This window comes from Bos grunniens, chromosome 3 (genome assembly GCF_055505025.1).
Source record: "Bos grunniens cultivar Pamir isolate PY7600 chromosome 3, Bosgru_T2T1.0, whole genome shotgun sequence".
NCBI classification, from domain to species: Eukaryota; Metazoa; Chordata; class Mammalia; order Artiodactyla; family Bovidae; genus Bos; species Bos grunniens.
Window position 1 is genome coordinate 15,769,270 of NC_141167.1, and position 121,896 is coordinate 15,891,165.

The following is a 121,896-nucleotide window of genomic DNA, read 5'->3' on the forward strand; positions in this document are numbered from 1 at the left end:
TCAAAATAAAAATGCAAATCATATAAGGAATTTAAAATTTTCTAGCAACCAAATATAATGAAAGGCAGTAAATAAAATTAATTTTTAAATATCTTTAATTTGATATACTATATCCAAATATTATAATTCAACATGTAATTGAAATAAAAATTATTAGTTTTTTTTTTTTAATCTACAAATACAGTGTTTTATAGTTACAGCACATCTCATTTTGGTCTAGCTACATTGCAAATGCTTAAGAGCCCCATGTGCCTAGAGGCTAATGTGTTGGACAGTGGAATTCTAGAGAACACTCTTATAAACATTTAAATGAAAGAATGTAATCAGTGTGGTTTAGAGGTACAAATTCTATGCTCTGAAAGAGCAAGGAAGGTAAGACGGAAAGAGGAAACATGATTTGTGTCTAATAGTATTTCCTAGATTACAGACATCCCTGGAGGTAGAAGATCTAAATCAATGATTTTTGTATACAGATGGACCTTAAATCGAGGCAAATGGTAAAGAATCTGCCTGCCGATGCAGGAGACCCAAGAGACATGGGTTCAATCCCTGGGTCAGGAAAATCCCCTGGAGTAGGAAATGGCAACCCACTCCAGTATTCTTATCTGGAAAATTCCTTGGACAGAGGAGCCCTGCAGATTGCAATCCATGGGGTCACAGAGTCAGATACCACTGAGCACGCACACACACACAGACCTTAAAAACCTAGGCTTCTTATGATAGCCTTTTGGGGAAAGGGTAATATTTTCAGAAATTTGAGAATGAAAGCTTTGGGGAACATTATCCAGCTAACTTGGACATATGTTTTCCCCACTGTGTGATCATTTCTCAATCCCTTTTGCTTGACTCCACCCAGCAGTACTGCCTCCTCAAACTCTATTGGAAGATACTAGGTCCATATGTGAAAGAGTGGAGGAGGGTCTTTCACAACATTGGGAATTACATCTTGGTGAAGGAAAGTTACATTTGGGAGGAGGCAGAAACCTCCAGCCTCAATAAGCAACGCCCACTCCTATTTCACTTGATTAAGAAGATTTTCCTCAACTTTCCCATTTCCAAGAACAAGGATGTTTTCCTATGCAGCCACAAAATCACACTCAGGATGTTGGTAATTGGTTGAGTTATATAATTATCTAATATATGTCACATTTAACTTCTTCAACAGATCCAAAATGTCCTTTGTAGTTTTCTTTATTATTTAACATTTTTTTTAATACTACTTCAGTATTCTTGCCTGAGAAATCCCATGGACGGAGGAACCTGGTCGGCTACAGTCCATGGGGTCACAAACAGGTGGACACAACTGAGTAAGTGTTCATGTATTTTTAAAAAAAAATATTTCCCTATTATGAAGTCCAAAATGTATCCAGGTCTTAAATCCTCCTGGAATTGATATTTGTGATGAAATAAGGTAAGTGTCTCATTTTTTTTTCCATAAGGATACCCTATTGTCACAGACCCTTCACTGAAAAGACCAGCTTTTATTCCTCGATTGCTATGTGATGCCACCTTTGTCACAAATCAAGTTTGCAAATATGTTATAAAAACTGTGTTTTTTAAAACAATGATTGTCATATAAGTCAGACTAGTAGTGGGGGGAAGGATCCATTGGGAGTTTGGGGTTGACATGTATATACCGCTATATTTAAAATAGATAACCAACCAGGACCTACTGTATAGCACAAGGAACACTGCTCAATATTCTGTAGTAACCTAATGGGAAAAGAATTTGAAAAATAATTGCTGTTGTTTAGTTGTTGTGTCCAATTCTTTTGTGACCGGGTGGATTGTGGCCTTCGAGTCTCCTTTGACCATGGGATTTTCCAGGCAAAAATACTGGAATGGGTTGCCATTTCCTTCTCCAGGTAATCTTCCCAACTCAGGGATCGAACTGGGATCTCTTGCATTGGCAGGCGCGTTCTTTTACCCCTGAGCCACCAGGGAAGCCCCCCTCCCAAAATATATACGTGTATATGTATGAGCCACTTTGCTGCACACCTGAAAGAAACTAGGACAACATTGTTAATCAAAAGTGCTCCAATATAAAACCAAAATTAAAAAGAAAAAAAAGTCAGACTACTGGTCTTCTTAGGAAGGAGGCAGGGAGTGTATTTGTGAAGCGCCCGACACTTTTCTATTTTTGCTCTACATGATGACATGTCTGTTCAATGATTATTATACTTACCTTTCTAGTTCAGAATATAATTGTGTTACATTTCCTAACAAAAGGGTTAGCTAAAAAGTAAGCAAATAGAAAAAAGAAATACATTCATGAGACGAGTGCCAGCATCTTTGAAAAGTGAGTTTGTGGCTTTTCTCTCGGGTGGGGAAGCTGGTGCGAGATGCAAAGAACAATATACAGAATCCAAGGTGGCAAAGCGCAGGCTCAGCGCTAACGCATAACCGCACCAGGACCCCACCCCGATTCGCAGCTAGCCGCTTGCCAGTCTGAGTCGCAAGCTGGTTAAGACTAAGCGGCGCCGCAGAGGCCTCTGGGAGGGGGCGGTCCTTGGGCAGGGGCTGGGCATTGTGGGCGTGGTCTCCGGGCGGCTTTCCTGAGAAGCCGTCCTTTCAAGAAAGAGGACCTGACTAGTACTTGAGCCTAAAGGAAAAGAGTCCGGGAGCGGTTGCGAAGCTCGAGAGGAGCAGGTGAAGTCCTGGGTTCGGAGGCGTATCCAAGGTTAGGAGGGTTAGAAGAAGGCCGGCGAATGCGGGTGGCGGGCTGAGGGGCTGCGTTTTGGAACCCTGGGATCTGTATCCGCGGTTACGACGTCCCCCTGTCGCTTTCTCCGGGTGGGAACGGCTCCGGAGTAGCGGTTTATCTCGTCTGTTCCTGTGGGTTGAGGACCTTCTCACCCTGGAAGACCCTGCTGTCGGCTGGGACCCCTTCCCGAAGCCGGCGGTCCCCTTCTCGCCGCTCCTCTAGCACCTTGTAGGGAGTGCTCAGTAAACTTTTGGGCATGCTTGAGACTCCCGGGGAGACAGTGGTTTGGGGATGGTGGGAAGGTCCCCGCTGAAAGCAGAAGTTTCTGGGACCCGCAAGTCCGGGCTTGTACCGACCATGTCAGAATATTGGTGGTAAAGCCAGTGGCAGTTCCGGAGGCATCAGGAATCCGTCAGGGAGGAAAAGCCTCTGAATCTGAGATCTCTTTCTGAGCTTCTGAGCCCAGATTGGGGCTGGAAGAGGAAATTGACCTTGGAGTTGCAGGGAGATCTTCGCTATTGTTGACACTTTTACTTGCTGGAAGCAGGGATTGGATCGAGTGTCTGCATCCAGGGTGTGGGCAAAACGAAGAAGTTACGGAGAATTTGCCTGTAAAGAGAGGCAAGCATTACCTAGGATCTGGGTGGGCAACAGTCTGTGCAGTGAGGATCAGAGAGGAGGAAACACCACAGTGTGAGAAACTGGTCGGGTGAGAAAAGACCAAAAGTTGCTCTTTTACCACAGCAAGTCTGGCGGTTGCTAATCTGAATTCTCCAATTTCAGACCTGGTCTTTCAGAGTTCCTTTCTCTTCCCCCGACTTGTCAGTTCAGCATTCTGCCTTTCCCTGTGAGGAGGAAGATCAGCCAAGTCCCAGGTGAGTAGAAGTTTTTTCTCTCCTAAAATTTATTTTAATTCGACAGAGGGAATAGATACACTACCTCATGTCTTCCTAGTGTGTCATCACACTATCATATGGGCATCTGAGTACTGTCGTAAAGTGTTAGTCACTCAATTATATCCAACTCTGTGACCCCATGGACTGTAGCCCACCAGGCTCTTCTGTCCTTGGAATTCTCCAGGCAAGAATACTGGAGTGGGTAGCCATTCCCTTCTCCAAGAAATCTTCCCAACCCGGGGATCGAACCCAGGTCTCCTGCATTGCAGGTAGATTCTTTACTGGCTAAAGCACCAGAGAAGCTGGTGTTGGAAGAAGTACTCTAATTTTAAAGATGTGTCAGTAGCCTCAGTAAAATGAAAAACTTGCCCAAGAGCACTCGGAAGGGACGTAGCCTACTACTAAATACTATTGACCTAGTCAGATTCAGAATCCAGAGCTATAGGACCTCCAGACTCTTGACACTATGCTGGTGTTTCCCAAACATCTTATTCACTTACCACCTATTTATGCCATACCTGTGTACTACCTGTATTATTGTTATTCTCATATTTTTAATTTTTAACTTTTATTTTAAAAAACAAACTTGCACTGAGAAACACTGCATATGAAATTATGCATTTGATAGATGCTTTAAAGGCTTTATATTTATTCTAAGATGTATCTGCGGAGAAGACAATGGCACCCCACTCCAGTACTCTTGCCTGGAAAATCCCATGGACGGAGGAGCCTGGTAGGCTGCAGTCCATGGGGTCGATAGAGTCGGACACGACTAAGTAACTTCACTTTCACTTTTCACTTTCATGCATTGGAGAAGGAAATGGCAACCCACTCCAGGGTTCTTGCCTGGAGAATCCCAGGGACGGGGGAGCCTGGTGGGCTGCCGTCTATGGGGTCGCACAGAGTTGGACACGACTGAAGTGACTTAGTAGTAGTAGTAGTAAGATGTATCTGAAGGTGTTGATCTATGTACCATGTAAAATCGTCTCCTGTCAAAAAGATGCAGACTGCAATTTGGGATACCGTGCACTGTCATGCCTTTTAACTTTTGTTTTTTGATGAAGGGTAAAGATTCTCTCCCACTTTCAGGGACTTAACTGTCCAAATAACATTACTCATTTTGAAACTATCATTATCTAAGACCCACTTATAGTTCAAGACACTTGTGCAAATGTGCTCCTGTGTTTTATTACTGTTGAAGTATCCTATAAAGCAATCACTTAATAGGATATACCCAGAAGTCTGAGCATTGTATTGCCTTTGTTTATTGCAAATAACTTTTCTTCCAGTTATCTGTGTCTTCTTTCTTTGGGGGAATTTAGACTATTTAATGGAGAAGGCAATGGCACCCCACTCCAGTACTCTTGCCTGGAAAATCCCATGGACGGAGGAGCCTGGTAGGCTGCAGACCATGGGATTGTGAAGAGTCGGACACGACTGAGCGACTTCACTTTCACTTTTCACTTTCATGCATTGGAGAAGGAAATGGCAACCCACTCCAGTGTTCTTGCCTGGAGAATCCCAGGAACGGGGGAGCCTGGTGGGCCACAGTCTATGGGGTCGCACAGAGTTGGACACGACTGAAGCGACTTAGCAGCAGTAGCAGCAGCAGACTATTTAAAAGTTAGTTAAGTACAATGACAACTAATATTTGTACCATTTTCAAGGTACCAATTGTTAAACTTTTACCATGGGAGTTGGTGAATGCATCTCTTTTATTGTTCATTAGAGTAGCAAGGAGGAAATTTGGCTTATAACCTCAATCGGCTTAAATTCTATGTCAAGTTATTTTCCTGGGCACCCAAAGTCAAATACTAGTGGACTGATCATACTTTTTTTTTTCCTATGAAGGGTTTGTTTTGCCGGAAGTCTTATTTTCGTTTCAGGTTCGAAGGGTTTACTCACAAAAGAAATAACTCGTTATACACAATTTCAGGTTTTTTTAATAGAAAATTATTTGACTTAATTTCAATATACTATCATTAAAGAAAAGAAATAGAAACAATACAGAAAAGTAACAGCACATACATCACCAAATTGGGCTGGTCAATATCCAAATTTAAACAGTGCTGGGAAGTTCCTCGATAATAGCAAGCTGAAGTCCCAATTAGGAAAAGGTCCCAGGCAGTGCCTCCACTCCACCCGTGAGACTTCACATTGCAGTTTCAGGGGTTCCCGCATATTTGTGTGCAAAAATGCAGCTCTGGTTTTACTTTAATTTTTTTTACAATGCTGTTTGTTTTACCTTGTGAGTCATAGGATTTCATTATACCCTGAGCTGTTGGCCAGACCTCCAGGGGCTCAAGAATTCTAAGACCTACTCCCTTTCTTATCTAAAGTGCTGCCTGACTTACTATGCTTGTGGGCAGGCACTGAATCTGGGCAGTGTCCATGCAGGTCAGAAGCCAGGTCAGGGGCCTACCCTCCTGCTCCTGAAGCCTGAACAAGACTTTCTCCATTTTAATTTCCCTGTCAGCCTCAGGGTTGTTTAGATTGAAAGAGCATGTTGTTGTTCAGTCTCTCAGTTGTGTCAGACTCTTGTGACCCCATGGACTGGCAGCACGCCAGGCTTCCCTGTCCATCTCCAACTCCCAAAGCTTGCTCAAACTCATGTCCATCAAGTCAGTGATGCCATCCAACCATCTCATCCTCTGTTGTCCCCTTCTACTCCTGTCTTCAATCTTTCCTATAGTCAGGGTCTTTTCCAATGAGTCAGTTCTTCACATCAGGTGGCCAAAATTTTGGAGTTTCAGCTTCAGCCTCAGTCCTTCCAATTAATATTCAGGACTGATTTCCTTTAGGATTGACTGCTTTGATCTCCTTGTAGTCCAAGGGACTTTCAAGAGTTTTCTCCAACACCACAGTTCAAAAGCATCAATTCTTCGGCGCTCAGCTTTATTTGTGGTCCAACTCTCATATCCATACATGACTACTGGAAAAACCGTAGCTTTGACTATATGGACCTTTGTAGGCAAAGTAACGTCTCTGCTTCTTAATATGCCATCTAGGTTGGTCATCGGAGAAGGCAATGGCAAGCCACTCCAGTACTCTTGCCTGGAAAATCCCATGGATGGAGGAGCCTGATGGGCTGCAGTCCATGGGGTCGCTATGAGTCGGACGCGACTGAGGAACTTCACTTTCACTTTTCACTTTCACACAATGGAGAAGGCAATGGCAACCCACTCCAGTGTTCTTGCCTGGAGAATCCCAGGGACAGCAGAGCCTGGTGGGCTGCCGTCTATGGGGTCCCACAGAGTCAGACACAACTGAAGCGACTTAGCAGCAGTAGCAGCAGGTTGGTTATAGCTTTTCTTCTAAGGAGCGAGTGTCTTTTAATTACATGGCTGCAGTCACCATCTGTAGTGACTTTGGAGCCCTAAAAAATAAAATCTGTCAGTGTTTCCAGTTTCCCCATCTATTTGCCATGAAATGATGGGACTGGATTCCATAATCTTAATTTTTTTAATGTTAAGTTTTAAGCCACCTTTTTCACTCTCTTCTTTCACTTTCATCAAGAGGCTCTTTAGTTCCTCTTCACTTTCTGCCACTATGATGGTATCATCTGCATATCTGAGGTTGTTGATATTTCCTGTCAATCTTGATTCCAGCTTGTGCTTCATCCAACCCAGCATTTCGCATAATGTACTCTGCTTATAGGTTAAATCAGCAGAGTGGCAATATACAGCCTTGACATACTCCTTTCCCAATTTGGAGCCAGTCTCTTGTTCCATGTCCAGTTCTAACTGTTGCTTCTTGACCTGCATACAGATTTCTCAGGAGGCAGGTAAGGTGGTCTGGTATTCTCATCTCTTGAAGAATTTTCCACAGTTTGTTGTGATCCACACAGTCAAAGGCTTTGGCATAGTCAATGAAGCAGAAGTGGATGTTTTTTTTCTGGAACTCTCTTGCTTTTTTGATGATCCAGCGGATGTTGGCTGGATCTCTGGTTCCGCTGACTTTTCTAAATCCAGCTTGAACATCTGGAAGTTATCAGTTCATGTACTATTGAAGCTTAGCTTAGAGAATTTTGAGCATTACTTTGCTAGCGTGTGAGATGAGTGCATTTGTACAGTAGTTTGAACATTCTTTAGCATTGCCTTTCTTTGGGATTGGAATGAAAACTGACCTTTTCCAGTCCTGTGGCTACTGCTGAGTTTTCCAAATTTGTTGGCATATTGAGTGCAGCACTTTCAGAGCATCATCTTTTAGGATTTGAAATAGCTCAACTGGAATTCCATCACCTCCACTAGCTTTGTTCGTAGTGATGCTTCCTAAGGCCACTTGACTTTGCATTCCAGGATGTCTGACTCTAGGTGAGTAATCACACCATCGTGGTCATCTGGGTCATGAAGATCTTTTTTGTACAGTTCTTCTGTGTATTCTTGCCATCTCTTCTTAATATCTTTTGCTTCTGTTTAGGTCCATACCATTTCTGTCCTTTATTGTGCCCATCTTTGCATGAAATGTTCCCTTGGTATTTCTGATTTTCTTGAGAGCTCTCTAGTCTTTCCCATTCTATTGTTTTCCTCTATTTCTTTGCATTGATCACTGAGAAAGGCTTTCTTATCTCACCTCGCTATTCTTTGGAACTCTGCATTCAAATGGGTATATTTTTCCTTTTCTCCTTTGCCTTTTGCTTCTCTTCTTCTCTCAGCTATTTGTAAGGCCTCCTCAGACAACCATTTTGCCTTTTTGCATTTCTTTTTCTTGGTGATGGTCTTGATCACTGCCTTGTGTACAATGTCACAAACCTCCATCAATAGTTCTTTAGGCACTCTATCTATCAGATCTAATCCCTTGAATCTATTTGTCACTTCCGCTTATTATCATAAGGAGTTTGATTTAGGTCATACCTAAATAGTCTAGTGGTTTTCCCTACTTTGTTCAATTTAAGTCTGAATTTGGCAATAAGGAGTTCATGATCTGAGCCACAGTCAGCTCCCAGTCTTGTTTTTATTGACTTTATAGAGCTTCTCCATCTTCAGCTGTAAAGAATGTAATCAATCTGATTTCGGTATTAACCATCTGGTGATGTCCATGTGTAGAGTCTTCTCTTGTGTTGTTAAAGAGGGTTTTTGGTATGACCAGTGCATTCTCTTGGTAAAACTCTTTTAGCCTTTGCCCTGCTTCATTTTTTACTCCAAGGCCAAACTTGCCTGTTACTCCAGGTATCTCTTGACTTCCTACTTTTGCATTCCAGTCCCCTATGATAAAAAGGACATCTTTTTTTGTTTTAGTTCTAGATGGTCTTATAGGTCTTCATAGAAACCATTCAACTTCAGTTTCTTTGGCATTAGTGGTTGGAGCATAGACTTGGATTACCGTGATATTGAATGGTTTGCCTTGGAAATGAACACAGATCATTCTGCCATTTTTGAGATTGCACCCAAGTACTGCATTTCGGACTCTTCTGTTGACTATGAAGGCTACTCCATATCTTCTAAGGGATTCTTGTCCACAGTAGTAGATATAATGGTCATCTGAATTAAATTTGCCCATTCCAGTCCATTTTAGTTTACTGATTCCTAAAATGTTGATGTTCACTCTTGCCATCTCCTGTTTGACCACTTCCAATTTACCTTGATTCATGGACCTGACATTCCAGGTTCCTATAAAATATTGTTCTTTACAGCATCAGACTTTACTTCTATCACCAGTCACATCCACAGCTGGGTGTTGTTTTTGCTTTGGCTCTGTCTCTTCATTCTTTCTGGAGTTATTTCTCCACTGATCTCCAGTAGCATATTGGGCATCTACCGACCTGGGGAGTTCATCTTTCAGTGTCATATTTTTGTGCCTTTTCATACTGTCCATGGGATTCTCAAGGCGAGAATACTGACCTGGTTTGCCTTCCCTTCTCCAGTGGATCATGTTTTGTCAGAACTCTCTGTGACCAGTCCATCTTGGGTGACCCTACACAGCATGGCTCATAGTTTCTGCAACCTTTATAGCGACTTTTTCGGCTACCAACTGGAAAATGGACTTGATCAGCTAAAATAAATCTTTGACATTGTAACATGGACAATTGTCCTTGCGAATTGCATAATTCTCTCTCCAGTTTTGACTTCTCTTCAGCCAGTTTTAATTTGGCTTCATGTACCTTACAATAGGCAGAGAGGTAGATCCAGCCTGTCTGACCCAGGGCAGTACATTCTTATCCTTTCTCAATTGGCATGAGCTGCAAACATTCAATAAATTCTAAAGTTTTGGCATGCTTATTTTGGGGTCTCAGTTCTCACGCAATCCGGTGGATACGCCCCATTCAGTAGCTAATGAGCAATAAGGCAAATCTTCCCATCCAGGAATTAAAAACTTCATTAATCTTAATCTCTTGTGGCATTTTGCTTCATGAATCCTGCTTGCAGTGCCAGTTTATATTTTGCTTTAAGTTTTACTTTCATTTCAGGTTTGAAGGATTCATTAACAAAAGAAACCACGTGTTACTCACAATTCAATTTTTTATAGGAGATTATCTGACTTAATTTCAATATACAGCCATTAAAAGAAAAGAAACAAACAAACAAAAAAAAGAAACAATAGAGAAAAGTAACAGGACATACATCACCAAGTTGGGCTGGCCAACATCCAGATATAAACAGCACTGCAAAGTCCCTCCTTATATAGCAGCCTGGAGTCCCAGGTGGGAGAAGGTCCCAGGTAGGGCGTCCACTCCACAGGTGAGACTTCAAACTGCAGTTTTGGGAGGTCCCACTTAAAAATCCAGGCCACAAACAGATATATTATCAGTTTTCAAGAACGAATGCAGTTCTGGTTTTACTTTACTCTTTTCACAATACTGTTTATCTTGAGTCACAGAATTTCATTATACCCTGAGCAGTTGGCCAGACCTCCAGGGGCTCAAGAATTCCAAAACCCACTCCCTTTCTTATCTAAAGTGCTGCCTGACTTACTATGCTTGTGGGCAGGCCTGGAATCTGGACAATGTCAAGATGTTTTTAGGGCACTTGGGGAAATTTGAATATGGACTAGAGTATTAGGGAATTATTTTATTAGGTGTGATAATATTGTAGTTAATGTAAAAGTCTTCTTTGGAAATGTATGCTGAAGCATTTATATTTGAAGCATTATGCTGCCTGTAATTTATATTAAAATAGTTAAACTGAAAACAAAAAGCACCTGAAAGAAGCAAATACAGCAACATATCAACAGTTGCTAACTAGATTGTGTTCATTGTTCTATTCTTTCTATCTCCTGCGTTTGAGAAATTGCTTGTTGTAAAGAGAGGGAGTACTTGTCCTGTAGTAAAGTAGTGAGATATTAAATGTGAAGCACTTGGTTCAGTGTCTAGCACATTTGGCTGTGCAGTGCAGCATGTGGGATCTTAGTTCTCCAACCAGGAACCGAACCTGTGCCCCCTGCAGTAGAAGCATGGAGCCCAATCCACTGGACCGCTAGGGAATTCCCAATATCCACTATTATTTGTAGCAAAATCCAGTAATATTTGTTGGCTTCCCAGGTGGTGCTAGTGGTAAAGAATCCACCTGCTAATGCAGGAGATATAACAAACTGGTTTCAGTTCCTGGGTCAGGGAGATCCCCTGGTGGAGAGCTTGGCAACCCACTCCAGTATTCTTGCCTGGAGGATCCTATGGACAGAGGAGCCTGGTGGGCTACAGTCCATAGGGTCGAAAAAAGTCGGACATGACTGAAGTGATTTAGCAAGCATGCTCATACAGTAATATTTTAAGAGTGTTCACTGACAGATGTTTTCCATCATAAGCTAATTTCTTGTGGGGAGAGAAAATAAAACTTAGCAAGAAACATCAATTTCTATAATGTTAGGAGGAATTTATAAAGGCAGTAAAGGTAAAGTATTAATATATCTCAAATAGAAAAAACAACTGATTTCTGCATATTGCTGTGAATATCCTCTACTACTGTATGCTGTTACTTTGTATATGGGTAGGTCTATTTGCATTTATCTGTAGTTAGTTTTTAAATTTTGCCACACCGTGTTCCTGAAACAGTCATTGTAGAGCTGATTTTCCTCATGGAACACTTTGGTATTGAGATTTGTTTTCCTAGCTAAGGACTTTGTATTTAGAGGAATTGTAGAAGCAGTCCATGATAAACTGGCAGACATTGTACAACATTTACAGTGTTCTGTATTTACTTAAAATAATGAAATAATATCCCAAGGCAGTAAAGAGTTATATATATATATATATATATATATATATATATATATATATATATTTTAATTTATATTTGGCTGTGCTGGTTCTTTTTGTTGTGCAGGCTTTTCTCTAGTTGCAGCCGGCAGGGGCCACCCTCTAGTCACGGTGCATGGACTTCCCTTTGCAGTGACTTCTCTTGCTGTGGAACACGGGCCCTAGGGTACGCAGGCTTCAGTAGTTACAGCTCCTGGGCTCTAGAGTACAGGCTCAATAGTTGTGACACATAGGCTTAGTTGCTCCTGAGGATGTGGGATCTTCCTGGACCAGGGATCAAACCCATGTCTCCTGCATTGGCAGGCAGATTCTTTACTACTGAGCCACCAGGGAAGCCCCAGGAGAGCTTTGAAGGAAAAAGGACAAACCTTAAATCTCCTTTTAAATGGAGAAATTGAGGATGAGGAAAGTGATTTGCTTAAAGTCACATAATATGTTAGTGCCAGATTTAGGAATAAAACTATTTTGCACTTAAAAAATATTTGCCAAGTATTCACATATGGATGATACAGTGAGCCTTATTGTAAACTGCATGTGTGCTACAACTCTATAGCATTATTAATTGTTCATAAATTAATAAGCATCTTTAAAGACTATATATAAATAATTAGTTGTGAATCTTTTTCTCATTGGAATTCAAAAGTGCTTTTGAGAAATTTTCCATTTGGATAATGCATTTCTTTAATATGATGTGTACAGCCTTTGCCCAATCCAGAGCTGTGCCATGGCAGAGACTGAGGAAGAGGAGACGGTGTCAGAAGAGGCTTCTGGATTCTCAGACTTGAGTGACTCAGAACTTTTGGACCTGGAGGATACACAAGAGTCAAGTGCTTCAGCTAGCAAGCCTGGTCCTTCTTATGAATTACCTGGGAAGGATGACAAGCTCATAAGGTCACCAAAATGGAAAAGAAGATTGGATGTCTCATCACCTATGGAGCGATTTCATCTGAAATATTTGTATGTCACTGACCTGTCTACTCAGAACTGGTGTGAACAGCAAATGGTATATGGAAAGGAGTTTTCTGGTTTCTTGACACCTGAGAAATCAGCGATTTTGGATACTGGTGCCAGCATCCATCTAGCTAGAGAACTAGAAGTTCATGATCTTGTGAGTATCCCCATCACCAGTAAAGAAGATGCTTGGGCAGTTAAGTTTCTGAACATATTATCAATGATTCCTACCCTGCAGTCAGAAGGGCGCATCAGAGAGTTTCCAGTGTTTGCAGAAGTGGAGGGTGTGCTTCTTGTTGGTGTGATTGATGAACTGCACTATACAGCCAGCGGGGAACTGGAACTGACTGAACTCAAGACCCGTGGGAACCCTGTGCTCCCTTCAGATGCTCAGAAAAAAAAAGACTATTTTCAAGTCAGCCTGTACAAATATATCTTTGATGCCATGGTACAGGGGAAAGTGACTGCTGCTAGCTTAATCCACCACACAAAACTGGATCCAGAAAAGCCACTGGGACCTTCAGTGCTGAGGCATGCCCAGCAGGGAGGCTACTCTGTGAAGTCCTTGGGTGACCTCATAGAACTGGTCTTCTTGTCTCTAACACTGTCTGACCTCCCACTTATTGATAGCCTGAAAATTGAGTATGTCCACCAAGGGACTGCCACTGTGCTAGGTACAGAGATGGTGGCCTTTGCAGAGAAGGAGGTGAGAAGCAAAGTACAGCATTATATGACCTACTGGATGGGCCACCGAGAGCCTCAAGGGGTTGATGTGGAGGAGGCCTGGAAATGCCGGATGTGCAACTATGCAGATATCTGTGAGTGGAAGAAGAGCGGTGGGTTGATCAGTGCCACGCTAGAGCCACAAGTCAAAAAGGCCAAATGAACAGAAGATGTGCCTTCAAGAACTTGGATGTTTCCTGCATCTAATGTACTCAGCAGAGTTAAAGAGGACCAGTCTCTTCAACCAAGCTTGAATTTCTTGGACAGTGTTCTTATTTTGGTTCTTTTCATATTTCCTCAGCCTCTAACCTCACAAATCCAAGACCCTGGCTCATGGCTGAGTGGGAGAGATCTGGGATTATACTATCCCTAGAATTTTGCCACAGGTTGCCAAAAAGACAAATGCTTATCATGGCTGGAGCACAATCATTGTTTTCTTAAGATTCTTCCATTTAAGTCTCTTCCCTATGTTTTTCTCAATCAAGATTTCTACAAGGTGCTGTAGCATGTGCCAGAATTTCCTTTTTAAGACTGAATAATATTCTACTGTGTCAATAGCTTTTAAAAGTAAATGAGAGCAAAGTAGTATTCCAGAGGAGGAGCTGACATGGTAAAAGCTAACATGGTGCAGAATGATTTATCTCAGATGGATCTGAAACTGGAAATATTACAGTGGTGTCACAGTCCACCAGGTTGTCAGATCCTCACATGTGGAAGCAAAAAATGCAGATGGTTCTGTTGACTTGGGAACAAGGGGAGGGTCTAAGTCCTGGAGGTATGGATGAAGTGAAAAATGAGGTGTATTGAATTCCAGGTCAGTATCCAGGAATACTGATTAAGCCTCATAAGCAGAATCTGTGAATGTGGACCACCAATAAGCTAAGAATTGTTATCCCAGCCTCAGTAGCTCTAATTCCACTGAACTTCACTTCTGCTGTTCTTTAATAATGTCTCCAATAAACACAACATTCATTGAATATCTTTATTGGGAGTATCTTTTTCCAGTCTGTGGCTTGCCTTTTTATTCTGTCATGGTGTCTTTTGATGAACAAAATATTGCTGAAGACCAGTTGGAATGTTTCATTAGTGCTTTTGGTATCTCACTTAAGATATACAATATTTTTCAACTTCAACACACCTTGTTTCTTTTACTTATCAATGTACTTTAGAGTTGTTTCATATTAGTATTTATAGTTCACCTCCTTCCTTTTAGTTGCTGCAAAGGGTTCCATTGTAAAGATATACTGTTTATCTAACTAGACCTCTATTTATATATACTTAAGCTATTTCCTATCTTTTCCTACTACAAACACTATAATAATGTATAAAGTAGAAAGTAAATATTGGTCTTACATGCATACCTGTTAATTCTGAATCTCAAAACAACCATCAATAGGAAGTTGGATAAGGTTCTTCAAGGTACTTTGTGGATGTGTCAAAAATCATATATTTAAATATATTTAAATCATACATTTAAATATAAATCAAATACATGTGTTGGGTGTATGTGATTAGACATAAAAAATCTTCTGTAGATGCTTGTTTTTTCAGGTGAACATAGAGTATTTATCAAAATAGACTATTTCTAGGCCATAAAACAAATCTGAATAAATTTATGTGGATGAAAGTCATACAAAGTATGCTATCTGATCACAATGGAATTAAGTTAGAGTTTGATGACAGATATCTGAACAATCAAAAATTATGTGCAAACTAAATTACACACTAAAGTACCCTCAGTTCAGTTCAGTCGCTCAGTTGTGTCTGACTCTTTGCGACCCCATGAATCGCAGCATGCCAGGCCTCCTGTCCATTACCAACTCCTGGAGTTCACTCAGACTCATGTCCATCGAGTCAGTGATGCCATCCAGCCATCTCATCCTCTGTCGTCCCCTTCTCCTCCTGCCCTCAATCCCTCCCAGCATCAGAGTTTTTTCCAATGAGTCAACTCTTCGCACGAGGTGGCCAAAGTACTGGAGTTTCAGCTTTAGCATCATTCCTTCCAAAGAAATCCCAGGGCTGATCTCCTTCAGAATGGACTGGTTGGATCTCCTTGCAGTCCAAGGGACTCTCAAGAGTCTTCTCCAACACCACAGTTCAAAAGCATCAATTCTTCGGCGATCAGCTTTCTTCACAGTCCAACTCTCACATCCATACATGACCACAGGAAAAACCATAGCCTTGACTAGACGAACCTTTGTTGGCAAAGTAACGTCTCTGCTTTTGAATATGCTATCTAGGTTGGTCATAACTTTTCTTCCAAGGAGTAAGCATCTTTTAATTTCATGGCTGCAGTGACCATCTGCAGTGATTTTGGAGCCCCAAAAAATAAAGTGTGACACTGTTTCCACTGTTTCCCCGTCTATTTCCCATGAAGTGATGGGACCAGATGCCATGATCTTCATTTTCTAAGATATCACAAAAAGAGAAATTACTTATATTTACTTGAAAATATACAAATATGTGTGGGAGGCAGTATATTTCAGGGAAATTGATAACACTAAATGCCTAATTGGATACCTAATTGATATGTGAACCGTGAACTTCCTGATGTTCAAGCTGGTTTTAGAAAAGGCAGAGGAACCAGAGATCAAACTGCCAACATCTGCTGGATCATGGAAAAAGCAAGAGAGTTCCAGAAAAACATCTATTTCTGCTTTATTGACTATGCCAAAGCCTTTGACTGTGTGGATCACAGTAAACTGTGGAAAATTCTGAAAGAGATGGGAATACCAGACCACCTGATCTGCCTCTTGAGAAATTTGTATGCAGGTCAGGAAGCAACAGTTAGAACTGGACATGGAACAACAGACTGGTTCCAAATAGGAAAAGGAATACGTCAAGGCTGTGTATTGTCACCCTGTTTATTTAGCCTATATGCAGAGTACATCATGAGAAACGCTGGACTGGAAGAAGCACAAGCTGGAATCAAGATTGCCGGGAGAAATATCAATAACCTCAGATATGCAGATGACACTACCCTTATGGCAGAAAGCAAAGAACTGAAGAAGAGCCTCTTGATGAAAGTGAAAGAGGAGAGTGAAAAAGCTGGCTTAGAACTCAACATGGCAGAAAACTAAGATCATGGCATCCAGTCCCATCACTTCATGGCAAATAGATGGGGAAACAATGGAAACACTGACAGACTTTATTTTCTTGGGCTCCAAAATCACTGCAGATGGTGACTGCAGCCATGAAATTAAAAGACGCTTGCTCCTTGGAAGAAATGTTATGACCAACCTAGAGAGCATATTAAAAAGCAGAGACATTACTTTGCCTACAAAGGTCCGTATAGTCAAAGCTATGATTTTTCCAGTAACATATGGATGTGAGAGTTGGATTATAAAGAAAAAGCTGAGCACTGAAGAGTTGATGCTTTTGAACTGTGGTGTTGGAGAAGACTCTTGAGAGTCCCTTGGACTGCAAGGAAATCAAAGCAGTCAATCCTAAAGGAAATCAGTCCTGAATATTCATTGGAAGGACTGAGGCTAAAGCTGAAGCTCCAATACTTTGGCCACCTGATGTGAAGAACTGACTCATTGAAAAAGACCCTGATGCTAGGCAAGCTCTGGGAGTTGGTGATGGACAGGGAAGCCTGGCACGCTGCAGTCCATGGGGTCACAAAGAGTCTGACACGACTGAGGGACTGAACTGAACTTCCTTTTTTAGGTCGTTGCTGTCCTAAACAAATGGTTCTTTGTACTCTGCTTGCAAGTTTTCTGTGAGTTTGAGTGTTTCCAAATTAAAAGTTAGGCCAAAAAAAAAAAAAGACAGTGCTCTTTAACTGCAGGGGGCATGGGTTTGATCCTTGGTCACAGAACTACCAAAGCTGCAGGACACAGTCAAAACCTTAAAAAAAAGAAAGAAAGCTAGGAAATGGCACAATTGCTTGTGAGCTAAAGTCAAGAAATGATTTTTTAAAAATAAGATATAAAAATATGTGTTTATGACATTGAAAACGCCAGTAAAGTCAAGAGCTTACTAGCATCAAGTGAGATCTTAATGGTGAGCATCAAGTGAGATCTTAATGGTGCTGTGTAATAGTACTTCATTTTCTGAATCCATTCACTTCCCCACATTCCTAAATAACTAACATTAGAATCTCAGATGCCACTGATTATAAGATACATCATTATTTTACATATTACTAGGAAAGAAAAAGTCTACCAATTAAACTATGGCATGTCATCATTTGTGAGACAGCAATTTCACATATGTTGAAATATGAAAAAAATATTAGAATCAGTCTAATGCAGAATTTCTTATCTTTTCTTTCCTCATATCTCAAATACCTTCTCCCTAACTTCACTCTGAGCTTTCAATTTCACTTATAAAATACAAACACTCAGGGAGGATATCCTCATTCTCCCCCCACCAAATCTGTACCTATAGATTCTGCTTCTCCGGTTATTACAATGAATAAATTGCCCAGGCTCTTGCTTAGAACTGATCCTCCCAATTGTGTGCTGGATTCTATCCCTTCTTTCCTTAAGGACTTTGCTCTCGCAACTGTCCTGTCTCTCCTGTATTGTTGATTTTCCCCTCTCCATTGTATCATTTTAAATAGGGTACAAACACTGTAATTTCTTCCATCTTAAAAAAAATTTCTGAACCCCAAATCCATCTGCAATGGACAGTTTTACTTTCCTATTCATCTTTAAAAAATTGAAGGAGTATGTCTATAAGTACTTGCCTTCTCCCATTGTTTCATCCCACTCCTAATTCTTGTCAGACTTCATCAAACTTCCATCAGTACACCAAAAGCGCAAGTTTCAGCCATCCCCGAATTGCTCGATCCAATGGTCAATTATTACTTCTCATCCTACCTAACCTATCAGCAGCAGTTAATGCAATGGATCACTCCCTCCTCCTTGAAACGTTCTCTTCCCTTGATTTTGCAGATCCAAACCTTCCTCCTTTTCCATCTGCCTCGGGATTATTCTGTCTCAGTCTTCTTTGTTGGGTCCTCTTCATGTTTCTGACCTAAGCTACTGTTTTACTAGAAAAGACTGAACTGAGTAAAGGCAAATTATTCTCTTAGCAAACTGCTGACTTAGATTTTCCAGTATTTAAAAATTCTGAGGTCTATAGCTTTTAAACAAAAATGGTATCTACATCTCCCTTTTATAAGTGAGCGTGTCTCTTCAAGCAGCCCCAGAAATACCAGATCTGGAGTCTCCCTCTAAGGAGGCAGAACCGACGCATTCCAGAAATAAGCTCCATAGGCTTTATGGGAAATGTAGTATTGGATGAATAGCCTGCACCCCGCGGGAGCCTGGGAACTCTGGGCGAAGAGTTATTTCCGGACACGCGCAGTGGGGTGGTAGCCGGTATTCTGTAATTTTTGAACCAGTACTGCATGAAGTGAAAGTTGGGGTATCTCCCGGATCTGGGAGATCTCCGTAACCTGATCTCCAGCTTAGAGCCGGAGCTGGGAGTGTGGCGGTGCAAAGCTGGCAAGTATGACTCTACAGAACTTGGGGGACACAAGGAAAGGGCAGGAAGAAAGGGACCGCTTTATTGGCTTACCCAACGAAAATAAAACGTGAAAACCCTCACATGCGGTGACTTCCAGTTTGGGTGTGTGGGTCCTGTCCGATTCTGGAGTAGTTCAGAGAAAGCAAGGGAAGGGTCCAACTGCCACTCCGTGGGTTCCTAGATCCCAGTTGCGGCTTGAGCAAGTTCAGTTTGCATTCCTGCTCTTGTGCTTTAAACTGCACCTTTCCTGATGACAAAAGCACCTTTGGCCCTACTAAAGCCTACAAAAGGAAATAGTAAACCATTTTCAGGGATCTAGGAAGAAAACATTTTTAGAGAAACTTCGGTGCATGCTTTAGGGTATTTTCATGTGAAATGAAAATACCTCCTGCCATATTAATAAACAAGAAATGTCACAGCTATCAGTGATACGTGGCTTCCAAATGTGAATGAGGGCTGCTAAAACTGCGATCCAGCAGAAGCTGCTGCCCGCCCCCCGCCCCACGGTGATTGCTTTGGAGCTGGGAGAATGCCGGAAGTAAGGTGAACAAGGAAACAGGATTAGCCCCAGATAGCTGAGGTGAATATGAAAGGAATGAATTCAGTGAGCCCAGAGGCTTGCATCTTCCCATACAAAGAATGCTAAATTCCTTAACTTGATACTGATATTTGACGTTCAGCCTGCCTGCTTCCTTTGTTGCAAACTTGTGTATAGCCTGACTTCCTCTCCTGCCTCCTTGGAGCAGTTTTCCCAGAGTTACTGAGATGCGGTCTCCCAGGCTAACATTCCCACCAAATAAAATAATTCTCTACTTTCAGATTGTGACTATATTTTTTTAGTCAACACTCACAACAATCATCTGAAGTAAGTATTATCTCTATTTTGTATATGAGTTAACTGAAGCAGAAAGGTGAGTTTAACTTGCCTAGACTCAGGCAGTTTAGTATAGATGATCTGAGAGTTAAACTCCAGATGAATTTCCTTCAAATTTCATTCTTTTTGCGAGTTGAAAAGAACCTGCAAAACAAATCATTGGATTTATTTTTCTTTCGAAATATTTTTATATATGCTAAGTAAATTTTGGTTTGTCATTAAAAAAAAAAAAAAACAACTCATGGTATGTGTATGGCTGAGTCACTTTGCTGTTCACCAGAAACTCCCACAATATTATTAATCGGCTATACCCCAATACAAATAAAGTTTTTTTAAAAAAAGAACCCTTGGTGAATCTGCAGATTTTCCAGTGATGATTGTAAATAAAGCTGAGAGTGCCTCTTGCACATTTTAGCCTTTCTAGGGCTCGAGCAGTTCTGGTTGGAATTTCAAAAAGCCCAGGTTGGGCCTGTAGGAGATGGTGAGATTGAGAGAGATTGAGATTTAGAGTCTCAGTTTAAGACTTCAGTTTAAAAAAAAAAATCCCTCCCCCACTTTCCCTGCATCCAGCCTCTTCATAAAACCTAATTTGAGATCTCTTACCCAATCCACCTACAGAACAGAGGCCAGAGAATCACAGGAAGGAATGACTTCCAAAGATAACTGAGCTTTAGAGATGAGGCTTTTAGTTATCACTTTAACTCATTCATTATTATCTACTTAGAATGAATTTCTGGGAGGAAAAAACCTGTCACTGGTTAAGGTTAATGATTTGCTATTAGGTCAGTAGGATAGAAATGTACAGCCTACTAATATAAGATCATTGCTTATAAAATGTGGACATTTCTGACTTGCTGGAAACATCATTCTCTCACAGGGTGGCCTTTGCTCAGACTGCACTGTATGTGCTTCTGTTCCCGTAGAGCAGGGTTCTCCATTGCAGTCCTGGTATTTCATGTCTTTATTCTCTTCCCCATTTCTACTTTCATAGATCTCTGTGCAGAGAGGCAGAAATGATCAACTTCAAGGTAAGGCGTCCACTTATTGTTATTAAAATCTGTCTCTTTTTTTTGATGGGTAAGAAGTGGATTTATTTAGAGAGATGCACAGTCCATAGACAGAGTGCGCACCATCTCAGAAAGCAGGAGGTCCAAATCTCTTTTTTAAAAATCCATATAAAAAGATTATATATAGTTAGGGAGAATGTAGACTGAATAGATCAGGTCCAATAGGAAATTCAGAAAATTGATAAATTGATATCCAGGTTATAAGGTTTTTCAGCATTTAGGTAGAGCCTCATATCGGAGAAGGCAATGGCACCCCACTCCAGTACTCGTGCCTGGAAAATCCCATGGACGGAGGAGCCTGGCAAGCTGCAGTTCATGGGGTCGCTAAGAGTCGGACACGACTGAGCAGCTTCACTTTCATTTTCACTTCCCTGCATTGGAGAAGGAAATGGCAACCCACTCCAGTGTTCTTGCCTGGAGAATCCCAGGGATGGGGGAGCCTGGTGGGCTGCCGTCTATGGGGTCACACAGAGTCGGACCCGACTGAAGTGACTTAGCAGCAGCAGCAGCAGAGCCTCATATGTGTACCCACTCTTTCTGGTGATCATAGAAAATGGGTAGCCAACCACAGTATTGGCTTTGTCCAGGAGCATAAAGCCGAACAATTCCCCTGATAAGTAAAATCTTTCCTAGCACAGTTGTCCAAAGAAAATATTACAATTCCAAAGAAAATATTACAATAATGTTTCAAAGAGGTTATGTTAGCAACAGTATTGCCAGTAACAATTCTGTGATAAATATAACATCCGATTTCCAATGACCTTAAGAGTGTTCCCTAGAATAAGCAGGGAACATAGTGCCAAGAACTCCGTTTGCAAGTCCATGTGTGCTGTGCTGTGCTGTGCTTAGTCGCTCATTTGTGTCTGATTCTTTGCGACCCCATGGACTGTAGCCTGCCAGTCTGTGGGGGTTCTCCGGGCAAGAATACTGGAGTGAGTTGCCATGCCCTCCTCCAGGGGATCTTCTCGACCCAGGGGATAGATTAGGTAGCATTATTGTGATTGCATTATACTTTTAGATAAATTTGGAGAGAATTCATAACTTTTCAATAATGAGTTCTTCATTTTATTTGCATTTTTATTTTGGTCCTTCATTATAGTTGTATAGGTTTTTATGTATGTAAATTCTTATGCATTTCTTATCATGTTTATTCTTACACATGGTTTAAGTTGCTATTGAGAATGGGATGAATATTTTTTTCATAATATTTTCTAACTGGCTATTCTGGTGCATAGGAAAGTATAGATTTGTCTGTTTGACTTTATTCAACTTACAGAACTCTTACTAAGTCTAAGAGTTTTTTAGTTTAGTCTTAGATTTTCTAGATAGACCATCATATACTCTTCAAATGGAGTTTTGTCCCTTATTTGCTTATCTCCATTGGTTTTTTTTTGTCTTATTGCAATGGACAGGATTTCTAGTACTATAATTTTGAATGTAATTGCTAGCCAGAATCTTTTCTGGTCCAGTTTTAATGGGAATTCTTCCAGTGTCTTATATTCCGGTAGATAGTTGTTCTTTGGTTTTTTATTTTTAATCAAGTTAAGGATTCTTAGCTTACTAAGATTGTTTTCATAAATTGGGAACTTTTCCCCTCATATCCTCTTTTTATACTTGTCAATAATATATTTCATGGTTTTAACATAACAGTTTAAAGAATTTATAATACTCTTCCCATTAAAGGGACAAACAATAAATATTTTAGGCTTTAAGGCTATATGGCTTCCCTGACAACTGCTCAACTCTGCCCTTGTAGTTGAAGTAAAACAAATAGGCATAACTGTTTTCCAGTTACATTTCATTTACAAAATTATATTTCTTCTAAATAAAAATATTTCTGTGGCATTAAAAAAAGCTTGTAGGTTTTAGTTTGCTTCCTTATATGGTCTTAACTATCTCTTTGTGATAGAAATGTTGCTATGTGCCTTTTTAATTTCAGTTTAAATTAAAAATGATTTTGATTCATGGTTAAGAGGATATATTTTATCATATAAAAATCTGTGTTTTTCTATTTTATTATGCTTATATAAGTCTAGCCTGTTAACTTTATAGCCTATTTAACATCTAATTACCTTTATACATTTATTTTGTAGTGTTTAATAGGCTGTAAGATTACTGAGGGCAGTAATAATTTTTTTCTTTTTTGTATCACTAGTACTAAGAAAAAAAGTACTGTACTCGGAGAAGGCAATGGCACCCCACTCCAGTACTCTTGCCTGGAGAATCCCATGGACGGAGGAGCCTGGTAGGCTGCAGTCCATGGGGTTGCACAGAGTCGGACATGACTGAGCGACTTCACTTTCACTTTTCAATTCCATGCACTGGAGAAGGAAATGGCAACCCACTCCAGTGTTCTTGCCTAGAGAATCCCAGGGACGGGGGAGCCTGGTGGGCTGCCGTCTATGGGGTCACACAGAGTCGGACACGACTGAAGCGACTTAGCAGCAGCAGCAGCGGTACTATACTTGGTATGTCCTCATTAAATATTATGTGAGTGAATGAGTGAAGAACATATAAGCAGTATTTTAAAATAATTTTATTAAGACTTAATTCACTTATTATAAGTTGACCACCTTAAAATTAGTGTGTTAGCACAATTCTGAAACTGTCATCACTAATCTCAGAACATTTTCATATCCTCAAAAGAAACCCGATACCCATTAACAGCTACTCCCCATTCCTTCCTTCCCCCAGCCCTGAATTACTTTATGTTTTTATGGATTTGCCTATTCTGAAAATTTCATACAAATTGAACTGTACAATATGTGATCTCTTGTGACTGGCTTCTTTCACCTACCACAATATTTTCAGGGATCATCTATGTCATAGAGTCCCTTTTAGTACTGAATAATATTGGATCATATGGATATACCTCATTTTGTTTATTCATTTATTACTTGCTCAATACCCATATTGTTACCACTTTTGCCTGCTATGAATAATTCTGCCATGGACATGTGTGTATGATTTTTGTGTGGACATATGTTCCCTCGGAGAAGGCAATGGCACCCCACTCCAGTACTCATGCCTGGAAAATCCCATGGACGGAGGAGCCTGGTAGGCTGCAGTCCATGGGGCCGCTAAGAGTCTGACACGACTGAGTGACTTGACTTTCACTTTTCACTTTCATGCATTGGAGGAGGAAATGGCAACCCACTCCAGTGTTCTTGCCTGGAGAATTCCGGGGACGGGGGAGCCTGGTGGGCTGCCGTCTATGGGGTCGCACAGAGTCAGACACGACTGAAGCAACTTAGCAGCATGTTCCCAACTCTTTTGGGTATATACCTAGGAAAAATTGCTGGGTATATGGTAACTCTAATGTTTTGAAAAACTCCTAAATTGTTTTCCATAGTTGCTGCACCATTTTACAATTCCATCAGCAGTGTATGAGAGTTCTAGTTTCTCCCTACCCTTGTGAAAAACTTGTCATTGTCTGCCTTTGATTTTAGCCATCCTGCTGGATGTAAAGTGATATCTCATTGTGATTTTGATTTGTACATCTTTTCATGTGCTTTTGGATCGTATCTGTCTTTTGAAAAATGTCTGTTCACATCCTTTGCCCATTTTTAAATTGAGTTTTCTTTTTATTGTTGTAAGAATTCTTTTTCTTTTAGAGACAATTCTCTTTTCAGATATATGATTTACAAATATTTCCTGCTATTTTGTGAGTTGTCTTTTTCACATTCTTCATGGTGTCCTTTGAAGCACAAAAATGCTTAATTTTGATGAATTCCAAGTTATCTATTTTTCTTTTATCACACTTTTTCTGTCATGTCTAAGAAACCGTTACCAAATCCTATGTCATAAATATATACTCCCTGTTTTCATGTAAGAATTATATACAGTTGACCTTTGAATAACACAGCTTTGAACTGTGTGGATCCACTTAGGTGCAGGTTTTTTCCAGTAAATACATACTGTAGTACTACATGACCCGTGGTTCATTGAATTCATGGTTGTGGAACCACAGATATAGAGGTGTCTGTAAACTTATGTGGATTTTTGACTGTGGGGAGGGTTGGCACCCTAACCCCCAAGTTGTTCAAGAGTTACCTGTAGTTTAACTCTTACATTGGGTCTCTGATCCATTTTTAGTTTATTTTTATTATGATGACTTCTCTGGTGGCTCAGAGGGTAAAAGCTTCTGCCTACAATGCAGGAGACCCGGGTTCGATCCCTGGGTCGAGAAGATCCCCTGGAGAAGGAAATGGCAACCCACTCCAGTACTCTTGCCTGAAAAATCCCTTGGATGGAGAAGCCTGGTGTAGGCTATAATCCATGGGGTCACAAAGAGTTGGACACAACTGAGCGACTTCACTTTCTTTTATTATGATATGAGGTGTGTGGGTTGGAGGGAGTCCAACTTCATTCTTCTGCATGTGGATATCCAACTGTCCCAACACCATTCATTTAAAAGACTATTCTTAGGAGGGTTCAGGATGGGGAACACATGTATATCTGTGGTGGATTCATTTTGATATTTGGCAAAACTAATACAATTATGTAAAGTTTAAAAATAAAATTAAAAAAAAATAAAAGACTATTCTTTCTGCTATTGAATTGTTCTGATACTATTTGAATATTTTTAATATAATTTTTGTTTCTATCACAAAGTATATTTCTGAATCAGGTGTATAGTAGTTTTCATACATAACTTTGAAAACTCATCAACGAACATGATATGATCCTAAGAGGCTGCCATGACTCTTACAAGTCCGAAAATGATGCACACTTTAGTTTGAAGATCCATGTACTATTACAGGGATCAGTGACACTCCAGGATGTGGCTGTGGAATTCACCCCAGAGGAGTGGCAGCTGCTTGACTGTGATCAGAGAACCCTGTATTGGGATGTGATGTTGGAGAACTTTAGAAACCTCATCTCAGTGGGTAAGGACAGTGGGTGGTAACTTTTTAGTTGAAACTCAGAATGTTTTAACAGTACCCTTCCTTTAAGACCTGTGAAAGCTCTGAACATTCTGAAGCATTAGCAAGTTTGGCCTTGAACTTCATTAGTCAAAGATTCTTAATCTCCTTTGGGGATCAGGTACTGTGTTTATGCTTCTGCCTCTAAGTGAAGAAGGGTCTTTTCTGTTCTGAAGCCTGTTTGTCAGCCTTCACAGGCCCTAAGACACCAGGAGACAAACCCGAATTATGAGGTAGTTGTTCCTAGCACTTTGTCCCCAGTTCTGTGTTGTTTCCCAGGAACAGGGTGTCCAGTTACTGAAACAACAGTGATATTCAAGGTGGAGCAAGGACAAGGACCTTGGATGGTGGAGGGAGAGAACTCACGTTGGAGCTCTCCAGGTGAGTCAGAGAAACCCAGGAAGATGGGAGTCTTTGAAATTGGGGTCCCAGTTGGTGAGTGAGGGACTGGCACCTTTGAAACACTTTTTAGGAAGCACATACCTTTGGAAGTGACTGGGTGCATTTGACATGCATCTGACATCGTCAGATCCCCAAATGACACCCTCAGTTCCCCTCTCCCACGTGGCTGCTCTTTCTCTTCCTCAGCTCTTGTGTAGGAGGATGTCCTGCCACTCCACTTTGACTCCTCACACTGCCCATTGCATCGAAGTGCTTGCTTGGTTCTCTCAATTCCTAGAATCCTCATTGTTCTTTCCTTCTCAACACAATGGCAGATCTTTCCATACATCTAGTTCTAATAATGTAGTCAGCTTATGTGGATTTGCAGTCTTACTCCACCAACCTCTTTTGGATAAGGTTAGAAGACTGGAGAGGGAGAAGGAAATGGCAACCCACTCCAATATTCTTGCCTGGATAATCCCAGAGATGGAGGAGCCTGGTGGGCTGCCGTCTATGGGGTCGCATAAGTCGGACACGACTGAAGCAACTTAGCAGCAGCAGCAGAGGACTGGAGATACAAAAATGTTCCTGAAGGGAACTGATATTGTGCCAGCTGACCAAGAGGAAAAAAGAGATATGAATGCAGAAAAAAAGGGAGGTATTCTACCAGGGTGATCTAGGAATTATGTAGTGAGGACTCTGATTCTGATCTCCCTCTTCCAAATCTAATTTTCCCTTAACTCCATTGTCTCTTGTTCCTCTCCCTGTCCATTGATCACATCTCCGTAGTGGGCTGTCTTTGTTCTGTGAGTTGACCATACACCCTGTTGAGCAACTTTTTGATTTTCTTTGTACTTTCCTCACTACCTTATGCTATTTTACTGTTGTTGTTTTTTTTTTCCCCCCAGGTCACAAGTTAAGCTCACTGTCATTCTGTCTCCTTTTTCCTCCCTAGCAATTTTACTCTTAAAGTTCAGGAGCAAGGTGAAAGCATACTTGTTTCAGAATGAGACTAGATTTGAAATCAAGTTTCTTTCTATGACTGTCAATGGCAAAAATTAACTAGGAACATTTCATTGTACTCCTTTTTAGAAGCTGACTGCCCACTTGTTGATGAATCAGACAAGCACCAGAAAAGCAAAGACAATTTTTTAAATTCAATTTTGTTCATGTTTGATAAAATTCTGACTGTGGAGAGACTTCATGGTTATAATATGAGCACAAGTCTTAATCCTACAAGAAAAAAATCATATAAATGTAAGTCATATGGGAAGAGTTTGCAGCCTACTTTGGACTTTCATAATTATAATAGATGTTATAATGGAGAACACGCTGATGAATGCAATGAATGTGGGAAAGCCTTCAAAAAGAAATTTAATTTCATTAGACGTGAAAAAAATCATACAAGAAAAAAACTGTTTGAATGCAACAACTGTGGGAAAGCCTATAGCAGCAAGGCACACCTTGCGACTCATCAGAAAATTCATAACAGAGAGAGACCCTTTGTGTGCAGTGATTGTGGAAAAGCGTTTACACATAAAGCACAACTCGTGGTCCATCAGAGACTCCACACTGGAGAGAAGCCTTATGAATGCAGTCAGTGTGGAAAATCATTCACTTGGAATTCTTCCTTTAATCAACACATGAAATCGCATACACTTGAGAACTCATTTGAATGTAAGGAATGTGGGAAAACGTTTAGGTATAGTTCGTCCCTTTATAAACACTCTAAATTTCATACAGGAGAGAAACCATATCAATGCATTGTATGTGGCAAAGCCTTTGGCAACAGTTCTGTGCTTGTTACCCATCAAAGAATTCATACAGGAGAGAAACCTTATGGATGTATTAAATGTGGCAAAGCCTTCATCAAGAAGTCTCATCTCCTTAGACATCAGATAACTCATACAGGAGAAAGGCCCTATGAATGTAGCAAATGTGGGAAACCATTTTCCCAGAAGTCAAATCTTATTGTACATCAGAAAATTCATATGTAATATTTACTTATGAATATGAGAAAGCTTTAATATTTGATAAGTTATTGAGTAGAGAATTCATGGTGAGGAGAAATGCAACAATTTGAAGGAACTGAAAGAATAAATTCCCATTAAAAAAAATCAATGCCAGTCATGTTCTGGAAGTGATAAAGTTTTTAGAGGAAAGATCACAGAAAACGTTAATTTATAATGATAAAACTTAGAGCTTGGAAAACATAAACAATCAAGGAATCAGTGAAAACTACATTCAGCATCTCTGATTATTTTTATAACAAATTATATAATTACGCAAGTGTAAATATAAAATAAGTTTATATGTTAAATTATATCTATCAAGAGTTTCTGAAGTAAATATCACTTTTTCTTCCAATCTGAATAGTAACATGCAAGTGAAAAAATGTGGTTTAAGATATAGTATGAATCTCAGTAATATTTTCATCCACCCACTGGCGCTTTTAATGGGTGTGGCAGTGTTACTGAATCTCAGAGTCTCCTCTTTAATTCTGAAACTTGTTATAAAGATATATAGAATTACATGTGTATATAACTTAACAAGATATCAGTTGAGATGGTGAAAGCAGTTGTATTCTATACACTAAGTGCTAAGTTGTGGAAAAGGAAGTATTTAAAGAAGTATGTAAATAAAACATTTGCACTTCAGATACCCCTGTTCTTTTTCATTGATGTGTCCACCTGAGGTGTAAGCATAGTCACCTAGGGTATCATCTGAATTTCATCTTAGTAAGGTAGGGTGTCGTGATACTTTGCAACTTTCAGGGAGCAAATTTTTGGATCTATTTTTTGTTTTCTTGTTAAGAGATTGATACAGGTTTAACTCTTAGAACTGCCTGGCATTTTCCATGTGATAGCACATGGAAAATTTCCATAGGCCCTTTAATTGAGTTGAAAAGAGCACTGTTTTTGTTATGTTTAGTTTAGCAACTTCACTTTGGAACGTGACATTTGGTAAATTCCAAATATTCCCTTAAAAGGATGAACCAATCTTTATTTAAGCTACAGTTTTTATAATTGTACACAATATTCCTTGATCATGTCAAAAAATGTTTATGCCTTTTTTTGAGTTGTGGCCAAACAGCTTGATCCGAAATTCAGAAATCAGGCCTTTTCAAGTTTAGGCTCAGTCACAACTTTTTTACATTGCTTTCCTTTCATTAACCATGTTTTGAAGAGTAATGTTGAGTGATGATTATAAATGAATACTCGTGCTGTTTTGAACAAGCACACTAGAACTTAAGGATCTAAATTAAATCTTTTACTGAATATGTTTTTGCTTGACTAAACTTTAGTCAGGTTCCTGAAACTTTCTGAGGCTCACCTGCACGCTTCCTTAAAAAAATCTATTTTTAGCAAGAACCCTGCTAGTCATTTTAAACAGAACTCTCCACCCTGAGTGTCTGATCAGATTTCTCATCCTCCATCATCCTTCAGGTAACGTCTGATTACCCTGGCCTGTTTCGGCAAGAATCCTGTAAGGATGATTTAGCCAGAACCCTCCTTTACCCCTAATGTTTTCCCTTCTTTTCCCTAATGTTTTCTCTTAATAATTTTCCATTCACTGACCCCTACCTACTCCTTGGCTGTAAATACCCACTTGTCCACAGTATATTCAGAGTTGAGCCTGACTAAAACCCCATTGCACTGGTCCCTCTGCCTATCACGCTGGTCCTGAAGAAAGTCTGCCTTGTCGTTTGTCATCTTTAACAAATGTCATCAAATACCTTTTTTTCTGTAACAGTTTGCCAGTTATTTTAGGAGACTACATATTGTTTACACTCTTTCAAGTTCCCTAAATCTCTGTTACCTTATTTTGGAATTGTCTTCAGAATCAGTTTGCCAGCCACACAGGGAATTCTGTGTTTGGCCACATGGCATGAGGATCTTAGTTCCCCACCCAGCATCAAACCAGTACCCCCTGCAGTGGAAGTGCAGAGTCTTAACCATTGGACCACCAGGGAAGTACTGGGAATTCTTTAAGTAGTTATAGTCATGGGATTTGCCTTTTTTCAACTTAACAGTTTTCTCATTTCCTACATGAAATCCTCATTTTGCCCTGCTTAGTGCTTCCCCTTCCCATCCTATCTCCCCTTCCCATGCTTCTCATCTGAGAAACTCCAAATTACTTAAGACTATAGGAGGAGGACACATTTTAAGAGGAAGTAGTGAGCGACTTCACTTTCACTTTTCACCTTCATGCACCGGAGAAGGAAATGGCAACCCACTCCAGTGTTCTTGCCTGGAGAATCCCAGGGACGGGGGAGCCTGGTGGGCTGCCGTCTATGGGGTCATGCAGAGTTGGGCACGACTGAAGCGACTTGGCAGCAGCAAGCAGGGAGCTCTATTGTTGTCAGCATGACGTGAGGTCCCCTTGGAAGAGCAGCTGTGTAGGCAAGAAATGTGTAAAGATGTGGCAAGAAGTGTGTAAAGATCTGTGAATGAAATAAGGGATCTTTAGTTGTGACGTGGGATCTAGTTCCCTGACCAGGGATTGAACCTGGGCCCCTTGCCTTGGGAACATGAAACATTAGCCACTGGACCACCAGAGAAGTCCCTAAAGTAAGGGAGTTTTAATTGTAATACATCAGCAAGCTTGTGATCTAGGTTCTCTAATTTGCTCCCTTCCATACTGAAGGGACTTAGCAGCAGCAGCAGCAGCATAAGTGAAAGAGAGAATACAATAAGCAAGTTAAAAATATATTTCCAATACTAGACAAATATAAACTGCCGCCTTGAAAGCTTTTGTCACTGACCTCATTGTCAAGCTGTACAAGATTTTGACAAGAAGAAAACCAAAAGTATGCTCAGCTCCATCCAAACATCTCAGATTCCCAGAACTCCCTACTCCGTATTCTCTGGCTGAAACAGCCATACACAGTCTAAGGGAGAAACCCCTCAATTTTTCCCACCTCTAAGAGTTTGTCATACATTGAGGTTTTCTTTCTTGTTTAACTTTATAAAAAGATCACTGAAAAATCCTTTCTTTCTCTTTTAGGGCCTTTTTTCCGCCAGTTAATCTGCTCCATTTTTTCTGTGTATATCATACATGGTAGTTTTTAAGAATTAAATATGAAAAGGATAATGAAAAGAAGAAAACACAGAATGTGGAAAAAGGGAGATCTGAAATTAGGAATCCTTGAGTTCTGAAAAAGGATAAGGCCTTATAAGGTGAAAAAATGTAATGGTAACTAGAAGAACAGAAATAAAGTGTATAACTTAAAAATCTGAAGAGAGGAATAATGAAAATTTCATAAATCCAACAAAGCAGGAAAGGTGAAAGTTGCAGAAAAAAGGCATGATAAATAGAAAGTCCCCCTGCCAAAAAAAAAAAGGTAGAAACAAAAGCATATCAATAATATTAACTGAAAATGGGTTAAACTCACCCACAATGAGGAAGAAACCATGGTCTCTTGTTTTTTTGTTGTTGTCATTCAGTCACTAAGTCATGTCCAGCTCTTCGCAACCCCATGGACTGCAGCGTGCCAGGCTTCCCTTCCTTCACTATCTCCCAGAGATTACTCAAACTTATGTCGATTGAGTCAGTGATGCCATCCAACCGTTTCATCCTCTGCTGCCCGCTTCTCCTCCTGCCCTCAATCTTTCCCAGCATCAGTGTCTTTCCAATGAGTTGGCTCTTCTTATCAGGTGGCCAAAGTATTGGAGCTTCAGCTTCAAGCATCAGTCCTTCCAATGAGTATTCAGGGTTGATTTCCTTTAGGATTGACTGATTTGATCTCCTTGCAGTCCAAGGGACTTTCAGGAGTCTTCTCCAGTACCATAGTTTGAAGGCATCAATTCTTTAGTGTTCTGACTTCTTTATGGTTCAACTCTCACAACTGTATGTGACCACTGGGAAGACCATTGCCTTGACTATACACGGACCTTTGATGGCAAAGTAATGTCTCTGCTTTTCAATATGCTGTCTAGGTTTGTCATTGCTTTCCTGCCAAGAAGCAATTGTCTTCTGATTTCATGGCTGCAATCAATGTCTGCAGAGATTTTGGAGCCCAAGAAGAGGAAATCTGTCACTACTTCCACCTTTTCCCCTTCTATTTGCCATGCAGTGATGGGGGTGGATGCCATGATCTTACTGTTTTTAATATTTAGTCTTAAGCAGGCTCTTTCACTCCCCTTCTTCACCCTCATCAAGAGACTCTTTAGTTCCTCTTCACTTTATGCCATTAGAGTGGTATGTATCATCCGCATATCTGAGGTTGTTGATGTTTCTCCCGCCTATCTTGATTCCAGCTTGTAACTCATCCAGCCCGACATTTCTCATGATGCGGTGAGTGTATAGATTAAATAGGGTGACAGTAGACAGCCCTGTCATACTCCTTTCTCAATCTTGAACCAATCAGTTGTTCCATACAGGGTTCTTACTGTTGCATCTTGACCCGCATACAGGTTTCTCAGGAGACAAGTAAGATGGTCTGGTATTCCCATCTCTCTGGGAGCTTTCCACAGTTTGTCATGATCCACACAAAGGCTTTGGCATAGTCAATGAAATAGAGATAGATGTTTTTCTGAAGTTCCCTTGCTTTCTCTATAAGCCAGCGAATGTTGGCAATTTGATCTCTAATTCCTCTTCCTTTTCTAAACCCAGCTTGGACATCTGGAAGTTCTTGATGTCACATTTTGCTGAACCCTAGAATCCAAGATTTTAAGCATGACCTTACTATCATGGGAGATGAGTGCAACTGTCCAATGGTTATCACATTCTTTGGTATTACCCTTCTTGGGGATTGGGATGAGGATTGACCTTTTCCAGTCCTGTGGCCACTGCTGGGTCTTCCAGATTTGCTGACATAATGAATACAAAACCTTGATGGCATCATCCTTTAGGGACTGAAATAGTTCTGCTGGAATTTCATTCCATCCACTAGCTTTATTAACAGCAGTGTTTCTTAAGACCCACTTGACTTGGTACTCCAGAATGCCTGGCTCTAGGTGACTAACCACACCATTGTAGTAATCCAGTTCATTAAGATCCTTTTTTATACAGTTCTTCCCTGTATGCTTTCCATCTCAATCTCTTCAGCATCTACTAGGTCTCTACCATTTTTATCCTTTATTGTGCCCCTCTTTGGGTGGAATGCTCCCTTGAAGTTTCCAGTTTTCCTGAAGAGAATCTCTAGTCTTTGCCTTTTTGTTGTTTTCTTCTATTATTAAGCACTGTTCATTGAAGAAGGCCTTCTTGTCTCTTCTAGTTTCATTTTGGAACTCTGCATGTAATTGGATGTACCTTTCTCCCTCTCCCTTGCTTTTCACTTCTTTTTGTTCTTCTGCTATTTGTAAAGCCTCCTCAGATGACCACTTTGCTATCCTGCTTTTCTTTTTCTTTGGGATGGTTTTGTTCACTGCCTCCTGTACAGTGTTATGGACTTCATCCATTGTTCTTCAGGCACACTGTTAACTAGATCTAGCCCCTTGAATCTATTCGTTACCTCTACTGCAAATTCACACAGGATTTGATATAAGTCATACCTGGCTGGCCTATTGTTTTTCCCAATTTTCTTTAGTTTAAGTGTGAATTTTGCTATGAGAAGCTGATGATCTGAGCCACAGTCAGCTTCAGGTCTTGTTTTTGCTGACTGTATACAGCTTCTCCATCTTCAGCTACAAAGAATGTAATCAGTTTGATTTTGGTATTGACCATTTGGTGATGTCCATGTGTAAAGTCATTTCTTGTGTTATTGAAAAAGGGTATTTGCTATGACTAGTGTATTCTCTTGGCAGAATTCAGTTAACCTTTGCCCTGCTTCATTTTGTTCTCCAAGGCCAAACTTGCCTGTTACTCCAGGTATATCTTGACTGCCTACTTTTGCATTCCAATCCCCTTCATGGATCACTGCCTTGTCGTGGCGAAGGGGCTTATGTAACTCAATGAAGCTATGAGTCATGCTGTGCAGGGCCACCCAAGACAGATGGGTCATAGCAGAGAGTTCTGACAAAACGTGATCCACTGGAGGAGGGAATGGCAAACCACCCCAGTGTACTTGCTGTGAGAACCTCATGAACTGTAAAAAAGGGACATCTTGCTGCTGTTGCTGCTGCTAAGTCACTTGAGTTGTGTCCGACCCCGTGCGACCCCACAGATGGCAGCCCACCAGGCTCCCCCATCCTTGGGATTCTCCAGGCAAGAACACTGGAGTGGGTTGCCATTTCCTTCTCCAATGCATGAAAGTGAAAAGTGAAAGTGAAGTCGCTCAGTCGTATTCGACTCTTAGCGACCCCATGGACTGCAGCCTACCAGGCTCCTCCGTCCATGGGATTTTCCAGGCAAGAGTACTGGAGTGGGGTGCCATTGCCTTCTCCGAAAAGGGACATCTTACAGCTCATCAAAAAAATTCATAGTGGAGAGAGACCCTTTGTGTGCAGTGATTGTGGGAAAGTGTTTATGCATGAAACACAGCTCAAGATCCAACAGAGAGTTCACACTGGAGAGAAGCCTTACGAATGTGGTCAGTGCAGGAAATTACTCACCTGGCCTTACTGAACATATGAACATATGAAATCTCACACATATGAACATATGAAATTGAACATATGAAATCTCACACACCCAAGAACTCATATGAATGTAAGGAACGTGGGAAAACATTCAAGTACAGATCATCCCTAAACACTCCAGAATCCATACAGGCAAGAAACTGTACCAAGGCAGACAATGTGGCAAAGCCTTTGCAGACTTGTCAGTGCTGAGCTTGCATCAGAGAATTCACACAGGCAAGAAACCTCACAAATGCACTGAATATGACAAAGCCTTCATCAGGAGCTCACATCTTCTTTAACGTAACTCACATAGAGCAACAAAATAAAGGCAGCACATGTGGGAAATCTTTTAACCAGAAGACATATCTTGTTATCCATCAGATCAGATCAGTCAGATCAGTCGCTCAGTCGTGTCCGACTCTGCGACCCCATGAATCACAGCACACCAGGCCTCCCTGTCCATCACCAACTCCCGGAGTTCACTGAGACTCACGTCCATCGAGTCAGCGATGCCATCCAGCCATCTCATCCTCTGTCGTCCCCTTCTCCTCCTGCCCCCAATCCCTCCCAGCATCAGAGTCTTTTCCAATGAGTCAACTCTTCGCATGAGATGGCCAAAGTACTGGAGTTTCAGCTTTAGCATCATTCCTTCCAAAGAAATCCCAGGGCTGATCTCCTTCAGAATGGACTGGTTGGATCTCCTTGCAGTCCAAGGGACTCTCAAGAGTCTTCTCCAACACCACAGTTCAAAAGCATCAATTCTTCGGCGCTCAGCTTTCTTCACAGTCCAACTCTCAAAGAAGTCATAAAAACAAGAGAGCTTTGTAAATGTGGGAAAACTTAAAATTAGCCTTTTAGTAAAGTAAATTCTTTACTAAAGCAGCAAAGAATTCATTATGAGAAAAACCCTATCTGTTGAATAAATGTGAAAGAGCACGTCTGAAATTCATGTTCTATGAGTGATATTACTAATTTTTTGGAAACAGTTATGGAAAATTTTGAGCTATAGGCAACTTTACTGTACAGTAAAATTGAGTAAGTTGTGAAAAAATTGAATAATTATGCATCAAACTGACTGTAATTGCATATCTACTCTGCCCCCTGATTTGTGATGTTCACACAAATTATACAAATGTCTGCATTGCTTTAGAAATTTGTATATCTATAGATTTGACATATGTGCTATTCATATTATACTGATTTATATCTGTTGTAATGGTTGTACAACATTGTGAACATACTTAATACCAATGAATCATACACTTAAAAATGGTTTAAGTACAGTAAATTTTATGTTATGTATATTTTACTAAAATAAAAAATATATAAATAAAACTTAACCCCTTCTAGAAAAAGTATATCTATTAATATCTTTGGTAAACACCATCATTGTCTCTTCAAAGCCTAAAATCACCATATACAGAACTGCCAACCATAAGTGAAATAATATGGTTTCTTATGGAAATGAAGGTCAGCAGTATGAACTTGATCTCTAACCATTTTGGGGCACTTGCGAATAGTTGCAGCAGTTGTTCCTGAGCCTGAACCTTCTTGAGCCTCCTCTTAAATAATAGTCAGGGACGGTTATGAAGTCTTCTGCTCTGCTCAGCTGAGCACATCATGTAATATGTTTTTGTCTCTATGCAAAATATGTGTGTGTATGTATTTGATCCTGATTAACCAGACAATGAAGAAAGGAAGCAGCTGTGTTCTGTATTACTCCTAGCACTTAGTACATGGAAAGAGGCATTTCTTCAAGTAGATAGTCATAAATAAAAGCCATCCTATTTTGCTGGAGCAACTTCATAAGTAGAAGTGAGCCTAGCTGAAGCAGCATATAACTGGAGTACCTAGTTTTTAAAAGCTAGGTGTTAAAATATTTTGCAACACTTCTGGAAGAAGATTCTTAAAAATCAATATTACTGATTAAAATAAAATTAAATTGTCAGTATTATTGTTAAAATCAGTCATTACCTTTTTGTTTAGGAAATCGATTCAGAGATATCTCAGACACGTTTGGAAATTTCCAGGTGACTAGCATAGGTATCATACCAAGCTATTTTGAGATCTTGTCTGCTTCCTTGAAGTACTCAGCAACTCTTATAATTTGACATTACATACATTCTGTGTATTCCCTTTAAAAATTCACAATGATTTTAAGTGAAATTTTTGTAGAGTCCTTAAGCTCTTTCTTCAGACATTTTTGTGAAGCTTAGATACAGTGTTGAGCTTAAACCTATATTCGCAAAATCAGGTTTTCTCTTGGAAGCATAAGTTTTTCGATTAAATATGTGAGCTTGGGATTGTTTATCCTCATTAGCATTCTTGCAGGGTAATGATGAGCAAAGACATGTGAATGAGAGTAATTTTCTGCATATCCATCAGATCTAAGTGAAACTTTGTTTTACAGAGTTTTTATTCTATGTGCTAATTAAACTTAGGTGCAGCCAAAGGTGGAGAAGCTCTATACAGTCAGCAAAAACAAGACCAGGAGCTGACTGTGGCTCAGACCATGAACTCCTTATTGCCAAATTCAGACTTAAATTGAAGAAAGTAGGGAAAACCACTAAACCATTCAGGTATGACCTAAATCAAATCCCTTATGATTATACAGTGGAAGTGAGAAATAGATTTAAGGGCCTAGATATGATAGATAGAGTGCCTAATGAACAATGGAATGAGGTTAGTGACATTGTACAGGAGACAGGGATCAAGACCATCCCCATGGAAAAGAAATGCAAAAAAGCAAAATGGCTGTCTGGGGAGGCCTTACAAATAGCTGTGAAAAGAAGAGAAGCGAAAAGCAAAGGAGAAAAGGAAAGGTATAAACATCTGAATGCAGAGTTCCAAAGAATAGCAAGAAGAGATAAGAAAGCCTTCTTCAGCGATCAATGCAAAGAAATAGAGGAAAGCAACAGAATGGGGAAGACTAGAGATCTCTTCAAGAAAATCAGAGATACCAAAGGAACATTTCATGCAAAGATGGGCTCCATAAAGGACAGAAATGGTATGGACCTAACAGAAGCAGAAGATATTAAGAAGAGATGGCAAGAATACACAGAAGAACTGTACAAAAAAGATCTTCATGACCCAGATAATCATGATGGTGTGATCACTGACCTAGAGCCAGACATCCTGGAATGTGAAATCAAGTGGGCCTTAGAAAGCATCACTATGAACAAAGCTAGTGGAGGTAATGGAATTCCAGTTGAGCTATTTCAAATCCTGAAAGATGATGCTGTGAAGTGCTGCGCTCAAGATGCCAGCAAATTTGGAAAACTCAGCAGTGGCCACAGGCCTGGAAAAGGTCAGTTTTGATTCCAATCCCAAAGAAAGGCAATGCCAAAGAATGCTCAAGCTACCACACAATTGCACTCATCTCACACGCTAGTAAAGTAATGCTCAAAATTCTCCAAGCCAGGCTTCAGCAATATGTGAACCGTGAACTTCCTGATGTTCAAGCTGGTTTTAGAAAAGGCAGAGGAACCAGAGATCAAATTGCCAACATCTGCTGGATCATGAAAAAAGCAAGAGAGTTCCAGAAAAACATCTATTTCTGCTTTATTGACTATGCCAAAGCCTTTGACTGTGTGGGTCACAATAAACTGTGGAATATTCTGAAAGAGATGGGAATACCAGACCACCTTACCTGATCTGCCTCTTGAGAAATTTGTATGCAGGTCAGGAAGCAACAGTTAGAACTGGACATGGAACAACAGGCTGGTTCCAAATAGGAAAAGGAGTATGTCAAGGCTATATATTGTCACCCTGTTTATTTAGCCTATATACAGAGTACATCATGAGAAACGCTGGGCTGGAAGAAGCACAAACTGGAATCAAGATTGCTGGGAGAAATATCAATAACCTCAGATATGCAGATGACACCACCCTTATGGCAGAAAGTGAAGAGGAACTCAAAAGCCTCTTGATGAAAGTGAAAGTGGAGAGTGAAAAAGTTGGCTTAAAGCTCAACATTCAGAAAACGAAGATCATGGCATCTGGTCCCTTCACTTCATGGGAAATAGATGGGGAAACAGTGGAAACAGTGTCAGACTTTATTTTTGGGGGCTCCAAAATCACTGCAGATGGTGACTGCAGCCATGAAATTAAAAGATGCTTACTCCTTGGAAGGAAAGTTATGACCAACCTAGATAGCATATTCAAAAGCAGAGACATTACTTTGCCAACAAAAGTCCTTCTAGTCAAGGCCATGGTTTTTCCTGTGGTCATGTATGGATGTGAGAGTTGGACTGTGAAGAAGGCTGAGCGCTGAAGAGTTGATGCTTTTGGACTGTGGTGTTGGAGAAGACTCTTGAGAGTCCCTTGGACTGCAAGGAGATCCAACCAGTCCATTCTGAAGGAGATCAGCCCTGGGATTTCTTTGGAAGGAATGATGCTAAAGCTGAAACTCCAGTACTTTGGCCACCTCATGCGAAGAGTTGACTCATTGGAAAAGACTCTGATGCTGGGAGGGATTGGGGGCAGGAGGAGAAGGGGATGACAGAGGATGAGATGGCTGGATGGCATCACTGACTCGATGGACGTGAATCTGAGTGAACTCCAGGAGTTGGTGATGGACAGGGAGGCCTGGCGTGCTGCGATTCATGGGGTTGCAAAGAGTCAGACACAACTGAGTGACTGATCGGATCGGATCGGATCGGAATCACACCAAATCACTTTGTTGTTAAATCACTCAGTCATGTCTGACTCTCTGCGACCCCAGGGACTATGGCCCAGGCTCCTCTGTCCATGGAATTCTCCAGGCAAGAATACTGGAGTGGGTTGCCATGCCCTTCTCCAGGGGATCTTCCCAACCCAGGGATCGAACCTGGGTCTCTCATATTGCAGGCAGATTCTTTACCATCTGAACCACCTGGAAACTATTATTCAGCTATAAAAAGAAATAAAGTACTGATACATGTAATGACATGGATGGACCTTGAAAATATGCTAAGTGAAAGAAGTCAGTCACAAAATATCACATATTGCTTGATTCAAGTTATATAAAATGCTTAAAATAGGCAAGTTTGAAGAGACAGAATGTAAATCAGTGGTTGCTCAGGGCTAAAAGCGGAAAAGAGGATTTACTGCTAATGGTGTGGAGTTACTTGAGAGGGGTGGGTGGATAAAAATGTCCTAAAATTAGGTTGTGATGTTTGCACATCTAAACACAAGGAGAGCCAGAAAGAAATGACCAGCAAGACAGAAATCTTCTGTAACCTAGTCACAGAAGTATAATAACAACCCTAATTCATAACCATTTCAGTTTAAGCAAATGAAAGGGAAATTAACATTGCTAGTATTTCTTATTCTACTTGTTAGAAGCAAGGTCCAGCCCGAACTCCAGATGAAGGGATTATCCAAGGCTGTGATTACTTACCTGGAGGCATGAATGTGGCAGCCAAGTCAGAAGCTTCCTACTATACACCCATTTTAGATGACTGTGTGATTGTGTGTGTGTGCACAGTCGTGTCTGACTCTTTGCGATCCCATGGACTGTAGGCTTCTCTTTCCATGGGATTTCCCAGACAAGAATACTGGAGTGGGTTGCCGTTTCCTCCTCCAGGGAATCTTCCAACCCAAGGATCAAACCTGCATTGCCTGTGATTCCTGCATTGGCAGGCATGTTCTTTACCGCTAGCACCAGCTGGGAACCCTAAAGCTTTTGACGGTCTTGGAGTTCACATAGTAGAAGGGCCTTGTGAATGGTCTGAGTGGGTTGAGGGTATCAGCCAGTAGAAAAATATTTGCAATCATGAAAATGTCTGTGGAGGAGGGAAACCCTATGAAGAACGTAAAGGTGGTGAGAGTTATTGAAGAGCTGCCTGCCTTAGATGTCTTCAGAGTCCACATGGGAGAGAAACCATATCCACATGATGAGCACAGTAAGGGCTTCGCCAGATGCTCCACTCTTCTCCATTATGCCCCCCATTCCCATTCAGGAGAGAAAGTATATTGATGTGGTATGCATGGTAAGAATTTTAGGAGTGTGAAACTTGGCATTTGAGGGAGGGCCCATAGGGAGAGAGACTCTATAAATGGGATGAGTGCAGTAAGGCTCCTCTGAGGCTTCAACACTTCATATTCATCTGAGAAACCACACAAGAGAAAATTGATATTAATGAGTTTGATATGGACTTCAGTCAGAAAGGAAATACCTTTATTAGAATCTACATGGAAGAGAAATCCTTTACAATCGATGTGATAATAAGGACTGTCAAAACTGTGAGTTACAGACATGCAGCAGAGACACCTATTACAAATATGACAATTGTGGAGAGGGGGAGAGTTCACCCAAAACTTCAACACTCATAATGAAGTTACACATAATGAATTTATATTCATAATGAACATACATAATGAATATACTCATAATGGATATACACTCATAATGAAGTTGCACATAAGAAATAAACCATACTAATAGCCTAAGTGAAATTTAAATGAAAGTGTTATTTGTCAAGCTTTTTAATGTTACAAGATACAGAAGCTGTCACCTTAAGGTTCTGTTTATGAAGAAGCAATAAAGAGAACGCTGAAAAGAATTATTTCTATGGGACACCATGGACCCATAAGGAGAATGAAAAAACCTCACAAAGAGTTGGGTTCATATCATGACTTGTCCAGTGGTACAAGATTCTGCCAAGAATACAAATAATCATGGAGGTAGGTCCACAGTGCTTCTTTTCCAGGGTGATGATATCTAAAACCTTGCCTTGATATTTGTGAACTTTCCACTTTTACATTTCTTAGGTGAGTATTCTTATTTCTTACAGTGTGGTTTGCAGATCACCTATATTGGAATTACCCAAGGTGAGTGTGATGTTCAGTTGCTCAGTCGTGTCCAGCTCTTTGCAACCCCATGGGCTGCAGCACGCCAGGCTTCCCTGTCCTTCACCATCTCCTGCAGCTTGCTCAAACTCATGTCCATTGAGTCGGTGATGCCATCAACCATCTCATCCTCTGTCATCCCCCTTGCCTCCTGCCTTTGATCTTTCCCAGCATCAGGGTCTTATTTCTAAAGAGTCGGCTCTGTGCATCAGGTAGCCAAAATATTGGAGCTTCAGCTTCAGCATCAGTCCTTCCAATGAATATTCAGGACTGATTTCCTTTAGGATTGACTGCTTTGATCTCCTTGCAGTTCAAGGGACTCAAGAGTCTTCTCCAACACCACAGTTCAAAAGCATCAATTCTTTGGCTCTCAGCTTTATTTGTGGTCCAACTCTCACATCCATGCATGACCACTGGAAAAACCATAGCTTTACTAGACAGACCTTTGTTGGCAAAGTAATGTCTCTGCTTTATAACATACCGTCTAGGTTTGTCATAGCTTTTCTTCCAAGGAACAAGCGTCTTTAAATTTCATGACTGTAGTCACCATCTGCAGTGATTTGGGAGCCCAAGAAAATAAAATCTCTTTCACTGTTTCCATTTTTTCCCCATCTTTTTGCCATGAAGTGATGGCACTGGATGCCATGATGTTAGTTTTTTCAATGTTGAGTTTTAAGCCAGTTTTTCACTCTCCTCTTTCACTTTCATCAAGAGGCTCTTTAGTTACTCTTTGCTTTCTGCTATAAGGGTGGTGTCACCTGCATATCTGAGGTTATTGATATTTCTCCTAGCAGTCTTGATTTCAGCTTGTGCTTCATCCAGCCTGGCATTTCACATGATGTACTCTGAATAGACTTTAAGCAGGATGATAATATATAGCCTTGATGTACTCCTTTCACAATTTTGAACTAGTCTGTTATTCCATGTCTGGTTCTAACTGTTGTTTCCTGACCTGCATACAGATTTCTCAGGAGGCAGGTAAGGTGGTCTGGTATTCCCATCTCATTCAGAATTTTCCATAGTTTGTTGTGATCCACACAGTCAAAAGGTTTGGCATAGTCAATGAAGCAGTAGATGTTTTTCTGGAACTTTCTTGCTTTTTCGATGATCCAACAAATGTTTGCAATTTGATCTCTGGTTCCTCTGCCTTTTCTAAATCCAGCTTGAATATTTGGAAGTTCTTGGTTCATGTACTGTTGAAGCCTAGCTTAAAGAATTTTGAGCATTACTTTGTTAGGGTGTGAGATGAGTGCAATTGTGTGGTAGTTGGAGCATTCTTTGGCACTGCCTTTCTTTGGGATTGGAATGAAAACTGACCTTTTCCAGTCCTGTGGCCACTGCTGAGTTTTCCAAATTTGCTGGCATCTTGAGTGCAGCACTTTCACAGCATCATCTTTTAGGATTTGAAATAGCTCAACTGGAATTCCATCACCTCCACTAGCTTTGTTCATAGTGATGCTTCCTAAGGCCCACTTGACTTTGCACTCCAAGATGTCTGGCTCTAGGTGAGTGATTGCACCATCGTGGTTATCTGGGTCATTAAGATCTTTTTTGTATAGTTGTTCTGTGTATTCTTGCCACCTCTTCTTAATATCTTCTGCTTCTGTTAGGTTCATACCATTTCTGTCCTTTATTGTGCCCATCTTTGCATAAAATATTCCCTTGGTATATCTAATTTTCTTGAAGTGGTCTCTAGTCTTTTCCATTCTGTTGTTTTCCTCTGTTTATTTGCCTTGATCACTTAGGAAGGTTTTCTTCTCTCTCCTTAATGTTCTTTAGAACTCTGCATTCAGATGAGTATGTCTTTCTTTTTCTCCTTTGCCTTTCATGTCTCTTCCTTTCTCACCTATTTGTAAGGCTCCTCAGACAGCCATTTTGCATTTATGCATTTCTTTTTCCTGGGGACAGTTTTGATCACCTTCTGTGCAACTTGTGAACCTCTGTGCATAGAACTATGTCTATCAGATCTAATCCCTTTAATCTATTTATCACTTGCACTGTATAATTGTAAGGGATTTGATTTAGTCATACCTGAATGGCTTAGTGGTTTCCCTACTTTCTTCCATTTAAGTCTGAATTTGGCAATAAGGAGTTCATGATCTGAGCCAAAGTCAGCTCCTGATCTTGTTTTTGCTGACTGAATGGAGATTCTACATCTTTGGCTGCAAAGAATATAATCAATCTGATTTCGGTGTTGACCATCTGGTGCTGTCCATGTGTAGAGTCTCTCTTGTATTGTTGGAAGAGAGTGTTTGATATGACCAGTGCATTCTCTTTGCAAAACTATTAGCCTTTGCCCTGCTTCATTTAAGTGTAAATAATACCTTAGTATTTGGTGCATGAAAACGTCAGTGTATATAATCATCTTATCGGGCTTCAACCATATCTAATCAGTCTACAGGTGTGGGGACCAAGGATTTGCATTTATAAAAGCTCCTCCTCCCCTTGTAGGTGATTATTATGTATACCAAAGTTGGAGAATTACTGCTCTGTGGAGTGTTTGCATAAGGTTAAGAAAAAGAAACAAAATCTTAGGTGGCATTTTACTAGTGTGCTGAACCTACTGAATACAGAAATTTCTACCAATAAATTGATTGAAGTAGGAGGTAAAATCTAAGAAACTTGAAAATGCACATCAGCTGCCAAAAGAAATATTAACAAAGGATTCTCTGACATCACCCAAGATGAGATAGGTGATGACCACAAATGAAAAGTAATGGGGACAAGCAGCCACAACTCAGCTTTTAAATGATGTTATTTCTAAAGCTTTAAACATGGTTTGGTATGGGAACATACAACTTGATAAGGGGAGTCTGGTATGAGTCTATTATATATGGAAAAAGACAGATTGAGAAATTTCTGTAGTTAAGTAAGATACTGGTTAAGTTGTCCTTAGAGCAATGATGATTAAATTAGAAACATCAGCATAAATTCAGTCTGTCACTGAAATAATTTGTGCTGTCTCTGGCATCAGCTTATTTACTGTAAATGGTCATATGGAATGGTATAAACATGCAATTTATAGCCTAATCTGAATCCGTATCAGTGATTTCCAAATGTGCGTGGGCATCAGAATCAACTGCAGCTTGTTAAAAATATAGTTATCTTGGGTACCACTCCTGGAGGCTGAGATTCAGCATTTCTGTGAGAAGGCCTGACTAAGCATCTAAGTTCCAGGTTTTTGGAACTGCTGTACTTTATTGTCCTTTTCTAAATGGAATCTGGGCTTCCTCGAAGTTGGCTGATTCGGAGTCTCAGTCATGGCAAAGTGGGGTCTGGAACATCCTGTTAAGGTCCTGATGCTGACAGTTTCCTGAGGTCATGATTAAGAGGAGTAAAGGAACCGCACAAGAAGAGAGCTCTGCAGTTTGAGTTGTTAAAGCCATCTCTGATCGCCCTTACTCAGAGCCAATCGAATATGTGGACAAGTACTGTTTAAAGAATATAAAAATTAATTTTCACTTAGCAGTTCCTCACTGAAAGTATGTTTCTGGTTCTGGAACACTCTGCTCTGTAAGTAATATGTACACCCCCTTTTCGGACATGGTACCATAGGAGTGAGTGAGCCCACAGGCTCCGAGCCCCCACTCCCAGGCTCTCTATAGAAACCTTTATATGGGGCTCTGATACGTTGTCAGAGACAGTCCATGGAATTCAATAAGGAGGAGGTGTCTACTTCAGAAAACAGGCTGAGGAGGGGCAAAGAGATCAGGAAGATTGAGCGTTTGTCAAGGACAGAGCTACCGTGCTGTCCATCCTGTTCTGATGACATTTTAAGACATTTAACACCTGGCGTCCCTGAAATCAGCAAACAGTTGAGGATAAGGTGTCTTCAGGAAACAAGCCAGAAGCCAGGAGGTCAGGAGAAGCCTCCTCACCAAGTGCTTTGTCAGCAAACTTGTCTGGGACTAAAGGTGAGAAATTTGGGGGCAGGGATAGAGGAGAGTCACTCTTTTGGAGGGTCCATTGAACCCTAACAAATAAACAGTTATTTTATTTTGTTTATTTTTAGGAGAGTTATATTTAACTTTATTATTATTTTTAATTGAAGTACAATTGATTTATATAATAGTTTCAGGTGTACAGCATAGTGATTCAATATTTTTATAGGTTATATTCCATTCATATTTATTATAAAATATATGCTGTACAATATAGCCTTGCAGCCTAAGCCTTTATTTTAATAATCTACTATTAAGCAACTAATATGCTCAGTCTGTAGGTTACCAGTTACGGGGAATAAGGACAAACTATTCCCTTTACATTCTCTGATTCCTTCTGCTGACCTGGGTCTCTGGAACACCAAAGCATATTTGACAAATTCACCCATAAGCAGCTGAATCAACTTCTTTATGAAACCTTTCTCCCAATTACGATTTCCTCTTAAATAGGAAATTGTTATTTTCATTAAAGTCTTGGTTTGTGTTCAGTTCAGTTCAGTCGCTCAGTCATGTCTGACTCTTTGCAACCCCATGAATCGCAGCACGCCAGGCCTCCCTGTCCATCACCAACTCCCGGAGTTCACTCAAACTCACATCCATCAAGTCGGTGATGCCATCCAGCCATCTCATCCTCTGTCGTCCCCTTCTCCTCCTGCCCCCAATCCCTCCCAGCATCAGAGTCTTTTCCAATGAGTCAACTCTTCGCATGAGGTGGCCAAAGTACTGGAGTTTCAGCTTTAGCATCAGTCCTTCCAAAGAAATCCCAGGGCTGATCTCCTTTAGAATGGACTAGTTGGATCTCCTTGCAGTCCAAGGGACTCTCAAGAGTCTTCTCCAACACCACAGTTTGTGTTAAGCCTTTTCAAATTAATGCCTAAGCCCTGGAACGGCTATCAGATTGCATTTAGGGAGTTACTTTTCTCCTCTACCACCATCCTTATTTCCCAAATCTTGGAAATGTTACCCTCAAGTGATTATAATGGTCCTCTTTACTTTTGATTTATTTTTCTGCCTTTTACCTAAATACTGAGCCTTAGAATTAGAAATGAGTAACATCTCTCAGGCCAGGGCTACCCTGCTGCTAAATAATCTCTAAGAGTGTAGCTCCTGGTAATCCTTGATGGGCTTCTTGGGTGTAGCCCTACACCATCCAGAATTCTGATTGCAAGTTCTTTTGCTCAAACATTAAGGTTGACCAAGGCTTAATTGGTATAGCCACTATGGAAAACAGTATGAAGTTTCATCAAAAAATTAAAAATAGAGCTATCATATGATCCAGAAATTCCACTTCTAGGTATTTATCTGAGGAAAAGGAAAATGCTAACTCAGAAAGATATCTACACCCCCATGTTTATTGCAGCATTATTTATAATAGCCAAGATATGGAAGCAACCTAAATGTCCCTCCCTGGATAAACAGATAAAGAAAATGTGATGCACGCATGAGCATGCATGTGTGTGCGCACACACACACCAGAATATTATTCAGCCATAAAAAGAAGGAAATCTTGTGAATTCTCTGGCAGTCCAGTGGTTAGGCCTCTGCTTCCACTGTAAGGGGCATGAGTTCAGTCCCAGATCAGGAAACTAAGATGCCACCTCCTGTGCAGTATGGCCAAAGAACAAAACAACAACATAAAAAACCAAGTTCATAGCCAGAGAGAACAAACTGGTAGCTGCCAGAGGTGTAGGGGGCAAAATGCATAAAGGAGGTCAAAAAGCACAACTTCCAGTATAAAGTAAGTAAGTCAGGTACAGCATGGCGACTGTAGTTAATAATCCACTGTACTGCAGATTTGAAAATTACTAAGAGAATGAATCCTGAAAGTTCTCATCACAAGAAAAAAATTTTGTAGTCTTGTGATAATCATTTTATAATATATACAAATATTGAATCATTATGCTGTATACCTGAAACTAATATAACCATATATGTTGATTATAACTCAATAAAGAAAAATAAAGGAGGACCATTGCTTATTTCAAAGACTCTCAAAAATAAGCATTGAATAAATTCTTTTTAAAATTGAAGTATAGTTAATTTACAATGTTGTAGTTTCTGGTGTACAACAAAGTGATTCAATCATATATATATATGATTTTTTATATATATATATATGATATATATATTTACATTCTTTTTCAGACTTTTTTCCATTATAAGCTATTACAAGGTAGTGACTGTGCCACTGTGTGCTATACAGTAGGACCTTGTTTAATTTATATATAAAGTTTTTATTTTGTGTTTATTTTATTTATTTTATTTTTTTTAATTTTTTTTAAATTTTATTTTCTTTTTAAACTTTACATAATTGTATTAGTTTTGCCAAATATTAAAATGAATCCGCCACAGGTATACATGTGTTCCCCATCCTGAACCCTCCTCCCTCCTCCCTCCCCATACCATCCCTCTGGGTCATCCCAGTGCACTAGCCCCAAGCATCCAGTATCGTGCATCGAACCTGGACTGGCAACTCGTTTCTTACATGATATTTTACATGTTTCAATGTCATTCTCCCTATTTTGTGTTTATTTTATATTTATTATTTATATGTATGTTATTGTTTTGTATTTATACATAAAACTAGTTCTTTTTTTAACTGTATAAGTAGAGGAATTTGGTGCAAAGAAGGTAGCTTTGGTAGAACTAGGTAGCTGGCCCTCTTTCCCAGCCTCTCAATCTCCCTCTCCACCAGTTCTGAATATAATTGTTAGTGCCTCTCCACTAACAATTGGGATACAGAGCCAATCTTTACTTAATTTAGTCATATTTTTCTAGTTAAATGAATTGCAATCCTCAAAATGAATTTGTATGATCTTGATACTCATCTCATTCCAAATTTTGTTAACCTTCTAGCCACAAAATCCTTGAAGGCACTTTCCTCACTTGTTTTTAAATTTCCAGAGCTTCCCTTACCCATTCAAATTGACTTAAATTCAACCTTGACTTGTCCTTAGCCATCTAATTGGATGGATAGATTTAGTAAATGTTCCTGCAGTGAAAGCCATTCACTCATTTAAGGAGTGAGTGCAGGTCCTGTGCTAGGTGATCTGATGGGAAAGGCTGGCCTGCTCATTTCTTCTCCATGGGCCCCTCTGTGTGGACTGCAAATGCTTGTCCTCTCTGGGAGCTGGCCCAGGTTGGCCAGCACTATATGCGTCACTCTGAGCATGCCAGAACTTCAATAAGAATTGTTATTTTTGAGGACATTGATGAGATCATGTAGAGCATGATTCCCTTTATTCATCTTCTATGAGTAACTGGAACTCAGATTTCTTGGAAAGCTCTCCATAATAGCAGGAGAAAGTGTGGATGGCCTAGAAAATTAGGTAGATGTCTATGACTTGAAGCAGTGAATAGGGAATCATCTGTTTTATACCAGGTATAAAATAAAGCTGGATGTTTCAGGTGAAAAAATTTGCAGAGACATTATTTATTAATAGAAAGTATGTGGTAGCAGTAGATAATAGTAAGAAACTCAGTGTTTCAGTCATGGAGTGAGGGAGACCAAACTCAGGGAAGGGAGAGTATGGGAGGATCTGAGAACTATTTCCTAGAGAGACTGTAGAAAGCAAGGGGGAAACTGTGGCAGAAAATATAGCAGTCTTTCAAGCTGACACCATAGTTTCCAGGAGGGAATATTATGAAGAAGGAAATTTATTCCAAGCATTCCCAATAATACAGAAACAATGAGCAGGAGTTGGGGACTACCAGTCTAAATGACGGAAGGCTGCCATTTCCCTTCTTGGTGGCTTTATGACTTCACAGAAATTACTTAACATCACTGACCACCACCTCCTGTCTTTCCAGTTCATGTTCTCTGGTACTTACAGGCCAATAATTCTTCAACCCCACCGGGGTCTCCTAGGACCTGAGACCCATTACTTTCCACTCTCTGTCTCTCCCCTCCTATCTCCACTTTCCACTTTTCCATCATCATAGATATCTGCAGACAGCTTCAACACTCTCCCCTCTCTCCATCCATCATACTAACCTAGAAAACCCCAAACCGTTGATAACCCCAACTCTGACTCTGGGCCTATACTTAGGAGCTGATTGTTGCTGGAATAAAGTCACACAACACTGACTGCCTTCACATTAATCTCCTGACTAGACAGGTACTCTGAATACACACCACTCATGATATGATCAAACTAATTGTATTTTTGTCTCTTATCATCCTTTTAACGCCGGGCTTCCCAGGTGGCGCTAGTGGTAAAGAACCCACCTGCTAATGAAAGAGATGCTGGTTTGATCCCTGGGTCAGGAAGATCCCCTGGAGAAGGAAATGGCAACCCACTCCAGTATTCATGCCTGGAGAATCCCATGGACAGAGAAGCCTGGCGGGCTACAGTCCATGAGGTTGCAAAGAGCTGGACACGACTGAAGTGACTTAGCACATGCACAACAATCTCATTCTCTTACCCTTAGTATTTGGGCTTCCCTGGTGGCTCAGCTGGTAAAGGATCCGCCTGCAGTGCAGGAGACCTGGGTTGGGAAGATCCCCTGGAAGGGAACAGCTACCCACTCCAATATTCTGGCCGGGAGAATTCCATGGACTATTCCAGGGGGTCGCAAAGAGTCAGACACGACTGAGCAACTTTCACTTTCATCCTTTTAACATTCATTTCTGGAGTAACCTCCTTCCCTCATTTTTCTTCTCTTAGGAAGTAAATAGCTTTACAGTCATGTAAGTCAACCCAAACAGTCTTGCCTCAGTGATAAGAATATCCAGACACGGCTCAGTGTTGAGCCCTCCCACCTTCCCCACGTGGGAACAGCTTCATCACTCTGCTCCTCCTCCCTTCCTACTCATTTCCTCCCCTATTCATTAACCACGGTTTGGGACCCACCAAAGTGGAAGGCCAGAGGGGGAAGGAAAGCAGTATGTGAACTGGTACCCTTGAGGTATGGTTTCAAGCCCTCTGGTGCCACTTGGCACTTTGGTTGGCTCTAGTAAAGGAAGAAAGCCAGTGTTCTCATGGGTTGTGCTATGTGATGGTTATTTGGAGGTTTCCCATTGCATAAGCCTGACTCAGAGGAAGGCACCTCTGCTCTCCCTGGCTGCTTATGAGTCCCTCCTTAGCCCTGTCATCAAATGCCATTTCTCAGCCTCTGTTGGCCAAGGTCTCTCCACCCCTTCCAGACAGCCCTCTTGGACAGGACCTGAGAAAACAGCACGCCAGCTCCCTCTCTAGCTCCTGGCCCACAAGAAGCATGTGTAACCCTTGTCAGGGCACATTCCAGGAATGAGATAGGTCCCCGTGCAGCAGAATGCCCTGACCAACGCAGCAAAACAGCCCTCCTCTGGCCTCCAGATTTCCACGTCCACAGTCTGCTGTAGCTTTTCCCAGTGTCCTCAGGCCTCTTTGCTTCCAGCTCAGGGAACATGACTCAAAGCTGTCCTGATGAGCACTTTGAAGCCTCTTCAATAGACTTGGGTTCCAAGTTGGCAGCCTCTCACCTGACCACCCAAATGGAAAGAGGAATTTCTCACCTTATCATCAGCAACTTTTCTCCAAACAGTTCCCTTCTCTGGGCTCTTCCTCTCACTGTCTGCTCCCTTTTGAGCTCCTTGGTCTGGCTGAGGATTCAATCAAGGAGTTCTAGAAGAGTCAGACCATTTTCTTGTAGATCTCCAAAGGGCGATTTGCCCCCTCACCTGGGGTTTCACATCTGCTGTATCTTGTGGCAGCTGGTTTCACGTCTATTCTATCTTGTTGCCAAGTCAGAACTTCATTTTTAACAACTCATTTCACTTTAAAAAACACTCAATACCACCCAGAAATTCACAGTTCACTAGTCAGCATGCCGCTGGCCTTCCAAGACAACACAAAAATCAGGGAAATGGTGTCTGAAGTTGCAGAAAGTGAAAGTCCCTCAGTCTAGTCCAATTCTTTGCGACCCCATGGGCTATATTCTCCCAGAACACTGGAGTGGGTAGCCTTTCCCTTCTCCAGGGGATCTTCCCAACCCAGGGATCGAATCCAGGTCTTCTGCACTGCAGGCAGATTCTTTACCAGCTGATCCACAAGGGAAGCCCAAGAATACTGGAGTGGGTAGCCTATCCCTTCTCCAGCGGATCTTCCTGACCCAGGAATTGAACCAGAGTCGCCTGGGTTCAAACCCACTGTCTGTCTGCCCATGTAGTAGCTAGGTGACCTCAGGCAAGTTATTTAACATCTCTGTGTCCTATTTCCTCATCTGAAGAATGGGCTCCAAATATATTTACTTTCCCCGAATTGTTATAAGGATTAAATGAGTTGACACCAACAAAGTGCCTAGAACAGTCCCTGAAGTCTAGTAAGTGTTCAGTGGGCATTAGTCGTTATTACGATCTCCACTCACCCCCCCTCACATTTAATGACTTTGCATCATATTTTATTGAACTAATGAGGCACCAGAAAGGGATGCCCATTTATTTCTTCCTGCCACCAAATCTACCAGCATACCTGCTTCTTCACTAATATTCTTTTTTCTCTCTGCCCACTAAAAATATCCCTGCCAACCCCCAACCCCCAGCCCAACCTGTGCTCAAGACCCCACCCTGTTCACTGTCAAGGACTCCTTTGACTTCCTTCTCTCTCCACTGCCATTGACTTCGCTGGCTGACAACATGCAGGCATTTTTAAAAACAAAAGCAAAAAAAGCCCCAACCCTTCCTCAACCCCACCTCCCTACAAAGACTTTGAAGGATGGGGTGGGAGAATGGAAGAGAGACTTCACATCTCCCCCGTGGAGCTGCTGAGAGAGAAAAACTAATAATGTCAAATCCTAAGCACTGCACCCAGCTGACACGAAAAGCATAAGTGTTAGCCACTGTTATTGTTACTGTTGCTATTACTCTTGTCAGTTTCCATTTCAGTGCTTGCTGCCAGAGTGCAATCTCTTAAAAAGATATTTCAGGCAATGATTAAGAATCCAAACTTAAGATACAATCCAGGGACTTCCCTGGTGGGCCAGTAGTTAAGAATCTGCCTTCCAGTGCAGGAGAGGTGGATTTGATCCCTGATTGGGGAACTAAGATGCCACATGCCGTGGAGCAACTTCAGGTCCACATCTAGAGAGCCCGAGGGCCACGACAAAGACCCAGCTTAGCCACCAAAAAAAAAAAAAACCCACAAAAAACCCCAAACCAACCAACCAGACAAACCATAAAACCCCAAATTATCATTAAGAAAAACAAAATACAATCCACATATGACTTCCTTGAAGTAAGTAAAGGACCTGTAATACAACCTGTTTCCACTCCATCGGACACCATCCTCCTCACCTGTCAATTAGCAGTTTTAATGATCTCACCCTCTTACCCTTAATATTTTTTCATTCATGTTTCTACATACGAAGGGACCATATCTTAAACATTTCAGAAGCAACTTTGTCCTTCAGTCATTTTAGAAGATTGAATTTGCTTGCCTGCATCCCCACTCCCAGCAGAGCCCCCACCTCCACCCCTAGCCACATCCCCTGCACACCCCCGCCCAGTTTCTGATGCCAGGTCTCTTTAGACTTAGATGAGCTGAGCTCTTTATGGATGCAGCAAAGATGAGAAGTCCTCAGACAATATTTTCTCAATTTACAGCCTATTTTATTTCCCTGTTTTACAATCTAAATGTGAATACTTAAAAAGATATTAAACCTCCCTACCCCCTAATAGCACAGCCTCACACCAGTTTTTGTGTTGGAAGATCTTCAAGCTCATATTGACACCTTCATGACAAAGGGCTGTCTCACTCTCTCTTGGCTGCTCTCTGGTAACACCTGTACTCTTCCTTCAGCTCCCAAGTGTTTTTGTGGGGTCCTTTTACATTTCGAACACCAATTTCATTCAGGATTTCCTTCAGGTACACCACAGGTTGCATAGTGATGCCAACCAAGTCCTTTATGTTATAATACTGGTGTTTCTCAAAGGCAGCAAATAGCAAGGTTAACACTTGGTCTTTATCCGCCTTCACTCTCTTTCCGGTTTCTTTCTTTCTCTTCTCATATTCAATATTGTACTGATGATTGGCAACAGGTTTATAATTGGTCGTGACCACCTTCTCCAGTTTCTGTACAGTCCTGGCAGGTTTGGAAGCCCCCTCTATTTGCATCCTCTTCAGCCTCATGTAGTTTTCACTGGGAGCAGGTCTGCATTCGCCGCGATGGACCACGGTTCCTTGCAGGGAAAATTGATCTGGCTCATGCTCAGTCAGCACCGTGAGGACCTGCCCTCTGTCTGTCTGCAAGAGAAACTGATGCTCCGTGGGAGCGTGGACCGGGGCCGGTTGTCCATCTGTACCCCGAATGTCTGTAAGTTCCTTATTCAGAGTAAAGGAGATTTCCGACTTCCCTTGATTTGTGGCAATCTTCAGCTTCCCTACTTCACCGCTTCCAGGAGCTTCCGACCACTGCTGCGATAGGTACTTCGGTACCTTCACCAGCCACATCCGCTGGTTCTGTCGGATTCCCTCCAAGTTGAGTGGAATGCTCTGGGGCTTGAGTCGGCTGCCTCCGGAAGCCATGGGCACCTGAGCTGAGGGTGCAGAGTTAGGAATGCAGGGGAAGCGAGACACCAAAACCAGCTGGTGGAATCCAGAAGCCTAGAGAGGAAGCAGGAAATACACGCACATTCAGAAATGTTCAAAGATGGGGTCTTAGAATCCACAGAGTGCTATGCTATCAATTCCAACAATTGTACAATTGTCAAATTATTCATAATAAGGGGAGATGGCAAACCATAAAAGTGGGGAGTTTGATAACTGTGTGGCACAAGGTGAAGACGAAATACTTCAGCAATTAAAATTACAGGAGCTTCAATCTACCAATGTAGGAATTTTTAAGACACAGTCATCCCTAAACACCTACTCTACCAAGCTTCCCCTCTCCCCTGTTCTATATTTCTCCAGAGCACATGAAACATCCTAGATTCTTTATATTTTTACATATTCATCATATTATCCTATATCTCTACCCCACTCCAGACTCTAAACACCATGAAAGTAGAGTTTATCACTTGCTGTTGGTGTTTAATAATTTTGTTTATTTCTTTGAGGGAGGCAGAGAGAGCAACGAGTGAGCATAATTTTACAAAAGGAAGCCAGGAGGGAAGGCCCTTCCACCAGGCTGAGACTCACCACAGGCAGCAGAAAGCTGTGTCGAGCAAGGCTGGCCAGGGAGGGTGCTCTCTACTGAGCAGGGACTCACTCAGGCTCCACGCTGCCTCTCCCTGGAAATGAGAACAGAGTTTCTCTGCATGGCCCTATTTATTGCTACAGGTAGGGAGTCCTTGATGGGATTAGGTAACAACCAGACTGAAAATCCAATCACCTTGATTCAGTTATGGGTTTTCCCCCAAACATCTCCTAAAGCATAATCCTGAGGGTGGGAACCTTCTTGATTTATTTCCTCCACTGAACCCATTTTCTTTAATTCTCCAGTTAGAGTGGGTTCAAGGGAAGAGAGTTTGCTGCAGCGTCTTTAAAAAGGCAGGAGATGCAGGTATTTTGAGGAGTTGTGGGACATGTTATTCCCAGTCCCTGACCAAGCACTTCCACTCAGAATTAAAATTGCTCTCACTGGGGCATTCCAGTGGTTAAGACTCCATGCTTCCAAAGCAAGGTGTGTGTGGGTTGGATCACTGGTTGGGGAACTGGGATTTTACTTTTCAGCTTGAGCTGCATGCCCCGGGTGTGGCTGAAAAATAAAAAATGAAAAAATTTAAGAAAAACAAATTGCTCTCACTACCCTCTGGCTGCCCTGATAGCTCAGTTGGTAAAGAATCCACCTGCAGCGTGGGAGACCTGGGTTCCATCCCTGGGTGGGGAAGATCCCCTGGAGAAGGGAAAGGTACCTACTCCAGTATTCTGGCCTGGAGAATTCCATGGACGGTATAGTCCATGGGGTCACAAAGAGTCAGACAGGACTGAGCGCCTTTCACTTTCACTTTCTTTCACCCTCTGACTGAATGTGGAAAGTCTTTATTTCCTTCCCTGATTGCTCCCTTCTTAAAACACTCTTTCTGTGGTTCCATGACACAAGCTCCTGGGTTCCTTCCTGCCTCGAAGGCTGCCATTTCAGCCTCCTTCCTGGGCACCTCAGTGTGTCTTGGGCCATAAATGCTGCCCATTGGCTCAGGTGATGTCCTTTCTCATTTGACACACATTTTGAAAATTATATTTCAGCAGATGCCTCTCGAAAGGGCATCCATAGTTCAGCTCTCTCTCCTGAGCTTCTGGTAGGCCACCCAAATGCCAGCTGATGTCCTCAACTGCATATGATTCTTAGTAAGTCAAAACCAGGAACCCCTGCCCCGGTCAAAAAAAACCTACTCTTCTTATATTCCCCTTCCACCCTGTCTCCTAAACTGGATACTTGAGCGTTAAGCTTACTTCTCCCCATGTCTTGCTCCAGTGGGCCAGCAAGTTCTACCTATTCTGTCTCCTTAATTCATCTCAGATTTCCCCCTCTATGATTTTCCTCTCCTGGTTCAGTGCAATATCTTTTTCTCTGAACCCGGTTCCTCCTGTCCCTACATCTCATATGCTGGAGTCAGAGTAGTGTTTCTAAAGCATGATTCTAAACATGCCTTTCTCCTTCTTCATAGATTTGGGAGCCTCCCCATTTGTCATAGAATGAAGTCCATTCTGTCTAAGGTGGCTTCCAAAGCCTTTCCAGAAGGGACTGCTGCTCACCATCATTTTTTGCAAAATCTCCATAATTTTCTAATTCTCCTTCTCTTCACCATCTGCCACCACCATCTGCCCTGCCCCACCTCTAAAACTTTCTCATTCTAGTGTAGGGACTTGTTCCCTTGTGTTTCCATCCCATTTTCCAATAGTTATTTAATGGAAAGAGTACAGACTCAGGTGCCAGGATTCTGGTCTTAGTATTGTTATTCTAGTGCTGAGTGGCCCTGGGCAAGTGCCTCCGCCAATCTGGGCATAGTTTCTACTTGCTTAAAATGGAGGTAATGTCCCTACCTGGTGAACTCCCAATGAGACAGTAAGCAAGATGTAGCAGCATCTAATGCAAAGACTAGAGGGAGGATCTAAATTCTCCTTGACCCATCCCCCTGCTCCAGGTCCTTCCTACCCCATTCCCCATACCTCTAGCCCATTGAGCTAAATTATTGTCTGAGGGGGCTTCCCTGGTAGCTCAGCTGGTAAAGAATCCACCTGCAATGCAGGAGACCTGGGTTTGATCCCTGGGTTGGGAAGATCCCCTGGAGAAGAGAATGGCTACCCACTCCAGTATTCTTGCCTGGAGAATCCCCATGGACAGAGGAGCCTGGTAGGCTATAGTCCGTGGAGTCGCAAACAGTTGGACATGACTGACTGACTCACTCACTCACTCATTCTTTGGAGAGCAGGTCAGTATTGGTATTTCCTTCATGTTCAGCCCCTTTCCTGGGTGTATGTAGTGGGCTTTCTCATGGTGGGGAGACAAGAGGCTCCTTGCAGGTTCTGACAATGCTAGTCATGGATAGAAGGTACCTTTCAAAGATGGAGAGTAGATACCTCCAGTGCCTCTATCTAGGGTGGGCTCTAATAGCCAGAGTGACCCCTCCAGGCCCTCGAGAATCCTCCCATTTGACCCACTCCCTGGTCAACCTGGGACTGTTTTTGTCATCTCTGGATTGAATTTTGTCCAAACTGTGCCCCTAACTAACTGTTGAGGGACTTTGGGCAACCCTCTGAGCCTTTGTTTCTCTATTTATAAGATGGAGAAGGCGTACTCATGGTAAAGGTATCTTCCAAGTCAAAATGCCACAGAATTTAGCACTGCCTGTTGATGGAATCTGAGTCATAAAGGCATTAAGCACAGAAAGAATGCTGAACACTGAACCCATCACTTCTCAGCCCAGAGTCACAGAAGGAGCTGCCCTGTCTCCTTCCTGCTCGATGGCCTCTTCGCCTGCCCAGGTTCAGCTTTTGGCTCACTTCCTGCCTCCTGTCTGGCCTTTTGTCCCTATGTCATCCCTGTCTCTTCACCCTATGCCTGCCTCAGTCAGCAGCTACTCAGACCACACTGGTCCCCTTCTTACCACATGCCCAGACCATCTCGCTCCTCTTACTAGTTTTGCCCTTTCCCACCTTCCTGCCTGGATCACCTCTACCCTGGCCTATGCCCCTGCTCCTCCTACCACCCACCTTCCCCTCTCCCTCTCCCTTCCATTCGCTGCCCCTTCCAACTTGTTCCCCTCCTCTCTGACACACCTCCCTTGAACTGTGCCCCTTGCCCCTCCTCCACACCCTGCCTCTTCCCCAACCTGCGTGGACCTTGGGCCCACATAAGCCTCCCTTGCCTCTGCTAGGACATCTGCCCCAACCAGCCCTCACCAGGCCTGATGATCCCCACTCTCCATCATGGCCCTCCTGTCCCTCCCAGTGGGGCACCTGGCCCCTCCCAGAAGTCCTGAGAATGTGGCCTGCTGCATCCTGGTGACCTGGGGGACATGGGGGACACTGGATGGTGGCGAGCAGACACACAGCCTGGTGGGGCAGCTCCTTCAGGTAAGAGTCTCTTTCCCAAGATGGGCAACTTTCATGTCGACTTTCATGCAGACAGCTGCTTTCACGTCCTGGTTATCTTGCTGCCTGAGTTTAGCGTGTCTCTATTCCCACTCCTTAAATCAAACATAAATGGAGATCGTATTATGTTTATTTTTTGTTTAATATTAATTTTTACTTATTATTTATTCGGTTGTGCCAGGTCTTAGTTGTGAATATATTTTTTCAGTTCAGTTCAGTCGCTCAGTTGTGTCCAACTCTTTGCAACCCCATGGACTGCAGCGTGCCAGGCCTCCCTGTCCATCACCAACTCCTGGGGCTTACTCACACTCATGCCCATTGAGTCGGTAATGCCATCCAACCATCTCATCCTCTGTCGATCCCTTCCCCTCTTGCCTTCAATCTTTCCCAGCATCAGGGTCTTTTCAAATGACTCAGTTCTTCATATCAGGTGGCCAAAGTATTGGAGTTGCAGCTTCAGCATCAGTCCTTCCAATGAATATTCAGGACTGATTTCCTTTAGGACGGACTGGTTGGATCTCCTTGCAGTCCAAGGGACTCTCAAGAATCTTCTCCAACACCACAGTTCCAAAGCATCAGTTCTTTGGTGCTCAGCTTTCTTTAGACTCCAACTTTCACATCCATACATGACTACTGGAAAAACCAAGTGAAGTGAAGTCTCTCAGTCGTGTCCCACTCTTTGCAACCCCATGGACTGTAACCTATCAGGCTCCTCTGTCCATGGGATTTTCCAGGGAGGAGTGCTGGAGTGGATTGCCATTTCCTTCTCCAGGGGATCTTCCCGACCCACGAATCGAACCCAGGTCTCCCACATTGCAGACAGACACTTTACCATCTGAGCCACCAAAGCTTTGACTAAACGGACGTTTGTTGGCAAAGTAATGTTTCTGCTTTTTAATATGCTGTCTAGGTTGGTCATAGCTTTTCTTTCAAGGAGCAAGTGTCTTTCATGGCTGCAGTCACTATCTGCAGTGATTTTGGAGCCCTCCTGGCTCTATATATATCTATATATATCTATATAGATATATATAAAGCCTCCTGGCTTTATATATTCCTATATGAAGTCTGTCATTGTTTCCATTGCTTCCCCATCTATTTGCCATGAAGTAATGGGACCAGATGCCATGATCTTAGTTTTCTGAATGTTGAGCTTTAAGCCAACTTTTTCACTCTCCTCTTTCACTTTCATCAAAAGGTGCTTTAGTTCTTCTTTGCTTTCTGCCATAAGGGTGGTATCATCTGCATATCTGAGGTAATTGATATTTGTCCCGGCAATCTTGATTCCAGCTTGTGCTTCTTCCAGGCCAGCATGTCACATGATGTACTCTGAATAGAAGTTAAATAAGCAGGGTGACAATATACAGCCTTGATGTACTCCTTTCCCGATTTGGAACCAGTCTGTTGTTCCATGTTTGATTCTAACTGTTGCTTCCTGACCTGCATACAGATTTCTCTGGAGGCAGGAAAGGTCTGGTATTCCCATCTCTTTCAGAATTTTCCACAGTCTGTTGTGATCCACACAGTCAAAGGTTTTGGCATAGTCAATAAAGCAGAAGTAGATGTTTTTCTGGAACTCTCTTGCTTTTTCGATAATCCAACAGATGTTTGCAATTTGATCTCTGGTTCCTCTGCCTTTTCTAAATTCAGCTTGAACATTTGGAAGTTCCCAGTTCATGTACTGTTGAAGCCTGGCTTGGAGAATTTTGAGCATTACTTTGTTAGGGTGTGAGATGAGTGCAATTGTGCAGTAGTTTGAGCATTCTTTGGCACTACCTTTGGGGTTGGAATGAAAACAGACCTTTTCCAGTCCTGTGGCCACTGCTGAGTTTTCCAAATTTGCTGGCATCTTGAGTGCAGCACTTTCACAGCATCATCTTTTAGGATTTGAAATAGCTCAGCTGGAATTCCATCACCTCCACTAGCTTTGTACACAGTGATGCTTCCTAAGGCCCACTTGACTTCGAATTCCAGGATATCGGGCTCTAGGTGAGTGATCACACCACTGTGATTATCTGGGTCATGAAGATCTCTTTTGTACAGTTCTTCTGTGTATTCTTGCCACCTCTTCTTAATATCTTCTGCTTCTGTTAGGTCCATACCATTTCTGTCCTTTATTGTGCCCATCTTTGCATGAAATGTTCCTTTGGTATCTAATTTTCTAATTAGTATCTAATTAGACGAAATCTCTAGTCTTTCTCATTCTATTGTTTTCCTCTATTTCTTTGCATTGATCACTGAGGAAGGCTTTCTTATCTCTCCTTGCTATTCTTTGGAACTCTGTATTCAGATGGGTATATCTTTCCTTTTCTCCTTTGCCTTTCGCTTCTCTTCTTTTCACAGCTATTTGTAAGGCCTCCTCAGACAATCATTTTGCCTTTTTGCATTTCTCTTTCTTGGGGATGGTCTTGATCACCACCTTGTGTACACTGTCATGAACCTCCATAGTTCATCAAGCATTCTGTCTATCAGATCTAATCCTTTGAATCTATTTGTCACTTCCACTTATAATCATAAGGGATTTGATTTAGGTCATACCTGAACAGTCTAGTGGTTTTCCCTACTTTCTTCAATTTAAGTCTGAATTTGGCAATAAGGAGTTCATGATCTGAGCCACAGTTAGCGCCCAGTCTTGTTTTTACTGAATACATTTTTAAATTTGTTTAAATTAATTTATAAATTTTATTATTATTTTTGGCCACACTGAGAAGCTTGTGGGATCTTAGTTCTCTGGCCAGTGGTTGAACCTCGGCCCTCAGCACTGAAAACACCAAGTCCCTTTAAAATATAACTAAGATCTGATACAGATAAATAAATAAAATGTTAAAAAAAATTCCAGTCACTCCAGATCCTCAGGCAATGCTGACTGACATTCTTCCCTGTAGATGAGTCTTGTGTGGCCTAGAATTTCATATAACAATACTTACTCTTTGTGTTTGGTGTCTTTCTTTTAGGGTCCTATTACCATCCTTCTGTGCTATTGCATATGCCACTGATTCATTCTGTTTGGTGCTGAGTGGTATCCTGTTACATTGATTTGCCACCAATTGCTTCTCCATGGCACATGTTGCGAGATATTATTGTTGTCAATTTGTTGCCTCTCATTCAAATCTACCCTTCATTACCTGCTCTCCGATAGCTGGATAGCCCCCTTTACGGATTTCTCCTTCACAGTGAGAACAGCATTAAGCTGTGTCAGTAGATGGCAATGGAGGGACACCGCAGGAAGAAGCTTTTCCTGCGTCTCACGTGCTCCGTTTCTCTTGCAATTGCCCTGCTCCCAGAGGCAGATGCCTGGCAGCATCTATTAACATTCTGCTCCAGCTGTGTGTCCAGAACATGCCTGTGAACTCACAGCTTGTGCCTACCTCACTAGAGCCTCCCACAGTGGACTCTGTGGTCCTCAGGGATCATCCCAGTGATGAGCAGGCTTCTGATTCCCTGTGCAGCCACCTGCCAGCCTCCACCCAGCAGCTCCCTGGAAGGCTGTTTCCTCCAGACATGGGCACAAGTGTCCTAAGCCTACACCACTCCGCCTGCAAGTAGGCTCCTGACCTGGACTCTCCAGGGTCTCCCTGGCAGCCTCTGCCATCAGTACCCTAGAGGGATGTTTCCTACCAGCCTGGAGGCTATGGATCAGGCCTGGCCTGGGTTCCTAGCACACCTCATATCACGACACATGTTTTCCAACAAATTTTGAGTGCCAGCTTCAAGGAGAGGTTGTCTTTTCAATTTGTTCCTTCCTTGGACACTCCCTCAGCTTCAGAATATTCTGTATATTTCTCCTATCACCTTCTCTAACACTTGAAGAGTTAATAATTTTTAACATTAACATTCCCTTGTTCAAGTAACTACGTGGTCTCTATTTTTTGATCGACTCCTGACAGCTACATTAGGCGCTTGTGTTGTTTCCAACGTGGGGCTATTATGAATAAAGTTGCCATGAGTGTTTTTGTCTTTGGGTAGACATAGCCTTTTATTTTTCCTGATAAACAGCTAGAATTGGAATTGCTGGGTCTTGGGGTAAGTGTATAAGAAAGTTTAAAGGAATTGCCAAACTGTTTTCCAAAGTGATTATACCATTTTATGTTTCCATCAAATTGGCAATTTGTATAACTTCATTTGTGACCCATCTGTTTGTCTTTTGCCCATTTTTTTTTACTTTGTCTTATTAAGTCATCATCTTATTATGAGTCATAATGGTATATTTCAAAGAGGAGAAATTTTAATATTGATGAAATCTGATTTATCTTTTGATTTCTACTTTAGGGTTACTGCTTTTTATGTTCTAAGAAATTGTTGTCTACCATAAAGTTGTGAAGATACTTTTTCCTGTATTTTCTTGTAGAAGTTTTATGATTTTAGCTTTTATATTTAGGTCTATGAACCATTTTGAGTTAATTTTTGTGTCTATCATGAAGGGTTCATATTTTGCACTCCAATACCCAGTTATTGCATCACCGCTTGTATAGATTATTGGATGACTTGGCACCTTTGTCAAAAACTATTTCCACAGTGTTCTGTCCCATCTGATAGTGTTCTGTCCCATTGCCCTATCTTTATGCCAACACCATTGTTACTCTATAATCAGTCTTGCAATCAGATAATAAAATCTTCCAACTCAGCTCTTCCTTTTCGAAAGTCCTTTAGCTATTCAAGGTCTTTTGCATTTCCAAATAAATTTTAGTATCAGCATGCCAATTTCTTCAGAGAAAACCTGTTGGGATTTTTACTGAAAGTGCACTGATTCTAGAGGTAAATTTGGGAGGAATTGACATCTTCACAGTATAGTGTCTTCCAGTCCATAAACACAGTATGATTAACTATCCATGTCTTCAGGTTTTAATTTTTGTCACACTACGTCTCTGTCCGTCCTTCTGCAATCACATCTCCTTTTGACCACAGCTGGGAAGTTTTCCACTTTTAAGACCTGGATCATTAGACTGGGCCCATCCACATAATTCAGGCTAATCTCCCTATCTCAAAGTCCTTAATTTAGTCATATCTACAAAGTCCCTTCTGTCATGTAAATTAACATAGTCACAGGTTTTGGGCATTAGGATGTGGGCATCTTCAGGGGGTTCACTTTCTGCCAGCCGCACTTTACCACAAATAATGTCATGATGAATATTCCTTGTACATGTGCCTTTAATGGAGATATATACAAATGTATAGGTCATAGGATCTGCATATAATTAGACCAGGTAATGTCAGCTTGCTCTTCAAAATGGCTACACCGATTATACCTCCATGTCCTTGATGTCCTTTGGCATTATCAGTTTTCTAATTTTTACCAATTATTATTAGTATAAAGTGGTATCTCATTATTTCTTTAATTTGCATATCTCTTATTATAATGATTCTGAGGCTATTTTCATATGCTTATCAACTTTTGGAGTCTGCCTGTTTATTTCCTTTGCCCATTTTCCCATGGAAGTTGTTACCTTTTTATTGTTGATTTGCAGGACTTCCTTGTATATTCTATAGCTGATATTAGCTAGGGGCTCTATGGCAGCTGACTACATGAAGAGATGTCTTTCTCTTTCATTATACTGCTGATATTTTCTTAACCTCAGAGTCTCTTTCCAGTTAAAAAGTAGCAGCCCCATGCTTGTGACTCATCTGATTGCACAGGGATGGCTGGTGAATACAGACAAAGTGCAAAGACCTGAATTATCCACAAAATACAAGTATACCCCTGACCCACCACCCCTAAATGAGTACTGATACAGACTTCAGGGATATTAACTCAGGGATAGGGACAGGCTTGTGAATCAGACATGGCCAGTTACTCAGAAAGGTTTGGTTAAGGCCTTTGGCAATGGCAAAATAAGAGGCCCCTTGGACTTCTGGTCCCAGCTAGGGAAGGGGACAGAACCACCATTGAGACAGGAATCCTGCTCTCAACCTATGGGCCAGGAGGCTAACTCAAGTCCTACAAACTATAACTGGACATCCCAGGAGTGATTGTGAATGCCATGTGAACCCAGAGGCAACTAGTCAACACCATCTGAGTTCAACTGTTTACTACTGAAGGACTGTTGCCAACTGTTGGTCAGGATAGTAGCTCATTTTTTTGCTATCATAGGATCTGCCCCCAGGGAAACATTATAAAATGGCCCTGGGATTGGCAGGTTAGCTCCTGGTGGTTTGGGTCTGTCACCCGATGAGGAGTAGAATTAGAAAGGGACTTAGAGATTTCACCTATCTTCTTCCCAGCCCCACCCAAGATGACTAAGGTAATTAATCTGGAACCCTACTAGGGAAAGATGCTCCCCCCTCCCCATTCTACTAACTCTGTGCCATTGTTATACCACCTCTCCGGACTGGGCACCAGCTATGGGGACAGAGGTGGACCGCTGCTGCTGCTAAGTTGCTTCAGTCGTGTCCGACTCTGTGCAACCCCATAGACGGCAGCCCACCAGGCTCCTCTGTCCCTGGGATTCTCCAGGCAAGAACATTGACTCGTGGGTTGCCATTTCCTTCTCCAATGCATGCATGCATACTAAGTCACTTCAGTTGTGTCCGACTCTGTGCGACCCCAGGGACAGCAGCCCACCAGGCTCCTCTGTCCACGGGATTCTCCAGGCATGAATACTGGAGTGAGTTGCCATTTCCTTCTCCAAGAGGTGGACAGATGATATGGTATTTCAGGCCAGGAGAAACACCTCAGGCAGGAATGGTATTATCTCAGAATGCAGTTTCTGTTTTTATTTTGTATAATGGTCATGATCTCCCCTGTACTGTGCCTGTTAAACATCTCACATTTCCTCCCTAGCCTGAGTGGAGGGAATCTGTTCACGGACTGCGTGATAATGGTGGCTTCACTGTGAAATGAGTTAGACTGCTACGTCTGCAGCGATTTTCCATGGAAGAGTGACCCAGCTAATGTGACCATGTAGGGATGACTGACAACTCTCACCTTCCTCCTGTCCTGCATGCCAAGTGCCTGGCTCTAAAATTGCCCACCTCTTGGCAATCCCTGTTTTTAGTGTACCAGGTATCTTACTCTTGATACCCTCTAGTTGCTGATGTCTGTATGGCCTTTGTGGTATTTGGTTGCAGAGCACCTCTACATACCTGATCCCAGGGATATCATGGAAGAGAGCTGGACCAAGATTGTCAGGGTCCAGCAAGGTATATAGGTGTAGTATATGGTCAGACCACCCAAGATGGCTGTTCTCTTGCTCTCTGTACACCCAACCCTGCTCCACCAGGGCCTGCCTCACTCACATGACTATCCAATCCTCTTAATTATAGGGCTTAATCAGGAACTGCTTGCCTCCTGCCCCAGCCATAGTCTCCCTGGTAACTGATCACATCATGCCCCCATAAATGGTAGCCTCCCTCTCCTCTCAGGTAGCGAAGATTGCTGCCATGTCCTGCTAGTCACGTACAGTGGGGTGCCACTCCAGGATCTTTTGCTTTGGATGTGTGATATCCCCTGTCCAATAAACTGCTGATGATTCTGGCACTGTCTCCAGACTCCTCTTCCCTCTGCAGGCTAGGCAGCTACAAGGCTTGCAAGTCTGTGGAGTGCAACCCAACAGCAGGGATTTCTTTCTTTTTTTGTCCAGATAGTGAAAGTGTCTCTAATACATATTTTAAACAATCCACTTTTCCTCATTGTTTTAAGGTACCCCCTCATTATATATTAATTTCCTAGTTATATTACATACCAATCCCTGAATTTTCTCTTCTTTAAACAGAAGTTGATCTAACCATTAATAGACTTATATTATTGCACATAAGTTGTAGAGGAAGTTTACTTAACATACCAACTGAAATTTTTAGCTTGTGTTGAGTTTACAGATCAACTTGGAAAGTTAATATCTTTATATTAAACTGCCTTATCCAAGAACAGGGAATGTCTGTTCATTTATTCAGATCATCAACTCTTAAGAATTTGAAAATTCTCTCTATAGAGGTCTTATGTATTCTTAATTATTATTTAATAATTTGAATTGCTATTGTGGATAATGTCTCATGTTTACTGGGTATAGCTGTTACAGAAAAAAAAAAAAAATGCAACTGATTTTGGTAGAGTGATCTTGTATCCAGCAACCTTGTTGCTGAATACTCTCATGAGGTGTAATAATTGTTCTTCTTAATAAGGTAGTAATCAAATTATCTATAAATGATAGCTTTATCTCTTTTTCAATCCTTCCTCTATTTTTTTGTTTTTATGGCTTTGTACAGGATTCCCATACAACTGTGGTGTTGGAGAAGACTCTTGAGAGTCCCTTGGACTGAGAGGAGATCCAACCAGTCCATCCTGGGGGGAGTCGGTCCTGGGTGTTCATTGGAAGGACTGATGTTAAAGCTGAAGCTCCAGTATTTTGGCCACCTGATGCGAAGAGCTAACTCATTTGAAAAGACCCGATGTTGGGAAAGATTGAAGGCAGGAGCAGAAGGGGACGACAGAGGATGAGATGGTTAGATGGTCTCATGCACATAGGTGTCATAGATTTTCAAATTCCGCTGGTGACCAGTTTTTTAATCTCCCCTCTTGATTTGGGGCTTCCCTAATAGGCTGTGTGTTGCAGCTGTTTCAACTGTAAGCCATTAGAGCCCTGTTTGTAGGGGATAAGTTGTGGGGCAGAGGAAGCCTTCTATAATATGATTGCACCTCATTCTTTTAATGGGTCCATTTCCCTGTGTCATGACTTTCACAAGTGTTTTTTGAGCTTTTCATCCCCTCTTAGGTGAGAGAGGAAATCTAGGGGGCCCCTGAGTGGGGAAAATGCCCTCCCCCAGGGTTGGGTCAGTTCAGTTCAGTTCAGTCGCTCAGTCGTGTCTGACTCTTCACAACCCTATGGACTGCAGCACACCAGGCCTCCCCGTCCATCACCAACTCCCAGAGCTTGCTCAAATTCATATCCATGGAGTCGGTGATGCCATCCAACCATCTCATCCTCTGTCGTTCCCTTCTTTCTCCTGCCTTCAATCTATCTCAGCATCAAGGTCTTTTCCAATGAGTCAGTTCAGTGTTTTCCCTGGACAGTAGGCCTTTGTCATGGAGGAGACTCTGGATGTTTTTCAGAACTTTTACCCTCTCCCTGAAAAAGACCACTAGATTTTTCTCAGATCTCTACTGTGGGTGCCTAGAAAAAAAGCCCATAAAAGTATGCACCCTTGCCAGCCTCTAACTGTCGATCATACCCAAAGTAGTTCACACTCAGCCTCCAGAAATTTGTTAGTATTAACATTTAAGTGCTCCCATCAGGTTTTGGCTCCAGCGGGTTCTCCTGGTAATCACAGACTAGCTCTAATTCTCTGTGTGTGCTCTCCAGATTTCAAGGTAGCAGTTTGCCTTCCAACATCAGTTCTCTGCCAGGTCCAAGAAACATCATTGATTCTTCTTCTGTTGATCTTAGAGAATACATTAAATGTTTTCATTAACATAACATTTACTACAGGCTTTTTGGTGTATGTGTTGTTCAGTTGCCCAGTCATGTCTGACTCTTTGTGGCCCCAAGGACGGCAACACACCAGGCCTTCCTGTCCCTCACTGTCTCCCGGAGTTTGCCCAAGTTCATGTCCATTGCATCAGTGATGCCATCCAGCCATGTCATGCTCTGATGCCCTCTTCTCCTTCTGCCCTCAATCTTTCCCAGCATCAGGGACTTTTCCAATGAGTCGACTGTTCGCATCAGGTCACCAAAATACTGGAGCTTCAGTTTCAGCATCAGTCCTTCCAACGAGTATTCAGGGTTAATTTCCTTTAAGATTGACTGGTTTGATCTCCTTGCTTGAGAGTTTGAGAGCCTCCAATGGACCGTCGGAGTCTTCTCCAATACCACAGTTCGAAGGCATCAATTCTTTGGCGCTCTGCCTTCTTTAGGGTCCAGCTCTTACAACTGTACATGACCACTGGGAAGACCATAGCCCTGACTATATGGACCTTTGTCGCCAGAGTACTGTCTCTGCTTTTCAACACATCGTCTAGGTATGTCATCACTTTCTTGCCAAGAAGCAAACATCTTCTGCTTTTATGGCTGCAGTCCCGATCTGTAGTGATTTTAGAGCCCAAGAAGAGGAAATCTGTCACTACTTCCACTTTTTCCCCTTCTATTTGCCATGAAGTAATGGGGCCATATGCCATGATCTTAGTTTTTTAAATATTTAGTTTAAGCTAGCCTTTTCACTCTCCTCCTTCACTCTCATTAAGAGGTTCTTTAGTTCCTCTTTGGTTTCTGCCATTAGAGTGGTCTCTTATCAAATCAAGAAAGTTGACAATAGTTTTATTACAAATAGAATTAAACCGTACAAAATGCTTTTTCTGCATCAGGATAATTATTTTCCTCTGTTAGTCTATTGATGTGGTGAATTACAGAGAACTTTTCTATTGAATCACCCTTATATTCTGGGAGAAACACCAGTTGATTGCACGTGTGTGTGTTCAGTTGTGTCCAACTCTTTGCAGCCCCGTGGACTGTAGCTCACCAGGCTCCTCTGCCCATGGACTTTTCCAGGCAAGAATACCAGAATGGGATGCTCTTTTCTACTGCAGGGGGTACTCCCAACCCAGGGATTGAACCCACGTCTCCTGCATTGGCAGGCAGATTCTTTACCACTAGCACCACCTGGGAAGTGCAGGTGATCATGATTATACCATTTTTAATACACTACTAAGCGTCATAGTTTCTATGTAGGATTTTTGAATCTACTTGATTCCATTTGTATTTTCTTAGTATTTACTCTAGATTTTAGAATGGATGCTTAAGATTGAAGTTATTCAGTATCTTTCACCTCCAAGAACATTCCAAGGGCCAATGTATGTGCTATCGTTCTCTAGTATTTTAGTTCATGACTATATTTAATTTTAAAAAGGATTATTAGTTTTATAATCTGTATGTTAATAGTTACTAATCTTATTTCTTTGCTCACATTTCTTTCTTACATTTCAGCCATTCCATCATTTCTTTACAATGGCAAACACAGTAAATGCTATGTGCCAGACACTGTTCTGAGCACTTTAAACATATTACCTCACTTGAATTCCCCCAATAACCCTATGAAGTGTGTACCGTTTTCCTTCTGTTTGAAGAACATCTTTTCAGAATGTCTCTATGGATCTCAGTTTTGTTGTCTGTTCCTCTTTTCTTAATTTTACTCTCTTTAAAAAAAATTTTTTTTTTACTGGTTAGAAGCATGGAAGTTCTTAAAACCCATGAGAGTATATGAGATGTCTCAGAGAGCAGAAGTGGGAAAGAAAGAAAAGACAGAATGCTGGTGGGGGGTGGGGGCGGCGGGCGGGGTACCAGAGCTTAGATACAGGTCTCATGAGCCTTCCAACAAGAGGTGGTGTCCAGTGGAACTGCAAGGTTAAGGGCCAGAGCCGAAGCAGTGGAGTTTACTCTGAAAGGCTCTTGGCAGGCAGGTGCCAGCCTTTCTCCTGGCAAGCATGTGCTGTGACATTGCTATACTTTATCCATCTTCCATACCCCCAGATCCAGTCCTAAGAGGACAGTGGCACTGCCCAGAAGTGACTATATCCTTCCTTGAGGCAAGGAGAGAAAGGGGTATTCCAGGGGTCACAGCACTGGAGGTCAACAGCTACGCTTACTGCTTGTATCAGGTGTGGCTGAGCAAGGAGACTGCCCAGCCATGCCTGAGCAGAGCTTCTGGACCCAAGTGCTCAGAAAGCAGCAGTGGGTCAAGGGCAGCGGCCTCGGCTCCATTTAACCTTTTCCTCTATTTGGTTCTGGGCGCCCCTTGTGGAATATGTGGGAATAGAAGGCTTTGAGGGCCTGTAAGCAGGGATCCTGGGAACAGAACCAGAAAGCTGCCTGAAGCAGTCAGACTCTATGGCCCAGTGACACATTGTGACAAGATTTCCCAGATGCCCAGGTCAGATCTTTTTTTTTTTTTTTTTTTCCAGGTCAGATCTTTGAGGGGTTTTTCTGAGATGTACTTCTCTCTGCTTCTCAGCCGAGGCATCTTCCTCTTCCTTGTTTCAGTCCTCTGGAACTGTTTGCTCTCTCCTAGAATTAAGAACCATCTTCAGAAAGCAACACGTGAAACCATTTTCAAACTGACTTTAATAATTTTTTTTTTTTGGTGCTGCCCAAATACTGTACATGCAGAAGCCATGTGAAGGATTTTCTCCTCAAGGGAATTGGCAAGAATGTTGTAAGAAACAGCCGGTAGTCCTTCCCAGCCATCCACCTGCCACCTGGGAGCCACAACGAGTTTGGGAAGATGCTGCATATAGAAAATGTAAAAGGCTAACTGCTTCTTATCTAAACAGTGTGCTTGTCAGTCCCTATCCGCTCTCTCTCTGCAGGATGCATTTGGAAACTCTAAAAAAGGGGTTCTTGCCTGCTGTGAATTTACATTCTCAAGGAGTGGATGAAACAATCAGGCCAGCTTTTCCTAAGGAAGCAGCAGCCACTCTGCCTGTTGAGATGGTGTCTGCAAAAGGCATTCTGGAAAAAGAGTGATATATATATATATTTTTTATTCAAGAAGCAAAATACTTTGAAGGGAAATAAGTTCCCTCTCTCCTCCCATCAGAGAGCCTCTTCTTTTAAGATTCTCCCACAGATCCCGTTCTAGAAGCAGAGATGAGGACCGACCCAGCATCGTCTGCTGGTGGGGATACTGACCTACGCAGGATGCAGCTGAGGCTGTAACCTCACATCAGCACCTTGGAAATTGTCCATTGCAGACAACCCTTAATTATCTCATCACATAAGAGGAAGAGAACAATAAACCACGAGGAGGTGGAAGGAGCAGAGTCTGCTAGGATTCCCAGAGTTCTTGTCAGAAGCAGCATCTGGGCGTGGATGGGTGAGGACCTGTCCCCAGGGCTGGAAGGAACCAGCCTGTGAGACCAGGTGCCAGGTATATCAGGCTCACAATCCTCATCAGCTCCAGATCAGACTTTAAAAACCTGGAGGGAACCATGAAATAACTAGCAAATGCTCTGGTTTTGCAGATGAGGAAGCTGAGACCCAGAAAAAGGAGGAGACTTGCATAAGGTCACAGTTTCTCTGTATGTAACAGCCTTGGATTCTCTGTAGCCAGCTGTCCAGGCCATTGACCTTTGGGGCGGATGCTCTATTGCCTTTGGGATTCCCAGGGCCCATTTCTGTTTGCCAAGCTCTCTGGAACCCAGGCCCAAGGACCTTCCTGGCATCAATGTGAACTGCCTGGGAGGCTGAAGGCTCCTACCCTTGCTGGCCAAGTTTCCAACCAGAATGTAGGGAGGTTCTCCTGGAGCAGTAACACGCATGCTTTGTGGCGAGCATCCTCCCCAAGCCAGTCTGTGCCCCTGGAAGAAGGCAAGTTTCCCTCACAAGCACAGCCTTACTGGGCCCACAGAGGCCTGAGCTCAGGGTTGGGGGGAGAGGAAGTTGCTTTGCTACATGGAAAGATTAAGCCCTTTGTCAGAGAACAAGGTCCCGCCATGGGGCATGCCGACACCTGAGCCGCACGTGTGCGGCTCAGCTGGCAGAGCTGCTGCCCGAGGAGACCAAGTTGCTCTCTTTGGCATCACTGACATCACTCTGAGATGCTCAGGCACTCTTTCAAAATAACCCTTGCCCAGCAAGCCCAGGCCGATCCAGTCCCCATCAGGCCTCACTGGATCAGGCGAGGCACGCTTGCCCCTCAGTCTCGACTGTTTTTGTTTTGCCCCAATCTCTTCTGACCTGAGTGAAAAGCAGACTCAAGGGAGAAGGTAGGGGACGAGTCTACGTTCCTATCTCCTCCCTGATCATGCAGGTGGACAGTAGTCCCGTACAGGAAGCAGCATTTTAAGGAACCTCTTTCTGGGTCAGGATATTGGAGAAGAAAACTCTGGGGAGAGGAAGAAAGGGAGAGAGAAAGGAGCCGGCGGGCAGCAGGCCTCTCCCCCTCCCTCTCCTGGCAGCCACTGCAGATACCCTGCCGGATGGCCGGCCTCCTGGTCCTGAAGGACACGCCCCCCCTCCCCCGACGAGCAAAGGCAGCAATTTGTCCACAGGGTTACACAGTGCAGGAAGCAACCAAAGAAGCAGAAGAGCAGCCTTTCTGAAGCCCTGCTGCTTTCTGGGCTGAAGAAGATGGGGACTCAGAGGTTATCAGGAACTCTGGAGTCCCGGCTGGGGGGTGGGGGTGGGGGGCGGGAAGCCCAGCTTCTCCTGGGCTGCAGGGTGTGGAACAAGGACCCTGGTTGTGTGCCAGGGCTCCTGGTAACACAGTCTGAGATTGTGCTACATTTCATTTCCAAAGAAGTGCCCTTGCAGGGCTCTAGAGTCTTTAAAGGGGGCAGGAGGCTTCTGCTTTCCTCAAGGCTGGCAGTAAAGAACTCAGGCATGCTGGCCCTGGTGGGGGTCAGGCCCCAGGAAGAACCAGTGATCCCATGAGTGGTGAGCAAGAGGGGCAACCCTCTTTCTCGGCCCCCTGAAATGCTGCAAGTGCCTGGGCTCGCTGCATACTGGGAGCCTCCTTTCCTAAGAGTGCTGGGTTGGGCGAGAGACTGGGTGGGGAGTAGTTCCGGAGATGGTTTGACAAAAGAGATGCGATCCTTCAGGGAAGAACCAAGACTTGGCCCCATTCGCTGGAGTCTGATTCATACCAAAGGCCCATCACAGCTATCCCTTTAGGAAAGGAGTCTGTGAAGGAAGTGGGACAGATTGAACACAGCAGAAACATGAAGACAGATGCTCTGAATCATCTGTCATGGTTCCTGCCCACAGCCCGGCAGCGCTGCAGGGCTGGCTGTCTGTGCCACGTCTTCCACGAAACCTGCCTGAGCAGAGGGAGATGGAGTGACAAAAAGCCCAGCCTGGCATCAGCCCCAGGGTCCCCTGGGGTAAGGAGCGGGCATGTGGAGCTGTGACACTGCCTCTAACAGTGCCTGGGAGGAATCATGTTCCTTCCCTTCCCACCATGCCCTCCTCAAGGGATGGACGCTCCCCCTTCCAGGGAAGGCCAGCAGTCACAGTGCTCCCTCCTCCACTGGGACAGGCTTCCTCCAGAGCAGCCTCTCAGACAGGCCCCAGCATCCAGGAGGCCCAGACAGACCTGTAAGTCCAGCCACTCACCACCACACACATATGGAGCCTCACTAGACTTCATTCTCATGGGAGAAAATCCAGGTGGAGTAACTGGATTAACTTGATTTGGTACAAAGGGTTAACAATAATCCCCCAAGGTCGACTTGGGTGGGGAAGGACTGCCCATTAGTGAGGCGGAACCAATGGAGTGGCCCACCTCTAGGACAGGTCAGGCCACCCCTCTGGCTAGTATGTGCCCCCTGCTAGCCAACCTTCCCCGGAGGCAAGGGACCAGCAGCCACTCCCCAGCAGCAGCCTCAGCTGGTAGCTCCCCATCTTTTGTCTTCCTGGGTTCCTCGGGGAGGAAGGGTGACACCCTCTCTGAGAGCCTCATTCCCTGGGGGTGACCACACAGTCTGGGTGTCACTGCTCCATGCCACATCAGGAAAGATCCACACTGGACCTTGTGAGATGCCAGCTGGGAATCTATGGGTCACTAATAATCCCCCAACTCCAAAGCTGTTGAGTATCTGCACACCATTCTGAGGGTGACGGCTCTGCATCACCCATAGGACGTACAAATACTCTTCTGCAAGCGCGTTTCCTCCCTCTCCCCACCCTAGGATCCAAGACCAGAGAGCCCTTTGCCATAGACACATGAGAAATGCATTACCCAGTCCCAATGTCAGAAGAGAATTTCTGAGAAAGAGAAAACTCAACCCAGCTGTCTCCTCTCTCTCTCTCTCCACAAACACAACAGTTCCCGTCCGGCTCTGGCAGGAGTCAGCCCAGGCTCTCGTTTTGTTAGTTCTTATTGCCCTCACCCACATTTTGTCCGTGGGCAGTTTTCTTGGGAGGGAGGTGGTCAGGCCCTGGCTTCAGCCCCATGCGGATCCTGCCAGAAAAGGAAACCCCTTGGTGGAGAAGGGTCTGTCTCAGAGCCTCTGCCTCCATGTCCCCGCCTCAGCATCCATCCCCATGTCCACCTGGCTTTGTGATGAATGGAGTCCAAGCACCTCCCCATGGCTCCCCCCACGTATGTGGGTGAAAGTCATGCCGTGCTCGGGGGTGAGGTATGGGGAAGGGGCAGGGGGGCCCCAGACCTTGACCCCGCCATGTCCATCTCCTGGGCAACCTCTCGCCTTTCACACTAGACCCGAGGAGGCAGAGGGACAGATTTGGGCTCCCGAGCCAGACTTCAGGATTCCCAGCCGGCATCTCACAAGGTCCAGTCCAGGCCCTGGTGCCCACCCCCAGGGGCCCAGCTGTCCAATCAGGTCAGGGTTTGAGTGGCTTTGGAAAGCTCCAACCAGACAAAGGTGGAAAGACAGCAGAGACAGGTGTGGCGTCAAGAGCAGGCCCGGCTACTCTCCGGAGGGCAGCGGCAGAGGCGCAGGAGGCAGGGAGGCCGAGGGGGTGAGTATTGCTTGTACAGAGCTGGTGACTGTCATGGTCTATAGAGTGTAGAACCAGGCTGTGCGGGAGCCCAGAGGTTGGAGCTTCAGAAAGTCTGAGCTCTCAAACACAGACCCTGGTCTGGAAATGAGCAAAAAAAAAAAAAAAATAGAGCCCCTAATAGTCAGCTTCATGCAGCTAATCCCTGAAGGTTGGACAGGATTCTTAGAGCAAGTCAGTCCCAGCCCTCCTCCTTCCTGCCAGCAGCCCCGCCCTCCATGGCCCCTCAACAAGCCAGGCCCCTTCAGGATGAGCCCCGAGGGGCACAGGACCACCCTCAGAGCCTGGGAAGGACATGGGTGTTGTCAGGGGCTGCCCACTCTGGCGGACAACACCCCCTCTGAGGCCAACCTCTTGCAGGTTAAGACCATCCAGTCCGCACCTCCTGGGGTCCACTGGGATAGCTCCTTTGGCATGTCGGAAGCAAGGAGGCTTAAAGGGAGACGGGAGGTGAACAATGCAAAAGGAGGCACCCGCACTTCCTGCCAAGGTAGCTGGCCTGCAGCCCTGGGAACCAACACCCCCTCGGATCTCACTTTTAGGAAGGGGGAGGTGCCAGCTGGAGGGAGAAAGCGATCTCCAAGCCCTCAGCTCCCCAGCATCTTCTGCTCCCCGGGGCCCTGGCCAGGGCCCTAGGTGAGCTGCTACATGCTGTGGGTGCATTCGGTGGAAGAGCGGCTGGAGAGCTCGGTGGAAAGGAGGGTGTCAGGCTTCCCAGAGGGGCCTCAGTGTGGCCGGCTGCAGTGGACGCTACATTCCTCAAAAAAGAGCAGCAGTGCTGGGAGAGGCAGCAGTGGAACCAAGGACAAGACGGAAAACTCAGCAGAGACCACCAAGAACAGGCACGGGTGGGAACACGCAGGCTCTGCCCTGAGCCCGGGGCCAGGCGGGAGGAGCCAACGGCCGTGTCCCCCACTTCCACCCCTGGATTCAGCGGGGGGAGTCCTGGCCACACAATTCTCCTTTGGGTTTCTTTACAACGAGACACGGAGAGACATGGGTTTCAGCCCATATAGTCACCAAGACAGACTACACCCAGACAAATGAATAGATCTAACATGGTCACACACAGACACACACACACACAAACACACGTACACGCGCTAGAGTCTCCAAAGACAGCTGGGACAGGCCCAGGAGCCAACAGGCATGCAGCAGGGCAAGGGAGCCAGAAAGACGTGGAGACTATGTACAGGGGGAAGTGGGAGGCGGCCATGCCCCTTCTCACATCGCACCCGGCCTCTCCCTGAGGTCCTTAGGAGCACGAGGGGCTGGTGGCGCTCTCCAGGGAGGACTGGGACAGGCGCCTGGTGAGGGAGCCGAGCGTAGAGTCTGCCACGGAGGACGTAGGAAAGAGTTTGTACCAGCCGGTGACTGCGGCGCTCAGGTCCAGCTCGTCCAGCATGATCTGGGCCATGCCCATGAAGCACTTGTGATCCATGCGGCCGTAGTCTCCCCAGACGATCACCTGCCAGTGAGGGGAAGAGAGAGCAGCTGAGCCAGCTCTCCAACTCCAGGGCTGGGCGGTGGCCGAGGAACCGTGTAGAGACTGCCAGGGCACACGGGACTGCGAGACGCAGAACTCAGACTGACTTCAGGCAACAACTTATTAAGCACTTGCGGTGTGCCATGCTTATTAAGCATTTATGGTATGCATTATGGTGTACAGACTTTACATATATTCTCTCCATTGTTACAACCATCTAGGTAGAGGTGCTATACGGATCATTTCCACAAAAAGGAAATGTAGCTCAGAGCGAACAACTAACCCAAAGATACACAGCAGTTGGTGGCACAGCTGGGATTAGAAGCTGGCCCTGACTTCCAGAGCCTCCTAGCATCCAGGATGACAGGCTTCCAGAGCTGCAAGCAGGCTGAGAGTCCAGGACCCGGGCCACAGCTATCGCTCTGCTGCTGGATCATGATGATAAACATTACCACCTGGTGGAAGAAGGTGGTCAAACTCTGCTTCTAGGGGACTTCCCTGGTGGTCCGGTGGTTAAGAATCTGCTTTCTACTGAAGGAAGTGCAGGTTAGATCCCGGATTGGGGAGTTAAGATACCACATGTCTCTTGGCCAAAAAAAACCAAAACATAAGACAGAAGCAATATTGTAACAAATTCAATAAAGACTTTAAAAATGGTCCACATCAAAACAAAAAAATCTTAAAAAAATAAAACCTGCTTCTACCTACCAGCTGTGCAACCTGGGGGCAATCAAGTTATCCCCCCAAACCTTGGTTTCCTTATCAATCAACAGGAGGCAATAACACCTCATTAGGTTGTAACAAAAAATGGGTAAAGGGTATTAAAGTGCTGGCACAGGATAAACCGTAAGTAAATTTTAAATGACAGTCTGTAGTCTTTGAGAGTTGCCCCGCTCCCTGGCCTCGTGATGCTCACCTGCAGCACCTTGCCCTGCGGTCCCTCGTCAAAGAGCAGAGCCTGCTGGTACAGGGGGTCACAGGTCTTCTTGGCCACCTTTGTCTTCTTCTTGGCCAAGCAGGCCCCGTTCTCAAGTAGGTAAACTTTGATATAGGTGGCTGAGGGACGGAAGAGAGCATGATGGGGAGGGGTCCCGGGGAAACTGCTGTGGCCTGCCCCTTCCCCTAACTTCCACATGATCCTGGAGGGGAGCAGGGTAAGCAGGAGGAGCTGACCAGTGGACAGCAGGTGGACAAGATGGACTCGAATACCAACTCCTCCGTCCTCCCCTCCCATTCCTGCCCCCCACTGGCCTTCCAGGCAATCCATGACTCCACTGTTGAAAATACTGATTAGGTCAGTGGGGAGCCAGGACTTGCTAGACCCAGAGTTCAGCTGTGAATCCCTCCCTGGCAGGACCCCATTTCCAAGATCCCTCATCTCAGCTGCTCTGCCTCACCTGGGAGGGATTTGGAGCCAGGTTTGGGGGTCAGACCCCGAGCCTCAATCACTTCCACCTCCAGCTGGCCACTCCGGTCCATGATGGCAATGTGCACATCCCCTGCAAGGGAGAAGGAGGACCGTCAAGGCAGAGTCAGACCAAGGGGCAGGCTGGCCCACAGCATGCAGTCTGCAGAGGATGCTCCAGCACGGAAAGGGCACAAGAAGGACAAAAACTGCATGCGCTGGAGCTGCTCTCCAGAGGCCAATTTAAAGCAGTTGAGAAATGTTTTGATAGGGCCCTTGGGGTGGGGTGGGGGCGTGACCCTCCACGGCCCTGCTTAGGGAATCACAAAGGTAAGCTGGGATGGGAGAAGGGAGGGGGCTCTGTTTCACTGAGAGGAATAGCAAGTTTGGGGACAGATTTCTGTATCAGGAAGACAGGGGAGGCTGTGTGCTCAATAGATGTCTTCACCATCTACATAGTGGCCATCAGCTACTCCCCTAAATAAACGTCAAGCAGATACTTAAAGAATATCAGTTTGGAGAGCTGACAAGATACAAGACTGCCCAGGCCATGAGGCACGCCCCGGAAACAAGGGCCTGTTCCCACCCTTGACAAAGGATGGGAGGAAAGCAGGAGATGTCCCAGGAGTACAGAGTTGTTGTTGTTTAGTCGCTCAGTCATGTCCAACTCTTTGCAACCCCATGGACTATAGCACATCAGGCTTCCCTGAGCTTCCCCATCTCCTGGAGCTTGCTCAAACTCGTGTTCATTGAGTCAGTGATACCATCCAACCATCTCATTCTCTGTCATCCCCTTTTCCTGCCTTCAATCTTTCCCAGCATTAGGGTCTTTTCTAATGAGTTGGCTCTTGGCATCAGGTGGCCAAAGTACTAGAGCTTCAGCTTCAGCATCAGTCCTTCCAATGAATATTGAGGATTGATTTCCTTTAGGATTGACTGATTTGATCTCCTTGCAGTCCAAGGGACTCTCAAGAGTCTTTTCCAACACCACAGCTCAAAAGCATCAGTTCTTCAGTGTTCAGCCTTCTTTATGGTCCAACTCTCACATCCATACATGACTACCGGAAAAACCATGGCTTTGACTAGATGGACTTTTGTTTGCAAAGTAATGTCTCTGCTTTTTAATACACAGTCTAGATTTGTCATAGCTTTTCTTCCAAGGAGCAAGAGTCTTTTAATTTTATGGCTGTGGTTACCATCTGCAGTGATTTTGGAGCCCAAGAAAATAAAGTCTGTCACTGTTTCCATTGTTTCCCCGGGTCATTAAGATCTTTTTTGTATAGTTCTGTATATTCTTGCCACCTCTTCTTAATATCTTCTGCTTCTGTTAGGTCCATACCATTTCTGTCCTTTATTGTGCCCATCTTTGCTAGTCACTTGGGACGTCCTTCAGAGGAGTACAGAGGGAATTCTCCGGCAGTCCAGTGGTTAAGACTCTGCTTCCACTGCAGAGGCATGGGTTTGACTCCTGGTCAGGGAATTAAAATCCTGCATGCTGCGTGGCCAAAAAAGGGGGTTCAGAATCATAAGCCTGATGCAGAAAATTTCAAATGGGCCAGACTTTGGGCTCAGCCACCCATTTCAGAGTCTCTGAGCCATTACGCCACTGCGCATTTGCACACTTTGGAAGATGGGGACTTAGGACTTTCAGGATACATCCTGCAATTCATCCCTCTCCCTCTAGCTATTCCTGACCTCCCCGTGCGGAATGGGGAGGGGGAGGTCTCAGGAATTAATTAATCTTAACTCTCACTGTTCGGAGAAGGCAATGGCACCCCACTGCAGTACTCTTGCCTGGAAAATCCCATGGACGGAGGAGCCTGGTAGGCTGCGGTACATGGGGTCGCTAAGAGTCGGACACGACTGAGCGACTTCACTTTCACTTTTCACTTTCATGCATTGGAGAAGGAAATGGCAACCCACTCCAGTGTTCTTGCCTGGAGAATCCCAGGGACGGGGAAGTCTGGTGGGCTGCCATCTATGGGGTCGCGCAGAGTCGGACACGACTCCAGCGACTTAGCAGCAGCAGCAACTCTCAACGTAATATCCCCAACAAGGAGAGCCAATGCAAACCTGTCCTTCCCAACTTAGGACACCAGGGGGCGCCATACACGAGTGTTCCAGGCTGAGATGGCGCATAAGCCTTGTGCAAGTGGCTGGTTTTTCTCACCGCCACCCAGCCCTTGGCTGGGCCTAGAGCTGGAAAAATCAGATTCTCCAGGCCCTTAAAAGCCTGAAAGCAAGGATTGGGAATTAGCCAAATCCCACCCAAGAGCCAGATGGGAACTGCCACTTACCCTCTGAGAGTCCCTATGGACCCCTCTTCCAGTAGACAAAGGCTCCTGTGTGAGCCGTTTCCAGGAAGACAGGGCAGTGCAGTGGGAGGAGTCCTGGCCTGGAATGGAATGTCAGCTCCACTGCATGGTCACAGCAGGGCACTGTCTGCACTCAACTTTCTCATTTGCTGTGAGGTCGAAGGTTAGAAACTGTCTATGCGAGGGCTGAGTGCAGACGTCTGGGTCAGACACTGCTCAGGTCAGACTGATGGGGAGGGAGGGGTGGAGGCGAGCGGGCATCTCTAGGGAAGCTAGCCTGGGAGCTGCTGCTTGAAGCCAACACAGCCAGAATCTGAGGGAGAGAGAGGGGGAAGGAGCCAGAACTGCAGCTAAGAGGACCAAGAATAGACCATAGGGAGTACTTGCTAGCTACTGCGAGGAGGGATGAGAAAACTACCAAAAGGCTTCTAGGTGCCAGGCACTGTTAGAAGTAGCAAGTCAAATAAGACACGGTTCCTAAGGCGTAAATGAACTATTTCATGCAAGGCATCAAACAGGGACTCAAAAAATAGTCTTCAGATTGCAGAACTAAGGCAGGCATTATTATTCCCATCTTACAGATGAGCAAACTGAGGCTCACAGAAGGGATGTGACTTGCCCAAGGTCCCACAAAGAATCAGTGACAGAGCAGACTCCGTGGACGTCGATGCCATGATAATCTTTGTTCACCATCTTATGCCTGGCACTAGCACTGCTGGGCGCATGGTAGGTGGTGAGATAGTGGGTGAGAGTGGTGATGTGAGGGCGGGAATGTGCCAGAAAAGCTGCTGCAGTGTGGCCAGCAGAGAAAGGCTGGAACCCCTCTCCTCTCTGCCGTGGGAGGGACTGAGGCTCGCTATGCTGACGCCTCCTCACTGGCATAAGAGCTGGAGTGAGGGCTCCTTTCTGCGGCTTGTACTGCATCATGTGGGGCCCCTGCTGAGCTCACCTGGTCTGCTGCTTGGCTGCCACTGCCCTACTCACCCTGCCTTTAAGAAGACTCACCCAGGACTTCCCTGATGGTCCAATGGTTAAGAATCTGCCTGCCAGTGCAGGGGACGTGGGTTCAATCCCTCCTGCAGGAAGACTCCACTTGCCTCAGGGCAACTAAGCCGACGCGCCACAACAATGGAACCCCGAGAGCCTTAGAGCCCGTGCTCCACAACAGGGAAGCCACTGCAAGGAGGTCTGAGCACCCCATCTAGAGAGCTGCCCTCACTGGCTGCAACCAGAGAAAGCTCATGTGTAGCACTGAAGACCCAGCGCAGCCAAGATTACAATAAATAATAAATAAAAGAAGAAGACTCACCCATCGGCGGTGTTGCCAGTGTCTGTCGCCCCACAATCTGGGCTGGTCCCAGCCCATCCAGGAAATCGCTGAACTGGCTTTCGGCCCCAAGCCGGGTGGTGGGGAAGATGAACCTGAAGAAGGGGGCAGAAGGGTATGTGAGGGCATCTGGGTGGCGGGACGCAGTAGCGCTGCCCCTGGGGCACTGGGTACTCCCTCTGTGCCCCAATCTCCCCTGGACATACTGAAAGTATGCCACTGTGACTGGGGAAAACAGAACTGTTCATTTCTGCACATTACAGAAAAAGGCTTTGATGTCACTTGAGCAAAGAGACTAACCATCATGATATTAAATCTTCAAGTGCTAGGATTTCTAAGGTGACCCTGAAAAGGCAGGACTTGCGAGATACTTTGTGTCCTCACCAGGGGTGTTAATGGCAAGAACCAGAGACAAAGGTCAGATATTTCAATGCCTGGAGCAAGTTCCAAAAACAGGTTGAGTTGACTATGACTTTGAAATCTAAGTCAGGAATGTCAGGTGGTGCCCTAAACAGTAACTGAGACCGAAATAACACAATTACAGGGTTGAGATTAATGACAAGTGTTGGGGGGGGGGTCCATGGCTGTGGGTGGAAATAGTTGTGAGAAAAACTGACAGTGACTGAAAGTTGGCCAGATGCCAACAGTGTACTACACGCTCCAGATGGGTATCATTTCATCTGCACAACCACTGTGGGTGGCAGGAGCTATAATCCAGTTTTACAGATGAGGAAACGGACGCGCCAAGAGGTAAGAAACTTGTCTTGCCTACAAAACAGAGCTGACACTCAATGCATCCAGGGTGATGGTGAGGATTAGGGCAGAGGGAGCAGGAGAAGTTCCAGACAGACAGGAAACGATCGGCGGCAGTTATTGCCGCTGCTGGTGTGACCGTCATAGGAAATGTGCTACTTTTGCATGTCCTCAAGCCTAGATGTTCTGGGTGTGGCCAGCAGAGAAAGGACAGGTGTGGGAGGGCTGGCCCAGAACTGCCCAGGGGCTATAATGGATCACAGGATATTCCCAGATCTCCTAGGACTGCCCAGGCTCCTGCCTCGAGAGAGAAAAGGCTGGCCCAGGAGCAACCCCCCGTTGGACCCTTTGGCCTGAGTCCCCTTTGGCCAGAGACAGGCAGGAAGGGGAGACAGGCTGAATACACTTATCAGAAGGGCCTGTGTCTCTCCCTTGCCAGGCTCAGCCTCCGCTCTCTAGGAAGGGGCTTTTAGGCCCATCCATTTTTATTGGCCAGAGTTAGCAGTAGTCTAACATCATGTTTTTTGGATAGTGGGATCTGAAAAATTTAAATGAATAGCTGACAGTCTTGATTCACGCACTTGCCTCAAAAACTCCACAGATCTGTAAAAGACAGGCTGGTTATAAAAGTCATCATCTCAATAGAACCAAAAGTTACTTCGCAGGTTTGCTAAGTTATTTCAACTTCTTAGGTCTCAGACATATCAATGGCCCAGAGGGAGTTTACTGAACATGCCTTGTGAATACATATATATGATGAAATATTTCTCATCACAATAAGAACACTAGCGCACCTTTTAACTCAGTATTCCCAAGGCTAGACACCCATCCCACACAATATCAAAAGCGGGCATGATGGACCTCCCTGGTGGCGCAGTGGCTAGGAACCCGCCTGCCAACGCAGGGGATGCAGGTTTGATCCCTGGTCCCGGAAGATTCCATATGCTGCAGAGCAACTAAGCCCATGCACCACAAGTACTGAGCCCTGCACGCTCTGGGGTCCGAGAGTCACGACTAACGAGCCTCTGTGCTGCAATTACTGAACCCCATGTGCCTACAGCCTGTGTTCAGAGAAGCAACTGCAGTGAGAAGCCCTTGCACCGCAACCACAGAAAGCCCGCAGGCAGCAACAAAGCCCCAGTGCAGCCAAAAATAAATAATAAAGTGAATAAGTAAATATAGTGTGCACATGTAAAAAAAAGTAGGCATGATCCCGATGTTCATAAGCAGCACTATTCACAATAGCCAAGATGTGGAAACAATCAAAATGTCCATCAACAAATGAATGGATAAAGAAGGTGGGTGTACTATATATCCACAAATATCTATCTATATATATATATAAAATGTATCCCATACAATGGGACACTACTCAGCCATAAAAAAAGAGTGAAACAATGCCATTTGTAGCAACCTGGATGGACCTGGAGACTATCACACTAAGTGAATTAGGTGAGACAGAGAAAGACAGATACCATATATCGTGAGATCTAAAAAATAGCACAAATGAACTTATTTACAAAACAGAAACAGACATAGAAAACAAACATAATGGCTACCAGAGGGGAGGGATGGAGGGATAAACTATGCATATGGGATTAACAGATATACCCTACCATATTAAACTATAAACAGGGCACTACACTCAATATCTTGTAATAAACTATCATGGAAAAGAATCATAAAAATAATATAGACATATACATCATCAAATCACTTTTCTATATACCTGAAACATAATATTGTAAATCAACTATACTTCAGTTTTTTTAAAAAAGAGAAAGGATAACAACAAAGGGAAATATAACTCTTGAGGTCACAGAATTTCAGGAGCTTAGTATCGACAGTGCTGAGATTGTGAACAAAGATTTTAGGGTCGAATGTCCTTAATTCAAAACCTGACTCCACTACCACTTTATAGCTGTGACCTTGGGAAGGTGCCATACCCTCTTCCCGTGCCTCAGTTTCTCCACTTGTAAAATGGAGATACTGGTAGCACCAACATCCCTGAGGGTTGCTGTATTGACTGAGACACTGTTTTTGACTGGTAGATCGCAGAATAAGAGGCCCTGATCTGAAGAGCCAGCAATGCCCTGCATATGGTAAGATAAATCCAAGCAGCTACTCGCATTCACAGAAGCAGGCATAGTAGTGAGACATGATCACAGAATCTCAAATAATGGGGCCATAGAATTCTGAAATTATTGAGCCTTAATGAAGCTGATTCAGAACATCTTAATCATATATCCATCATTTCATAGATTTGAAGAGATCAAGGGAATATCTAACCCAGAGACTTTCAAATTTTTGACTGCAACCCATATGCATATGTAAGAAATATATTTAACATATATATTTATGTTATATATATATGTATATGAGATTATATATATCTCACAGTAAGTCCACCTGTGAGAATGCCATTCATCTGAGCTGTACCAGCTGTTTTGCATTTAAAAGATTTTAGAAGCCCATATCCTTTCTAGCTCTCTCCCCTGGAGTGGAAGGGCACGTAAGCCCTGGGAGGTGGGAGGCATGAAACATACCAGAGGGATGGGCTGCTCTTGGGCCACTGGAGTATTCTGATGGGGAAACGCGGCCAGGAGCAATAGGGAGACTGGGGCCCAGGCAGCCGGTGTCCAGGGGACGGGGACAGAGGGAGGCAGGAGTACAGAGGAACTCAGATATCTGGCCTGCAAACCCAACCATATTTTCCAACCCTGCGCTGGTGACCAGAAGACCCAGGTGGAGGGTGGGGACACGGTGGGGGTGGGCTGAACGCACGTGCCATCGGAGCTATTGCTGTTGGTGCTCCCGTCTGTGGACTCCCGGCTGCCCTGGCGAGGGACCCGACTCCGCATCTCCACGGCAACGCCCGTCTCTGTGCTCCGCCGGATGTTGCTGCGCAGTTTCTTGGTGGCCCCTTCTGTGACCCCCCCGAAGCACAGAGAGGGAAGAAGGTCAGATCGCTGATGAGGTTTCGCTGAGATCACTGCTGAAGTCAACCTCTTGGGAGGGTACAGAATAGGCAGGGCTCTGACTGGAGGCAGTGGCAATCTGAGATGACCTCTAGAGCCAGCCCACAGCCTGACCCCTGATCCTGCTCAACGCAGTGACGCAAAGTAGATGAGAAGGATGGCTGAAGGCACAATGGAGATGTTGGGGCTATGGGTGGGCAGTCAGCAGAATTCAGCCCTTGTCCCTCAGCCTCATCCTCACCAGGATCCCCTGACCCACACCTTCCCACTCAATCTCAGCCCTTGACCCAAAGGGTTAAGTTTCTTCTTCTGGAAAGTTTGCTTTCTCCAGAATCCTCAGATTTGTTTTTCATTTTCCAAGTACTGTCATGAGCCCTATCACTCCCGGAGATCACAAACCACCTCTGTGAAACCTTCACAGGTCCTATATAAAAAAAAAAAATCCACACAAACTCTGGCCACTCACAAACTAACACCCATTGTCAATGTGGCTCTGAATGTGAAGGGGGTTGTGTGTGGAGAGGCCACTAGAGAAAGAAGTCAGAGAGAGACTGCTAGGTTGACCTGAACTGATTTTGGCTTTGAGGAAGAGGTCTACAGAAGAACCTCAGAAGCTGTGTGTTGAGAGCTTACCCTCAGTGTCTCCGTACCTCCCGTGGGGGGCGGGGGTGGGCTTGACATCTCTAACCCCCCTCTTTTGTCCTGCAAGGAACATGGGACACTCTGCTTCTCTGAGCAGTGTACCATCCTGCCTGGTTTCCATGGCAACCTCCTCAGCATTGCAGTGTGGTCCCTCTAGACACTCTCTCCTCCTGGGGGCAGGGCTGGGGCAGTGTAGGGGCAGAAGACAGTGTGTGGGTTTGCAGGGACTTCCCCTCCTGGAGCTTGTATGCCTGAGGAGCTTGATGGGGAAGGAAGTGGTGCTTACAGTGATGGGGAGAGGCCCCCCATCACTGAAGATGAAGGTGGAGCTGGTCACCCTGGCGATTCGTGGGTTGGGAGAGGGTGTTCAAGACCTCAGCCTGGGAGAAACAGGGACTTTACCCTCCTGCTTGGCCCTACTTATTTTTCAGGAAGTCCCACTGGGAGAGGAAAGGCTGAGAGGGGCAGCAGCACTGGCGAGTGGGGTGGGGGACTGGCAGTGGGATGCTGGTAAGCAGGCATGTCTTCTCTGAAACCTCGCTAGCTTCTGGGATATTGGAATAGCCTCTATCCAGGAATCAGTAAGACCATCAGTATCTGTGTCTCTTACACACACACACATTCACACAGAGTCATATTAGCTCATGCATTTCTTTTACTCAGGCACACACACTGCCAACAATCACATATATTGATACAGTGATCTCACATCCAAGGTCATGTGTTATGTTCATACATCAGTCACATAGTCACAAATGGTCCTACCAAGTCTTTGTCATATGTACACATGACATGGTTTGCCACACGCATGTGACCTTCACACCACAGCACTAGCAGTTGGACCCATCTGCTCGATCATATATATGGATGCAAATCCACAAATGGTGTGTGTCCCATTACACACGGGACTGGGAAATAATTATAGGTGGGGAGACTTGCCCTGTCCCTTGCTCCTAACTGCCACAGCCCCTCTAATCCAGTTAGAAGACAGAAGGGTCTGTGGGGGCCGCACTTTATCCTCCTTCACCTCAAATCCCCCCAACATATACCCTGAGCTGATGTCAGAACCTTACTACTCATGACCCCAAACTCCCCACTTCTAGAGCTTAGGAAAGCTTTGACCCATTTGAAGGTTTATTTTCTTTGAGCTGCCTGACCTACTGTGAGCCCCTGCTTAGGGGAGTCACAGAATCCTGAAATGCCCCTGTCATTTCACAGATGAGGACCCTAAAGTCCAGACCCTACGTCTCTGGGTGGGAAGGAAGGTCTTGCAACCTCAGTGAAAATTCCTCTACTGGTCTCACACCAGTCCAGTATCTGAACCCTGTTGATCTAGGAAGTAATTTTACGTAGCCTCTCTCCCTAGAGAATTGGACCAAGTTGCTTGCAACAATTTTGTGGTCCTTGGGGACCAACAGACTCCAGGAGCCATCCCATCTATCCCACCACAGACAAGGAAGAGGAAGTCAGCCTCCAGCAGCACTCCCCAGGGGATCTCCTGGAACGATCCTGAGCCCTTGCCCCACCCTGGTCCAGACTCCAGAGCCCAGAGCGAGGCAGCAGCTGTCCTTGGTACTGAAAAGAGAAGCTCCGTTTGATCAAAGGCAAGAACAGCCAAAGATGGCCCTGTGTGGACCCAGCTGAAGGCCAGGCCAGAACCCACCTGTGTCCTGGGAACCCAAAACTCTGACCCCACTTTCCTCTCTGCTCCCACAACCTAAAGAATGTTAGATCTAGAAGGAAGCTGGGAGACAGACTTTTAACCACCATTTTACAGAAGAAACAGAGGCCCAGAGGGAAAGTGAATTTCTCAAGGTCCCTCAAGTGAGAGCCAGGACTAGTCCTCTAAAGTTTCAGGGTGAGTTTTTGGAGGCCTTTCTAGGACAACATGAGGAAAATAAAATGGAAGGAACAGGCAAAAAGCAAGGGAACTAGAGGGGAGGCTGGTGCAATCATCCAGGCTTTGAAATGAAGAGGAGGGAACGGGCAAGGCTCAAGTCAATGAGAGGTATGGAAGATCCTGTGATGGGCAGACCCAGAACCCAGAAGACTGGGTCCCAGAGAGGGGTCTGTCCCCACTTTACACAGCCCTGTCCTTCAGGGAACTGGGCCATCCCAGAAGGGGCAGCAGGGTCATGCTGCTAGGATCTTACCCCGGAACAGAGCTTCCAGGGCCAGTGTCCACAGTGATCAGCCCCATACCTCCCTCTGAGGCCAGACTGTCCATCCAGGAGGATGGGCTCTAAACTGGGACACTGGCAACCCCAAGGCCTGGGAGAAAAAAAACAGGGACAAGGAATTGTAGATGGGAGGGGAGTGTGCTACAAGCAAGGGGTGGCTAAAGAAGTCACTTCTTTTTTGGCCCTACTGTGTGACCATCAGTAATAATAACCAACAATTTACCAAGTATCTACTATGTATCAGGCAAGAGGTGGGGGTACCTCTACACATCCTATCTCATTCAGTCCCCTGGACAATTCAGCAAGGCATGTATTATTGTCCTCAAGCTATAAATGAGGAAGCGGGCTCACAGAGGTGAAGCAGCTTGCCTAAGCTGCCCCGGTAGTTAATGACAGGGTTCTCTCTGAAGGTCAATTTAAAGTTCTTATCTTTTCCAGGCTCAGATGCCTCATCAATGAAATGAGTACACCAGACCAGAGGGTCTCCAGGGCCCCTTTCTGCTCTGACATTTGGCAACTGGATGATTCACAGAGGCCTTCAGTTAAAAGGGCAGTGGGCAATTCCCCTGCCCCCCTCTCCAGGCCTCCATCCATGCCCTTGCACGCTGCAGAGACAAGTGATCCAGAAACCCCACTGTTGATTGTTCCTCTAAAAGGCTGGAGGTCATCCTGGTGTCTGCTATCCCTGCCTGCTGACTGTGGAGTCTGGGTAGGTAGACAGTCCCAGGCACATCACTGACATGTCTTTCAGTGACTCAGGCACTTGCCCTGGCCTTGGAACGCTGTCTCTCCAAAGCATCTGGGCATGAAGTGACCTTTGGGTCTAAAGCTGAATCAGCCAATTCAGCCAGGGATCAGCAGGGCTTGGTTTCCTAAAGCCAGCCTCCTGGGGCCCAATATCTCCTCCACTGTCCTAATCTAGTCTCCCAACCTTAATCTCACCCCCTTGGTCCTGTTCTAGCCCAACTCCTAGATTCTTAGATCCCCATCTCCCCGACTCCCTTTTATCAGGCACATTCACAGGGGCCATGCCCACCCAGGGATGCTGATAATAATCTCAAGCCCCCTCCATGTCTGGCATTTCTTTGAGCCAGAAACCACATCGCAGCTTGATTGCTGGAAAAGACCATCCCACATGCTCCTGTGGAGGGCTTTGTAAAAATCTATTTTAAGGCCTGGAAAAATCCCCCCCCCACCCCCAGCCCCAACTGGGAGTCTCGAGGAGCATTCATTCTCCCCAGATCCTCTGGTGCCCCCACCCCCTCACCACCCCCATCCAGCTGCCTATTTGATGGTTTCTTAGGGAAGTTGTTACTCTGAGCAAAATAAGCAGGAAGAGATTTTAAAACAAAACCAGCTGGTGTCTGGGTTGTTGCCACCAAGGGAGGAGGTCCTGGTGGGGAGGGAGGACTGGCTCCTCTGTGACGTGAGCTCCGGGGCTGACAGTGTGTGACGAGGTGGGTCACCCACCAGTCTGGGGCATAAGTGGGATTCTATAACCAGCCGTTTGGGAAAGTATAATGTATTTATCAGGAGGTAGCTATTAAGGTAGTGTGTGAATGTAGCTCCGTGAGGTATGTGTGCACACACGTGTGATGCGTTTCTGTGACCACGGGCCACTGAGGGTACATGTATGTTACTGTGCTTCCACGATCGGGGTCTGTGCATCTGTATACAGAGGCCTGTATATGATTTGCATAACTGGTTTTACTGTGACCGTGCTTAGTGTCAACGAATGTCTTGTGTTCTCCTGGCAGTGGGGGTAGCTTTTATGAGCAACCGAGCGTGCTAGTCATGTGACTATGCAGGGCACGTGTCTTTGTATGTGTGTGTCTCTCTTGTGGATTGCAACATACGTGTGCGGCTACTTGTACTTAAGAAACTCAGACATTCCAGGTGAGACTGCACCTCCTGGATGTGTCCGTGAAGTGTCAGAGCACGGTGTTAGGAACACGATGGCTATATAATGCCTAATTGCTGATTAGCGGGTGAGTCTGGGTAGAGAGGCGGCAGAGTATAAAGGTTGGGAGCGTGAGCTCAGAAGCCTGATGCTGGGGTTTGAATGCAGGCTCCACCACCTCCTAGCTGTGCAGATGAGGGCATCTTGCTTCCCTTCTCTGTGCTTCAGTACCTGTCTCGGAGAGTTACACGAGGAGTCACGAGTCAGGACACAGACTGGACCCAGAACACCACCTGGTGTACGGTAGTGCGACCTTAGGTGTTTGTGGGGGTGGGAGTGTACAGCCATGAGGACAGTCCCCGGGCGCCCTGTGACCGCAAAGCGAGGTGCCCCTCCCCCAGCGTGGGGTGCCCACGGCCTCACCAGCCTGGGGGAGCTGGAGCGTGCCCTTGCTCCACTGGGTCAGGCCCACGATGGCCACCATCTTGGCCCCGAGGCTGCTGCGTCGCTTCTTGGCAGTGCTGGTCCCGGTGCCGTCCCCAGCCTGCTGGGACCCACAGATCTCCCCACTGATGCTGGAGCTCCGCACCACATTCCTGGAGGCCGCAGCCGAGGCTGGACCTGACTCCCCGTTAAACATGGTCCACGGGGCGGCAGGACCTCAGGCAACCCTGTCGGGGAGGGAGAGGGAGAAAGGGTCATGCATCAGACCCCGGGCCACTCGACCTCGGCCCCAGCCCTTCCTAGCTGTGTGACCTTGGGCAAGGCACTCAGCCTCTCTGAGGTCACGAGGGTTAAATGAACAAGTCCGTGTAAAGGGTGTGCACAGAATCTGGCTCCATCAGTGGGATTGTTCCTATCAGCGTGTGGCTGCCCTGACAAGCGACGTGGTTTGGCAGGGAAGGTGGAGGCTGTGCAGTCACGTGACCCACTTTTGAATTCCAAGGGCCTCTACATACTAGCTGTGTGACCTCGTGACCACACATCTCGGGGTTTCAGTGAACACCTCAGCAAAATGAGAAACGGAAGCACTTACCTCATAGGATTGTTGGAAGGATTAAATTAGCGCAGATGAAAGTGCCTGGAACCGTGTCAGGCAAAGCATAAATATTCAGCAGGTGTGACTGTTGTTTTCACAGCCAGTAATGAGAGCAGAGAGAACAAATGTGGCTCTAGCCGGGCAGACTGCCGAAGGGGTCCTCCTGCTTGAAGGGAGTGGGACAGAAAAGCGTAAAGAAGCAGGAAAAATCACCCTTAACTGCATGACTGGGAGGCAGCCGCGATAGGCATTTTAACCTATTTCCTCCCAGTCTCTTTTCTACACATTTAAAAAAATAACAACTCATCCAAGTCCAACTTTCTCATCTCTCTCCCTTTCCCTTTCTCTCCTGTCTTTTAAACACCACTGCAATAAGGATCTTTGTACACTGATTTTTATCTGCTTATTTCCTTAGGATCAACTCCGGGAAACGAAGTGACTGGGCTATTGAGTGTGAATGCCGCTGGTAGCATCTCCCTTCCTGCTTCCTGGCAGCGTACTAGTTTTATCCACCCCATCCTTTGTTTCAGAGGCAGATCTTGATCTGTTTAAAACAATCAGTGAGCGGCATTCACCTTGGTTACCCTTACTGGCCCAAGGGTGGGCATATGACTAAGTTGGTTGAATCTGACTTAAGGGGAAGATTTGGATTCCAGGCTTACATGAGGGGTAGGTGCTTCTTCTGTGTGTCTCTCTTTTCCCTTCCTCAAGGCCTCTCCCTGAGAGACAGCCCAGCCTAGGATGAAGCCAGTGATGCTGAGGGTGGCATGGCACAGAGACACCACCCCGGAACCTGGCTTCTCTGGCTTTCCAGTTATGTGAGACAGTGTGCTTTCCATTGCTTAAGCCAGCTTGAATCGGGTTCTCTGTTACATCAAGAAGCATCCTACCTAACACTGACAGCATAAACATATTTCTGATTCTCGGAATACATTGCCAAATTCCTTTCCAAAGTTGACAAATTTACTCTCTAATGCTGCATTCAACACATATTCAAAGGGAATGTAGCCAACAATTCATAGTAACTGGGTTTCCCTGATGGCTCAGTGGTAAAGAATCCACCTGCCAAGCAGGGGAGGCAGGTTCGATCCCTGTGTTGGGAAAAACCCCCTGGAGAGGGAAATGCAACCCACTCCAGTATTCTTATCTGGAGAATTCCATGGGCAGATGAGCCTGGTGGGCTACAGTCCATGGGGTCGCGAAACAGTCAGACACAACTTAGCAACTAAACAACAACCACCATGACATCTTGATGTTTTTCTTTGGGCTTCCCTGGTGGCTCAGATGGTAAAGCATCTGCCTGCTATGCAAGAGACCTGGGTTAGATCCCTGGGTTGGGAAGATACCCTGGAGAAGGAAATGGCAACCCACTCCAGTACTCTTGCCTTGAAAATTCCATGGACAGAGGAGCCTGGTAGGCTACAGTCCATGGGGTCGCAAAGGGTCGGACACGACTGAGCAACTTCACTCATAGTAACTATATATTGGAGTGGGTTGCCATTCCCTTCTCCAGGGGATCTTCCCACCCCAGGGATTGAACCTGGGTCTCCTGCATTTCACACAGATTCTTTGCAGTCTTAACTACCAGGGAAGCCCAAATGGAGTATTACTTTTCAAAATTGTCAATTATTATATTGTATACCTATAACATATAATACTGTACATCGACTATACTTAAATTTTAAAAACTATCCCCCCCCTCAAAATAGTCAGCTATCCCTAAACTGACCTATAGTTTCAGTGCGATCCCAATCAATATTCTAACAGGGCTTCTTGTAGAAATTGGCAAGATAATGTCCTAAAATAACCAAAGTAATTTAAAATTTTTATCTATTCATTTTTTCACATGGAACCATAAAGGGCTACAGCACTATCTTAGATCCTGGGACAGAACATAGTGATTTGATGGTTCTATACATTACAAAATGGTCATCACAAGTGACCCCAAGTTTGATCTATTACTCATATTCATGCTAAGGGTCATCATTTTATTTAATAATATACTTTAGAAAAATATCTTTTCTCGGAGAATAAAATTAAGAAAAAAGTAAGCCCCTAAAACTCCTGGGCCTACACTGAGGTCCAACGATGCAGTGATGAGCCAGGCCAAATGCATCCTGCCCTGCCAGAGCCTCCAGCTCGGGGGAGAAGACAGACAGTGAGCAACTAGCTATGCAGCTCTGTGTTTAGCGGCAGTTCTGATGAGAGCTAGGAGAGAGCACGGGGCAAAGGAACTACGCTGGAAGCAGGACTGCAGGCACCCAGGGTTCTGTTTAGCGCGGATGTGGGATCTCCTGCTGTCGACCTCGAAGTCCGAGGCCTGGGCAGAGTTCAGAAGGGACAGCTGCAGGTGGGCTCTGCACCTGGCCCTTCCCAGTTCGGTTCTGGCCCCCAGCACTTTCCCCCGGGCGGCATCCCGCTTCCAGGGTCCCGTCATCCCGAGGGAATCTGATTTTTCAAAAGGACACAGAAAGGGAAGGCATCACTCCAGGCGGATAGCAAGATAGGCCCAGACAGCTGAGTGTGGCTGCCTGCGCTCCTGGTCAGCACGGCTCCTGCCGGCCTGGCGAATGAGGGCTGACAGCAGGGATGAGTCAAAGCCGCGTCTTGCCTTCTTTGTGGCTGTCTGGCCTGTACTCGCTGGCCCTGTGAAGTCTGCAGAGTCTCGGATTGTATTTCTTCATCCATCCCCCATCAACCTTGCAGCTAATGGAAAGTCCCCCTGGACTTGGGTCTATGATGACCTCTTTAGTTTCCAATCCTAGTGCCCAGTCTGTATGTTTGTTTGGTATCTGTGTGGTCTTCTGGTGGACGGTGGGAAAGGGCTTATCTGATACTTTGAATTGGCTACAACATAAACCTAATTTACTCCTTAGGGTATTTCTGTTACATGCACAGTTATCTCCATGTCACAGATAAGAAAAATGAGTCTCAGAGAACTGAAGGCCTCGCCCATCCAACTCAGCTAAGCAGCAGCCAGGCCTGGACTCCTGTTCTGGGTCTCTTGTTCTCACAAAGAGACAGATACGCTCAGCAGCCCCTGCCCTTTCCTCCCCAGAGCTCACCCAAAGAGGAGAGCCCAGCCCTCCTACACAGGTTTGTCCTGGATCTCCAGGCTGAGAAAACCGCAGGCAAAGTATCTGTGATCCGAAAACCTGCTCTGGCCCAGGTTCCCAGGTTGGCAATGAGCATCTGAGGGGCAGCAGAGACACCACTCAGAACATGGGTGGAGAAGCAAGTGCTTCCTGGGTGCCACAGGGGAAGAGAAGGAAAGAGGGTAAGGGACAAAATTCTTGACCCTGCCAACCCAGGGGCTCGTGTTTCCTCATGAATAATGAATGGAACTGACAAGCAGATGGTTTGACATCCAGGACTCTGCACCATCCACAGCTGCGTTCTCATCTTTAACTGCCCGGGAGAGCTGTTGAATGTTTAGGAGGGCCCAGGGTCTCAGGGCCTGACCTCTGGTCCCAAGTGCAGAGCAGGGCAGCTGGGGAGAGTTCAGAATCAGGAGGCTAGATGATAATGTATATACAGATTCTTTGTGTGACTTTCTCTGGGCCTGGGTTCCTCATCTGTGTGTAAACCGAAAGGGTCAGATAAAGTCTGACTTTTGAGTCCTTTCCACACGCAAGGCAGCAGCAGGCTCAGAATCAGAGCTCCGGTTGCTTCTTGGGCAGCCAGTCTAGCTCAAGATGGACAAGATGGAGAACCAGTCACAGCCAACCACCTGGCCTCTATGAGGGAGGCAGTGCTGCTCACAGCAGCCCCCAAGTCATCAGAGCACAGGGGTAGGAACAGGGCAGCAGGTGGAGATGGGAGCAGAATGGAGAGGGGCCGACACACAGCATTTCACATATTGGTGGTCCTAAGAGACGGCTAAAGGAATGTCTGCAAAAGTCACTGCAACAATGCCCTGCCTCCAAGCAGGACTGTCCCTTTTCCAACCCAGGTCATGGTTCCTGATGGAAGGAAACCGTCCCATGATCTTGCCAGGTCATGGAAGAATCACTCTTAAGTTCCCCCTGCTGAAGCCTCTGTGGTGACAGCTTGGACATCCCCTTCAGGGGTCCCTTCCCACTGTCCCCCGTACCTGCCAAGCTCCATGCCAGCAGATACCTTCCAAGCTCCCCAAGGAAGGAGTGTTTTCTTTCCAGCCTTCAATGTTTGACCTCTGCCCTGGGGTCTCAGTACCCTAAAGGCTCCCCACACCCTCCCCTGAATCCTGACAAAAGCAGAACTCAAGTTTCTGCCTGGCCACCCTGGGCCCCTTGCTCCTTTGGACCACGTGTCTAACCAAGAAATAAACCTTCTCTGAGCATCAGTGAAAGTGAAAGAAGAAAGTGTTAGTCTCTCAGTCATGTCCGACTCTTTGCAACCCCATGGACTGTAGCCCACCAGGCTCCCCTGTCCATGGAATTCTCTAGGCAAGAATACTGGAGTGGATAGACATTTCCTTTTCCAGGGAATCTTCCTGACCCAGGGATCAAACCCGCATCTCCCACATTGCAGGCAGATTCTTTACCATTTGAGCCACCAGGGAAGCCCGTGAGTGTCAGTAAGGCTACCCAAAAGCCCAAGATGAAACTACCTACTCACTCTTTCAACAGAAAATACCAAGGAATCTGTCACAGAGTGGTGGACTGTTAGTCTGGAAGGAATGGCAAGTGACTAAGGCTCTTACCACCCTCCCTAGACATCACTAATCCATCTCTCCTTCTCACTAGGGCCATAGTTAACTTCAGAATTCTTCTTAACACAGTGCTGCATCACCAATTGATGAGAACCAGCTTATGAGGTCAAACTGATTTGCCTCCCTATTCCAACCCAAGCCTTTCATTTTGCAGAAGAGGAAATAAAGGCTCAGAAGGGGAAGGAGACACACACCCAGGGTCACAGAGAAAGCTGTCAACAAAACCAGAGCTCTAACCCAAGACTCCTAACTCCCAGGTCCTGTACCACCTGTCAGGTGTTTCCTCCTCCCCTCTCACCTTAGAGAAAACCCCGACTCACCGAACTGATGACTCTGAGTGTGGTGTTTCCATCACAGGGGGCGTGCCCCTCCCAACAGCACACCCCTAGGGCATTAACGCAAGTCTTCTGTTAACTTCTGAGACACCAGTTTTCAAGAAAGGAGGTGAAGACAGTCAAAGTAGCTTCCAGGAGGAGGTGATGTGATGAGAGTCTGGAAGAAAAAAGGAGAGCTTTGAGGAAGGGCTGGAGAGGACACCTGTCCTCCAGGGCTTCCAGTAGCCTGTGGGGTAAAAAAGATAGGCTTTGGAGATAGTTGTGTGCACTTGAGCCAATCATTCAAACTCTTTGATGCTATTTCCTCCTTTAAAACTGTCCAAACTCCTGGGTCCCCGAACCTGCCTTTTAGGGACCTCAGTGCTAAACTGCTGGTGCTAATGCCAAGGGACTCCTCCAGGTCCAAGTGCTAACGAGTTCTAGATCCTATTCTCCCTGTCTTTCCCCTGACTGATGGGGTCTGTGTCCCTCCCCAGATGCTCTGTGACACAACCAGCATTCAGGAGTGTGTACTGGGGAGAGGGTGTTGGAGGGCAGGGGCCCGACTCCCAGCTCCAGCCCGCAGTGTATGACCCTGAGCGGGTCATTCAGCTTCTCTGAACCTCCATCTCCTCTTCTATAAAATGAAGTTTACTGGCCACCTGGACCCAGCCCAGCTCTCTGGGCTGGACTGGAGACCAGATGAGTTAATGAGCAAGAAAGTACAGTGATTTTCTTTTTTTAAGCAAAGTTCTTATATACGTATACTTATCTATTTTTTGGCTGTGCTGGGTCTCAGTTGCTGCACAGGCTTTTCTCTAGTTGGAGCAAGCAGGGGCTACTCTCTCATGGCGGTGGCTTCTCTTGCAGAGCACAGGCTCTAGGGTGCTCGGGCTTCAGCAGTTGTGGTTCCCAGGCTCTTGAGCACAGGCTCAATAGTTGTGGTGCAGGGGCTCAGTGGGTCGGCAGCATGTGAGATCTTCCCAGACCAGGGATGGAACCCATGTCTCCCGTGTTGGCAGGTGGGTACCACTGAGCTACCAGGGAAGTCTCAACACAGCGATTAAATGCGCAGGCTTTGCCTGGCGGTCCAGTGGTTAAGACTCTGTGCTTCCACTGTCAGGGGAAGTGGATTCAATCCCTGGTCAGAGAGCTAAGATTCCCACATGCTGCAATGCTGTGCAGCCAAAAAAAAAAAAAAGAGCACAGGCTTTGGAGGCAGACTTAGTTCAAAACCTAGATCTGTCACTTACAAGCTGTATGACGCAGGGCAATTTCCCTGAGCCTACAGATCCTCATCTCTGAAGTGCAGATAATAATGCCTGCTTTAGGATTCTTAGATGAAATATAAGTATTGCTAAAATAAGGACTGGTACATGCTACATGCTCAGTTGGGCCCTCATATGATTACTTTGCATAACGTGCCTTTGTAAACAGTAAAGGACTCCATAGGTGTTGGTGCTTATTAGTCTGGATTGCACACCAGGTACAACCACTTCATGGGAAGGCTCCGAGACCAACAGGATCACCTCCCATTGCAACCCGGGGTGCTTCCACCCAGAGTCCAGCATAAATGTGAGACCTAGGTCCCTGCACTTCTCAGCTGATGTGGGAGCTAGCATGTGATGCTGTGATCTTCCCTGCCAGCATCTCAGCTCCTGGCCCCTCAACGGATGCTGGATGCTGGGTTTAAGGCCCCTGCCTCAACCTTGATCCAGCACTAGGGCTTGCCCACCACACCACACAGGCCAATCTGTGCCCATGTCAGAAGCCAGACTTAACCTCAGAATCCCTCTTAACACAGTACAGCCTTACCAACTAATGAGAACCAGTTCATGATGTAAAACAGATTTTTTTTTAACTTGTATCTGCAGAAGTGGGGGGTCCCTCATTTCTAGCCTTCACTTTCCCCCATCAAGGTGAGAAAGGTGGGTGACAGAGCTGGTGCATGGTTGGGGAGGGTGAGCTGGGCCCAGGAGGACACCAGCCTGAGTGGGGAGCACTCTGCCAGCTCCTCTCCTGATTACATGACTTTTATCTGCTCCAAACCAGGTTTGCACACACACTAAGCATAACAGGGAGAGACACAGGGCACAGAATTTCAAATGTGTGACTACACATCATACAGACCCATATAAATCATATTCATTTAAAGACACAATCACCTGTGTACACAGACATGCACACACACACACACACACCCCTAAGATACTCATCCACACCAAAGCAGCCACACTGACAGCCACCGGCACACACACACACACACACCCTTCCCCTGGCTCCTGCCCAGCTCAGAGAGGCAGGATGAACCTCATCCCTTCAGTGGGCAGGGAAGTAGGAAGTGTCCTACCTGGATCTATGGGTTCCCTTGGCCAGGCATGCACACTAGCTCTGAGCAGGCGCTTGTGTGAGCCTGCACACACACACATACATACACATTCATACACACTCTGGACCCCAATCTCACCCTCCTGGCCCCCATCCCCACAGGCCGGACAAAGGATCTCATCATGAGGTTTGTGGCAAGGAGTTGAGAAGGCTGGCAGGGAGCAGCTGCTGTCACCATGGCTACAGAGCTGACCCACTTCTCCTCCACCCAGCTTGGCCCACCTAGCCCAGACAAGGAGGGACAAGCAGCTTTGGGCCGGGGGCCCTCTCCCATCACACGCAGTAAAGGTGTGGCCTCTGAGGGTGTGGTAAAGGAGGACCTGAGTCTGCGTCCTGATACAAAGGCCACAGCAAGACATCGTCTGGGGAGAGCAGGGCGCTAAGCACCCGGCCCCTGCAAGACTCAGGTATCCTCCAGCCTCAGGGCTTCTGGCCTCAGGGGCCCATATGGTTCACACACTTGCCCTGGACCCATTCTCAGACACAGTCCTCACAGCAGGGCAAGGGGTTGGGTGTCTGGACTCAACGTGTAGTCCTCCAGACTCCAAAGACTCCAAGGTGAAACAGACCGAGAGCTGAGCAAGCCTGGTCTGTTCAGGACAAGGTTCCTGAGGGAAAGGCTGGGCTTGCCTACTTGGGCTAAGCTGCTGGGGGCACAGCCAGGTCTCCCTTCCTCAGACGGGGCTGCCTTGTATCTTCTCTCAGCCAGGGGGCTCCTGAGGACATGGCCACACATCTGCCCTCAGAACTGGGTTCACAGAGGAACAACTCGGCTCCAGACAGCTTAGTCTTGTGAGGAGACAGCTCACAAGGTAGGATGAATCACTCCTGCATGACAGCCTCCCGCGGCTCCATTTCCTTCAGGAGAAAGTGAAAACCCCTCACAAGGCCGACAGGAGAAGTGACCCAGGTCCTCTTGGACTCTTGCCCTTCCTCAGTATTCCAGCCACACTGGCATTCTTTTTATTCCTCAAAAGTACCACTTTGCCTCCTGTCAGCCTAGAATGCTCTTCTCCAGCCTGTCCCCACCCTTGTGTTCTGGCGACCTGGGATCGGTCTGTCACACCACCTCTGCTGGCTCAGCCCCACTCAGTGCTCAGCCCCTGACTGGATGTCACATCCTGGGAGAGTCTTTCCAGACAAGGTTAGACTCCCTGGCATGCTACCCCAGACCCTATACTGTCTTTGCCTGTTATGGATTGAATTCTGTTTCCCCCCACCCTCTAAAAAAAAGCTAAGTTTAAAGCCCTAACCCCTGGTACCTCAGACCTTGTTGGAAATAGAGTTGCTGCAGATGGCAGATGTGGTTAGCCAAACTGAGGTCATCCTGAAGGAGGGTGGGTCCCTAATCCAGAAGGACTTATAAGACTACGGCTACGGGAAGACACAGATATACCACAGAAAGAATCCCTGTAATGATGAAGGCAGAGACTAGGGAGACAGAGCAACAAGCCAAGGAATACTAAGCATTGCCAGCTGCCACCAGAAGCCAGGAGGGAGCCATGGGACAGCCTCCCTTGGAAGGAACCAACCCTGCTGACACCTTGGTTTTAGATTTCCAGCCTCCAGAACTGTGACACAATAAATTTCTGTTGTTTTAGGCCACCTGCTCTGTGGTACTTTGTTACAGCTGGTCCTAGGAAATGAATACACTGCTTGTCTTATCTTGATCAGTGCCTGCCTCCCACACCATGCCTGCCACCCCCACCCCCCGCCCCAGCTGTGTGTTGCTGAGAAAGAGAAACCATGCCATCTTTTGCATCCAGAATCCCCCAGTGCCTGGCACACAGTAGGACTCTGTAAATATTTGTTGAATGAATGCATGGTGACCTAAAATTAGCATTAACTTAAAAAATAGTATTTATAGCTGGATAGTAGAATTGTGAGTCATTTTTATTTTCTTCATATGACATATTGTGTTTTCTAGAGTTACTACTTTAGAAACCGTATTAATGCTCTCATAAAGAAAAAGTGAAAATACATATTTTTCGTTTCAAAACATACATTAAAATAACAGACATTTCCACCAGTGTGTGTGTTGTGAACAGGGAAAAGTTCTGCTCTCTTGATAACTGTCTTTTTATTGATTAATTGGTTTCTTCTCATGTCACAGGAGTGCCTTCTGGAGTCAGATTTACAGCTTGAGCTCTGGGGCCTTGCAGGGCATAGATTTCAGGGGAAAACATCCAGGCAGAGTGCACATGCTTCCTGGCCATCTCCATCACTCAATCCTTCTCATAGCTCGTGGCCAGATGTGGCTGCTATTGCCTGACAGGGGCTGCGAGACTTGGTCCTTAAGCATCCCACTAGAAAACACCCTGGAGCTGAAGGCCACTCCCAAACAGAAGCAAGATGCTGCCCTCAGTGGACACACTGGTCCAGAGCTCCGCAAGCTTTAATGTGCACAGAAATAACCTGGGAATCAGGTTGAAACACAGATTCTCATTCCAGGGGTCACAGAAAGGTGGAGCTTGAGTTTTTGCATTTCAAACAAGCTCTCAGGTGATACCACAAAGTTAGTTGGAGGACCATCCAAAGCACCAAGAGGTAAAGATAAAAATACCCTGGCTGCTCTGCAGAAAGAGTGAACTCTTTAGGATGGGAAGACCAGAGCAGGCATCATGGATCAATTCACTGCAGAACACCTCAAGAGATAGGTACAATTTGGAGAAGAAAGAGGTGGAAACTAGCTGGGAAGGACTAGAGGAGGAATGGTATGTTCAGAGGCTGGTGAACAGAGCAGTGCAGTTGAAGCAGGAGGTGGGTGCAGCTGCGGAAGAGAGGGCTGGGAACGTAGGCTGGGACAGCCCAGAAAGGGCTCTGAATGCAGGGCTGAGAAGTTTGGCTTTAATCCTGCAGGGAGTGAAATCTGACATGGCTTAGATGTAACATTTTACAGAGATCAATCGGACACAGGACAGAATCAGAAGAAAGCCTGATGGCTGGAAGAGCAGTCAGGAGGCACATAAGAAGGGCTGCACTGCTTCAGACAGTGCTGGTGGAAAGAGAAAAGGGGTGCAGGAGTCGTGGAAGGGCTCAGGGGACTGCCTGGAGTTGGTGATGGGACAAAGTTGGGGGAAGGGAAAAAAAACAGAATCCAACATGATTTACAGGAAGGGTGGGGGCTGACAGGTGCCACCAGCAGAGCATGTGGTCCTGGAGGGGAAAGCTGGCTTAAAGGAAACATGAATGCCCATTTTGGATATGATGAGTCTGAGATAATTTTGCAATTCCCCCATGGAGGTGTTGGGCAGGTAAGCAGATACCCTGGAGTTCAGGAGATCAGAGTGGTTGGGAAGGATTTGGGTGTGTACCCCAGAGGGAAAAGTGGGGTGTGGAAAGGAAGGAGAATGCTCAGAGGAGGGTGAGGAAAGAGTGAGAGGTAATGCCCACAGTTAGGGGGAGGAGGAAAACAAAATCCACCAAAGGAGGGAAAGTCAGCAAGTCAGGGTAGGAGAACTCAGAGAAAATGTCACGAGTACAAGGATGACCAATCTGAAGACCTGACCACACCCTGACATGGAGACCAAGGAGAGGCCTGCGTAGCTCAGGATGCAGGAGGGCAAAGGAAGCCCAGAGCAAGAGCACAGCTTGAATGGAAAGCAGAATTTGGACTAGTGGAGAAGGGAGCTGGATTCCCTGGGGAAGGTCTGGATTGCAGCACGTTGCCAAGGGGCCTGGGGCTCCCAAGCCCTTATTCTGGCTCAGCCCATGCAAAAGAAAGACAGTATTCCCAACCCACAGCACCTGCACATCCACCAACTACCGAATGCCCAGGGCCACAGCAGACAACTGGGGGAAGAGGTCTTTGGAGCAAAGTCTATTGCTGGGCAGCACAATTTATCATCCAATTAGGACTCTCTCTAAGAGTGAGCAGAGACGCTACTAACAATCACACCACAGCAACTTAAGACTGTCCCAGGCAAACCTTAGCCCTGGGGGATACTGGATCCCCCCAAATATTCATTTGGTCCCTGCCCTCCCTTCCTAGAAGGGGTGGTGGAACTGACAGGTGATAGGGACAGACTAGCTCAGCCTCAGAAGCAGAAGCCCCACTAAGGATGTGGGTGAATAGAGAAATCTCTCCCTCTCCCATCCCCGCTTTAGCCTGAGAGCTGACGCCCCCGCCAGGGACGCGGCAGCACCACGGACAGCGCCGCCACTCCCACCCCCACCCACCACCCCCACCGCGCACTCCCTGCTCGCCTGGCCCTATTTGGTCAGGGCCACGGCTAGGTCGGATCAATATTTCATGGAGTAAGGGGCTCCGGTTACCAGACCCGCTCTGAGCCGGAAGGCGCCGCCTGCGCCCGCCTCCTGCCCTAGGGACCCTCTCAGGGAAACCAGCAATCCTCGCTGCCCCAGCCCAGACAGACACCGCCCTCAAAGCCCTCTGCCTCCCCGCCCCGCAACCCCGGCCCCGCACCCTGTCTGAGGCACAAAGCCCCAAGTGCATGCCACATGCTTGCACGCAGCCACTCAGACACACCACACAGCCAGACACACACTCTACAAAGATTAGGACATACACAAAACAGACACACACCACACCCAGCATGCAAGCAACCTAGACACACAGCACACACACACACACACACCAGATGCCTCACAGACACAGTACACACAGACACATTCACCACAGACCCACAAGCACATCACACAGAAGACACCCTGCCATTCACACGCACTCACACAACGCACAGAGCCTCCCCACACAGACCCTCAGACTACCACTCAGAGGTCCATTCACCATGCACACATATATTACAAACTCTCTCTCTCAAACACACTCACACAGTATATGCCTTCACAGAGACCCTTCGACATTTGCTGTGGATGCACAAGCACAGCCCCATACTACCCAGGCCCCCCACCCTCCTGGAGCCCAGGCCTGCCCTCCCACTGAGAGCACAGGAATGGGGAGGGGCAGGCAGGCCTTCCCTCCTGCCCACCTGGCCCTGGTCTTGAGCCCTAAGGATACATCCTCTGTGTCCTCTGAGGGGCCCTTCAAGGTCACTGTCCAATCCCCAGGGACAGGAGTTCAGCGGCACAAAGAGGTGGGAAAGGGGACAGCAAGCAGAACAGGGCCTTTGAGACCCCAAAGCCTCCTGGCTTTGCTGTGGCTGGGCCCTAAGCTTTGGGGACAGCCTCACCCTCATCCGTGGACTCAGCGCTGTCTGGGACTCCAGCCCTCTGGGAGGACTTGAGGCCTGTCTTGTGCATGGAGATCGGGCGGACTGTGGAGTCTGCAGCTCCTGCTCCCCACAGCAGTTTCCCAAGTCCTGCTCAGAGGTGAGGGACACCCATCCAGACACCCCAACTCCAAGAGTCCCCCTAACTCCAAGAGTCCCCCTCTCAAGCAAGGTGGAGGACAGTGGCCCACGTTCTTCTATCTACATGACAATCATGGCAGGATTCTCTGAAAGCACTCCATGCCAGGGCACGGTGTGAGAAGGGAGTAGGCTGGCACAGTACAAGACACTCCCAAATTCTCCAGGCAGATGGAAGGGAGCTTAAAGATTATCCAGGTCCACATACTTGATGTCTCTGGACAACTTCCCAGTCTTGCACTGTCTACATAACACTGTGTGTCCCTCAGTGATTTATGCCAAATCTCCATACCCCCGTATGGCTCATTATTTATTTTCTTGAAATCGACACTATTAACTTAAATGCATTTATTTTAAATAGAAATTTTGCATGACTACTCTATATGGAAAGCCAATATCAATTTTAATAAATAGAAAATCACAGTAAAATAAGTACAGTGAAAACAAAGATATATTATTAAAATTTAGCTACACAGAGCTGCCAGTCAAGATCTCTGCAGGGTTTTTTTGTTTGTTTTTTTTACTATGCCACATAGTTTGCGGGATCTTGGTTCCCCAGCCAGGGATCGAACCCAGATCCCTTCAGGGAAAGGGCCGAGTCCTAACCTTTGGACTGCCAGGAAATCCCCAATATCTCTGTTTAAAGGGGAGGGCAGCAGGTGTTGGAAAGTTGTTAAAGACACATCACCAAGGCACTTTCTCTATGGGACAACCGTGGACTTCATAGGGTTGAAAGGGGAACCAATTTTCTCAGTATGCGAGCCAAGGGCGGGCAGTAACACGTCCGTGAGCCACTGAAAGTCATCTCAGTTCTCTCTGATGGTAGCAGGCCCATGTTGGGAAGGAAGCTCTAGGCCTGCCTGCCGCCTGCAGGAGCTTGGATGGCACAGAGGCCAGCTGGCGCCCTGTTGCCACATTCCATTCTGGTAATAACAATCCTTAAAAATTGCTAGGTTCTCTCCTATTTACGAATTGTTCTTACACCTACTATCTAATACAAGCCTCACGGCAGGGATGACCATGCCCATTTCTGAATGAGAAAATGAGGTTCTGAAAGGTTAAAAGACTCCCAGAGCCACACAGCTATATGGAGTAGGTCCACACAGAGGAGCCCCTCAGCTCCTAGGCAGATGCTTTTTCTACCCTGCCTGCATCCTTCCACCCCTCTGGGCTGGCCCCACGCTGGGCAGTAGGGAGCAGGCACAGCAACCTGGTGTCTGCCTGTGAGGCCCAAACGATCCTGAAAGGCAAAGGGGCAAGTGAGTAAGGAGCTAAGGTTAAGAACTGTTCCTTGGGAGTCACACACTGCTGTCTGTCCCTAGCCTGTAAATGTCACTTCTCTGAACCTCAGTTTCCTTGTCTTTAAAATAGGGATAACAGAGACTTTCCTGGTGGTCCATGGCTAAGACTCTGTGCTCCCAGTTTCAGGGGGTCTGGGTTTGATTCTGGTCAGGGAACTAGATTCCACAGGCCGCAACCAAAGATCCCAAATGATGCAACAAAGACAGAAGATCCTGCATGCCACAACAAAGACCCGAATCAGCTACATAAATACTTAAAAAAAAATAAAATGTGAATAATAATAGTACCTATCTTATAGGGTGTGAGGATTAAATGAAATAATACATGTGGGGCTTCCTTGGTGGCTCAGTGGTAAAGAATCTCAAGGCAGGAGACACTAGGGAGTTTGATTCCACATGCCGAAGAGCGACTATGTCCATGTGCCACTATACGTCTGTGCTCTAGAGCCCAGGAACCTCAGCTACTGAGCCACACGCCCCAGCTACTGAAGCCCCTGCACCCTACAGCCCATGACCCACAATAAGAGAAGCCACGGCAATGAGAAGCCCAAGCACTGCAACCAGAGAGTAGTTCCAACTCGCTGCAACTAGAGAAAAGCCCGAACAGCAACAAAGACCCAGCACAGCCAAAATAATTTTTTTACAAATTTAAATAATAATAATGCATGTGTATAGAGCCTGGTACAGAGTAAGTGCTCAAAAACTGCTTATTACTAGGAAAGTATAAGACTAGAAATAATACAGGTAAAGAGTGCCTGATGGGGAGAAATAAAGGCATGCATGGTGCTTCACTGAGGGGAGGAAATGAGTTGAGTTCTAGGAGATGAATACGATTCTGGCAGAGAGAACTGTCCTGACTGCTCACGCCCTTCTCAAGCCTCTCTCTCTACTCTAAAGAGAGGTGAGAAAATCAGGGTCTCACCTCTCTAACTGTCTGTTCAGGCCTCTGAATGACATTTGACAGGTTCTTCAGTTCCTGCCCTGGGTACTGCCGCTGCCCCAGGAAAAGACTCCCCTTACAGTCAAAATGCTAGGTCTGTTTTCTCCAGGTACTACCAGATAGAAGGCTGAGGCCAGGCCCACATGGCACTGTAAGGGTTATAGCAGATGTCTCTTGAAGTACTTGCCCAGATAACTGACAAACAAGAGCCGTGTCTGCATGTCTGACTTTGTGATCCTTCCCAGCAGGCTGCAGTTGATTGGACCAAGGTGGGCACCTGACCTCCCCAGAGCCAATCAGATCCTCTCCTGGGAGTCTGGACTTGGATCTGCCAAGCCCTGGGTTCTATCTCTGAATGTAGCTGGAACTGAGGGATGAAATACAGGAACTATAGGTGGCCCCCATGTCTGGAAAAGCAGAGCAAACCCAGTAGGTGGACAGAGAAGGGTGAAGGCAGTCAACAAGGTACAGAAATCAGTTGCTTCAATTTCTCTTGGCCAACAGGTCTCACCTTCTAGAAGCTAATGATTTTCCTACTCCTCAGTTCCCAGGAACCCCTTGCGTCCTCATAAGAAACCCTTCTTTATTACTGAGGCTGGTTTGAGTGGGTTTCTGTATATAAGCAAAGACCTAATTAAGGACAGGGGAGAAGCTGGAATCCAGAGGCACAAAGATGAACAATCACTATGCCTGCACCGGAAGAGCTCAGTTTCACAGGAGACAAGGAAGAAAAGATGTGGACTCTGTGCAGATATGACTGAGGTGGGGGTGGGGGTGGGGGACTTGGCTCAGGAACGGCCGGGAGGGTTCCTGGGAGGCTTCACAGCAAAAGAGGCAGCTAAGCTTGATTTTGAAGAATGAAGGATGTTCTCCAGGGAGACAAAGCAGAGGTGGGGAGGCGTTCTGGGCAGAGGGAACTACAAGGGCAGAGGCACAGAGGCACAGAACAGCCGGATGTGTTAGAGGACCAGGAGTTCAAAGTGTGGGGAGGGGGTAAGAGGGGAGACGAGGCTGGAGGGGGTACAGATCATAAAGGGCTTTGAATTCCATGCTAAAAAGCCAAGGCACTTCCTGCCCTCAATGGGGAGCTATTGAAGTATTTTAAGTAGCAGTGGGTGACAGGGTCAGTTCTGTGTTTTGGGAAGATCGCTCTCGGGTTGGACAGAGAAAGGCCTGGAGAAATCAAGCCTGGAGGCAGAGAGGCCAGTTAGGATGCTGCAGCAATGATTCATCTAATCCTTTCATTCATAGAACAGCTCACTGTTTACCTACTATGCGCAAGGACCAGGCAAAACTAGATTCCTGATCCCACAGAGTCCATAGTCTAGCGAGAAAGAGGGACGAAGAAAAGCAGGTCAGGTGTGATGTTGTGAAGAAGTACAGGGTCCTATGGAGGGGGCTGATGTTTAGTTTCTGGTTTAGGCTTCTCAGCAGAAATTATGTTCAAGCTGGTATCTGAAGGAGATAGATAAGGAGGGGGAGGGTATTCCAGAATGTGGGGACAACAGCCGAGGGAGAGGGCGAATGGTACAGACGATGCAAAAAGGTAGGCGAGGACCAGATCCCACAGGGCCTTGCAGACTACGTCAGTCCGGCTTTTATTCCAAGAAATCTTGGAAGGGTCTTAAGCAGGGAAATGACACAATCAAACATTTATCTTTCGAAGATCACTCTGACTATAGTGTGAAACATGAAATGAAGCCGGGCAAGAACAGAAACATCAGGAGACCGGTTTAGGAGGCCGTCACTGTGGTCCAGGTTGAGAGCTGAGGCGAGGCTGGGCTGGAGCCAGGCAGTGGACAGAGAGAAAGATGACGGAATGGGGAGGGAGTCAGGAGAACCAACAGCACTTGCTAAGGACTGGCTGTGGAATGTGGGGGTGAAGGAGAGGGAGGTGTCCAGGAGGACTTCCAGCTCTCCAGCTTGAGCAAGTGGGTGGCTGGTGGTGGCAGAGACGAGCTGGGGACACGAGGCAGAGCAGGTGCCAGCAGGCGGAGCTGGGGCCTGAGTTTCCACCTGAGACTGATGGTGAGACATCTAAATGTGGTCCATGAAGTAGTCATACAGGTCTTGAGCCCAGAAGAGATTAAAGTCAAGTCAAGGAGATTACGCGGGAGTCGGGGGAGAGTGGGCGGTACAGGACAGTTATGAGGAATCGTGGTCACAGCAGGGCCCGGGAGCAGAGGGACCAGAAGCTCTGAGCTTGGAAAATCAGAACTGTGAAATCCAAAGGCCACCTCTCAACCCTGGGAGGCATCTGGCTTCAGTTCCATCTCTCCTAGCCAAGTATCACTTCTAGGCACAGGCACTTCCCGGCTGAGACAGCCCTCCCTTCCCCACACACCTCCTTCCTTCTCGGCAAACTCCAAGTTACCCTGCAGACCCGGCTCATCCTGGGGAAGACCTCCCTGGTCCAGGCATGTGCTCTCCCATCTGACAACCCGGGGTTGGAACCCCAGATCTGTCACTTGATGGCTGTGTGACTTTGGCCAAGAAACTGACTCTAACTCTCACCATCTATACAAGGGCAATAATCTTCCTACCTATTCCATAGGGATGTTTGAAGATGAAGATGTCAAGTGCTTAGCAGAGAACCTAGCACACAGTAAGCACTAAATAAATGTTACTATTATTAACATCCCACCCACCTTGGGACAGTTAGTCATGCCCTCCACCTCACACCTCCTCCATTTGGGGACTCTTTGCAGTCTGCATTGCTCCCTGCCTCTTCCTATTCCAACCTAGTTTGTGGGGCCATATAATACGCAGGGCCCAGTGCTAAATGAAAAAGCAAGCCCCCTTGTTCAAAATTATTAAGAATTGCAAGATGGTGACAGCCAAACATTAAATGAAGTGCAGGGTTCTTCCAAGCACGGGTTGCTCTGTGCAACCACAGACTGGTGAATCCAGCCCTGCCCCCACCCTCTGCCAGCCCAGGGCCTGGCCTGGATTCGGGGTCAGCCTCAACGCAAGAGAGTTAAAATGCCAACTGACATAGCAATAGGGTTTTGTGATTTCCATCTGGAATTTCATTTTATCCTTCCTATGAATACATAACATCAACATAGCCGAGGATACTGCAGATCAGAGACAGGTGTGCCTTGCCAGAGGTTTCCCACCCCCACGAACTGCAGAGCTGGGATGTGAATATATGCCTGCCTGGTGCCAAAGCCCTGCCTCTTATGCTCTGGTTCCCCAGGGAGGTTGGGAGAACATGGGCCCAAGAGATAAACTTCGTCAACAAGGCCCAGAGAGAGGGAGCTGAAGGGACTGGGACTGGCCTCCTTCCCCCCGGAATGAGTCACATAAACAACCTGCCCCCTGGGCACCCAGGCTGCTGCGCAGGGAAGGGGTATGAGAGGGCAGAAGGTCACCCCCGAGAAGGCGCTGCCTGAGGGCCACAGACCCCAGCCCGCATGCTCTGGAAATCAGCCCTTGCCCTTTCTGCTTCAGAATCTTTGGAGGCTGCCATTGGCTTCAGGATAATTCCCAAGTCTTTAGTGTCCTGCTAGACAGACCAGGAGGTCTGGCCTGACTGTGCTGACTCCTGCCCCCTTGCTCCCCCTCCTTCCCTCTGCTGCCCTCCCCACCATGCCAGGCCTGTTTCCGCAACATCAAAGCTTTAGCACACCCAGTTCCCTCCTCCTCTGCCTCCTCGACTCCTTGTCATGCTAGCCTCCCTGCATCTCTTTTTTTCCAACACATGTCACATGTGTTATTACCTGCTCTGGGCCGTCTCCCGGCTAGAATGCCCACCCCATGGAGGCAGGAGCTGCCTGACACACAGAGCTGAGAGCATCAGGTATCCTGCGACAGATGCAGAAGAGCCCTGTGCTCTTTCTCCCCTTCCCCCCACGCCTCCCCAACCCTCTTTTTCTTGTCCAGGCTTCCTGAACTCAAGGTGTGAGGAGCCCAAATTTACAAAGGCAAGAGAATCATCACATAGCCTGCACCTTCCGTCCCTCAGTCCTGGGCTACGGGCTGTTCATCCAGTTGTACTGAATCCACCAAGCATCTTCTAGATGGGGTGGGGCAGTATAGGTGTAAATGATTCCTATTTTCCAGAGACGTCTGAATCCTGAAGTGTAACAGAAGCTGAAGTGGAGGATGTGGGTCCTGAACCCAGGTCTCTCTGGTGCCCAAGAACCTGGAGTCCTCTCTGCCTCTGTGACTCACTGTTCCCAGGCAGCTCACCTCCAACCAGAGAGCGACTGTTTCTAACTCGTGGCCTCAGTTCACACACAGCCCGGGCAGCATAGCTCCTTTGTCAGGTCAGCAAAACACCAGGGCAGGAGACAGCTCCACTGTCAGTGAGAAGCCAGTGCAGAAGGCATCCCTCCCCTGAGTTAACAAGATGCCAGTGGGGGAGAATCACGCCCCAGGTCAGCCAAACAGTAGAAGGGGAGACACCCCTAACTGTCAGCAAGGAAGCATTCTTGCACCCCAAGTCAGCAAAAAGGCCAGTGTGGGAGACACTTCCCTACCTCCCCCTACATGTCTTGGGTGTATACAAAGTCTTCCAAGGTGGTGCTCCTGGGGTGGGGGAGTCAGTGGGGCTGGGTTTCGGCTGCTGCCCAGGGCAGACAAGGCTGCAGCCTGGGAGTGGGATAGACCTGGGTGAGAGTTCTCACATGGCACTAATGAAATCAACCACCAGCCTGGCCCCTCCTCCCCAGGGACCCTCCAGCCTCCAGCTGATGCAATGCCCAGGCCAGATAATTGTTTTCTTCCCTCCTTAAAGGGCCAGCTGCTGTTGCAGCTGCAGGCATCACCCAGACCCCTGACAGACCCCACAGAGCTTAGCACCTGGTTAGGGACAGGGCACGCCCAGAAAGGAGCAGCTCAGCCCTGGGCTCCGCACAGTAAAATCCAATTATGTACAGAGAACCAGAAGTGTCTGTGGGCAAGGAGGGAGGGAAAGAGGAGAGTTCAGGCAGAGACAGTGCCTGGTCCACTGAGACCTCACGCCCCAAGGGATGGGATCTTGGTCCCTGCTGAGTCCTCAGCCCTGGGCTCCTATCTGCCTGTCCCGTCAGGTCCTTGGCCCTGGGCTTGCTCAGGAGTTCAGCAGTTACCTACTGAGCTCCCCTGAGTGCCAGCCTCTGTGCTAAGCAGCTCAAATCCACCATTTCATTTTCTCCTCCCAGCAGATCTAGAAGGTGGGTATGTTTTATTGAAGGAGGCTCAGAGAGGAGAAGTGATTTCCTCAGTAGCGCATAGTCAGAAAGTGGCAGAGCCTGGGTTGGAAGCCAAGTTTGCCTGACTCTGGGCTTCATTCCCTGCAGAGGGTCGGGTAGGTATGGAACCCCAGGGCTGGAGGTCTCTAAGCCAGGCAGCGGGACAGAGGGCGGGGAAGGGGTCTGTGAGCCCTAAACAGGCTCCAAAGGGCGCAGAGCTTGGGCTACGCACAGGTTTCACAGACCCCTTCCCCCCGCCTCACCTCCACAAGAGAATGCCCCATTAGGCTGCCCACATGTCCCCAGGGATAGTTGGCAGCTGCCTGATGACAGACTAATTGGTGGCTGGCAGCAACGGTGGGGCTGGTTAGTTAACCCCTTGGTGACCAGGCCTGGTCCAGAAAGGCCCTTGCCCCACCACTTCAGGCCCCAAATTCAAGGACCCCAGACTTAAGTTACCATGAGCAGAAGACTGGACCAAAGGGGTGGCAGCCTTCCTCTCTCCATCCAGACCACACCCCTGGGACTGGAATTGGACAGTGATCTTCATCCAGGCTCCCCAGCCGCACAGGGCCACATCCAGAGAGCCCCCAGGTGGAAGGGCAGCCAGCACCCCTGTTCTCTGGCCTTGGTAAGGCATTGCTCTCCCCAACCAGGACCATGGGGGCTATGGGCCTTCCCTGGGTTTCCAGGCCCAGGGTACTGGGAAGAAACCTCCTTCTCAGGATGGGTTGTCCAGAGAAGGTGATATGGGCATGAGTCCAGGCATCCTGGGGCCAGGAGGTGAAAACACCCTCCTCTTGAATGAGAGGATGCCCAGTTTGTGCACCAAGGGTCTTGCCAAGCCTCCTTGAACCCTGGATTCCCCACCATGGATTAACCAACTGCCTTTCCTGGCTTCCCAGGAGTCCCCTCTCCCCACCCTAGGGCTGGAGTGGGCATTACCCCTTTTCTTTATATGGGGTGGGGGTGGGGGGTCCTCTGGGCACCACCGTGATGTCTCATTGGAGGAAAGAGTGGCCAGCTTCTCAACCAGGCACAGGCAGCAAAAAGAAAGGCAGGCTGCCTGCCAGCTCCCTTTCCAGGATAGATTTTAAGCACTTTCCAAAATGCCATGGGAGGCAATGCTGTTGAGGAGCAGGGGCCCAGGTGCTCCGAGCATCAGCAAAGAACTCAAGACTCTGGGGCCCTCTACTCCATTTTCCGGGCTTCTCCAACACCTAATGTTCCCTTCTCAAACCTTAGCCCCTACCCGAGTCATCACACCCACTGTCATCCTCCCTGAAACCTCCGCCCTAGACCCTGAACACTTAAGTCCCTACGTGGCGCCTCACCATCAGAGACCCTTCCCCCGCCCCGTGGTCCCCTGGACCTCCGTCATCCCCTCCCCACATCCATTCCTAGGCAAGCAAGGCCTATCGACTTACCGGAGGTGGGGCCAGGGTCCAGACAGGGAGGGGTCTCGGCTGGCCCAGGCGACTCCGCAAGGCGGGGCAGGTGCTGCCCCGGGACCCCGCCCCGCGGACCCGGCGGTAGGCGCGGCCCGGTCCCAGGCGCGCGGCGGACTCCGAGGGGTAGGGGCGCGGGGCGGGGAGGGGCGGCGAGAGAGGCTCACGGGGGCATCGCCCGCCACCGGGCCGGACACCTCCGCTCCGCCCGCCTGCGCTGCCGGCTCCGCAGCCGCCACGGTTCTCAGCCGCCGCCGGGTGCAAAGCCCAAGCCCCGGCTGGCGGGAGGCAAAGAGGGAGGCGGGGCCTGATGGGGGCGGGGCCTCGGGCGGGCGGGCCATTGGAAGGGGCGGGGCCGGCGGGGCAGGGCCTATGTTGGTGGGCGGGGCCTAAGGGAATCTGGAGAGTCTCGGTTTGCCTGGTTGGGGGCGACTACGCTAATAAGGCCTCGAAGGGGCGGGGTCAGAGGACACTCCAAGCCTCTACTTTCTCCGGAACGCTCCTGCTAATGCTTGTCTCCCCGCGCCCCCACCTCTACGTCTTTCTGTTCTTTCTCATCTTCCTTCTCTCTGGGGATCTCCCAGGACCTTACTGGCACCACGATACCCCTGTCACACCGTGGACCAGATCCACGAATGTCAGATGATGAGAGAAGGGGGAAATGATCTACAAACTTCAAATCCAGTTTACAGATGCAAAACCTGAAGCCCAGAGAGGAGAGAAGGCTTGCCCAAGTGCCTGCTATGAATAAAAAGACTTTACGATGTCCGTTTCAGACAGAGGGTAAGAGAGTAGTGTCCTGCCCTGAGACCCTCCGCTCCCCTCTTCTTCTAGAGCAGTGGTTTACAACTTAGGGTAATTCTGCTCCCCCAGTTCCAGAGTGTCTGGAGACATCTTTGGTTTTCACATCTGAGATTGCTACTGGCATCTAGTGAGAAGAAATGAAGGTTGCTGCAAGACATCTACCAAGGCACGGGACACCTTAAATGTCACTAATGCCAAAGCTGAAAAACCCTGCCCTACGACTTTGCCCTCTGCCTAACTGGAGCTTCCAAGTGGGCTCCCTGAGCACTAGGACTCAAGGACACTGTATATAGTCTCTCCTAGAGTCGTGCCTGTCCCATCTTCCTGTGCCTAACATTGCTCAGCTGGTCAATTCCACTTTTGGGCTCCAGTGTTCTAAATTCACTGACTTACAGAGGCGCCAGTATTATTACGGTTTGCCTTCCTAACTGTTCCCTGAAGGCAGGCAAAGCAAGTAGTCTCCCTGCTGAGGGCATGGATTACAATGTGACTGGGGAATGGAAAGGGGAGGGGGAGGGGAGGAAGGAAAATGACTGGGATTATTTAATAAAAACAACCCTCCTGAGGATGGTGGAGGTGAAGGACAGGGACAGCAGAATCTGTGAAGATGTAGAAGAGATGGGAGGAATCCAGACTGCTCTGTGCTCCTCCCATGTGCCCCATTACAAAGCCGTGTAAACCAGTGGCTCCCTTGGGAATTGAGGTCCCTTTGCACATCTGATGAAAACTTGGACACTCCCTCTGGAGAAATGTGCAGATGTACACTTCTTACATAATTTCAGGGACCCCAAAGCTCCATAATGGCTTCCAGAAGGATTGGGCAGGGGGTAGAGGGAGGGATAGAGGTTCATCCTTAAGTGCACATAGGAGAATAAACATGCAGGGACAAAAAAATAAAGCTGGAAAAAAGGAATGAAAAGGGATTTGCCTTACCTGGTTTCCCCTCCCCCCACCCACCCTCCGAATAGCGCAGCTTGTGGGATCTTACTTCCTGGACTGGAGATTGAAGCCATGCTTAGCAGTGAAAGTGCCCAGTCCTAACCCCTGGACCTCCAGGGAATTTCTGCACGTTACCTGATACTAAAACATATTCAGGGGGCTCCCCTGGTGGCTCAGTGGTAAAGAATCCACCTTCCTATGCAGGAGACACGGGTTCAATCCCTGGTCCGGGAAGACCCCACATGCTGTGGATCAACTAGGCCCATGCACAACAACTATTAAGCCTGTGCTCTAGAGCCTGGGAGCCACAACTGCTGAGCCCATGTGCCGCAGCTTCTAAAGCTCACTCACCCTGGAGCCCGTGCTCTGAAAGCAGAGAAGCCACCACAATGAGAGGCTTTTGCAGCGCAACTAGAGAGTAGCTGCTGCTCACCACAACTAGAGAAAAGCACGAGCAGCCACAAAGACCCAGCAGAACCAAAAATAAATAAAACAAAAACCATATTCTAAAGCCAGTGTATTCAAAGCAGTGTGGTATTGAAGCAGACCTAGAGGAATCAGTGAAACAAAATGGAGAGCAGAAATGGACAACCACACAGGGGAAATCCGTGTAGGATGAAGGTAGCACTTCAGGAAAATGAGGGGAAATTCAGTATAGGCCTTTTAACAAATAGATGGACTATCAAGCAAGTTATTTGGGAAAATAAGAGAGAGCTGTGTTCTTACCCTACACGGGTATAAATTCCAGGTGAAGCCCATATTTAAATAATAATGCCATAATGTACCAGAAGAAAAATAAGTGAATGTTTTCACAACCTGGGGGGATGGAATGGAAAAGACTTTTCTAAGCATGATGAAACCTGTACGCCAAAGGGAAAACATCGATAAATTTGACTATAAAAATTATAAAACTATAAAAACTTCTATAGAGAAGTGTGATCATATTCAAGTTTGAAAGACTTGAAATACAAACTGGAAGGGCTGCATTCCAGTTGCCCTCTTCTCTTGCCCCTCTGGCCTGCCAGCCCCTCCCCCGAGCCGCGAAGGGCATGAGCAGAAGGGACGGATGTGGCAGTGACACTCAAGGCAGAGTACATCGAAAAGGCTCCTCCCACGGCACCCTGGCCAGGGTCCACCTGTTCAGGGGCCGGGAAGCCCCGGAAATCCCAGCCTGACCATCTGGGTCCACAGCAGGTGCCTTAGCACAGCGGAGCCAGTCTGTGCCGAGGCTGCTCACCACTTCCCTCGTGTGGCCATAGCAGGAACTGCAACCTTCGATTCCGCTTATGCCGTTTCCCAGAGTTAAGCCAGGAAGACTTTTTCTTAATGTAAATAAGAGTTAAATTTTTGAGGAAGCTAATAATGTTCCAGACCTTGTGCTAAACACTTAACATAGACTATTTCCTTTGACCCTTAAAACAACTCTTCTAGGGGGGTCCACTGTATTATCATCTCCATTTGACAGAAGAGGAAATAGAATTTGGACGAAGTGACTTGTCCAGTCTCTTAAGTGGTGCCATCAGGATTCAAGGTCTGACTCCTGGCCCTACTTTTAATGCAAGAAAGCCAAATCCTTGGAGAAACCAATAAAACAACGTGTTTTTTTTAAACCTTGATCCCAGCCTTATCCCAGGTGCTGGCAATTTAGAATTGAGAAAACCAGCCATTAGGAGAGACAGGCAGAGAAACATTTCTGACTCAATGAATCCTGGAAACAGCAGAGAACATGTTAATCCCAGGAAGGGGTGGAGGGGGTGGGGAGGGATCCCAGAGATGTCCTTGAAGCTGAATCTTGTCGAGTTTCAAGGAAGGGTGAAGAAGTGGAACAGAACCTACAGGCCTCCTGTGAGAAGGAACACTGGGGCTTTGGGGAGGAGCTGTTGGGATAGCTGGAGATGAGGTCGGACAAATATACTTGACCAAGCTAGAGTTTGGGCACAGAGGAGTCAGGGCACAAAGATTTTGAGAGCTTTTCCATGTTTTCTGTTGATTTGGTCTAGGGACCATCTGCTCTGCCAATCCAGCCCGCCTTGTTCCTCCCAGATGTTCCCCATCTGGGGTCAAGGTGCAGGTTGCCTAATCTGGAACCGTGGGAGTCAATCTTGACTCACCCTTGTCCTCACCTCCATCCAATTAATTTCAGGGCCTGTCCTGCCTACCTCCTAATGCTCCCCAGGTTCCCTGTCTGCTCTCCACCCTCATGGCCACTCCCTTCCTCCAAAGGGCCATCCTCACTCCTGAACCCAGCTGCTGAACCCAGTGACTGGGTCTCACCACCTGCAGACTTTCACGTAAGTGAAATCCTTCTGCAGCAAATCTAACCACATTCCCCCTCCTATGGAACACCCCTTTCACTATTACATATGGAAATGGGTAAGTAACGAGGTCCTACTATATAGCTTAAGGAACTATATTCAATATCCTCTAATACATAATGGAAAAGAATATGAAAAAGAATATATATATGTACAACTGAATCACTCGGCTGTATATCAGAAATTAACACAATATCATAAGTCAACAAAACTTCAATAAAATTTGAAAAAAAGAAAACCCTTTTTATCAATTCATTCAACAAATATGGAGCAAGAATTTGTTACATGTCGAATACTGAGGCCACAACAATGGGAAGGATGTAGAATTTCAAGCCGACCGGGGTGGCAGACATCAGTCCAATGATTACAAGCTGGGATACGAGTCAGAGGAAGGCCTGACCTAGAAAGGGAGGTCCTAGAATGTTCCCCATGGTATCCATCCAAAGTTTGAATAGCAGTCAACCAGATCAAAGAGTCAAGGGTTGATGCAAAAACCTTGAAAGTGCTTCTCTGAGCCTCAGTTTTCTCATCTGTGTAAGAAGATTAACTGAGTCACTGTGTGTAAAGTCCTCAGAACAGGTCCTAGGATATAATAAACTTTCCATATGTGTTAACTATAATAACAATAAGGGTTATTATTATTATTATTTAAGTGGAGAGCCATTGGAAGTATATCAGCAAAGAATTACATGAAACTAGCACTTTTTAAAGATCTTTCTGGCTGTAGGAAGCATGGGTTGGAACAAGGAAATAACAGATTTGGAGGGTTTAATTAGGAGACTTTAACAGGGATCCATTGAGAGCTATGGGGCATTTAAACTAAGGCAGCAGAAGGGACTTGGAGAGAGTCTATGATTTAGGTGGTAGAAACTACTAACCTTGATCTTTGATTGGTGATGGGATGCTATAAGGGGTGGCAAGGGATCTCCCCAGATTGTGACCCTAGCAGCAGGGGATGGTGGTCATGTTCTTTACTAGGAAGGGGAGGCTAGAGGGGGACCAGGTTGGGGAGATGCTGAGTCCAGTTCTGGACGTGTTCAGATTCAGGTACGTTGGAGTATCCTGAATGAGGAGCTGCAGAAGCACCTGGTTAGGTCTGGAGTTCAGATGAGAAATTGTGGCGATTGAAATTGTTGAAATTGTTGACAAATACATGAATATTGTACCACAATCAACCCATCTGGAAAAGGTGGGAGGAAGGAGATAAATAAATGATTTTTAAGGTTTCTCCTGGTTCCAACACATGTTGGATTCCTAATGCTGAGGTTGGCAGTACTCCAGAGACAAAGAGAAAATGGCCTGAACTTGGCAGAGGCCCCTGGGAGGCTGTTTGTTATTCTTTCATCTGACTGTCTGTTACTGAGCAGCTACTATGAGCCACATGCTCTGCTGGAGATGGAAGGGTCAGAAGACCCAACCCCTGTTCTCAGGGAATGCACAGCCTAGTGTGGAAACAGAAAGGCCAAGAGCAATTCCGAAATAGGAACCCAAGTGCCCTAAGGCAAGCCTGGGGAACCCAGGGATGCTTCCTGGAGGAAGTGATATCCAAGACCAGAGTGGAAGGTGAGCATAAGAAAGGTGTGTGGGGAATCTGGGCAGAGAGGGTTGTTCGCATGGTTATTTTAACGGTTCTCATTCCTCTTGGGTTTTCCACTTTGGACTCTACTGATGTGCCCTGAGAGTCCATTTCAGATGCTGAAAACCAGACACTACTACTTGCGTCTCTTAGGTTGTGTTGAATTCACCTTCTTTTTCTGGATCCTTCTCTTCAAAACTCTTCCTGCCCAAACTCCACCCTCCCTGTCAGGTCTTGGATGAGGGTGGGGCAAGAGAAGTGCTCAGGGTGCAAATTTAGGGAGGCACTCGCTCTTAGGGGCATGCAACCTGCTTCCAGCCCTGCACCCTGATCACACAGAGGCTGTTCACACTGTGGATCCTTCTGTTTACAGTGACTCTCCCCCCACCCCCTGAATATTCATTGGAAAGACTGGTGCTGAAGTTGAAGCTCCAATACTTTGGCCACCTGATGCCAAGAGCTGACTCATTGGAAAAGACTCTGATGCTGAGAAAGACTGAAGGCAGGAGGAGAAGGGGACAACAGAGGACGAGATGGTTAGATAGCATCACTGACTCTATGGATGTGAATTTGAGCAAGATCCAGGAGACAGTGAAGGACAGGGAAGCCTGGCATGCAGTCCATGGGGTTGCAAAGAGTCAGACGTGACTTGGTGACTGAACAACAACCTCCCCGCCCCATCCTACTCCAAGGCTCAGTTCAGATATCAACTCCTCCTGGATGTCTCCTGCTCTCCACAGTCCTCCCCCTGCCTCCTCCCTAGTCCAAGGTGGTCCTCTGTGCTCAAACAGCATGGTGAAGACCGCACAACACAGTGGTTGCCAGAGCAGGCTTCGGCATCAGAGTCCTGCTGTGCTGTTTATTATCTGCGAACTACTCTCTGAGCCTGTTTTCATGCGTGTCAAATGTGGTACCAACTTCACAGGAGAGCTGTAAAGATTAAATGAGAAAAATGTTTGTAAAGTGATCACGAGTGATTGGTACAGGGGACTCAGTAAGTGTTCGTTATTATGACTTTGTTTATATTTCCTTCTAAAGCACTCCTATACTTAGAGATGTTTTCTAATTATTTTCCTGTCTTTGTCTTCATTATATCTTAAGTTCCTTGGGGCAGGGAAGAGGAGTAGGAGGGAGAGATGAAGGAGGAAGAAGAACTTCCTGGATGACATTTAGCAGGAATGAAGGCTTATCTGTGACATAACTCAAGGAAAGAAATGACAAATCCTCTGGGAAAAGTTCTGGGCAGGAAATCTGGAGCCTTGGGCTTGAGTCACATGGTTCCAGGGATGGCACGGTGCCTGCCAGACTCACGTCCACTTTGAAGAAAGGCTGCCCAGACCACAAACCCGGTTGGGGCTCTGGTTTAGACCATATGGTCCCTCTGGCCTCTAGAGGTAGCAGATGGGGGCCAGCCCTGAGCCAAGGGTTACCATCTCATGTATTAGATGGTGACCTTTAAATAATAGCCCAGCACAGCCATCTGAGACAGGCCAGTTAGAGGCTCTCTTGAACCAAGGAACAGAAAGAAATTGTCAGGTGACAGAGGGAGGTGAGGTAGGGAGGTCAGGCTCCAGCGAAGCCCTGAGCGGAGATGAAGAGCAGGGACCAGCAGTAAGCAGCAGCCTGGCTGGAGGGAGGGAGGAGCAGGGCTGTGCAGAGACCGGGAGGCTGTGAGCAGTAAGTCCTAGAGTTGCCTCTGGTGTTTGGATGCCAGTCCTTGGGAGAAGCTCCTTTACATGTGAGCCAGAGGGGTCAGTTTACTGTTCCTGGCCACTTGATGAGTCTGACTCTACTTATCTTGGCAAGTCTCTGCTCCTCACTGGGCCTCAGTTGGCCTAGACCATCCTTAAGGTCCTCCCCAGATGGATGTTCCCTTTGAACATAACATGGAATGGTTTTTAGGTTGTGGGCCACTGAGTTCAGCATTAGTTAAGCATGCCCATGATACCCTAGGTCCCTAGAGAGCTTCAGTTCAGTTCAGTCGCTCAGTCGTGTCTGACTCTTTGCGACCCCATGAACTGCAGCACGCCAGGCCTCCCTGTCCATCACCAACTCCCGGAGTCCACCCAAACCCATGTCCATTGTGTTGGTGATGCCATCCAACCATCTTATCCTCTGTCGTCCCCTTCTCCTCCTGCCCTCAATCTTTCCCAGCATCTTAGTGGCTGGTTAAGGAGCCTGGAGGAGGAACCCAGCACACACCTGGCTTTGAATCTGAAACTCTCCCTTCCGTTGCATCCTTTGTTGGATCACAGAAGAAGTGAAGAATCAGGCTGGGTGTTTCTCCAGTGTCTTTTGGCTGCTGAATGCCCTACCTGTCCCCGAACACTTTCCTGGAGCTGTGTCAGCATTCAGAGGATTTCAGTGCCAGGTCTGCACCAAAGAAAGCACCACTCCAGGAAGAATTTGAACAAAGAAATTTTCCTTTTTTGGTGTTAAGATTTCCTGCCTTCCAGCTGTTTGGCTTTCAGCCTGTGCCCTGCCTTCATCCCTCTCCTCTAACGACTATGTTGATAATAACACTTTCTTGCCTTTTTATGGGACTTTGTACTTTTCAGGGCCTTTTCATGCTTGTTATCTTATTTGATACAGAAACCCAGGGAGGATGGGCAAGAAGGAGGGATAGAAGGTAACACCTATCATTTCTCCCATGCCATCTATCCCCTTAAAACAATGTATTTTAAAAGAATTTAGAAAAATTATCCCTTCGTTCTTTTTAATTTTGTTTCTGCCACGCCACCCAGCTTGTGGGACCAGGCAGCAAACCCACGCCCCCTGCAGTGGAAGCTCGGAGTCCTAACCAGTGGACTGCCCTTTCTGCTCTTTAACAAACAGATGGAAACGTTGAGATTGAACTTGATTTGCCCAAGATCACAGAGCAAATTAGTGGCTCACTGGGTTTAGGAGGTTTCCAATCATGGATCATACTTGAGTAGGACTTGCCCAACACCATCTTGCAAGATGCTACTGGCCATGGCAAGGTACCTCTGAGAAAAGTGGTGTTTTGGGCACGGCTGCTCCTTTGAGGCTTCCAGGAGTCATCCACAATCTTACTTCTCCAGGCCCTGGAGAGACTTGACTACCCCCCGGTGGCCTGGATAGCAACAGGAACCCACAGAAGTAAAGGTAAGACATAAGGATTCAGTAACAGTTCCTCTGGTATCAGTCAGGATAAATGCCATTGGAAGAGTCTGTTTTCTTGTTTTGATTGCAGAGCACTTGCGGAAGGGTAAGACAGGAAACGTTGAGAACTGCAGGTTTATCCCTCCATCATCTCCTCTGGAAAAGAGGATGCAGAGGGGATAGTTCCTACCCCTCCTCCCTTGCAAAACCCTCGTTGGTGGCCAGGGCACACCCTTCCCCGACCTGTCCGTATTGGGCCCCCTACCAACCGTGCTCGTTTTCGATTCCCACCTCATCATTCCAGAGCCCATCCCTTCCAGCCACAGCATGGAGTCCAGTTATCTTAGGAGGCAGGCAGTAAGTTCTCCATCACACGGTTCTGATAGGGAAAGATGAGGAAGCAGAAGGAGCGTGAGACTTTCTCTGTGCTCTCTCAAGGGTCCCCTGTGCTCCTGCCCCAGTGCCCCAGCAGGGAGCTTAATGTGCTTGCCTGTGGCATCACCCAGCTCAACACTGGCAAACAGCACACCTGGGCAGTTAATCATGGCAGTCAGCTTAGTGGCAGGGCAATACCATGCCAGTCTGGGTGAGGACAAGAAAACAGAAAAGGTGCTTGGAATTCAAACAGAGGTAGTTTATTTCGGAGAACTGGTTGGCTTGAGGGAGCAAAAGGGTAAGGTGGAGAAGACTAGAGATTAGTGGCTGCAGGAAGCCTCTTCCACCCCCAGATCTGGAGGAGCAGCTGGAAGGCTGCTACCAGAGCCAGAAGTGCCACTGATGCTACCGGGTTGTTGCTTTTGAAGTGATGCTGCCGGCAGAACTGCCAGGGGTCACTGGAGCCTAGAGCCACCTCTCCAGTACCACTGATACTTTTGGAAATACTGAAGGCCTCTCAACCCATAATCAACAGCTGCTGCCAGAGTCTCCAGTGGATACAAAGAGAAAATGTTCACATCTCCTCCAGCCATCCCATCTCCAGCCATACAGTTGCCCACCTGTACTTCCCACTGACTGAATCTGACTGGAAGTCAGCTAGCAAGAGGAGACTGGGAAATGTAGTTTTCAGGGCCCTCCAGGGCCTGGCACTCTTCAGTACAAAGAAGAAC

The 121,896-nt window shown here is 45.8% G+C and overlaps 3 protein-coding genes and 1 pseudogene across 18 annotated transcripts; 2 read left to right on the forward strand and 2 right to left on the reverse strand.

Moving 5' to 3' along the window:
- Positions 1-2,557: 2,557 nt before the first annotated feature.
- EXO5 (exonuclease 5) lies at positions 2,558-14,442 on the forward strand. Of its 3 annotated transcripts, none has more exons than XM_086381308.1 (3): positions 2,558-2,680; positions 3,488-3,579; positions 12,491-14,442. In XM_086381308.1, the coding sequence occupies exon 3, from the start codon at positions 12,516-12,518 to the stop codon at positions 13,626-13,628; it is 1,113 nt and encodes a 370-aa protein (XP_086237434.1). In that variant the 5' UTR covers positions 2,558-2,680; positions 3,488-3,579; positions 12,491-12,515; the 3' UTR covers positions 13,629-14,442. The 3 variants fall into 3 exon arrangements, with proteins under 3 accessions (XP_086237434.1, XP_086237442.1, XP_086237452.1); XM_086381316.1 differs by having other exon boundaries at positions 2,558-2,649; XM_086381326.1 differs by having other exon boundaries at positions 2,580-2,932.
- On the forward strand, positions 2,558-28,847 carry ZNF684 (zinc finger protein 684). Of its 9 annotated transcripts, none has more exons than XM_086381223.1 (6): positions 2,558-2,680; positions 3,488-3,579; positions 20,809-20,845; positions 25,647-25,773; positions 26,089-26,190; positions 27,283-28,847. In XM_086381223.1, the coding sequence occupies exons 3-6, from the start codon at positions 20,831-20,833 to the stop codon at positions 28,185-28,187; spliced, it is 1,149 nt and encodes a 382-aa protein (XP_086237349.1). In that variant the 5' UTR covers positions 2,558-2,680; positions 3,488-3,579; positions 20,809-20,830; the 3' UTR covers positions 28,188-28,847. The 9 variants fall into 9 exon arrangements, with proteins under 9 accessions (XP_086237349.1, XP_086237394.1, XP_086237354.1 ...); XM_086381268.1 differs by having other exon boundaries at positions 26,095-26,190; XM_086381228.1 differs by having other exon boundaries at positions 2,558-2,649.
- A 24,185-nt stretch (positions 28,848-53,032) lies between these two features.
- LOC147375090 (general transcription factor IIF subunit 2 pseudogene) lies at positions 53,033-54,883 on the reverse strand (annotated as a pseudogene). The gene is made up of 2 exons (XR_015156627.1): positions 54,583-54,883; positions 53,033-54,048 (listed from the first exon to the last, which is right to left on the reverse strand). The product of XR_015156627.1 is annotated as a general transcription factor IIF subunit 2 pseudogene (transcript).
- A 14,946-nt stretch (positions 54,884-69,829) lies between these two features.
- Positions 69,830-112,315, reverse strand: RIMS3 (regulating synaptic membrane exocytosis 3). Of its 5 annotated transcripts, none has more exons than XM_086381362.1 (10): positions 112,013-112,309; positions 95,456-95,627; positions 90,440-90,608; positions 89,827-90,074; positions 84,488-84,629; positions 80,933-81,045; positions 77,301-77,402; positions 76,820-76,959; positions 75,782-75,885; positions 69,830-69,962 (listed from the first exon to the last, which is right to left on the reverse strand). In XM_086381362.1, the coding sequence occupies exons 4-10, from the start codon at positions 90,041-90,043 to the stop codon at positions 69,935-69,937; spliced, it is 846 nt and encodes a 281-aa protein (XP_086237488.1). In that variant the 5' UTR covers positions 90,044-90,074; positions 90,440-90,608; positions 95,456-95,627; positions 112,013-112,309; the 3' UTR covers positions 69,830-69,934. The 5 variants fall into 5 exon arrangements, with proteins under 5 accessions (XP_086237488.1, XP_086237477.1, XP_086237462.1 ...); XM_086381351.1 differs by lacking the exon at positions 69,830-69,962 and adding an exon at positions 73,606-73,857; XM_086381336.1 differs by lacking the exon at positions 69,830-69,962 and having other exon boundaries at positions 75,415-75,885; positions 90,440-90,605; positions 112,013-112,315.
- Between the last annotated feature and the right edge of the window lie 9,581 nt (positions 112,316-121,896).

Coding starts and splice junctions, on each gene's coding strand:
- EXO5 (XM_086381308.1), top strand. CDS start 12,516: ATGGCAGAGACTGAGGAAGAGGAGACGGTGTCAGAAGAGGCTTCTGGA.
- ZNF684 (XM_086381223.1), top strand. Junction 25,774..26,088: donor TAGAAACCTCATCTCAGTGG/GTAAGGACAGTG, acceptor GTTGTTTCCCAG/GAACAGGGTGTCCAGTTACT. Junction 26,191..27,282: donor CTCACGTTGGAGCTCTCCAG/GTGAGTCAGAGA, acceptor ACTCCTTTTTAG/AAGCTGACTGCCCACTTGTT.
- RIMS3 (XM_086381336.1), bottom strand. CDS start 90,043: ATGTTTAACGGGGAGTCAGGTCCAGCCTCGGCTGCGGCCTCCAGGAAT. Junction 77,403..80,932: donor ACTGGCAACACCGCCGATGG/GTGAGTCTTCTT, acceptor TCTCCCTTGCAG/GGGATGTGCACATTGCCATC. Junction 76,960..77,300: donor TGGCTCCAAATCCCTCCCAG/GTGAGGCAGAGC, acceptor TCCGTCCCTCAG/CCACCTATATCAAAGTTTAC.